Source organism: Mesocricetus auratus, unplaced genomic scaffold (genome assembly GCF_017639785.1).
Source record: "Mesocricetus auratus isolate SY011 unplaced genomic scaffold, BCM_Maur_2.0 Super-Scaffold_100010, whole genome shotgun sequence".
Taxonomy (NCBI): domain Eukaryota; kingdom Metazoa; phylum Chordata; class Mammalia; order Rodentia; family Cricetidae; genus Mesocricetus; species Mesocricetus auratus.
Window position 1 is genome coordinate 6651814 of NW_024429194.1, and position 121896 is coordinate 6773709.

A 121896-nucleotide genomic window follows, 5' to 3' on the forward strand; every position below is an offset into this window, starting at 1 on the left:
TTAGGATATCTTGTCCCTTTTCCCTGTCTCTCTTAGGGTCCTCTTTGTTTCTTAGAGGTGTGGATTATAGGCGGATTATCCTTTGCTCTATATCTAGTATCCACTTATGAGTGAGTAAATACCATGGTTATCTTTCTGTGTCTGGGTTACCTCACTCAGAAGGGTTTCTTCTAGTTCCATCCATTTGCCTGCCAATTTCGAGATTTCATTATTTTCCCACCACTGTTTAGTACTCCACTGGGAAAATGCACCACATTTTCTTTATCCATTCTTTGCTGAGGGGCATCTAAGTTGTTTCCAGGTTCTGGCTATTATGAATAATTCTGCTATGAGCATAGTTGAACAGATGTCCCTGTTGTATGAATGTGCATCCCTTGGATTTATGTCTTAAGAGTGAAATTGCAGAATCCTAATGGTGACTGATTCCCATTTTCCTGAGAAATCACCATACTGATTTCCAAAGTGGCTCTACAAGTTTGCATTCCCATCAGCAAAGGAGGAGTGTTCCCCTCTCTCCACATACTCTCCAGCATAATCTGTCATTGGTGGTTTTGGTTTTAGCCATTCTGTCAGAGGTAAGATGGTATCTCAGAGTTGTTTTGATTTGCATTTTCCTAATGGCTAAGGATGTTGAGCACTTTCTCAAGTATCTCTCAGCCGTTTCACAGTCCTTTATTGAGAATTCTCTATTTTGTTTTGTACCCCATTTTCAACTGGATTATTTAGTGTTTTGGTGACTAAATTCTTGAGTTCTTGTAAATTTTGGAGATAAACCATTTGTCAGATGTGGGGTTGGTGAAGATCTTTTCCCATTCTGCGGGCTTCTGTTTTGTCTTATTGAATGTGTCCTTTGCCTTGAAGAAGCTTCTCAGTTTCAGGAGGTCCCATTTATTAATCACCGATCTCAGTGTCTGTGCTACTGGTGTTGTGTTCAGGAAGTGGTCTCCTGTACTAATTCATTCAAGGGTACTTCCCACTTTAGTGTAGATGAATTTAGGTGGAAGTCTTTGATCCATTTGGAATGAAGTTTTATGCATGGGGATATATATGGATCTATCTGCAATCTTCTACGTGTCAGTATCCAGTTGTGGCAGCACCATTTGTTGAAGATGCTTTTTTTTCCATTGTATAATTTAAGCTTTTTTGTCAAAGATCAGGTGTTCATAGGTGTGTGTGTGTGTGTGTGTGTGTGTGTGTGTGTGTGTTAATTTCACTGTTTTGAATTCAATTCCATTGGTCTACCTATCTGTTTTTATGCTGTTTTGTCTACGAAGCTGTTTTCATTACTATAGCTCTATGGTAGAGAAAGAAGTCGGGCATGGTGATGCTTCCAGAAGTGTCTATATTGTACAGGGTTATTTTGAGTACCCTCGGTCTTTTGTTTGGAGCTGTGGTGATATGCTTTCCCACGCTCACTCATTTCGTCTTTTCTGTTTCCCCAGGTTCCAGTGGCCAGTGTTCCACCCTTGGTCTCTTAGGCATCTGCTCTCAGAAAAACACCAGCCTGAGCACATGCCACAGGGGCCTCAGAATCTTTAGGAAGTGACCCAATACTTTTCATTTTCTTGTATTGTCCCCGGGGATAGAGACCGCAGTTAGACCCCAGTTCCCGCGTGTTCTGCTGTAGCAGTCCTTTGCATGAGATTCAGCAAACAATCAGGAACAATGTCCTTGCCACCTGGGCAACACTATTATTTCGGTGACCTGTGAAAATCCTTCATTGATACCAAGTCTAATACTTGTTGGGTTGAGGTTTCTCCACGACCTGTCTGCACAGGAACACAATCACCATGTAGCCTCACTCCTGCCATCACAGAAAGAAGGGTCTGAACATGCAATTCAAGATTCTATTTACCATTGACACGGTGCCTTTGTCTCTGCGAACCTGGCCGATCATCAACTCACATGCACTCCAGTGGCCATAACAGTTGTAGACAACATAGTGAATTGCCCTTTTTTTGGTCCATCCTGTCATTTGGTGACACTTGAAATACTAAACAATACATACATATTCCACTTTCAAGATTTTTGCAACACAAAACCATTATTTCACTCGAGATAATTTGCTCCAAGTGAAACTGTAGGAAGGAATCAGCCGGTGGGGGGTTGAAAGTATTCAAGTAGTTAATGTCAGCCATGAAGCAGTGATATGACCTACACATTGTCCGTGGAGAACCAAAGCCACACAGCACCCTGCTATACACGGATGGCAACGTGAAGCTGGAAGACGTTGCTCTCAACACCAGGTGTATGGGTGGCGCTGGGCTAAAAGGGTGAAGTGGTAAAAACACCTTCAGTGTCCCAGAAAGCGTCAGTGTACCCCAGGTCAGGTGAATAAGAAAGCTGGGGAAACTTCTCACCCAAAATCCAGCTCATTAAGTCAGTAGGTTTCCTGGAGCTCCTTGCAGAAGTATGGTTGCAGCATCACTTACACAGGGCTGACACTAGGGCAGCTGCATCTCATGATGCCTGGGCCAGCCTGGCTTCACCTTAGAACAGCTATCTTCCTGGAGGTCTCTGGCAAATGCGACATCATGCCATGCAGGTCATTGTTGTGGTTCAGGGACATCCCAGCTGCGAAGGACTGTTATTGCTCTTCCCCTCAAGAGCCTCCTTCTTAAAAGCCAGAAATGATCTGAGATCCTCAACTGCAAAGGCCACTGACACATCACAGTGGTTTCAATTGTGAATAACTAAATATCGGCCTCTTTGCTCCATTGAGACAAAAGCTACTGAGGTGATCTCATAAGTTTTCTCTTGCTATCATATACAACAAGACAGTGCAGGAACATTGTGCAGGAGGCTGTCTAATATGCAGTCCCATATTACAGAGTTAGTGTCTGTGTGGGTAGAGCAAACCATGGTGGTCTGAAGAGCTGCTGCCACACTTTAGTCCACAGCCAGAGACAGAGAAGGAATCTCTGATAAAGGTTTGGTCTTTTGAATCCTCCAAACTCACCCCAAGTGAAACACCTGTTCAAACAAGGACAGAACCCTTCATACTGTTCAAAGAGTTCCATGAACTAGAGACCAGGATTTGAAGCATATTAGCCTATGGGGACCATTCTTGTTCTAACCTATCCATTATCACAGGAAGGACAAAGGTCCTTGAGAGGAAAAATCATGACAGACACCGGAGTCTAATGTGAGCAGAGAGAGAGCCATATTTGTCACATGGAGGACTCCTGAATTTAAATTAAGAGTATGTATGTATGACAGTCGTTTGGGTTAGATTTTTATCCCTATACTGCAGGGATCTTGGTTTTTCACAACATAAGGGACTCAATGTTCCTATGTTGATTTAGTTCACAGTTCTGTGGTTGAGATTTGTGCCAGGATCTGATAGAAGAGGAGCAAGCCTCCAGCTCACTCTGAGAGCAGCCTCTGGAGAAAGAGAGCCTCGGGAATAAGTAGGTGGTGCTTCTTACTACAGTTGCGTTGGCTTGCCTGTGTAAAAAGACTACTGTGGGGACACAAAAGGCACACCGTTCCTATAACAGAAGGCACAGAAAAGTATATGTGCTACATTGTAGTCAGAAATGAGGATTCTCCAAAGGACACAGACTGTGAATGCAGCCTGCTGGTTGCACATCATGACTACATCTTTTTTGAATTAATGACTGATCATGCTTGGGAGGATTCTTGGTGGATGCAGGAAAAGAGGCCCAGAAACTATCTGAAGAGATTATGACAGCCATCAAATGCCACCATGAAACAAAGTATAAACCACACATATGGATGACAGCAATGTCAGGGCCCCTAGACCTAGGGTAGAGTTGGACACTGGAACTGAGCCTTCAATGTTCCCAAATCCTCTTTCAGCTTAGGATATGAAGGTAGAGATTGGCAGAGTCTGGGCAGGATGTCCTTTGAGGTGTGTGCATTGGGCACCTTCCCTTCTCAGGGGACAGCATTCATATTCTGTAGGAACACATACTAATAGGAACATGAGATATTCCATGTCATGTGTCTGGGCAGCTAAAATCATTCATGAACCACGCTTTCCTATTCCATCACAGAAGTCATCACCACAAGGTATTCGGCTATCTCTCGGGAACAATGTCGATGAATCCAGAGTGAAACCCTTATTATGGTGACCTGCGAGACACCTCATAGCTACTGAGTGTAATAGGAATTGGGTTGAGCATTCACCATAACCCATTTGTACGGGGACACAGTGACCGCCTAGCCTCATGGCCTGCCTCCCCATTTACTCTTTGCCAAGGTGCATTTGGCTCTGAGAATCTGGCATATCCTTGCTTACCAGACATCAAAGAGATATAATTCTGTTTCATTGTGTCACAGGTGGTGACACTCAAACTACAACATCAATACATGGTTCACCTGTTTCAGCTTCGAGCAACTGCAGATCATCTTACTTTGTGACAGAGCCCGCCCTGTGAGGAAAGTTGGTGGAACATTTAATGGAAGTCTGCAGCCTGCAGGGGTAGAGGTGCAAAATATTCCAGCAGATAAAGTCAGCCCTGAAGCCCATACAATCTTGGCTTTTAAGTAAGACATAAATGTCCAAACATCCTGCTACATGCACAGGGAAAAGAGAAGCTGGAGGACTTTGGTCTGTCACCAGGTGTAGATGTGGCACTGAGCTAAAAGCGTCATGTGGTAAGAAGACCTTCAATGACCCAGAAATTATCAGTGTACCCCAGACCTGGTACAAACGACAAACTGATTGGTTTATTCTACCGAAACCCAGCTTGTTAAATCAGGAGGTTTACTAGAGCTCCTTACCGAATTATGGGTGTGGCATCACCTACATTAGGGCTGACTCAAGGGCAGCTACATCTCATGACGCCTGTCCCACCCGTGGTTTCTTCTTAGAAAAGCTGCCTTCCTGGTGGTCTCTGGCAAATGGGATATCTTTCCATGATGGTCATTGTTGTGGTTCATGGCATCCCAGCTGGGTAGGACTGTTATTTCTCCTCTCATCAAGAGCCTCCTTCTTAAAAGCAGGAAATGACCTGAGATCCTTAACTGGAAAGTACACCGCAGAATCATACTGGCTTAGACTTGTGAATGAGTAAATATGGGACTCTTTGATCCATCGAGACAAAATCTATTAATGGGTTCTCTTAACCCTTCTCTTCCTGTAATAAAATTCCATGAGAGATCCATCCACAGGACCAGACAAACCAGGGCCTTTATCAAGGCAAACTTACAAGACCTGGGGACTGCTACTGGGTATCCACTCTCAGTGGGAATTAACCCACCTCAGTTTTCCAGTCTTCTTCACCCATGGGACCAGGTAAACTGGGGCCTATATTTGAGAACACATTCCAGTGCCTGGGGACTGCCACAGAGCTTCCCTGCATGGCGGGATCCAAGCACCCCAGATCCCAGGTCTTCTCTTCCACCAAAGGGACTAGGAGACCAGGTGAGAGATTACACACCCCAGATTCCTGGGCTTCTTCTCCACGCATGGGACGAGAAATAGGATGAGGAATAGAATAACTACCAAAGTATAGGACTTGCTTGCACCCACTGAAAGGGAACTCTGGTCCCCTAACCACCAGACCAGTAAGGGGCTCTTTCTGCACCCAATAAAAGAAAAGACGGGAAAGACACAATACAAAAACACAATCAGAAAAACAAATATGACACCACCAGATTCTAGAGACTCCACTCCAACATTCCAATGCAAATGAAGCAGAAGACAATGACCTTAAAAAAACTTCATGAAAATGATAGAGGCCCTAAATGAGGATATAGGAAAATCCCTCAAAGAAATGGAAGAAAAAACAAATCAAAAAAATGCAAGAAAAAAGACACCAAAAAAATGCAAGAAATGGAAGAAAAAGCAAACCAAAAAATGCAAGAAATGGAAGAAAAAGCAAACCAAAAAATGCAAGAAATGGAAGAAAAAGCAAACCAAAAATTGCAAGAAATGGAAGAAAAAGCAAACCAAAAAATGCAAGAAATGGAAGAAAAAGCAAACCAAAAATTGCAAGAAATGAAAGAAAAAACAAACAAAAATGCAAGAAATGAGAGAAAAAACAAACTTAAAATCATAAAATACAACAAATGGACAAAAGATAAACCAAAAAGTGCAAGAAACAATTCAAACAGTGCAAGTATTGAAAACTGAAATAGAGACAATAAAAAAACACAATCTAAAGAAAGGCTGGAAATAGAAAAGCTTGGCAAATGGTCAGGTACTACCGATACAAGAATTACCAACAGAATAGAAGAGATGGAAGAGAGAATCTCAGGTGTTGAAGATACACTAGGAGAAATGGATTCATCAATCAAAGAAAATCTTACATCCAACAAAGCCTTAATGCAAAACATCCAGGAAATATGGGACACCATGAAAAGACCAAACCTAAAAATAATAGGTATAGAAGAAGGTGAAGAAAACCACCTGAATGGGGCAGAAGACATATTCAACGAAATCACAGAAGAAAACTTTCCCAACCTTAAGAAAGACATGCCAATGAAGGAACAAGAAGCACATGCAGAACACCAAATAGAGTGGATCACAAAAAAAGTCCCCTCACCACATAATAATCAAGAACCCAAATATACAGAATAAAGAAACAATATTAAGAGCAGCTAAGGAAAAAGGCCAAGTAACATATAAAGGAAAACCCATCATAATTACATGTGACTTCTCCATGGAAACTCTAAAATCCAGAAGGTCCTGATAGATATTCTACTGACACTAAGAGACCATGGATGCCAGCCCAGACTACTATACCCGGCAAAGCTCTCAATCGCTATAGATGGAGAAAGTAAGATATTCAATGACAAAACTAGATTCAAGCAATACACGTCCACTAACCCAGCCCTTCAGAGAGTTCTGAAACAAAAAACTCCAACCCAAGGAAGTTAACTACAACCAAAAACAACATAGGCATTAGATAATAACATTTTAAAAACAGCCAAAAGACAAAAGGGGTAGAATTCCACACATAATTCCACCAACAACAACCATTCCAAATCAAAGAAGTATGAGCAATTAATGGTCATTAATATCCCTCAATATTAATGGCCATAACTCACCCATAAAAAGACACAGACTAACAGAATGGATTCAAAGACAGAACCCAACCTTCTGCTGCATACAAGAAACACACCTCACCCTCAAAGACAGACATTACCTGAGAGTTAAAGGTTGGGAAAAAATTATTCAATCAAATGGACCCAAGAAACAAGCAGGGATAGCAATCCTAATATCTAACAAATTAGACTTTAAAATAAAATCAATCAAAAGAGATGAAGGAGGTCATTACATACTCATCACAGGCGAAATCCACCAAGATGAAGTTTCAATTCTGAACATCTATGCTTCAAATACAAAGGCATCCATGTTCGTAAAAGAAAGTTTACTAAGCCAGGCATTGGTGGCTCACGCCTTTAATCCCAGCACTAGGGAGGCAGAGGCAGGCGGATTTCTATGAGTTTGAGGCCAGCCTGGTATACAAGAGCTAGTTCCAGGACAGCCTCCGAAACAACACAGAGAAACCCTACCTCGAAAAAAAAACAAAAAAAGAGAAAGTTTACTAAAACTTAAATCACATATAAAGCCACAAACACTTATAGTGAGAGACTTCAACACCCCACACTCACCACAAGACAGGAATACCAAACAGAAACTCAACAAAGAAGCAAAGGGTGCAATAGAAGTAATGACCCAATTGGGATTAACAGACATCTATAGAACACTCCATCCACATAAAAAAGAATATACCTTCTTCTCACCACCACATGGAACCTTCTCAAAAATCGACCACATACTTGGAAACATATCAAACCTCAGCAACTACAAAAAAATTGGAATAGCTCCATGCATCTTATCAGACCACCATGAGTTATAATTAGAATTCAACAACACAAATTGCAGAAACCCTACAAACTCATGGAAATTGAATAATGCACAACTGTACCATTTCTGGGTCAAAGAAGAAAAAAAAGAAATTAAAGACTTCCTAGAATTCAATGAGAATGAAGACACAACATACCCAATCCTATGGGACACTTAGAAAGCAATACTATGGGGGAAGTTCATACCACTAAATGCCCACATGAAGAAACTGGAGAATAGTTATACTAGAGAATTAACAGCACAGCTGAAAGCTCTAGAACACAAAGAAGCAAAGTCCCCCAGAAGGAGTAGGCGCCAGGAAATAATCAAACTGATGGCTGAATTCAATAAACTAGAAACTAGGAAAACAATACAAAGAATCAATGCAACGAAGAGTTGGTTCTTTGAGAAAATCAACAAGATAGACAAATCTTTTTCCAAACTCACCAAACAGCAGAGAGTGAACATGCAAATTAACAAGATCAGAAATGAAAAGAGGGACATAACAACAGACTCTGAGGAAATTCAGAGAATCATCAGGTCATACTTTGAAAACCTGTACTCCACAAAATTCAAAAATGTAAAGGAAATGGATGACTTCCTGAATAGCTATCACTTGCCAAAATTAAATCAAGAACAGATAAGCAATTTAAATAGACTTATAACCCCTACAGAAATAGAAGCACTCTTCAAAAGTCTCCCAACCAAAAAAAGCCAAGGTCCAGATGGGATTAGTGCAGAATTCTACCAGAAACTCAAAGAACAACTTATACCAATTATTCTCAAAGTATTCCACTCAATAGAAGCAGAAGGGTCTTTACCAACCTCATCCTTGTGAGTCCAAAGTTCTATATGTAGCTTATCTTTTATCGTAACTAAGGAAAACTATAATTATAACTATCTGTCTTCAACTCCATCAAAGACCACGGAAGGATAATACATAAACACTAGGATTGACAGAGACATCTCACTTCCTGGACAGTCACCCAAAGTTCCTCTGTAACGTTGGGGCATTCATCTTCAGCCCATAGGCCACAATGTGTCCAGAAGACTTCTCAGCAAAGCAAGAAATTAGCAGTCTGTCAGTCATTTTTCTGTGTCCTGCAGAAAATCTCGTAGACTCTTCCATGAATCAGGAACCCTGAAGGACTATTTGAGTTCAGCAATGACTTTCCTGTGGGTCCTGCATGTCCAGTTTATACAGCAACAGTCAAGAAGTCCAGGCAAGAGCAGTTTCTCGCCCAAATGGCCAATCTTGCCATGTTGAAAACAAACTCCATAACAAGTGTCTTCGATGCCCATTTCCTCTCAGATGTAATTGGTGCTGCCAGGAGCAGACATTTCTCATTGTCAAGAAAAACTATAAACCATTTTAAATGCCATTTTCCGAAGGTCTTTGAAAGGTTTGAAGACTATCTATCTCAAAATGTTTCTGTATATTTAGAAAACCTAACTTACTTAATAAAGTTCTGCTTATTATAAGTAACTATCTATAGTCTGCATTTAATTACGTATTACATTTTAAAAGATCAGTATAAACACAATACTTAAACAAGAGGAGAAATATACGTATCACAAAATTGACCTTGAATTTGTATCAATAAATGAAAAACCACACCAATACAACCTACTCATTTCCATACCATAATTTCCTTGTTCTTTTAAAAGAGATTGTTTGAGATCATTAACCAGTTATGAACAACCCAATTCAAATGAAAACAAAGACTTATAAACAATATGGGGATTTGGACGTCGCTCATTCCAAACTGGTTCGTGCTGGAAGGGGGCGCTGTTCACACCACGGGGATCATGACAAAACTCAGAAACCTGTATAAGTCCTTATTTCCATGGTCTGTAAAGCTGTATCATCTTAGCTGTTTTAGATGTTGAATCACTTGGGCCATTGCTTCCGGGAGTCTTGGTTCATCAAACCACAGAGGCCTGGAAGGAATTCTCAGCTTTTCATTGTCTAAGAAAACATAAACAAGAACTTCTGCGACCTCCGGAGGGGACCCCCAACCCGCAGGGATGAAGTGATGAGGGTCGCGACTAATTTGGTGGGTCTTCATGAGCAGATCCGATCTTAAAAAGCAAACTTCACCGGTCGTTGGTGCGCACACCTTTAATCCCAGCACTCGGGAGGCAGAGGCAGGCGGATCTCTGTGAGTTCAAGGCCAGGCTGGACCGAAAGCCTCCAAAACAGAGAAACCCTGTCTCATAAAAAAAAAAAGCAAACTTCAAGAGGTTAAGGGAAACAGGCTCAAGACAACTTTTGCTGATCAAGAGCGTTTATTCTTGGGGGTGAGCAACTCCCAGCATGTCAATCAAGTCTCAACTCAAATATACACCAAATAAGGTAAAGACGAAGGTGTAATTTTCCATCAGTAAGATTATTGGGGAGAAGCAATTTTCTGACCCGCAAGTCCAAGTTGGTTATGATGAGAATATATTTGATTTATGCAAAACAGCAGCACTAAATGCTTTGGATAAGATTCATGAACCAGGGGAAAATGTTGAATCATATTCAAAAGTGATACAGGATCTGAGAGAAAGATTCTCTGAATGTTGAGTATGACAATCCAGAGGCAGGAACCTGGATAGGAGAAGCCATTTCTAAAGGATTTAAAAGGAATCAGGATGAAAAATGGCCTATCTAAGAGGAGATACCAAATTGGGTTGGGGAAGCAATCTTCAGAAGTTTCAAAAGACACCGAAACCGTACATGTTTTAATTGTGGTAAATTAGGACATTTGAGTAGGAATTGTAGACAAAGCATTCCCAGAAATAATGCTTCTACCAGAAATACTTCACACAGAAGTCCTCAGCCTACTGGTCTCTGCAAGAGTTGCAGAAAAGGTAGACATTGGACCAAAGAATGTTGGTCAACCACAGACAAAAAAGGTAAGCCTTTGCATCCGGGAAACACAACCAGGGGCCTCCCCGTAGAAGCCACGAGATCAAAGGTGATTCGAACTTTCCCAGGAACAGTGGAGGACAGCCTCTCTCAGGACAATTAGAAAATCCACAGCCAGCTGGGCGGTGGTGGCACATGCCTTTAATCCCAGCACTCGGGAGGCAGAGACAGGTGGATCTCTGTGAGTTTGAGGCCGGGCTGGACTGACAGCCTCCAAAAGAATACAGAGAAACCCTGTCTCGTAAAAAAAAAAAAGAAAGAAAGAAAGAAAGAAAATCCACAGCCTATTACAAAGACTAATGGCACTGTGAATAACAGATTAGTTATTGAGGAGGAGCTAGTTGATATTGGAGAAAACAAAAAATGTATATTCTGGCAAACTTCTGTACAAGATTGTAGACCCGAGCGGTTCTTCCAGCAGCATCAGGTAAACAGGCCGGCTTCCCGTGCTCCAGTGCCTGCAGATCGCCTGGGACCTGCACAGAGCTCCCAATCCCGGCGGGAGCCAAGCACCCAGACCCCAGGTCTTCTCTCCCACCAACGAGACCAGGAAACCAGAGGACCCAGGGAGACCAGGGGAGTAGCTGTTCTGGATCAAGTACAACAGGACCCAGCATAGGGTCCAGGGGACCAGGTAAGAGGATAAGCGCCCCAGATTCCTGTTCTTCTTCTCCACCCACGGGACCAGCATTCGGACAAGGAATAGAAGAACCACCAGATTATTGGACTTGCTAGCACCCACCAAAAGGGAACTCTGGTCCCCAGACCAGTAAGGGGCTCTTTCTACACCCACTAGAAGAAGAGATGGGAAAGAGACAATACAAAAACACAGTCAGCAACAGAAAAACAAATATGACACCGCCAGATTCTAGAGACTCCACACCAGCAAGACCCCAACATTCCAATGCGGACGAAGCAGAAGAGAACGACCTTAAAAGCACTTTCATGAAAATGATAGAGGCCCTAAAAGAGGATATTGGAAAATCCCTCAAAGAAATGGAAGAAAAAACAAACCAAAAAATGCAAGAATTGGAAGAAAAAACAAACCAAAAAAGGCAGAAAATGGAAGAAGAGATGAAGAAAAAAATGCAAGAAATGGAAGAAAAAACAAAGCAAAAAATGCAAGAATTGGAAGAAGAATCATACCAAAAAAGGCAGGAAATGGAAGAAGAAACAAAGCAAAAAATGCAAGAAGAAACAAACCAAAAAGGCAGGAAATGGGCCGGGCGGTGGTGGCGCACGCCTTTAATCCCAGCACTTGGGAGGCAGAGGCAGGCGGATCTCTATGAGTTCGAGGCCGGGCTAGACCGATAGCCTCCGAAACAATACAGAGAAACCCTGTCTCGTAAAAACCAAAAAAAAAACAAAAAACAAAAAACAAAAGGCCCAGTGTCAGATATAAGGTTAAATGCTCTAAGATTAGAGAGATAAAGGAGCAAATCATGAAGGAGGTCATTACATACTTATCACAGGTGAAACCCACCAAGATGAAGTGTCTATCCTGAACATCTATGCCCCAAATACAAAGGCATCCACATTCGTTAAAGAAACATTATTAGAACTTAAATCTCATCTAAAGCCCCACACAGTTATAGTGGGAGATTTCAACACACCACTCTCACCACTAGACAGGAATACCAAACAGAAACTCAACAAAGAAGCAAAAGGGCTAATAGAAGTAATGACCCAACTGGGATTAACAGATATCTATAGAACATTTCATCCACATAAAAAAGAATATACCTTCTTCTCACCACCACATGGAACCTTCTCAAAAATCGACCACATACTTGGCAACATATCAAACCTCAGCAGCTACAAAAAAATTGGAATAACTCCATGCATCTTATCAGACCACCATGCTTTAAAATTAGAATTCAACAACAACACAAATTGCAGAAAACCTATAAACTCGTGGAAATTGAATAATGCTCAACTGCACCATCCCTGGGTCAAAGAGGAAATAAAAAAGAAATTAAAGACTTCCTCGAATTCAATGAGAATGAAGACACAACATACCCAAACCTATGGGACACTTTGAAAGCAGTGCTACGGGGAAGTTCATAGCGCTAAATGCTCACATGAAGAAACAGGAGAACAGTTATACCAGAGAATTAACATCACAGCTGAAAGCTCTAGAACACAAAGAAGCACACTCCCCCAGGAGGAGTAGACGCCAGGAAATAATCAAATTGAGGGCTGAAATCAATAAAGTAGAAACCAGGAAGACAATACAAAGAATCAACGCAACGAAGAGTTGGTTCTTTGAGAAAATCAACAAGATAGACAAACCTTTGTCCAAACTTACCAAACAGCAGAGAGTGAACACGCAAATTAACAAAATTAGAAATGAAAAGGGGGACATAACAACAGACTCTGAGGAAATCCAGAGAATCATTAGGACATACTTTGAAAACCTGTACTCCACAAAATTCGAAAATTTAAAGGAAATGGATGACTTCCTGGACAGCTATCAATTGCCAAAACTAAATCAAGAACAGATAAGCAATTTAAATAGACCTATAACCCCTATGGAAATAGAAGCTGTCATCATAAGTCTCCCAACCAAAAAAAGCCCAGGTCCAGATGGCCTCACTGCAGAATTCTACCAGAAATTCAAAGAACAGCTTATACCAATTCTTCTCAAAGTGTTCCACACAATAGAAGCAGAAGGGTCTTTGCCAAACTCTTTCTATGAGGCTTCAATAACCTTGATCCCCAAGCCACACAAAGATACAACTAAGAAAGAGAACTTCAGACCAATATCCCTCATGAACATTGATGCAAAAATACTCAATAAAATACTGGCAAATCGGATCCAAGAACACATCAAAACAATCATTCACCACGATCAAGTAGGTTTCATCCCAGGGATGCAGGGATGGTTCAACATACGAAAATCCATCAACTAATCCACCATATAAACAAGCTGAAAAACAAAAATCACATGATCATCTCACTAGATGCTGAAAAAGCCTTTGACAAAATCCAACACCCCTTCATGATAAAGGTCTTGGAGAGATCTGGGATAACAGGGACATACTTAAACATAATAAAAGCTATATACAGTAAACCAACAGCCAACATCAAACTAAATGGACAGAAACTCAACGCAATTCCTCTAAAATCAGGAACAAAACAAGGCTGTCCACTCTCTCCATACCTTTTCAACATGGTACTTGAAGTGCTAGCTATTGCCATACGACAACAAAGGGGGATCAAGGGGATACAAATTGGGAAGGAAGAGGTCAAACTTTCACTATTTGCAGACGATATGATAGTTTACATCAATGACCCAAAGAACTCTACCAGGGAACTCTTACAGCTGATTAACACCTTCAGCAAAGTGGCAGGCTACAAGATCAACTCAAGAAAATCAGTAGCCCTACTATATACAGATGATAAAAGGGCTGAAAGAGAAATCAGAGAAACATCACCCTTTACAATTGCCACAAACAACATAAAATACCTTGGGGTAACGCTAACCAAACAAGTGAAAGACCTGTATCGTAAGATCTTTGAATCTTTAAAGAAAGAAATTAAAGATGCCCTCAGAAAATGGAAAGATCTCCCATGCTCTTGGATAGGTAGGATCAATGTAGTAAAAATGGCAATCCTGCCAAAAGCAATCTACAGATTCAATGCAATCCCCATTAAAATCCCAGCACAGTTCTTCACAGACCTTGAAAGAACAATAATCAATTTTGTATGGAAAAACAAAAGACCCAGGATAACCAAAACAACCCTGTTCAACAAGGCAACGTCCGGAGGCATCACCATCCCTGACCTCAAGCTCTATTATAGAGCTATAGTCCTGAAAACAGCTTGGTATTGGCACAAAAATAGACAGGTAGACCAATGGAATCGAATTGAAAATCCGGGTATTAACCCACACACGTACGAACATCTGATCTTTGACAAAGAAGCTAAAAATATACAATGGAATAAAGAAAGCATCTTCAACAAATGGTGCTGGCATAATTGGAAACTGGCATGTAGAAGAATGCGGATCGATCCATGTTTATCGCAGTGTACAAAACTTAAGTCCAAATGGATCAAAGACCTCAACATAAATCCAGCCACACTGAACCTCTTAGAAGAGAAAGTGGGTGGTACCCTTGAACAAATTGGTACAGGAGACAGCTTCCTGAACATAACACCAGTAGCACAGGCAGTAAGATCAACAATTAATAAATGGGACCTACTGAAACTGAGAAGCTTCTGTAAGGCAAAGGACACAGTCAGCAAGACAAAAAGGCAGCCCACAGAATGGGAAAAAATATTCACTAATCCCACATCTGACAGAGGGTTGATCTCCAAAATTTACAAAGAACTCAAGAAGCAAGTCTCCAAAACACCAAAGGACCCTATTAAAAAGTGGGCTGCAGAACTAAATAGAGAGTTTTCAATAGAGGAGTCTAAAATGGCTGAGAGGCACTTGAGAAAGTGCTCAACATTCTTAGCCATCCGGGAAATGCAAATCAAAACAACTCTCAGATACCATCTCACCCCTGTCAGAATGGCTAAAATCAAAAACACCAATGACAATTTATGCTGGAGAGGATGTGGTGAAAGGGGGACACTCCTCCATTGCTGGTGGGAGTGCCAACTGGTTCAGCCACTTTGGAAATCAGTGTGGAGATTCCTCAGAAAAATGGGAATAAACCTACCACAAGACCCAGCAACTCCACTCTTAGGCATATATCCAAAAGATGCCCATTCATACAACAAAGATGTCTGTTCCACTATGTTCATAGCAGCTTTATTTGTAATTGCCAGAACGTGGAAGCAACCTAGATGTCCCTCACCTGAAGAGTGGATAGAGAAAATGTGGTACATCTACACAATGGAGTACTATTCAGCAGAAAAAAATAATGGAATCATGAGATTCGCAGGCAAATGGATGACACTAGAAGAAACCATCCTGAGTGAGGTAACCCAGTCACAAAAAGAGAAACATGGCATGTACTCTCTCATATATGGATTTTAGACATAGATCTGGGGAGTGCCAGCCTACAATCCTATGGCCAGAGAGTCTGGGAAACAGAAACTTTATTTAGTGGCTGATCGAAGAAGAGGCAGACTCCTTGGTTAAGTACTGAGCTGAACTCAAGAAAGTCAGTAACAGAGAGGGAGGACTGATGATCAAAGGGATTAAGACTGGGCTAGTTTAACCCCCAGAAACAGCTGACCAGACAAAGGTTAACTCTTGAATCCCAGGCATTAGCCTGGGAAGCCAGCATGGGACTGATCAAGACCCCCTGAATCTGGGTGTCAGTGAAGAGGCCTAGGGAATCTATTGAGCCTTGGGCAGCAGATCAGTACCCATCCCAAGTATACACACGGACTTTGGACTCCCATAGAACAATGTGAGGTGCACTCTCACCCTGAACTCTTGGGGAAGGGTCTAGGCCCTGCCCTATATGAAATGACACACTATGCACACCCCCATGGAGGGCCTCACCCTCCCTGGAGAAATGAGGGGATAACGGGGGGGGGAGGGCACGGGAGGAAGGGAGGGAATGGGAGAGGGACCTGGAACTGACTTGTGAAGCAACCTTGATTCTTATCTAAATTTAAACTGGAAAATAAAATTTAAAAAAAATGTTAAAAAAAAGATTGTAGACCCAAATTAGCTGAAAAAATGAATAATAAATTATTTTACGGAGTCTTAGACACTGGAGAAAATGTAAAAATAGTAACTCGAAAAAACTGGGCAGTAGGTTGGCCCTCTAAAGATGTAAATATTCAATTTCTTGGAATCGGGACCTTATCTCATGTGACGCAAAGTGTCAGATGGATAGAATGTATTGGACCAGAAGGGCAGAGAGAAAGTTTGAGACCATATGTCGCAGATATTGCTATGAATCTTTGGGGTCGTGATATATTACAGCAATGGAATACCCAAATTAACATTCCTCCTGTATCAGATATGAATAATAGACAAACTCTAAATGGTAGAAGAAATGTTGTAAGGCATTACAGAAAGCAGATGCCAAACATACAGGCTGTACAAAAACAGGATGCTAATGTCAAACCTACAGAGCAACCGAAAGCTCTGCCCTTAAAATGGCTAACAGATGAACCTGTCTGGGTAGGTCAATGGCCTATGACATCTGAGAAGTTAGAAGCTTTGGAAAAGTTAGTTCAGGAACAGCTAGATGCTGGACATATTGAGGAATCAACTAGTGCATGGAATTCACCTGTTTTTGTTGTCAAGAAGAAGTCTGGTAAGTGGAGAATGGTTATTGATCTTAGAGCCATCAACAAGGTAATTCAGCCTATGAGATCTCTACAACCTGGGATGCCACTACCTTCTCTAATACCTAAGGATTGTCCAATTATAGACGTAAAAGATTGCTTCTTCACAATACCGTTACAAGAAAATGACAGAGAAAAGTTCGCCTTCACAGTACCTACCTATAATTCCCAACCAGTACAAAGAGCACTCACTGATTACAATCCCAATTCTTCATCCAGTCCAGAAATAGGAACTCGAATCTTACTGAACCCACCCTGCACCTTGGACCACAGCCAATGTGGTACAGGGTTGAGGAGCCATGGGAGTGAAGAGAGAGTTGAGCCAGGACAGCGCTAGGCTTCCTGTGCCATGCTGTCTTCCACCACAGACTAGAGTGTGGCTAAGGCGTGACCACGGATGCAAGACTGTGGGCACTTGACCTTCCTCACCCTGGACAGGGACCTTGACCTCAGGAAAAGCCCACAACCCACTCAGCTTCTGTCCAGGACACATGGCAGCAGACCCCTCATGGCAGCAACCTCCAGGCTTTGTAATGTCCCAGAGCCTGGTGGAGGAGGGAGCTTCTGCAGAGGGGAGCAGGACCTTGGAAAAGAGGCAGCAAGCCCATGGGACAGAAAAGGAAGCAAAAGGAAGGTGGATGATAAGTCAGCTCAAGAAATGGTCATTTGGGATGGAGAAGTGGCAGCTTGTATTAAATGTTAGTAGGAATGCCAAGGACTTGAGAAGAGTATTCTTTCAGCCCTGGGTAAGTATGCAACCTCAAAGTGGATTTCTTTTAACACTGCATGGCCAGGCCTGAGTCCAGCCATGTGTAATGGAGTATCCAGGCTACTCAGTACCAAATGAGTGCTCCCAATGATAACTCACCCCAGAGCATCAGATGTTTGAACACATTACAGTGGCATACAGCAAGGGGAGATTCCATACCATGCAACAACTTACATCTCAATCCCAAGTGAGGAGATGCCCTGAAGATCCCGCCCATTGAATACCACTGGGGAGATGGACAAGCACTCTTCTTGCAAGCTGTTTGCAAACTCATTGCCCATCAGACAGGACTGGTGGGTAGGGCTCCCCAACAGCCACCCAAGGAGAATGAGTTGGGCAGCCAGCAAAAACAGCCATGTCATTGCCAGGAGCCATGCACAAGCTTGAGCAGGACAGTTGGGACAGGAGCAACTGACAAAAGCCCAGAGAGATGGAGCAACGCTCGGGAATAGAAAAGTTGCCCGAGGGTGGCTTGGGGGAGCATAGTGGCAAGGGACAAGAACGATGACACTTTTATGAAGGTGTCTCGTCTTATCTGCATAGAGTTTTTCACAGCCACAGAATTTTTTTTTGAAGCATGATTTTGCAAACCATCACACTGTGCTTTTTAATTCATCAAGAACATTGGTTTCCCCCCAGAAACACACAGTGAGCCCCCTGCAAAATCAGAGAGTTAACAGGAGAGTATAAAGGAGGTGGAATTTCTCAAAGTGTCAAACTGTAGCAAATGATTAAAAGAAATCAAACCACATGTACCATAAGAGTTTAAATGCCATAAGACATTAATGTATGAAAGACGTTTATTTTTACAAAATTAATGGGATTAATTTTATTGTAAACTAGTGAATTGTCCAGAAAAATATTAAAGCTATCAAAAACCAGAAAACACTTCAGCTGAGGTAAAAATGTACACATAAACAAAACTATCATTTAAGGACGCAGAAGAGAAAGGCAGATGGCATTTTTTGAGGGCCGCACTGTTCCATGATGTTTGGAAGTAGCATCAGAATAAGTGATTCAATGACACGGTGAAGACTTCTGTAGCCAAAGGCTATAGCTATGTTCATGGAACTCTGCCCAGAATCTGTTTCAAATTTTGAGTCAACTTGATTTTCTAAGGGCATCTTTGCACATGTCACACGATTTCCATGGATGACACAGGTCCAAGGTGTCCCTCCCTCTGTTCCATCACACTCATTTACACCAACTCCACAACAAGCAGACTTTGACAATACCCATGTACAGGCCAATGACAGGGCACTTTCTAATCCTTTTCCTGAAAGTTGGGGATCTGCCGCATTCTGAAGCAGGAACTCTACCACAGCTGTGTTCCCGGGCGCCGTGGCCCACATCCCACATCCCATATCAGGGGAATAAATCCTTCATCACTGTGATTGATGACATTTTCTTTTCCATATGAGTAGGCAGGTGGAGCATTTCTCCCTGACTTGCCAACTAGGCAGACCAAATCTCCCCTGTGCTTGTCAGTTAAAGTATTTGACTGTTCTATGGGGGAGACATACTTTGTAGTGAGGGAGTATAGACACTTTTAGCCATTGAATAACACAGATGCTGCCTCCAGGTCAGAGTTAACGTGATCCTGAATATTTTTGCTATCTGCTTCATTAAATGAGCTCACACACTGAGAACAAACATTCATATCAAATCGGTTTGACAATATGGATGCCATTCCCATGGCAACATCCTGTGCTGATAACTCTTCTGAGTTTGGGCCCAGCGGGTGCTTTATTTTGAAGTCTGGTTGGGACACTGTTCCATGATTGGCTGGGATGCTCTTCCATGATCAACTGGGCCCCAACGTCAGGATTCATGATGTAGCCATGGTTTCAATAATTAAAACATGTCTTCATGGTTTCCTCTTGGTTTTTCACGGACGTTCTCCGGTGTATTATTGGGATTGTAATATAAAAGTGTCTGCCACAGCTCAGGCAAGGGGAGAGAGTCTCAATGCAGGCTGAGGGCACCAACCCAAGGAAAGCTGATCACAGGGCTTCGCTTGCTTTCTAAATCTTATGATTGTCCTCGGAGAGGAGAAAGTTGCTATAAAAAATGAAAGAGATATATTAATACCTAAGGGCTTAGGGGGAAACTTGGTGTTAGTTTAACTCCCAAGACTCCACAAGGAAGACCCAGGGAAAGACTCTGAGCAGTAGTCGAGAGGACACCTGAGCTGGCCTAACACCTGTAGTCAGATTGATGAACACCCCAACTGTCAGCATCCACCTCATCCAGCAATGGATGGAACCAGACAGAATGGCAAACAAGCTCCAGACTCTGGGACTCCAGTCACAGACAGAGAGGAGGGAACACATGAGCAAGGGAGGCTAAAATCACGATGCAGAAATCTACAGGGACAGTTGAACCAAGCTCGTGGAAACTCATGACCTCTAGATCTACAACTGTGGAGATTCCAGGGGACTGACGTAGGCTTTCTGTATGTGGGAGCCAGTTCTGAATCTTGGACTATCAGAGGGGCTGCTGGCAGCAGGACCAGGATGCAATCCTGGTACAAGAGCTATCTTGCTGGAGCCCATTCCTCATGATGGCATGTCAGGCTCAACCTTAATGCACGGAGAAAGGCCTGGCCCTGCCCTAACCTATGGTTCCAGGCTGTGTTGAGCCCTCATGGGAACATTTACCTGTGAGGAAGCATACACTGGGCATGGGCTGGGGCATGTGAGGTGGGGTGGGAGGACATGATGGGGGTGTGGGGTGGTAGGGGGAACTGTGGGTGGAATTTACAATGACATTTAATTTTTTTATTGAAAAGCCTCACAAGCCACAGGTGTCATGTTGGGTGTTTCCACTTTGTGACCTCAGGGTGAACTCACTCTCCAGAAGTAGCAGTTCCTGGGACACGGGATCATCCAGCAAGTGACATGGCCATGTAGACCTCAGGGGAGGCTCCGGGCCATTCAGGGTCAGGTGTAGGTCCTCAAGCCTGGCCTGCTTCAAGCATGGAAGTCACTCATTTTTTTTTCTCTTGCGGAAACAACTCAGAATTTCTGCAAAGACAAGACAACTTCCAGTGACTTCTTCTTGTTTCCCTGTGCCAGAAGCCGATGCTCTCAGTGTTGGTATACTTTTAATTCTCTTGTATGTATACTTTTAACCTGAGCATCACAAATGCTTACATATTACCACACAGGACACTAAAGGCATGCAAGGATTTCAGGCTCACATGTTCCCAGGTTGTCTGTAAAGCCAGAGAGCAGGGCTAAGGAGGGAGGAGGGTAGAGAGAACAGGAATTGGAGGCTTCTTCTACATCAGACACCCCAGCTGCCCTGCAGGCCACTGACACCCCATTTGAGAAGCTCACAGCTGTCTGGGATCTCTAGGCAACAGAAAGCATTAGTAGTCAGGTGGTCAATGGCTCCCTCTCTGTTGGGCCAGAAGAAGTGGGGTGCTTCCCTGTTGAGCGCTTTCATCAGCCAACTCAGATCTATAGGAGAAGGCAAGCACCTATGAGAAATTTAGAAATATGCAACACTCTGCTTTGGGAAAGCATGGATTGCTGCCCTGGAGAGGAATCCTAATCTCACTGCTTCACATCCCTGGAGAATATGGGGCTCCCCAAGGACCAGCTCACAGATACAGCCTCCTTATGTGTGTGTCTCCATGGCTAATATTCCAGAGAATGTCAGCTGAGCAGGATATAGGTGAGCCCTGGACCAGTTCAGGAAACAAATGAGGTGTGGTTTAGCTGCTGCGTGCAATGAGTGGAATTAGTGCCAGGCTCACCTGAAAATGCCAAGGGCATGATGATGGAAACTGAGAAGACTTCCACAGGGAAGGTCATCCTGGGATCATATTCCCTAGGTCTGGGTTTACCAGGAAACTGCAAGGCAGATAAGCAAAGCCTGCCACCCTAGCTGTGCAGTGAGATCTGGGTCACCCTAGGGTACACAAAGGGAGAGAGGCATCAGAGGTGACCCAGGTCTGGACTGTGTGCCAAGGCATTGTCTGATGGGAATTCTCTTTTTAAACAAAGTCGGGGCATGGGACAGATGCTGGTTCTGGGGCATTTCCAGTAGGCTTCAAAGTGGCTGTTTCCTGTGAGTCCTGACTGGCTGGTGTGAGGCCCAGGGTGCTCACCCTCAGGAGAGGCCTTATTCCTGCTTGTTTTCCTTTCCCTCCCAAGGACATGGGGTATGGTGACTCAGTCACAGACAGGCACAGTCTCAGTGTCTGGAGTCACACAGCCTAGACTGGTTCAGGCATATGGACGCCTGTTCTACAGGGCCCCACAGCTGACTTCATGCGGCTTGTGGGCTCTTTTCTCTCTCGATCTAGTGCTCATTCTTTGTGCAGTGTTTAGTTTTACTTTGTCACTGTCACATAAAACAGATGCAGGTTTTCCCCAGAAATTCTGTTCTTCCTGGAGTGTTCTCCCCTAAGATTCAAGAGGGAGGATAACAGTCTCAGATTTCTTTTCTGGAATTAGGAACTGCAACTCCTAATCCTAGGGATGTTCCCGACTAAATAGAGACAGGTGAGAACACTTGGGATCTTACCCATGTCTCACAGTTCTGGAAAGTATGGCGAGCCATGCCGACACAGGAGAGGGGAAAGCCTCAGGAATGCACATAGTGGCATCTGTGGAGAGGCCGTTCCCTAGGTGGCAGGAAGAGAGAATCAATGGTAGGACCTGGTATGCTCCAAGAGGAAAGAGTGCAGTGCAAATGTGGGATGGACAGATGCAACTTTACCATCCCTAGGAGCTTACACTGGTGAAAGAGCAATGGTGTGCTGGCATGGGAAAGACTGTCTTGTAAAGTCTGCCTTTTACGGAGAGATTGAGACATGGAACCCGCTTGTGGGCCAGGGAACTGAAGGAAAGTCCGTCTTACAGAGATTGTCCAAGTTAGTGTTGTTTTTTTTTGTTTGTTTGTTTTGGTTTTTGCTTTTGTCTTTGTTTTTGTTGAGACAGGGTCTCTCTCTATTGCTTTGATGGCTGTCCTGGCACTCACTCTGTAGATGGGGCTATCCTGGAACTCACAGACCCACCGGGCTCTGCCTCCCAAGTGCTAGGATTAAAGGCATGCACCACCACCACCCCGCTGATGTTGTTTTCCTGAAAGTAATGTATCCATGTGTACTACTTTTTAACTTTCATAGCTCAAGGAGCTTCCAGCTGATTCAGTTAAACCTGCAGAGATGATGAGTCTATGTCTAGAATGATGTTGTGTCAGGGATGGAAAACTGTTTGGGGAAGCATAAAAGGGAATAATGAGGGCTTCTCTATTGGCTTAGATGTATTTCTTCACATATAATGCAATTATCAAATGTCAAAAATAGGAGCCAATAATAAAACTGGTCATGTGTCTCTGGTGTTAAAAAAAACTCTAGTTAAAGTAATAAAAAAGGACGGCTCAAGCTATTGGGGCCACTTGAGTGCAACCCACCTGTGATCAGATTTCTTCCTTGCATCGATGCCTCTTCCCCAGCAGTCCAGAACACACTTGTCCTCCCAATACTGGCAATTTAGAAGCATGGCATGTGACTCTATCCAGATGCCTGTCCCACACCTGGATGGCACTAGATAAGGAAGGACTAAGTGATCATGACAGACTACGAACACCCTCATGGAGGGCCTCACCCTCCCTGGGGAAATGAGGGGATATTGGGGGGGTTGTTGTGAGGGCGCAGGAGGAGGGGAGGGAAAGGGAGAGGGAAATGGAATTGACATGTGAAGCAACCTTGTTTCTAATTTAAATTTACATTTAAAAAGAAAAGAAAAGAAAGGGCTATGTGATCATCTTACACGACATATCCAGCAAGAGGGCCAGGGTTGGGCATAAGCAGCCATGTTTCCTGCCTCCTAGGCCTCACCCATGAGCCCTGGATCACATTCCTGAGCAGGCTCTTGCAGAGGCTGGCTGTGCCGGGCATTGGTGACCCAGGCTTTTAAATCCGGGACTCTAGAGCAGAGGAAGAGGCAGAGGCAGTGCTAGGCAGATCACTGTGAGTTCGAGGCCAGCCTGCTCTACAAAGCAATTTCCAGGACAGCCAAGGCTACACAGAGAAACCCTGTCTCAAAATAAATAAATAAATAAAAAGCAATGCTGGCAGCAGAGAGGCAGAGATGTCTGACATGGAACTGTGACTGGGGTCGCCTCTTGTGCTCTTTTCACAGAGAAACCCTTTCTCACAAGCCCCACAACACCAAACTTTCCCTCCCCACATTCCCCCAGTCCCCCCTTCTATCCCTATCCCCAATCCACACCTCCTCTCTTTCTGCTCAGGAAGGGGCAGGATTCGCTACAGATCCTAAGCCCTGAGAATGCTGGGGGACCGTCCCTCTACAGATTATAGACATTTTCCCACACTGAGGTCTGAGAACACTGCCGAGGGTCACTTGTGCCGGGGGAGTGCTCCAGGACTGGGCAGCACTGTCAGCCCTCTTCCTCTGAGCTATTCAGACCCCAGTGTGATAGCATCAGAAGCCAGGGCCTCCGGGTGGGCCATCCTACCTGCATCTAAAGATGATGCCCTTGGCGATCTTCAGCTCTCAGTGGAGCCTGAGGAAATCATGGGAAGGACCATCTGAGTCTTGTCTTCTGTTCCGTAGAGAAGCTCTGAGTGGCTCCTGTCACCAGCCCTTCTCACAGTGACACCTTGACCTGTCTTCCCGGAGATAGGCCTATGTGGATTTCTAAGTGATCCCTAGAAAAAGGAATCCCAACACGGCAGGCCGGTGGAACCCTGACCAATTATTAGATGGACCCACTTTCTACCTTGTCTTCTTGGAATCAGAGAGCACTTGAACTTGAACAGGATTTCAGTTTCACAGAGCCTCGGGGGTCTGCCTCTTGCTTTCTCGTGGAATCCAGAGCTTGTATTTGATTCCTTTTCCCATTGCTCCAAACCTCCTCACTGAGCGCAGGGCACAGGAGCAGACAAGACCTATGAGGAGATGTGCTGTGTTTATTGGTGAATGCAGGGATAATAGCCAGGAGAACCAACATGGGTCAAGATCACCCTGGAAATCCAAACCCTGGCTTTCTGGACTCCAGGTTCTACAGAAGCTGTTTTGATTCTGACAAGAAAGGAATGGAAAAGGTCCCAACACAGAATTAACTAAACAGCTCGAACACTGGAGCTTCCAGGTTGGGACCACAATGTGACGGCACCTGCTCTGAGCTTTAGTTTATTCTCATCCCTAAGTAAGGATGAAAGTTCCTGCCTTGATCTCCTCACAGGTAAATAAGAACACCCTTAGGCAAGGGTTCTAAGTGTGAGTAACCATGGCCTAAACTGTTACATACTTACTGTTACAGCCACAGAAAGTTCTGGTAAAATGAGCTAGGCCTAAAGAACAGGCGCAGTTACCTGGGATGCTAAGACTCAATAAGATCTAAATTAGACAGAAGGCTAAGGCAAGAGGTTGAGCATTCCCCAAATCAACAACCAAGGCAATTCTGAGGGGCACAGAAGGTCTTCTTGTCTGACTGGCATCCAAGGGCGGAGAAGAGCACACACGCGGGCCCAGTTCAAGACTCCCACTTGCCAGAGCAGCCCCCAAATTCTCCAATAAGTGAGACATGTCCATCACGTTCTCCACCTGTAGAAAAGTTCAGGGGATGAGCAAGAAAATCCACTCCCTGTGACCTTCAAAGTGGTTGGAGAGAATGACTTCATAGGGTTATCCTGCAGCCTTCACATGCTAGGCACAGCACACAGATGCTGCACAAGGAGCACACATCACACACACGGAAAAGACAGGAGAGGACACGAGAGGAGGAGAGGAGAGGAGAGGAGAGGGAAGGGGAGGGGAGAGGAGAGAAGGGGAGGAGAGTGAGAGGGAGAGGAGAGGAGAGGAGGAGAGGAGAAGAGGAGAAGAGGAGAGTGGAGGGGAGAGGAGAGAAGAGGAGAGGAGAGGGACAGGACAGGACAGGACAGGACAGGACAGGACAGGACAGGACAGGAGAGGGACAGGAGGGGAGAGGAGAGGAGAGGAGAGGAGAGGAGAGGAGAGGAGAGGGACAGGAGAGGAGAGGAGAGGAGAGGAGAGGGACAGGAGAGGAGAGGAGAGGAGAGGAGAGGAGAGGAGAGGAGAGGAGAGGAGAGGAGAGGAGAGGAGAGGAGAGGAGAGGAGAGGAGAGGGACAGGAGAGGAGAGAAGGGGAGGAGAGACAAGTAAATAAATGAGACATTCACAAATAAGGTGAAATGCTCGACAAGGCGTCCTAGGCTCTCAAAGCTCAGGCCAAGGTTGGAGGGAACATACCTACCAAGATGGAGCTGAAATCCACTGACTCTGCTAAGTCCAGGCTGGTTCAGGCTAGTAGGAGGAGTGTGGACTGAAAGTCCTTAAGCGTTGGCGGAAGGACGGGCATCACAACTTGAGATGAGCCTGGCAGAGGTGGAAGGCGAAGAGAGCATTGGTCTGAGCTCAGCACAGTCCTCTGGGACACAGTCCATGTCAGGAAGCATCAGGCCGGGATACAGTGGGGACGTCCCAGTGATGTCAGCTGAGTACAGACAGAGTCCGTTATTCTGGGGGAGACGCTGAGAGACAAGAGAGGACAGACTGCTGGGTGTCAGCTTTGAACCAAGTAAGGCAAAGAGGCTGAAGCCTCAGGTCATGGAGCTGAAAGTTTTCAGTGTTGGGACCCCTGGCTTCTACTGGGGACAATGGTGCAGCTTATTCTGAACCGTACACTTGTGCAGCTGAGAGTGACCTGGGATTAAGGACAAGGAAGGACCTTCTGTTGATTGTGGCGATAACCTCTGATGTCCCCATCAGGGATGCCTCAGGGGGCTTGTCTGCTTTGCGGAAGGTCACACTCACCCACAGCTGCTGACATCTACAATGAACATGACAGCAGTCAGAGAAGAAGGGATTTGTGTCTGCCCTTCCTACCGGAACCTCTCAAGTCTCATTTTCAGAGTAGAAAGAAAAGTCCTAGAGAGTGACAGGTGTCCTCAAGGTGACAATGTCAGAGTGGGACAGAAAGGAGCTTCAGGGGCTGAGGGACCACCCAGGTCGGGGAGGACTGCCTGGTGACGCGTACCTGGGATGGTCACTGCCTCTGAAAGTCCTGCAGCTGTTTGTAAGAACGATGGGACAGCACCGTAGGCACGAGGCTTCTTACTGCTGGAGGTCCACCATTGCCACCCGGTCAGGCTGCCTTCTGGCTCCCGTCTTTGTCACTGTTTGGGCCCCTCATCCACCTTTCCCATCACCAGCAAAATAGGAGTGCATATTACGGACCATTGGCCATTTTGGAGATGCCAACACTACCAGGGCCTGAGAGCCAAGAGAGAGTTGAGACCAGCATGTCATCAAAAGTAAACTTGCAAGTAATTCTCTTTCCCTGCCCACACACTTCACTATCGCAGAGAGACGTCATGTGCGCTCATCCATGCTGGCGGCCTGTCTCATGGCAGCGCTCGAGGCCCTCTGTCTCATCCCTCCTTCCTCCCAGGCTGGCCCAGCACTGCTCTCCTCACGGGGAGTCTCCTCTCACTCCCTGTGCTGTCATGCATCCCCTCAGGTCCATCCCCCTGTGGAACTGTTTTCACGAGGACTCACCTCGCCTCCTTTGTCTTCCCGATTATCCTGGACTCTGCCCGTTCCAGCCCCTGGTGGGCAGCTGGACCATCAGACTGACCGTCCTGGGATCCAGCACCCACTGAGGGCCTGGCGCATCGCCATGGCTACTGAATGTCAACTGCCGGAACAACAGCTCACAGCACTGCACGAAGGCAGCCCAGAGGGCCGCGTCAGGCCTCACACCCAGTCTTCACACTTTCTCCCTGTAGGTAAGAACGGGGTTGGGCCCGCAGAGGGAAGAGTTACCACCATGATGCTGCAGGAGGACTGGAGCAGGCCCAGCCCAGGTTTGAGAGACAGGCTGCAGGAGTAGATCTGAGAGCCCGGCTTTCCAGACGTCCCACATCTGGAGCAATATCCTGAGAGAACACAGAGACAGTGGTCACAGGGCCACCACTGAAGTATCTGGAGAGGGCCTCCTCCAGGCTCTTCAGGTCTGGAAGACAGAGAGTGAAAGCTGAAGGAAATTCAGGGACAAAGTTATTGATGTCCTGGTCACAGAGCAGGCACTAGGAGGATATCAGTGTAGAAAGTAGGTCTGAAGAGAGGATCAGTGGTTTCAGGATCCTGTTCCCAGGTAGTTTGGCCTCACGTCTTTCCATCCAACCTACCAGTGTCAGAGTCCTTGTCTCAGTGTCACCATAGAGACAGAAGCTCCCATAAGGGGATGCTGGGGTGGTTTTGTATTGAGACAGGCACATCAGGATGTCACCTCGAAGGGCAGAACGGCCTTGCCAACAGGACCGAGTGTTGGCACAAGGGCTTCTGCGTTAGATGGTGACAATGACCCAGCCCAGCCCATACTGCAGCCGCAACTCCACCTTCCATAGGCTTGACATGCCTTGGATGTCCATAAAGACTTGTGAGGGCACAGGGGTCCAGATTGCTGTCCCAACTTGTGTCTCCATGACTGGATCAGGGTTCTAGAGTGACCCTGGGAAGTGATTGTGCTCTGGGTGATTGGAGGTAGAATGCATGGAGGAAGGGAGAGAAAAAAGACCAGCATTAGTGTCCCATGACTAGGGTATTATTTTGGTCTTGGGATGCAGGCCTTGAAGACTTGCTCTTCTTCAGAAGCTCTGGCTGGTTTTCACAGTGCCCACTCTTCTTGAGAATGGAGTTAGCGCCCTGCAGAGAATCCCGTGTCACTGCAATCACATTGCCTTCTTGGTGTCCCGTGGAGTTGACATGCAGCATGACCTAGGGAGCCTTCAGAATCTCACCTATGGATGCTGCTGTCCAGAGCTGGCTGATGCTCCACACTTTTCTGACAGGAAACTTGTAAGAGCCGTTGCCTCTGCCTGTCCCTCTGACCTGCAGGGAGACCTTGAGGTGACCCCTTTGAGGCTTGTCCATAGTCCCTCTTCCAGGTACCATCTAGAATCACAGTAGATTCCCTCAGGAAGTTTGTTCCTTATGCCCAGCAGCACAACATCCCTTCTCCATTCCTTGCTCAGATTCTACTTGGAGCATCCAAGCCAGTCTTGTTCTAGTCAGCCATGAGCCTCATCAGTAATGGACCACTGGCCTGGGTAATCAGAGGCCCCACAATTGCAAAGTCAATGGCAAGGAAATGCAGGACGTAGGTCACATGGTTGCCCTCTGGCCAATCAGGGGAGCTCTTCTTCCAGGCTCCTCAGATGTGGCAGACTGGGAGCTGGGAAACTGAAGAATTCTTAGTAAGAAACCATTGCCCTTTGTGGGTCTGTTCCTGGAATGCCACTGTGGAGAGTCCTGGGATACAGCAAACATGTCGTCCAGACTGGACACGCATGGACACAGGCACTGGGTATCCTGCTCAGCATGCCCCGGGCCTCCACACTGTGAGGTCATCAGGCTGTCGAGGGCTGATCACACTGACAGTCCACTTCAACTGCAGAGAGGCACGCACTGAAGTGTCCCCTTGGGCTTTGGCCGTAGTCACCCTGCCAGGCATTGGATCCCCAAGCATTCTTCGTACTTGGTCATCTGCTCCCTATGGACAATGGCTTTCGAAGCACCATGAACTGAGGGAAGTCGTCAGCAGCATCCCGGCTGAGGCACAGGGTAAGACACGCATCTCCAGATTTCTCACTTTGAAGAAGTAACCAGTGCACCTGAGAAGTCTAGACCTCTGCCCGGGTGACCCTTGGTCCAGTCCCACCTTCAGAGGAATTCTAAGTCTAGACCCTGAAATGAATGTGACCCATGTCGCTCTGAGCACTGCCCGACCAACAAAGACAAGGAGCACACCCTTGTTTACCTCTATACTACACATGGTAGTGTTGGCGATCATGACTTAGAGATGGGCCCTTCTGTCCTGCAGACAGAGACCCACAGCCTGCCACGTCGCTGCATGCACCAGGAGCTGCAAGGGAGAATTGAGGGGATGGAAGGCCATGGATGAGAAGGACAGAGAGTCCCAACCACCTTGAACATAAACCAGCTCATATCTTCCTGTGGCTGTGACCCTGAACAGGAGCATCCTGAAGGAAGTAGTGGGAACAGACTGAAGGAAGATTTGCCCGTGATACCGGCCACAGGGGGCAAAGTGCTCAGAAAGAGGACCACAGAGGGTGCAGCACTATAGGCCATTCCCATGGTCGTGGGTAAACACGGCACTCTCCACGGTCAGGCATAGCTGTCCAGAAAAGACAAGATTGCACCAGAGAACACTGTGTCCTTCTAAGCTAATAGATGATCACGAGGTCTTCACTGATGGGGAGAAAAGCCTGAGGCAGTAATAGATGCCGCTGGTCTGGTGTGGTCTCGAGGATTCAGAGAGGTCCAGCTACTCCATGCACTGCTTCTGTGGACTGGTGACCTCACTCGACATCCCCTATGGAGAAGGAGCTTCACCCACAGGTTCCACACAGCAGGGAGCACATTAATTAATGAAGTGGGGGGCGGCTCTGCAAACTGACACTGTGTGAGAATGTTCAGGACAAAGGGTTCACATCCCTGGGGTTCAAAGACTGAAGAGTAGCAGGCTCACCCATGGAGATCTGAAAGATGTCTGCATGAAACATGGCACACAAGGATCCCTCCGTACCTGTCAGTGCATCTACTCATTCCTAGAACCACTGCTAGTTTGGGGCTGGGACAGAGGGAACCTGGAGAAGGTGGTGAGACAGCGTCATAGCCCTTCCTGTCGTTCTGACCTGATCTTCCATTTCAAGACTGGACACTGTCTTTCTGGTCATCTGCTCCCTGTGGACATCTGCTCCACATTCCCCCATCGCCCTCTCCGGCACCTGCTCTCATCACAGCCTTTTGCTGTCTGCTGCTACTTGAGTTGCATGGGATATTAACTAGTTATGTTGGAGCAGGAGAGCCCCCACAGGAGGTATGCCGTATTGCAACATTTAATCCAGCTGCTGTTGAAGTGCAACTGAACATCATGTAGGACCCACACACACACACACATTTGGTTTTTTTCTCACTCTTCCAATGAAAAGGCACAGTCAAGACAGAGAAAATAGAACACAAAGAAAACACTTACACTTTCGTGTCTGCTTGGCCAATTCCTCACTGGGCTCTGCCTCCTGCCTCTTTCATGGGAGCAACTCTGTTGTTGATCATAGGTTGAGTTTCTCTCTCTGAACTCGAGAAACAACAGAATCTTGACAGGCAAGCCCTGATTGTTTTGCCAAGTCTCCTGAAACACCCGATATTCTGAGGGGAAGATTCCGTGTCAGGATGCAGCCCAGATGGCAGGGGCATCTTCTCTTCCATTATGCTGTTGCCCACACATGGGGCAGCCGCAGTTCTAGATAGAGGGGCATGGCTACAAGTGGGGGTCACCCTCTGCGGGCAACATTGAGGATGGGAGGAACTTTTGGTCAATTTTCTCCCTAATGGTGTCAGGTTCTGTTGTGAAGGCTGAGTGTGGAGGGAGACAAAGATGGGCTCACTGGATCCTCGAGTGAGGCGAGGTGCTGGCGATGTGGAAGGCGTGGCTTCAGAGACCGCAGGCTTGCCTGAGGTGTTGTAGTGAAGCTCATGGTCCTTGTAAAGGTTTCTTTTGATGATAAGGTAGGTCCCCATCAGTTCATCGTATGTTTCATTATGTATGGACTCTCTGATGGCATTGGCAGAAAATCCATGGTTTGCCATCAGGTTTATTACATCTGGATCGGGGTAGCTGTCATCTGGGATGTTTACGTCACATCTCATGACCCAGGGATGTTGTTCAATATCTTCGATGGTGGGCCTCTTCTCTGGGGCAACCGTTAGCATTTGGTGGAGTAGGTTTTCGAGTTGCCCAGAGACATGAGATGGGACCTCATAGCTCCCAAGAATAATATTCCCTTCGGTGTCTTTCGGGTTGCTTCCTTTGAAGGGGTGGTGCCCAGTGGTCATACAATAGAGCACCACACCCAGACTCCACACATCTGCCTTCTTCCCATCGTAGACTTCCCCCAGGAGGAGTTCTGGCGCATTGAAGGTGCTTGTACCACATCTTCCCTGAAGCAAAGTTCCAGGTTGACTTCTTTGGGCAAGACCGAAGTCGGCCACCTTGATATTCCCCTCTCTGTCCAGCAAGATGTTCTGGGGTTTCAAGTCTCTATGTATGATATCATTGTCATGGCAATACCTGATGGCCGACACCAGCTGACCAAACAGTCTCTGTGCCTCTTTCTCCTGCAGCCTGCCGCCTTTCCGGATTACCTTTGCCAGGCTTCCTCCAGGTGCATACTCAGTTATGATGTGTGTGTAATCCGGCGTTATTATTATTTGAAAGATCTCAAGTATGTATGGGTGTTTTAAGAATTTTAATGCCACCATCTCTGCCATGATGATCCGAAGGTGTTCCTGTAAATTTTCCGTGGTCTTTATGGCCACCAGGATGTCTGTGAGGCGATGCCGAGCTAGTTTTACATGTCCGAATGCACCTCGGCCGATGTTACGTTTTATTTTGTATTGCCTTCTCAGGCTATCATCTTTGGGTAAGCAGCCCATGAGGCCAGGTGGTCACAGCGCTCGAACAGGTGGTGGTGTAGTCTCAAGCCAACAATTAGTACAAGAGTCCCGCAGGTCACACTGATATCAGCTCCCTGGTCTATAGGGACAGAGCTGCAGCCAAGCCCAAGGTCTTCTATACAGGACACTCATTCTCTCCTCACAGTGGGACTTTGTGAGGTCAGAGCAAGAGTTGCACCAATCTCAGCAGGCTATGGCCTACAGTGGCTGTCTCCATGTTGGACCACAGCTACCTTCCCCTTCTTAGGAACATGTGACTAGCCTCCACCAGCTTCTACATTGGTGAATCAATGTCACGGACGCACACTTACTCGTTTAGAAATTACACCATGTACATTGCTTCAATGGCCTTTGTAGCTGGATCCCGAGTACCTCAAACCATTTCTGGTCTTTTGAGGATGAGGTACATCTTGAACACGTGTTCTGTGTTGGGACCAGTATGAGGAAATCCATTCCAGCTGCCACGAGTTCAGAGAGCTCAATTCACTGCTGCTGTCTCTAAAACTTTAGCTTACTGACTGCAGGATGCCCTGGCCTTGGTGGTGAGTGGCTCCTATCAGAGAACGAGAGACTTGTGCCCAGGCGAGTTCACTCTCACCCTGATGACTAGTGCATCTATGAAGGGCCTGAGGGTCTAGCAGTACATGCAGCTATGGGCTGTCTTTAGGGTTAAGGGGAGTAATTCTACTCGCCCTTTGCACATGATAATAGAAGTCTTTGCCTTTGTCCCCATCTTTGGTTGATTATATAGATGGGGGATGAATGAACTGGGGAGCGTTCAGTGTGGTCTCATCTGCCTTCCTGACAGCTACCCTGTGTCTCTGACTCTTAGATCTCTTAGCTAGCCTCATGCACACTCCCCTACTCAGGAACAGACCCAGGGCTGCTCTGCTGGTCCCGACTGCAGCCCCAAAAACACCAGGCCTCCACAGTCCTGCAAAGAGGCAAAATCACCAGGGGGTTTGGTCAAAGCCATGTTTACACTCTTCGATTTTGGGGACCAGGGGAGAAAAAGGGCAGAAAGATCCATGGCATGGGGAGCTATTGGCCACTCTCTGGCCTGAACATGTTAGTCCTAGTCCTGGGTCAGTGGCTGGCTTCTGGGGTGAATTAAAGGGCCACTTGATGTGTGAATATCCGGAAGTAGAAGGAAGACGCTGTGTCTCCTGGACACTCATCCTGAGTCGACACTGTCCTTCCTGTTCACCTCACGCAGTCCTGGGAAAGCACTGTGTTCACTAGCATCCTTTTAGGTAGGAAATGTGGATTTCTCCCTTGTGATCCAGGAAGCTGTTGCTCTCATCAATAGTGCCAGGGCCTCTCGCGACAGCTCCCAGGGCACGGCCCCAGCCTCTGCTGTGCTTCTGGGGCATCTCCAGTCAGGCCTACCTCATGCTTCCTGAGGTTTAGCTCCATTAGGGGACAGGATGTGGTCTCTGAACCAGAGGTCAAGTTCTCATTGTCTTTGAGGCAAACATAAACTAGCTCATGACGACTGCTGGGAATGCAGAGACCCAAGTGAAACCCGGTCACTCTGCCCTGACCCATCTTCCTGGTCCTGCTCATGTTGTCTGTCACAGAGGGCAACTCCTCCACCTGAAGCCATGGAGAGGGGGCTTCATGGTTTCTTCATGGGCAATGAGACCACCATTCTGCTGCTTGTTGGCGCACACCATGACCAAAGGCTCTTGGAGGGGAAAGGGTTTGCTTAGCTCGTATACTGTAGTCAAAGCCCATCACTTAGAAATTACCATAAAAATTCAAGCATTAACAGAAGCAAAAGAAACTAACCTTTTAGACCACACCGTTTTCCACTAATTTTCCCCCTTCCTCTCCTTGTACTGATCCTGAGTTACTTGTACTGAATTCTCCAAGTTCCACATTTGAGTTGGGGAAAGGAAATTGCTCACACATGCATACTAACTCTCCGCCCACTCCTGCTGTGTGAACATCTGACTGGGCAGGATGGTCAAAGAGGCACTAATGTCCTAAACAGGCCGGAACCCGGCCTACTGTGTGTGATCATCTGCACTGGACAGGAGCGACACACAGACTTCTTGGTTGTTGAGAAATATTCCCAGAAAAAAACGCTCTCCACCCTCAAAATCCCATCTCATTGCTCAGACCACCAGAGCAGAGGACAGACCTCGTCTTTGTAGCCAGCTCCGTCTGGCAAAGCCGCCCTTCCTTTACTTAATATAGAGAGCACTGTTTACTGTGCTGTGGTCCACATGCCCTGTTCCTTACTGTTGTGTGTTGCTGCTGTCTCATTGCTGACTAAGGTAAGCCACGGGCCCTGATGCTGGTGCAGGTCAGGCAGTCACGTGAGTTAGTGGAGCTGAAACATGGTGCACACAGCCCCAGGACATGAAAAGGGGTGAGACACTATTAGGGACAGTTGTCCAGCCACATCGCCCTCTCTGGACTTTTAGACATCCACTTGCACAGGAGACTTCGGGGCTCTTCCTGCTGCAGTGAGTGAGGATGGCCAGGTTCTGCCTAGGGGAGCCTGATCCACAATTAACATCGTGCACTGTTGTCCAGATTATAGACTTGCATCATAGATTCAAATGTTTACTCATAACGATCCATGGTTGCCAGTGAAGCTTCTTAAATCCATTTTGCTTGCTTTGAATTGAGACAGAAAAACTGGACATGTGCCACACCCACTCCTGTGGTTTCTCTATGACAAGCCTAAAACTTTGTCATGGTGCCTGAGGCAAAATTTTCATGGAAACTGGTATCCTGGAAGGTCCCTGGCATCCCATATCAAGGATGTGTTCCAGATTTGTTCTAGCAATAATAGGTAGATGTTTCTGTACCTTATCCTCTTGGTATTAATTATTTGTAGGAATCAGTATGCCTCACACATTCAATCTGATTGAAGGTCCACAAAATTGGATGTTCCTCCGCTGGTCGCCAAAGATGTTCCAACATCCTTGCCAGACATAAAACCAACAAAATTAGGGCCAACGTTGGGCACCTCCAGTAAAGAGGGAATTTCCCCTAAAGCTTAGGATAATGCTTAGGATGAGGCTGGTCCCCTTCCTTATACTAGAATTTATGATGAAGAAGATAATAAGAGGAGAACATGTGCAGTACTACACCCTGAATTTCATGGAAAGGCTTGCTAGAGCAAGACCCCCTTGGTCTGAAAAACGCCCCCTAATGATCACCTTTGGACCACAAACTACTCACTACAATTTTGAGATACCTACCTGAGATGTTCCAGCCTCACACACTACTGAAGCCAGGACTTAAGAGGAGTTCTGCACTTTCCCATGACACAGAGACTGCACAGCAAATTCTACAGCTCCTTCTCCCAGGACTTGACAATTAACCCAAATTGTTCTTTTCAGGAATTCCTAAAGATGCTGTCGACCCCCGACAAGAGGAAGTAACTTAGGAATATGACACCCACATTTCCAAGATGTGGGGTGGGTATTTTATATTTATTTAGTGAGATGTGGATATCTGCCATTGTTTAGGGGTATTGGTTACATGTTTTTATGGGTAATGGACAGGAAAAAAAGTTGAACAAAGGAGATTAGATTCATAGTTTTTCTTTTGGAATTAAAGAGTGAATATAGATATCATAGGATAACTGTCTAGATTATTGAATCTACTCTGAAAAGAAATAAATGGAATATAGATGTAGGATAAAAAGGTAATTATTGAATCTACTTTTAAACCAAAAAAGCAACTACTACTCTTCAATATTTTACATACACATAGAATCTGTGTATAGTGATACAAAATTGAGATTATTTTTTAGAACATACTGTACATACATTTCTAATCTTGGGCAAAGTATTGTAACCATGTCATGCAAATTTGTAGCATTTGAAATTTATTGTTAATAATATCTAAGATAATAAGGAAATGAAGGTTAGTAATTAGTAACCTATTTCATTGGATCTTATACTCATCTTAGGTAAGCTTTCAAGGTCAAACAGAGATATTTTTTAGATTGACAGGTCATGTTCAAACACTCCAGAGATTTCCAGAATATGACATTTAACATGTTTTAATAATACAGGTTAGATAGAGGCTCCCTTCTGCCTTTTTCCCTCCCAATGAGTCTCTAGTGTGAGGGTTTCTGTAGTGTGTGACAATGGGTATTTCTGTGCTCCTGACTGCCAGGGTACCTTTCCATGAGAGCTGAAACAGTTACAGGCAGCCCCCTGTGGTTGTGGGAACACTGGGCAGGATGCCCTGGGATGTACAGGAGAGCCTGCTCAGCAAGCCAGCGAAAGTGAGACTGTGAGTAGCACGCCCTGCAGTCTCCATTTCACCTCCTGCCTCCAGGTTCCTATGCTGCTTGAGTTCCTGCCTTGACTTCCCATCTGTGATGACCAATGATCAGGATGTGAGAACCAGGTAAACATTCTTCACCCCAAGTTGCTTTTGACATGGTGTTTGCAACATCAATACAAGCATCCCAGGACAGACATGGACTTTGTCATTGGTCCTCATCAGGGGCAGTAGCTACTTTGCTGGCAGAGAATGAAGATGAAAGAGAGGCTGAGAGACATGCCCCATTTGAAGGGGGGGTGGCAGAACCTTGGGGGAGGGGCACATCCTATCTGCCAAAGCTGGAGGTTAACTTACTTTATATTGCCCAGTGCTGGAGATGTGATCCTAAGAGATGTGGCATTACCTCCTTCTGGCATTTTAAGAGAGAGGGTTCCAGTTCAAGGTTTGTTGACCTCTGCTGTCCCAGAACTTGCTCTGTAGACCATTCCTCCTATTCAGTGATCCACTTGCCTCTGCCTCACAAGTGCTGGGACTGAAGGCACATGCCACCTGGCTTCCTCATGCCAATTCTAACAGCCTAGCTCCCCAAGGTGGAGCCCTAAATGGCCATCCCCAGCCACCAGGCAATGGAGGGGAACAGACTCTGTGCCCAAAGGCAGCAGGATACCAGATGATCAGGAGAAACACATTCAGACACTCTGCACAGCAGGTGGGGCTCCTCAGCAATTCTTCTAGGATGTTCAGAGGAGCTGCCCCGGGGCTCCCATTGCCCCTGGTGTCTATGAGAACAGCATGCAGACCCGGAACCTTGGTTCTGAGGGTGTTGTGTAGGGACTCAGGCACGTTTGGACTCTTCCAGCCACAGGAGGAATCGAGGCACACAGGCAGCATAACCTGTGCCGCAGGGCTCAGCCTGTTGGCTTTCCTGATCCAGACAGTCAGGAGGCAGAAGTACTGGGCTGCAGTTGACCTGCCCGAGTGTATGCAGCCTGTACTGGATTAAATTCACCAAACACGCTCTTGGGAGGAATGTGAAAGTGTTCTGCATGAGCAGATCTGGGAGTCATCTGTCCCAGTCCATTTGGCTGTCTGCAAAGCCGCAAAGGAGGCTGCAGACATGCCTGTCTCTTACTGTTACTTACAATGGAACTATCTGCTGTTCTTCCCATCCCACACGGATCCTCAAAGCCAAGCCTTGCTTCTGGTAGGAGCTGACATCCAGGCACTGAGGAGGACTGCCCCTCAGAGCGGTGTGCAGAGGAGGTGATGCTAGTAGTGTTCTAAGTCTGTTGAACCTATGGCTGGAGAGATGAGCATCCCAAGGAGCTGTACTCAGTGGGGACCTCACAGCTTCCTGAGTGAAGATTACAAGCATAGCATCCAAATGGAAGGAAGGATTGTATGCATCCTTGCTCTGTGTGCTGGAGGTCTGGATAGACACAGAGCTTGCAGTAATCTCAGCCTGGGCTGAATGGTTTGGGGTTACGACCTCAGGCTCTCCCTTCCATCTGCTTCTCTCACATCCCACAATGCCCTCAAGAGTGAAGCCCACAGATGATGAGACATAAATACCCTATGGACTTCTCCATGTCCCTCTGCACTATGCTCCACTGCAAAGCTCTGCTCACAAAGGAGGAAGCTCACACCTTCCCACCAGCTCCAAACAACAGAATCTGGTAAACTTAAAGATGAGTCCCTTGAGGGCTGGAGAGATGGCTCAGTGGTTAAGAACACTGACTGTTCTTCCAGAGATCCTGAGTTCAATTCCTGGCAACTACATGGTGGCTCACAACCACCTTGAATGACATCTGGTACCCTCGGCTGGCCTGCAGGCGGAAGGCTGTATATACAATAAATAAAATAAAATAAAACAAAAAGAAGCTTACAGGCAGGGTTGAAGGGATCTTCAGCTTTGGTTTTTTAAAAAAAGTCCCTTATAGACATCTGAAGGCTTTTGTAGCCTGGCAAGTTTCTGGAAGCCTGTTCTGCCACACATGAAATCACAGTCCCCAATCGACCGAGAAGAATTCAGCATGATCCCAGACAGCAGCCACCAGTGAGTGAGAAACAGATCCATCATGCTGCTGGTCATTGCACATGCTGAGGACACAAGGGCCATGCTCACCAAAGCTGCAGCTACATATGCCAAGCTGTTGCCACTCCCTGCCTTCTGGACTGGGTTTCAGTAGTGGCCAGGGATAGAAACCCTGAGTCTTGTGAGCATACAGAAGTAGCTGCTGAGCATATCTTGGGTAAATGAGCCTGGCTCTCCCAATAGGGAGCTCTTCGACTGTTCAGCTGATGGAGTCAGTCTTTCCTACAAGCTCTACCACTGGTGTTTGTGGTTAGAAGGCAGGCTTTAGACTTAGGGTCCTGTGTAAGCAGAAAGACCAAAGGCACGGAGTCAGGACAACGCTACAGCCTGAGGAGCTCATGTCTCATCTGCACTCCAGCTAGCATACACAGGGAGAGCAGGGTGGTGAACATCAGACGGAACCTGGGATTCCCCATGGCTCTTTTAGCCCTGCAGGAATCTATAGCTGCACATCACTATAGCAACACATCGCATGATAGCAATTGGTTGATAATATCTCCATAAGCACTCTTGAAGTAAGACCTTACCATGTGTGTTGGAGCACAAGTGTCACACTCATTTCTTGAGGGAACTTACTGTTTCATCAAGATGTTTGAGTTCCATCAGTTGTAACTATGTTGAAGAAGATGCCTGGGGTGTGGTGCTACCCTTGATTGCTCTTTCCCAGAAGGAAACTGGGGTGAGCATTTGTCATCAGTTCCACTATGGGCTACACCTTGGGAGGACTGTTAGCATTCAGTGGAGGAAGCTTCCCACTTGGGAGGAGCTGAGATAGAAAGATTTTGACATCCTTTGAGGTCTCCATTGCAGCTTCTGAAAAGTGTCCCCCTAAAAATAGAATCCAGTGCCCCAAATCTAGAGTAAATCAGTGAGTTTGGCTGTCCACCTCAGGTTCATCATATGACATGTGATGAAACCACAAGACTCTCTCTCTATGTCCTCTCTCTCTCTCTCTCTCTCTCTCTCTCTCTGTGTGTGTGTGTGTGTGTGTGTGTGTGTGTGTGTGTGTGTATGTCTCTCTCTCTGTCTCTCTCTCCGCCAAGAATAAGACTAGCATGGCTCCATCTTCTCTTGGCCACAAGCCTGCTCTCCAAGTCAGGCTTCCTCCTGCATCATGTAACAGGATGTCACTTGGCTTCAGATCGCTGAGTTCAATACCTTGTTTCCCAGATCTGTCGCTTACGTTGCCTGACCGCTGCCTCCCACAGCACCCAGCGAGGAGGACACTCTGCTGAACTCTTTTGCGCTTTGGGGCTTCTTTCCTTTTGCTGGGATGCATCCCCGGTTCTGCAGCTAATCACTGTTTCTCTTTATTAACTGGGACACCCCATGATGAAGTTTTGAGTGATTGATGGTCTTTGTGAAACCCACGGAGGTCCCACTGCAATGCAAAAACTCCCTTGAGTAATTCTGAAGTCGGTCTCCACATATCACTGGGAACCCAAGAAGATGGACAGCTCGAAGCTTCAGCAAAGCAGTGAAGGCGTGTCCTGCAGGCTGACCTCTCAAGTCCTGTGCAGTGTCCTTCTGTCCAGCATGGGCAGCCTGGAAGGACTTCCATATAGACACTCAGGGATGAGACCCAGGTCAAGGATTCCACTGTCGTTGAGGATGTGAGCACAGTAGCAGTGAGATGAGTTCCTGGCGACTCCATACTCATGGGTTCAGCTTAGCCTACACCAGTGCAAGACAGAGAACTTTCCGGAATCCGGGGTTCCAGTCTGAAGATAAGGGCCCAGAAATGCACTGAAACGCTGTCTGTCACTACTGGGGAACAAGTGGGATGGGCACAAAGACATCCATTCTCAGAAGAAGCCTGGCAGAGGGTAGAATACACTGACTCTTCAAAAGGAACTTGACACGTCCTGTCAGAATCCGCTGGCCAAAGATGTCAGAGTCCCTGGAGGAAGGAAAGCACAGATTCTCTTGAAATCACTTCCCATTTCTTGATATATGCTGGCCTTCAGCCTCTCACCTGTCACTCAGGGATTCAAGGAAAGTGTATTTGCAGTTTGTGCTCAGCAGAGGATACATGGCATGTCTCCTGGTGAGGGCCCTTCCTGCTCTGCAGGGAATGCTGCTCTCTGGGTGCTCAGATGAAGGGGACATCTTTCTAGCTGCTCTTGTTGAAAGCCTGGCCTGCATGACAAATCTGTCCCTGCCTTGATACAGGAGGCCTGTCTTCAACTCAATTGTACAGGGTGAGGGCCTTGTGAGTTCTATCTGGGGAAGATACTAGCATGCATATCTTTTCAGCTGTAGGTGACACAGGATTTGTGAAATACAGAGCTTTACTCTCTCTCTCTCTGGAAGTAGTAGGCAAATCTGGGTGTTGCCCAGGAAGGACATTGCTCCTGAGAGTTTGCTGGATGTCCCGCAAAGGACAGCCAAGGTTGAACAGAGGGTGAGCTATGCTTGACCTGGAGGGCTGTCCTTGAAAATCATAAGAAAAGGAAAAGCATGGAGACGTTCTCACCCCTGTGACATGTGCTCAGGCAGGTGCTTATCTGAAGCAGGTGCCTAAAAGACCAAGCTTGGATGCTGGCTAATGGTGTCTGAGAAGAACAGAAGGGGAGGGACTGGGGTGGCCTGGGGTTGCTTTGGAATTGTCATGAGCCAATCCTTTCCCAGTGATTCCCTTCAACCTCAGACTTGTGAGTCAGAGTGCACCCTTCCTCCCATCATGCCTTTGCTTTCCCATAGGGACACTAACTCTATTATGTGGGAGTCTGTATTAGACAGTCTTCTGCGTAAGTTTCATACTCTGCCATGGAATCTCATTGCAGCATGAGAGAAGTAATGAGAACCCCTCAGTGAATCAAAGAGGCCGCTATTTACTTATTCACAAGTCTAAGAAAGGATGATGCTGTGGCAGCCTTTGCAGTTGAGGATCTCAGTTCATTTCCGGCTTTTAAGAAAGAGGCTCACACAGGCCCCTCCAAGACCCCAACCCAGCGAGCCCAGCTTCAGGTGAGATTGGGTCCCCGGCTGGGACCACCCGCCCATCACCCATCCCCCCCATCTTCGGGGCCGCTCCCGGCTTCTAGAAGAGCCGCCCACACAGGAAAGAGATCAGCGCCTCCAAGACCCCAACCCAGCGAGCCCAGCTTCAGGTGAGATTGGGTCCCCGGCTGGGACCACCTGCCCATCACCCATCCCCCTCCATCTTCGGGGCCGCTCCCGGCTTCCAGAAGAGCCGCCCACACAGGAAAGAGATCAGCGCCTCCAAGACCCCAACCCAGCGAGCCCAGCTTCAGGTGAGATTGGGTCCCCGGCTGGGACCACCTGCCCATCACCCATCCCCCTCCATCTTCGGGGCCGCTCCCGGCTTCCAGAAGAGCCGCCCACACAGGAAAGAGATCAGCCCCTCCAAGACACCAACCCAGCGAGCCCAGCTTCAGGAAAGAGATCAGCCCCTCCAAGACCCCAACCCCAGCGAGGCCAGCTTCAGCTTCAGCTGCAGTAAGGAAGGAGACCAGTGGAAACAGAAAGCCCCCACCAGCACCCACTGGAAGAAGAGATGGGAAGAAGACAGAATAAGAGATCACTCAGCAATAGAAACACCAATACGACCCCACCAGAATCCAGGGATCCAACACCAGCAAGACCTGAAAAGCACTACATAGATGAAGAAGAGGAGACAGACCTTAAAAGTTATTTCATGAAGATGATGGAGAGCCTCAAAGAAGAAACGAGGAAATCCCTTAAAGAAATAGAAGAAAAAACAAACAAAAAAATCCATGAAATGGGGGAAAAAATTCAAGAAATAAACAAATCTCTCAAAGAATCTAAAGAGTACCAAGAAAAAACAACCAAGAAAATTAAGGAAACAGCTCAAACAGTTGAAGGATTGAAAGCTGAAATAGAAACGATAAAGAAAACACAGAATGAAGGGATGCTGGAAATAGAAAAGCTCGGTAAACGGTCTGGAATTACAGATGCAAGCATCACCAATAGAATACAAGAGATAGAAGAGAGAATCTCAGGTGTTGAAGACTCATTAGAGGACATAGCATCGTCAACCAAAGAAAATCTCAAAACCAACAAATCCTTAATACAAAATATTCAGGAAATATGGGACACCGTGAAGAAGCCAAACCTGAGAATAATAGGTATAGAAGAAGGTGAAGAACTTCAACTTGAAGGTACAGAAAACATATTCAACAAAATCATAGAAGAAAACTTCCCTAACCTAAAGAAAGATATGCCTATGAAAGTACAAGAATCTTACAGAACACCAAATAGGCTGGACCAGAAAAAGAAGTCACCTCGCCATATAATAATCAAAACATCAAACCTACAGAGCAAAGAGAAAATATTAAGAGCAGCTAAAGAAAAAGGCCAAGTAACATATAAAGGCAGACCTATCCGAATTACACCTGACTTCTCAATGGAAACGATGAAAGCCAGAAGATCCTGGTCAGATGTCCTACAAACGCTAAGGGAACAAGGATGCCAGCCCAGACTACTATATCCAGCAAAGCTCTCAATTACCATAGATGGAGAAAACAAAATATTCCATGACAAAGCCAGATTTAAACAATACGTATCCATGAATCCAGCTCTACAGAAAATGCTAGAAGGAAAACCTAGAGCCAAGGAAGATAACGACATTCACAAAGACACAGGCAATATAGAATCATACTTTACAAAACACTAAAAGAAAAAGGGAGGAGAAACTACACAAAATAACTTCACTAACAATAAATCAAGCGCAAACAAGGATCACCAATCAATGGTCATTAATATCCCTCAATGTCAATGGCCTCAACTTACCTATAAAAAGACACAGACTAGCAGAATGGATACGAAGACAGAACCCTTCCTTCTGCTGCATACAAGAAACACATCTCAACACCAAAGACAGACGTTATCTCAGAGTAAAGGGCTGGGAAAAGATCTTCCAATCAAACGGCCCCAAGAAACAAGCGGGCGTAGCAATCCTAATATCTAACAAATTAGGCTTCAAATTAAAATCAATCAAAAGAGATGAAGAAGGGCACTTCATATTCATCAAAGGAAAAATACATCAAGACGAAGTGTCGATTTTAAATATCTACGCCCCAAATACAAAGGCACCTACATTCGTGAAAGAAACATTACTAAAGCTCAAAATGCACATAAAATCTCACACACTAATAGTAGGAGACTTCAACATTCCGCTCTCACCGCTAGATAGGACCTCCAGACAGAAACTTAACAAAGAAACAAAAGAATTAATAGAAGTTATGACCCAACTGGGTTTAACAGACATCTATAGAACATTCCACCCAAATACAAAGGGATATACCTTCTTCTCGGCACCACATGGAACCTTCTCTAAAATTGACCACATAATAGGAAACATAGCAAATCTCCACAGATACAAAAAAAATGGAATAACCCCATGTATCTTCTCAGACCACCATGCATTAAAATTACAATTCAACAATAACACAATTTGCAGAAACCCTACAAACTCATGGAGATTGAACAATGCACAATTGCACCATCCCTGGGTAAAGGAACAAATAAAAAAAGAAATTAAAGACTTCCTCGATTTCAATGAGAATGAAGACACAACATACACAAACTTATGGGACACTTTGAAAGCAGTGCTGAGAGGAAAGTTTATAGCACTAAGTGCCCACATGAAAAAACTGGAGAACAGTCATACTAGAGAATTAATAGCACAGCTGAATGTTCTAGAACAAAAAGAAGCAAACTCCCCCAGGAGGAGCAGACGCCAGGAAATAATCAAATTGAGGGCTGAAATCAATCAAGTAGAAACCAGGAAAACATTGAGAAGAATCAATGAAACAAAGAGTTGGTTCTTTGAGAAAATCAACAAAATAGACAAACCTCTGTCCAAACTAACCAAAAGACAGAGAGAGAACATGCTAATTAACAAAACCAGGGATGAGAAAGGGGACATAACAACGGACTCTGAGGAAATCAAGAGAATCATCAGGGCATACTTTGAAAATCTGTACTCCACAAAATTTGAAAATTTAAAGGAAATGGACAATTTCTTGGATAGATATCACTTGCCAAAACTAAATCAAGAACAGATAAATAATCTAAACAGACCTATAACCCCTAATGAAATAGAAGCAGTCATCAAAAGTCTCCCAAACAAAAAAAGCCCAGGCCCAGATGGCTTCAGTGCAGAATTCTACCAGAAATTCAAAGAAGAGCTCATTCCAATACTCGTCAAAGTATTCCACACTATAGAAGCAGGAGGCTCACTGCCAAACTCTTTCTACGAGGCTACAATTACCTTGATACCCAAGCCACACAAAGACACAACTAAGAAAGAGAACTATAGACCAATTTCCCTCATGAACATTGATGCAAAAATACTCAATAAAATACTTGCAAACCGGATTCAAGAACACATCAGAAAAATCATCCACCATGATCAAGTAGGCTTCATTCCAGGAATGCAGGGATGGTTCAACATTAGAAAATCTATCAATGTAATCCACCATATTAACAATCTGCGAAAGAAAAACCACATGATCATCTCGCTAGATGCTGAAAAAGCCTTTGACAAAATCCAGCACCCCTTCATGATAAAGGTCCTAGAGAGATCAGGGATAACAGGAACGTACCTGAATATAATAAAAGCAATATACAGTAAACCAACAGCTAACATCAAACTAAATGGAGAGAAACTCAAAGCAATTCCTCTAAAATCAGGAACAAGACAAGGCTGTCCACTCTCTCCATATCTCTTCAATATTGTACTTGAAGTCCTAGCTACAGCAATAAGACAACAAAAGGAGATAAAGGGGATACAAATAGGAAAAGAAGAAGTCAAACTTTCATTATTTGCAGATGATATGATAGTTTACATAAGTGACCCAAAAACTCCGCAAGGTCACTCCTAGAGCTGATAAACACCTTCAGCAATGTGGCAGGATACAAGGTAAACTCAAAAAAATCAGTGGCCCTATTATATACAGATGATGAAGTGACTGAGAAAGAAATCAGAGAAACATCACCTTTTACAATAGCCAAAAACAGCATCAAATATCTGGGGATAATGTTAACCAAGGAAGTGAAAGACCTGTATATCAAGAACTTTGTGTCTTTGAAGAAAGAAATCAAAGAAGATACCAGAAAATGGAAAGATCTCCCATGCTCTTGGATTGGTAGGATCAACATAATAAAAATGGCAATCTTGCCAAAAGCAGTCTATAGATTCAATGCAATCCCTATCAAAATTCCATCACAATTCTTCAAGGACCTGGAAAGAGCATTAATCAACTTTATATGGAAAAACAAAAGGCCCAGGATAGCCAAAACATCCCTATACAATAAAGGAACTTCAGGAGGCATCACCATACCTGACTTCAAGCTCTATTATAGAGCTATAGTCCTGAAAACAGCTTGGTATTGGCACAAAAATAGGCAGGTAGACCAATGGAACCGAATCGAAAGCCCTAATTTTAACCCACACACCTATGAACACCTGATTTTTGACAAAGAAGCTAAAACTGTACAGTGGAAAAAAGAAAGCATCTTCAACAAATGGTGCTGGCATAACTGGGTAGTGGTATGCAGAAGACTGCAGATAGATCCATGTTTATCGCCTTGTACAAAACTTAAGTCCAAATGGATCAAAGATCTCAACATACATCCAGCCACACTGAAACTTTTAGAAGAGAAAGTGGGAGATACTCTTCAACGAGTTGGTACAGGAGACCACTTCCTAAACATAACACCAGTGGCACAGGCACTGAGATCAACAATTAACAAATGGGACCTTCTGAAACTAAAAAGCTTCTGTAAGGCAAAGGACACAATCAAAAAGACAAAAAGGCAGGCCACAGAATGGGAAAAGATATTCACTAACCCTACATCTGACAGAGGGCTAATCTCCAAAATTTACAAAGAACTCAAGAAACAAGTCTCCAAAACACCAAAGGATCCACTTGAAAAGTGGGGTACAGAGCTAAATAGAGAATTCTCAGTAGAGGAGGCTAAAATGGCCAAGAGACACTTAAGAAAGTGCTCAACATCCTTAGCCATCAGGGAAATGCAAATCAAAACAACTCTGAGATACCATCTTACTCCTGTCAGAATGGCTAGAATCAAAAACACCGAAGACAATTTATGCTGGAGGGGATGTGGAGAGAGAGGAACACTCCTCCACTGCTGGTGGGAATGCCAACTCATACAGCCTCTTTGGAAATCAGTATGGAGATTCCTCAGGAAAATGGGAATTAATCTACCACTAGACCCAGCAATTCCACTCTTAGGCATTTATCCAAATGAGGCAGGTTCATACAACAAGGGCATCTGCTCCACTATGTTCATAGCAGCATTGTTTGTAATAGCCAGAACCTGGAAGCAACCTAGATGCCCCTCAACTGAAGAGTGGATAGAGAAAATGTGGTACACTTACACAATGGAGTATTACTCAGCAGAAAAAAACAATGGAATCTTGAAATTCGCAGGGAAATGAATAGCACTGGAAGAAACCATCCTGAGTGAGGTAACCCAGTCGCAAAAAGACAAACATGGTATGTACTCACTCATATATGGATTTTAGATATGGATCAGGATAGGGCCAGTCTGCACTTCCACAGATAGAGAGTCTGGGAAACAGGAAAGAACCTAAAAGATATGCATATATACATAGTACCCAAGAGAAGAGGATGGAGACAAGATCCTCTGAATGGATGGGGAACAGGGCGAGGGGGTAGTGGGACCTGGGAAGAATAGAGGGGGTAAAGAGGAAGGGAGTTGGTCATGGGGGAACAGGAAGTTGAGGGGGTGGGGGTAGAATAGGGGGAAGAGGGAATCATAGGATCGAAGACAGATCAGGCACCAGAGTGACCTCGAGTGATCTAAAGGTATAACATCAATTGGCAAGCTAAGCAATAGTGGAAGAACCACCTCGAATGCCCATTCCTGATAATGAACTTGATGTCTATAACTATCCGGGAGCCTTCATCCTGGGACTGATGGAAGCAGAGGCAAACACACATCTAAGCACTGAACTGAACCCAAGGAACCCAGTGACAGAGAGAGAGGAATGATGAGCAAATTGGCAAAGAATGGGCTGGCAAAGCCAGCAGAGACAGCTGATCTGAACAGGGGAGTGCTCTTGGACCCCAGACCGACAGTGGGGAGGCCAGAATGGGACTGATCTGGACCCCCCAAATGTGAGTGTCAGTGAGAAGGCCTGGACAACCTATGGGGCTCTGAGCTGTGGATCAGTGTCTATTCCTGGTATACAATCTGTCTTCATGTGCCTATAGCACAAAGAGAGATGCTCTCTCAGCCTGGACTCTTAGGGGAGTGCCTTGACCCTACCAAGAGTAAAATGATAGACTCTAGACATCCCCTATGTGGAAGTATGTGGCAATAGGGTGGGAGGGAGGGTGGAAGGGGAGTGCGGGAGGAGGGGAGGGAGAGGGAACTGGGATTGACATGTAAAACAAGCTATTTAAAATTAAAAAGAAACTAAAAAAAAAAAAGAAAGAGGCTCTTGAGGGGAGGAGCAATCACAGTCCTACCCAGCTGGGACGCCCATGAGCCACAACCATGACCAGTATGGCACAATATCCCATATGCCAGAGACCTCCAGGAAGGCAGCTTTTCTATACTGAAGCCAGGATTGGGACAGGCATCAGAGATGCAGCTGCCCTAGAGTCACCCCTAATGAAGGTGATGCCACACCCATACTTCTGCAAGGAACTCCAGTAAACCTCATGATTCAATAAGCAGGATTGAGTACAATTTCTTGAGTCTGGTGTCTGAGCAGGTCTGGAAGCTCCCTAAGACTTCCTGGGGCACTTTCAGCTCAGTGCCAGCTGTACTCCTCTTATTGAGAATAAAAGCTTCAAGATACAGATGCCAGCTTCATTTTTGTGTCTGCATTAGCAGGATGTTTTGAATCTTAGTGTCTTTACACGCAACGTCAAAGTCATATCACTTCTTTGTGACTGTCTTATATTGAATATTTTGTGTGTGCTTTTACTGCAGCCTAAATCCTCCATTATAAGATGGATCAAGTTCCTCACTGGGAATGCTCTCTAACAAAACAAGATGATTTTGGGTTGCTATGATCTGAAAGATTTGAATAATGTTTCCGTGTTATATCAGAGTGTTATCATCTATATCATAATGGAACAGAGGTGCATGTCTTTGTTCTCTAAAATTTTATGGACATGTGCTGTAAAGCGGTGATTTGACTCAGCATCAAAGAGCCAATGCAACTTGGCAAAGAGAAAATAGGGAATCTCTGGGAGACTGCCCTCTACTGTTCTCATTCTTGGAAACGCAGAAACAAATGAGCTGTGGATCAGTGTCTATCCCTGGTATACAAACTGTCTTCATGTGCCTATAGCACAAAGAGAGATGCTCTCTCAGCCTGGACTCTTAGGGGAGTGCCTTGACCCTACCAAGAGTAAAATGACAGACTCTAGATATCCCCTATGTGGAAGGATTTGGCAATAGGGTGGGAGGGGGGGGAAGGGGAGTACGGGAGGAGGGGAGGGAGAGGGAACTGGGATTGACATGTAAAACAAGCTATTTAAAATTAAAATAAAAAATGATAAAAAAAAGATATTTTAAAAAGAAAAAAAAACATAAAGATTCATTTACCCTCATGACAAACCCTCAGGCCTGTGCTATTCTTAGAGGAGACAACTGAAAGACCAAGGGTACAATACTGGCTCTTGGTTTCTGGGGAAGGGCAGAAGAGGGGGACGTGTGTGGCCTGGGAGTGTTCATGGCTATGGTCCCCATCTTGACAGAGGTACTTCAGACCTGCCAAAGTTCCTGGGGAGCCTTTCAGGGTGAGAAACATCCCCGTGTTTTTTCAGAGTCTGTCTCCTGCTCTAATACATAAGTGATATTTGTGTTGTGATCAAGGACAGAGAGCACATACTAAGATGCTGTGACCTGGGCAGGACTCACTTGGAATAGTCTATGGACTTCGGTCATATTTAGTAAACTATGGGAGTTTCTGAATATCTTGTGGAGGGTGACTTCTGTGACAGAACGGGAAAAGGTGGTGTCTCCTGGTTTTTAGCTGATGACAGGCATGGCATGAAATTTCTTATGTTCCTATTCGGATGTGTTCCTATAGAGTACAAAAGCTGTTCCCTGAGTAAGGACGGGTGCCCAAAGCTCAGAACTAATAGAGCATCCTGCACAGACTCCACCCATCTTTCCTTTCAAGTCGTTTTCTAAGAAAGGGTTTGGGTTCTTTGAATCCTCAGTTCCAGTGTCCAACTCTACCCTAATACTAGAGGCCTTGACATTGCTGTCCTCATCCAAATGAATGGTTTAGGCAGTGGAATTTGATGGCTGTCATTTGATGATTGTCTCTGGGCCTCTTCTTCCTAAAACCCTCAAATCTCCTCCCAAGTAATTCACTTACAGAGGCAAAAAAGATACCATCACAATGTGTGACAGGCAAATTTCATTCAGAGGCAGTGTGTGACCGCAGAAGTCTCCACTTACATGGCCAAGACCGTGCAACTATAGTAAGAGGTATTACCAAGTTAGTCCCAAGGCTCTCTTTCTCCAGGGTCTGGTCTCAATGTGAGCTGGAGACTTGCTCCTCTTCTGTCAGGTCATGGGAAAATTTCAACCCCAGAACTGGAAATGAAACCAACATAGGAATATATGAGTCCCTTATGTGGCAAAAACCAGATCCCTGGTGTTTAGGGAAAAATCCTGCAGCCTTATATACATGATGTTAATTTTTCACTCACCAAAGCTCCATGGGAACAGAAATGGACCCACACAGTGCTGACATTAACCCACAGTGGCTGTCATGACTTTTGCTCTCAAGGACCTTTAATTCCTGTGATAATGCTAAGTATCAGTGGTGACATTAGAACAAGAATGTTCCCCACAGTCTCATGTGCTTTAATTCCTGGTCCCTAGTACATGGAACTGTCTGGGAAGGATGAGGATGAGCTTCCTTGTTGGAGCAGGTGTGTCACTAGGATTGGGTTGGAGAAATCAAAAGCCCAAGACTTTCCTAGTGATTCTTTCTCTGCCTGCTCCTTGATGGTAAGATGATTGCTCTTAGATGTTTCACCAACAATAACTGTGTCACCTACACGAACACTAACTGTTGATATGGAAACCTATCTTATTCTCCTGCATAAAGCCTCATGCTCTGTCAGGAGATTCAATGATACCAAAAGAAAGGTAAAAAGGTCAATGAATATCTTATGTCTCAATGGATCAAAGGGGCTGATATTTCCTTATTCACAAGTTTAAGTCAGGATGAAGCTGTGGCAGCCTTTGCAGTTTAGAATCTCAGATCGTTTCAGATTTTAAGAATGAGGCTCTTGAGGGAAGGAGGAATAAATAGTCTTACCCAGCTGGGTTGCCCATGAAACACAACAATGAGCAGCATGGCACGATATCCCTTTTGCCAGAAACTTCCAGGAAGGCAGGATATGTAAGCTGATGCCAGGGTTGGGACAGGCGTCATGAGATGCAGCTGCCCTTGAGTCACCCCTAATGTAGGTGATGCCACAACCATACTTCTGCAAGGAGCTCTAGTAAACCTCCTGATTTAACACGCTGGGTTTCAGTAGAATCAATCCTTCAGTTTGTCGTTTGTCCTGGGTCTGAGGTACACTGATAATTTCAGGGTCATTGAAGGTCTTCTTACCAGATCACCCTTATTCTCAGTGCCACAGCTACACCTGGGACAGACCAAATCTTCCAGGTTCTCTTCTACATGTGCATGCAGCAGGACGTTTGGACATTTATGTCTTATGTAAAAACCAAGGCAGTATGTGCTTCATGGCTGACTTTATCTGCTGGAATATTTTGCACCTCTGCCCGGTGCAGGCTGAAGTCTTCCATTTCCAGTTCTGCCAAGTTTCCTCATGGGAATGCTCTGTCAAAAAATAAGATGACTCGCAGTTCCTCGAACCTGAAACTATTGAATTATGTTTGGGTGTTTCATTTTTTTTTTTGTCACCACCTGTGGAACAAGGGAACAGAGGCGCATCTCTTTGATGTCTGTAACTTTTACAGCTACTTATTGCAAAGCATTGATAGGCCAGTTTCACAGAGCCAAATGCACCTTGCCAAAGAGTAAATGGAGGAGGCAGGACATGAAGCTAGGTAGTCACTGTGTACCTGTACAAATGGGTTACGGTGAATGCTCAACCCAATAACTATTACAAATAATGCTGCTATGAACATAGTGGAACAGACATCCTTGTTGTATGAATGGGCATCTTTTGTATATATGCCTAAGAATGGAATTTCTGGGTCTTGTGGTAGGTTTATTCCCATTTTTCTGAGGAATCTCCATACTGATATCCAAAGGGGCTGTACAAGTTGGCACTCCCACCAACAGTGGAGGAATGTTCCCTTTTCACCACAACCTCTCCAGCATAAATTGTCATTGGTGTTTTTTATTTTAGCCATGCTGAGAGGAGTGAGATTGTATCTCAGAGTTGTTTTTATTTGCATTTCCCTGATGGCTAATGATGTTGAGAATTTTCTCAAGGGCCTCTCAGCCATTTTATACTCCTCTATTGAAAATTCTCATTTTAGTTCTGCAGCCCACTATTTAATTGGATCCTTTGGTGTTTTGGAGACTTGCTTCTTGAGTTCTTTGTAAATATTGGAGATCAACCCTCTGTCAGATGTTGGATTAGTGAATATTTTTTCCCATTCTGTGGGCTGCCTTTTGTCTTGCTGAATGTGTCCTTTGCCTTACAGAAGCTTCTGTTTCAGGAGGTCCCATTTATTAATTGTTGATCTCACTGTCTGTGCTACTGGTGTTATGTTCAGGAAGCAGTCTCCTGTACCAATTTATTCAAGGGTACCACCCACTTCCTCTTCTAAGAGGTGCAGTGTGGCTGCATTTATGTTGAGGTCTTTGATCCATTTGGACTTAAGTTTTGTGCATGGCGATATACATGGATCGATCCGCAGTCTTCTACATGCCAGCCTCCAGTTATGCCAGCACCATTTGTTGAAGATGCTTTCTTTATTCCATTGTATATTTTTAGCTTCTTTGTCAAAGATCAGATGTTCATACATGTGTGGGTTAATATCAGGGTTTTCAATTTGATTTCATTGGTCTACCTGTCTAAATTTTTACCAATACCAAGCTGTTTTCAGGACTATAGCTCTATAATAGACCTTAAAGTCAGGAATGGTGAGGCATCCGGACGTTGCCTTGTTGAACAGGGTTATTTTGGCTATCCTGGGTCTTTTGTTTTTCCATACAAAATTGATTATTGTTCTTTCAAGGTCTGTGAAGAATTCTGCTGGGATTTTAATGGAGATTGTATTGAATCTGTAGATTGCTTTTGGCAGAATTGCCATTTTTACTACATTGATCCTACCTATCCAAGAACATGTGAGATGTTTCCATTTTCTCAGGGCTCCGTTAATTTCTTTCTTTAAAGATTCAAAGTTCTTGTTATACAGGTCTTTCACTTGTTTGGTCAGCGTTACCCCAAGGTATTTTGTGTTGTTTGTGGCAATTGTAAAGGATGATGTTTCTCTGATTTCTCTTTCAGCCCTTTTATCATCTGTATACAGTAGGGCTAATGATTTTCTTGAGTTAATTCTGTAGCCTGCCACTTTGCTGAAGGTGTTAATCAGCTGAAAGAGTTCCCTGATAGATTTCTTTGGGTCATTTATGAAAACTATCTATCATATCATCTGCAAATAGTGAAAGTGTGACCTCTTCCTTCCCAATTTGGATCCCCTTGATCCCCTTTTGTTGTCTTATGGCTCTAGCTAGAACTTCAAGTACAATGTTGAAAAGGTATGGAGAGAGTAGACAGCCTTGACTTGTTCCTGATTTTAGAGGAATTGCGTTGAGTTTCTGTCCATTTAGTTTGATGTTGGCTGTTGGTTTGCTGTATATAGCTTTTATTATGTTTAGGTATGTTCCTGTTATCCCAGATCTCTCCAAGGCCTTTGTCATGAAGGGGTGTTGGATTTTGTCAAAGGCTTTTTTAGCATCTAGTGAGATGATCATGACATTTTTGTTTTTCAGCTTGTTTATTGTGGGGATCACAGACCCTGGCCGGAAACCCACCCCTCCATCAGCCTGGGAGCAGGCAGCTGCGAGATAATGTTTACTGAAAACAATTCAGTGCCATAAAGCTCTTGATAGGGCTCCGATAAGGGCTCACTCACTGAAATACCATGACTTTGATCCCCCTACGGCTAGATGCTTCTTCCTGCTCCCTGCTGTTTCTCCCGGATTCTGGTGCCGGAGATTTAACCACCAGCCAGGAGGGTGAGAAGTCTGGGAGAGCTGTGAGAGGTGTGTGAGAGCTCGGTTGGAGAATTGTGTGTGTATGGATGGCAGAAGTTCTTAAAAAGGGAAGTGTTTTTTCTTGGGGGGTTCTCCTAAGCCGACTTGGGGAGCATAAAGTTTTCTTAACGCAACCCGCCGGTCTCTGTGTCATCTATCCCGACCACCTCACTACATTCTCGGATGCAGGCTCCTCAGCAGGTGCGACAGTTTATATGGTGGACTACATTGATGGATTTTCTTATGTTGAACCATTCCTGCATCCCTAGGATGAAACCTACTTGATCGTGGTGAATGATTGTTTTGATGTGTTCTTGGATACGATTTGTCAGTATTTTATTGAGTATTTTTGCATCAGTTTTCATGAGGGATATTGGTCTGAAGTTCTCTTTCTTAGTTGTGTCTTTGTGTGGCTTGGGGATCAAGGTTATTGAAGCCTCGTAGAAAGAGTTTGGCTCGTAGAAAGACCCTTCTGCTTCTATTGTGTGGAATACTTTGAGAAGAATTGGTATAAGTTGTTCTTTGAATTTCTGCTAGAATTGTACACCGAGGCCATCTGGACCTGGGCATTTTTTGGTTGGGAGACTTTTGATGACTGCTTCTATTTCCATAGGGGTTATAGGTCTCTTTAAATGGCTTATCTGTTCTTGATTTAATTTTGGCAAGTGATAGCTATCCAGGAAGTGGTCCATTTCCTTTAACTTTTTGAATTGTGTGGAGTACAAGTTTTCAAAGTATGACCTGATGATTCTCTGAATTTCCTCAGAGTCCGTTGTTATGTCCCACTTTTCATTTCTGATCTTGTTAATTTGCATGTTCACACTCTGCTGTTTGGTAAGTTTGGACAAAGGTTTGTCTATCTTGTTGATTTTCTCAAAAAACAAACTCTTTGTTGCATTGATTCTTTGTATTATTTTCCTAGTTTCTACTTTATTGATTTCAGCCCTCAATTTGATTATTTCCTGGCATCTAAACCTCCTGGGGGAGTTTGCTTCTTTGTGTTCTAGAGGTTTTAGATGTGTTGTTAATTCTCTGATATAACTATTCTCCAGTTTCTTCATGTGGGCTGTTAGTGCTATGAATTTCCCCCTTAGCACTGCTTACAAAGTAGTCCATAGGTTTGGGTATGTTGTGTCCCAGGAAATACATATGTGGATTGTTTAGTATTTCAAGGTCGCCATCTCTGACACGATGGACCAAAGTCAATTCTCTATGTTGTCTACATCTCTTCTGCCCACTGGCGTGCATGTGAGGCAATGGTAGGCTAGTTTCACACAGCAAAGGGAAAATTGCCAATGGTTAATAGAATCTTGTATTGCAGTTTTAGAATCTTCTTTCTGGAGTGGCAGGAGTGAGGCTGCGGGGTGATTGTGCTCCTGTGCAGACTGGTCGTGGGGAAGCCGCATCCAACAATTATTAGACTCAGCAAATATGAAGGTGTCCCATAGGCCACCAAAATAAGAGTGTTGCCCAGGTGGCAAGGACATTGTTCCTGGTAGTTTGCTGAATCTCATGCAAAGGACTGCCACATCAGAACATGCGGGAATTGGGGTCTTCCTCAGGACTCTAATCATGGGACAACAGAAGATGATGAAAAGCATTGGGATACTTCATAAAGACGTTTTTCCCCTCATGACATGTACTCAGGCACATGCACATCTTAGAGCACACATCTGACAGGCCAAGGGTGGAATACTGGCTCTTGTTTTCTGGAAAAGAGAAGAAGAGCGGTGACTTGTGTAGCATGGGAAGATATATGACGAGGGTCCCAATCTTAGCAGACGTCCTTCAGACCAGCCAATGATTCTAGGGTGCCTTTCAGGGAGAAAAACATCACTGTGTTTTTCTCAGAGTCTCTCTCCTGCTGTGATTCATAGGTGGTATTTATGCTGTGATCAAGGACCGAGAGCACATTACTAAGATGCTGTGACCTAGGAAGAACTCACTTGGAATACTCTATGGACTTTGCTCACATTTGATGAACCATGGTTGTTTCTGAATACCATGTTGTGGTTACTTCTGTGATGGAACTGGAAAGGGTAGTGTATAGGTGTTTTTAGCTGCCAGAGACATGACCTGAAATTTCTTATGTTCCTATTAGGATGTCCTTCTGCAGAATATGAATGCTGTTCCCTAAGCAGGGGAGGTGCCCAATGCTCACACCTCAGAGAGCATCGTGCCCAGACTCCATCCATCTTACCCTTCAAGTCCTTTTCTGATAAAGGGTTTGGGAACTTTGAAGGCTCCGTTCCAGTGTACAACCCTACCCTTCGTCTTGTAACCAAAGCCAATGGAATTGACATTGCTGTCTCCTACCAAGGGTGTGGTTTATGCTATCTTTTTTGCTTATGTTTGATGACAGTTATAATCTGTTCAGATTGTTTCTGGGCTTCTTCTTCCTGCATCCATCAAGACTCCTCTCCAGCACGTTGATTCATTAAGTCAAAAAAGATGTTGTCATGATGTGGCTGTGACATTTGGGAATCAGCATTTCTCACAAAGTGTGTCACAGATGCTTCTCTGTGCTTTCTAAGATAGGATCTGAGTGCTTGCTCAGTCCATGTGAGGCCACAGTAGTCTCCTTTTACAGAGTCAAGCACACACAACTGTAGTAAGAGCACAGCCTGACTTGTCCTGAGGCTCTCATGCTAAATACTGGCCTCAAAGGGATGTGGAGGCTTGCTCCTCTTCTGACAGGTTCTGGCATAAGATCAACCCCAAAACTGTAAACTAAACCAACATAGGTACATATGAGTCCCTCATGTTGCAACAGAGAGAAGCCTGGACTACAGAAATGGAAATACATCTGATACGACTATCATATACACACGCTATGAATTTTACTCTCAGGACTCCACTATGTGAACTGAAATGGACCCCGCACTGCTCACATTAACCCACAGTGGCTGTCATGACTTTTGTCCTCAAGGACCTTTGTCCTTCCTGTGATAATGCAAAGGATCTATGAAGACTTTAGAAAAAAATATGTCCCCATAGGTCATGTGCTTTAATACCTGGTGCCTAGTTCTTGGAACTGTCTGGGAAGGATAAGGAGGGGTGTCTTTGTTGGAGCAGGTGTGTCAGTAGGGGTGGTTTTCAGGGTTCAATAACCACAGCTTTTCCTAGTGATTCCCTCTCTGCCTCCTACTTGTGGGTCAAAGTATGCCCTTAGCTCCTAAACCTACCATGCCTTTGCTTTAACAACATGGACACTAATTCTGTAAAATGGGTGTTTCATGTATTAGCTTTATGCTCTGTCTTGGTATTTTTATTTAAATTAGAAACAAGGTTGTTTCACATGTCAATCCCAGTTCCCTCTCCCCCCTCCTCTGATGCCTTCCCTACTAACCTCCCATCGCCCCCACCCAACACCCTCTCTGTTCCCTATGGAGGGTGAAGCCCTCCAGGGGAGATATCCAGAGTCTGTCATATCATTCAGGGTAGTGCTTAGACCCTCGCCCAAGAGCCCAGGCTGAAAAAGCATCCCTTATTGTGGGATGAACACCCAAAGTCCATTTGTGTGCCATGGATAAATACTGATCTACTACCCGAGGTCCCATAGATTGTTTAGGCATTTTCACTAACACCCACATTCAGGGGTTCTGGATAAAACCCAAGATGGCCTCCCAGACATGAGTGTGGGGTCCAAGAAATCCCCTTGCCAGTTCAGCTGTAGCTTGGGTTAAACAAGCCTAGTCTTGAACCCTTTGCTCATCAGTCCTCCTTCTCTGTAGCTGAGTTCAGTTCAGTGTTCACATGTGGGTTTCTGTCTCTGCTTCCACCAGTCATTGGTTGAAGGTTCTATGATGGCATATAAGGAAGTAGTCGAACTGATTATCAGGGAGGGGCATTTAAGGTAGTCTCTCCACTATTGCTTAGTTTTCCAGTTGGTGTCATCCTTGTAGATATCTGGAAAACTCACTAGTTCCAGATCTCTCCTCAAACCTCTAATGACTCCCTCTATTATGGTCTCTAGTCAGCATGTCATCTTGAAGGGCAGAACAGCCTTGTCAACAGGACTCAGTATTGGCACCAGGGCGTCTGCGTTAGATGGTGACAATGCCCCAGTCCAGCCCATCCTGCAGCTGCAACTCCACCTTCCATAGGCTTGACACGCCTTGGATGTCCATAAAGACTTGTGAGGGCACAGGGGTCCAGATTGCTGACCCAACTTGTGTCTCCATGACTGGATCAAGGTTCTAGAGTGACCCTGGGAAGGGATTGTCCTCTGGGTGATTGGAGGTAGAATGCATGGAGGAAGGGAGAGAAAAAAAGGCCAGCATCAGTGTCCCACAACAAGGGTATTATTTTGGTCTGGGGATGCAGGCCTTGAAGACATCCTCTTAGTATTACTTGCCTCTTTGTCAGATGCTCTGAATGGCTGTCACAGTGCCCCTTCTTGAGAATGGAGTCAGTGGCCCATATATAATCTCCCCCAAACATTTGGGTTTTTCTCATTTTTCCAATGAAAAGGCACAGTCAAAGGCATAGGTAGGGTTTCTGTCTCTGAACCCCTTGAGAACAACAATGCCATATTGACAGGCAAGCCCTGATTCTTTTACGCAGCCTCTTGAAGCACCCAATGTTCTGAGAAGATGCTGCTTCTATGTCTGGATCCATCCCAGATGGCAGCGGCATCTTCTCTTCTGGTATGCTGTTGCCCACACATGGGGCAGCCGCAGTTCTAGAAAGGAGAACATGGATATGAGTGGGGATCTCCCTCTGCGGGCAACATTGATGATGGGAGGAACTTTTGGCCAATTTCCACCCTAATGGTGTTAGGTGCTGTTGTGAAGGCTGAGTGTGGAGGGAGCCAAAGATGGGCTCACTGGATCCTCAATTGAGAAGAGGTGATGGTGATGTGGGAGGCTTAGCTTCAGAGTCCTCAGGCTTGCCTGAGGTGTTGTAGTGAAGCTCAAGCTCCTTGTATACATGCTTTTTGATGATAAGGTATGTCCTCATCATTTCATCATACACTCTATTTTGTAGGGACTGATGGCATTGGCATCAAACCCATGTTTTGAGAGCATGTGTAACATGTCTGGGTATGGTAGCCATCATCTAGGATGTGTTCTTCACATCTCATGACCCATATCTTCGATGGAGGGACTCTTCTGTGGGGTGACAATGAGCATTTGGTGAATCGGTTTCTCAAGGTGCCCAGAGACATGAGATGGGGCCTCATAGCTCCCTCAAATGATATTCCAATCTGTATATTTCGGGTTGCTTCCTTTGAAGGGGTGGTGTCCAATGGTGATTCAATAGAGCACCACACCCAGACTCCACACATCTGCCTTCTTCCCATCGTAGCCTTCTCCCAGGATGAATTCTGATGCATTTAAGATGCTTGTACAGCATGTTCCCTGATGCACAGTTCCGGGTTGACATCTTTTGTCAAGACCAAAGTTGGCCACCTTGATATCCCCTCTCCGTCAAGGATCATGTTCTGTGGTTTCATGTCTCTGTATATGAAGTCCACATAGTGGCAATTCCTGATGGCCGACACCAGCTGACCAAGGAGTCTCTGTGCCTCTTTCTCCTGCAGCCTGCCACCATTCCGGATGACCTCAGCCAGGGTTCCTCCAGGCACGTACACCGTGATGCTGCGTGTGTGATATTCAGGGTTATTATGATCTGAAATAGCTGAAGTATACTTGGATTTTTTAAGAAGTGTAATGCTGCCATCTCTGCCACAATCATCCAAAGCCGTTCCTTTAGAGTTTCCATGGACTTTACAGCCACAAGGATCCCTGTGAGGCGATGCTAGCTAGTTTTATGGGCCTGAATGCACTTCGGGCGATGTTATGTTTAATTTTGTATTGCCTTATGTGCAGATTTTGCTGACTTCACTGTCTCTTGACATATACACAAAATTAACTTCTATTTTGAACTTTTAGTCTTATGCTGTGCCTTATGTGTCAATTTTGCTGACTTAAATGTACCTTGACATATATACAAAACTAAATTAATTTCTTTACATCCTCATGTAATGATTATAAAGTCTGATGCTTGCTTAGAGACATTACACTCAGTTTTAGCACTCTCTTGTGTCCAGTCTGTTTGTCACTCGCCGACTCTCTGCCCACCTGAGTTCAGGATCCCTGTTTGTCACTCGCCGACTCTCTGCCCACCTGAGTTCAGGATCCCTGATTCTCCCCCGGTTGAGGGTCCCCGACTGGGTCTGCCCACAGCAGACATGTATCTGTACTCAGTTGTCTAGGGTCAATCTAAGGGTAAACATCCCACCGAAAGGAGTCAAGATCCCCAAAAGGGTTGATTTGGCAGTACTCCTTTAGGAACCTCGGAATAGATGGGCCTTAGTTATCAAAGTTTAGAAGACGTCTGAAGAGGGAGGACTCTTTGCATGGGAATTTCATTGTTTTCCTTGGTAGATCCCTCCACGGGTGAACCAGTCATAGCTAGAATTCAAGCGTGTAATCTGCACCTCAGGGGTGAAGCCTACATTTTCTCAGAGAAGAGGCCATGAACAAAAAGCATCCCTTAGCACTTCCTTCCTTGCTGTACACAGAGCATCTCTCACATTCTTCCTTCCTTCCTGTATACAGGGCATCTCTCACCATCCACCTTCCTGTACCCATTTCATCTCTCATTTTCACCCTGGCTGTACACAGGGCATCTATCACCATCTCTCTTCCTGTGAACAGGACATCTCTCACATTCTCCCTTCCTACTGTTACACAGGGCATCTCTCACCAACTCTTTCTTTTGCTGTCTATACAAAGCCCAACTGGCACATAGCTTCTCTGGGGGGTAAGACTTCACAGACTGAAGATATCTTAAGAATATTCAGACCAGGACGATCCCAGCTAGGTGAGCTTGGGTCTCCAGGGGGACACTCCCCATCCTCTACCCGACCCCCATCCCCTCGATCTTCTGGGCCCACTCCTGGCATCCAGAAGACCCACCCACACAGGAAAGACATCATCCCTTCCAGGCCCCAAACTCCGGGGATCCCAGCCAGCCAGGTGAGCTTGGGTCTCGGGGGGACTCTCCCCATCCTCCGCCCGACCCCCATCCCCTCAATATTCCGGGGCGCTCCTGGCATCCAGAAGACCAGCCCACACAGGAAAGACATCAGCCCTTCCAGGCCCCAATTGCCGGCGATCCCAGTCAGCTTCAGGAAGGAAGGAGACCAGTGGAGACAAAAAGACCCCACCAGCACCCACTGGAAGAAGAAATGGGAAGAAGACAGAATAAGAGCTCACTCAGCAGTCAAAAGACCAACATGACTCCACCAGAATCTAGGGAACCAACGCCAGCAAGACCTGAAAAGCACTACATAGATGAAGCAGAGGAGACAGGCCTTAAAAATTATTTTATGAAGATGACAGAGACCTTCAAAGAAGAAACGAGGAAATCCCTTACAGAAATAGAGGAAAAAACAAACAAAAAAATCCATGAAATGGGGGAAAAATTCAAGAAATAAACAAATCTCTCAAAGAATCTAAAGAGTACCAAGAAAAACCAACCAAACAAATGAAGAAAACAACTCAAACAGTTGAAGGATTGAAAGCTGAAATAGAAACAATAAAGAAAACACAGAACGAGGGGATGCTGGAAATGGAAAAGCTGGGTAAACGATCAGGAACTACAGATGCAAGTATCACCAATAGAATACAAGAGATAGAAGAGAGAATCTCAGGTGTTGAAGACTCATTAGAGGATATACAGTCGTCAACCAAAGAAAATCTCAAAACCAATAAATCCCTAACACAAAATATCCAGGAAATATGGGACACCGTGAAGAAGCCAAACCTGAGAATAATAGGTATAGAAGAAGGCGAAGAAATACAGCTCAAAGGTACAGAAAACATATTCAACAAAATCATAGAAGAAAACTTCCCCAACGTAAGGAAGGATATGCCTATGAAAATACAAGAATCTTACAGAACACCAAATAGGCTGGACCAGAAAAAGAAGTCACCTTGCCATATAATAATCAAAACATCAAACCTACAGAATAAAGAGAAAATATTAAGAGCAGCTAAAGAAAAAGGCCAAGTAACATATAAAGGCAGACCTATCCGAATTACACCTGACTTCTCAATGGAAACGATGAAAGCCAGAAGATCCTGGACAGATGTCCTACAAACGCTAACAGAACAAGGATGCCAGCCCAGACTACTATATCCAGCAAAGCTTTCAATTACCATAGATGGAGAAAACAAAATATTCCATGACAAAGCCAGATTTAAACAATATGTGTCCATGAATCCAGCTCTACAGAAAGTGCTAGAAGGAAAACTTAGATCCAAGGAAGATAACTACACTCACAAAGACACAGGCAATATATAATCCCACTTTACATAACACCAAAAGAAAAAGGGAGGAGAAACTACACAAAATAACTTCACTACCAATAAATCAAGCACAAACAAGAATCATCAATCAATGGTCATTGATATCCGTCAATGTCAACGGTCTCAACTTGCCTATAAAAAGACACAGACTAGCAGAATGGATACGAAGACAGAACCCATCCTTCTGCTGCATACAAGAAACACATCTCAATATCAAAGACAGACGATATCTCAGGGTAAAGGGTTGGGAAAAGATTTTCCAATCAAATGGACCCAAGAAACAAGCGGGTGTAGCAATCCTAATAGCTAACAAACTAGACTTCAAATTAAAACCAATCAAAAGAGATGAAGAAGGACATTTCATATTCATCAAAGGAAAAGACCATCAAGATGAAGTTTCAATTTTAAACATCTATGCCCCAAATACAAAGGCACCTACATTTGTGAAAGAAACATTACTAAAGCTCAAATTGCACATAAAATCGCACACACTGGGGCTGGAGACATGGCTCAGAGGTTAAGAGTGATGACTGCTCTTCCAGAGGTCCTGAGTTCAATTCCCAGCAACCACACGGTGGCTCACAACCATCTGTAATGATGACCTCTTCTGGCCTGCAGGCATACATGCAGACAGAACACTGTATACATAAGAAATAAATAAAATCTTTTAAAAAATCGCATACACTAATAGTAGGAGACTTCAACTCTCCGCTCTCACCGCTAGACAGGACCACCACACAGAAACGTAACAAAGAAACAAAAGAACTAATAGAAGTTATGACCCAACTGGGTTTAACAGACATCTATAGAACATTCCACCCAAACACAAAATGATATACCTTCTTCTCAGCGCCACATGGAACCTTCTCTAAAATTGACCACATAATAGGAAACATAGCAAATCTCCGCAGATACAAAAAAAATGGAATAACCCCATGTATCTTCTCAGACCACCATGCATTAAAATTACAATTCAACAATAACACAATTTGCAGAAACCCTACAAACTCATGGAAATTGAACAGTGCTTAATTGCACCATCCCTAGGTAAAGGAAGAAATAAAAAAAAGAAATGAAATACTTCCTGGAATTCAATGAGAATGAGGACACAACATACGCAAACCTATGGGACACTTAGAAAGCAGTGCTGAGAGGAAAGTTCATAGCACTAAGTGCCCACATGAAGAAACTGGATAACAGTCATACTAGAGAATTAATAGCACAGCTGAACATTCTAGAACAAAAAGAAGCAAACTCACCCAGGAGGAGCAGACGCCAGGAAATAATCAAATTGAGGGCAGAAATCAATCAAGTAGAAACCAGGAAAACACTGAGAAGAATCAATGAAACAAAGAGTTGGTTCTTTGAGAAAATCAACAAAATAGACAAACCTCTGCCCAAACTAACCAAAAGACAGAGAGAGAACATGCTAATTAACAAAATCAGAAATGAAAAGGGGGACATAACAACGGACTCTGAGGCAATCCAGAGAATCATCAGGGTATACTTTGAAAATCTGTACTCCACAAAATTAGAAAATTTAAAGGAAATGGACAATTTCCTGGATAGATATCACTTGCCAAAACTAAATCAAGAACAGATAAACAATCTAAACAGACCTATAACCCTTAATGAAATAGAAGCAGTCATCAAAAGTCTCCCAAACAAAAAAAGCCCAGGCCCAGATGGCTTCAGTGCAGAATTCTACCAGAAATTCAAAGAATTAACTCCAGTACTCCTCAAAGTATTCCACACAATAGAAGCAGGAGGCTCACTGCCAAACTCTTTTTACGAGGCTACAATTACCTTGATACCCAAGCCACACAAAGACACAACTAAGAAAGAAAACTATACACCAATTTCCCTCATGAACATCGATGCAAAAATACTCAATAAAATACTAGCAAACCGGATCATCCACCATGATCAAGTAGGCTTCATCCCAGGATTGCAGGGATGGTTCAACATTAGGAAATCTATCAATGTAATCCACCATATAAACAAACTGCAAAAGAAAAACCACATGATCATCTCACTAGATGCTGAAAAAGCCTTTGACAAAATCCAGCACCCCTTCATGATAAAGGTCCTAGAGGGATCAGGGATAACAGGAACATACCTGAATATAATAAAAGCAATATACAGTAAACCAACAGCTAACATCAAACTAAATGGAGAGAAACTCAACGCAATTCCTCTAAAATCAGGAACAAGACAAGGCTGTCCCCTCTCTCCACATCTCTTCAATATTGTACTTGAAGTCCTAGCTACAGCAATAAGACAACAAAAGGAGATCAAAGGGATACAAATAGGAAAGGAAGAAGTCAAACTTTCATTATGTGCAGATGATGTGATAGTTTACATTAGTGACCCAAAAAACTCCGCTAGGGAACTCCTAGAGCTGATAAACACCTTCAGCAAAGTGGCAGAATACAAGGTAAACTCAAAAAAATCAGTGGCCCTATTATATACAGCCGATGAAGTGACTGAGAAAGAAATCAGAGAAACATCACCCTTTACAATAGCCATAAACAGCATCAAATATCTGGGGATAATATTAATCAAGGAAGTGAAAGACCTGTATATCAAGAACTTTGAGTCTTTAAAGAAAGAAATCAAAGAGGATACCAGAAAATGGAAAGATCTCCCATGCTCTTGGATTGGTAGGATCAACATAATAAAAATGTCAATCTTGCCAAAAGCAGTCTACAGATTCAATGCAATCCCTATCAAAATTCCAGCACAATTCTTCACAGACCTGGAAAGAACATTAATCAACTTTATATGGAAAAACAAAAGGCCCAGGATAGCCAAAACAACGCTATACAATAAAGGAACTTCAGGACACATCACCATACCTGACTTCAAGCTCTATTATAGAGCTATAGTCCTGAAAACAGCTTGGTATTGGCACAAAAATAGACAAGTAGACCAATGGAACCGAATTGAAAACCCTGATTTTAGCCCACACATCTATGAACACTTGATTTTTGACAAAGTAGCTAAAACTATACAATGGAAAAAAGAAAGCATCTTCAACAAATGGTGCTGGCAAACTGGGTACTGGTATGCAGAAGACTGCAGATAGATCCATGTTTATCACCTTGTACAAAACTTAAGTCCAAATGGATCAAAGATCTCAACATAAATCCAGCCACACTGAAACTTTTAGAAGAGAAAGTGGGAGATACTCTTCAACGAGTTAGTACAGGAGACCACTTCCTGAACATAACACCAATGGCACAGACACTGAGATCGACAATTAACAAATGGGACCTCATGAAACTAAAAAGCTTCTGTAAGGCAAAGGACACGGTCAAAAAGACAGAAAGGCAGTCCACAGAATGGGAAAAGATATTCACTGACCCCACATCTGACAGACGGCTAATCTCCAAAATTTACAAAGAACTCAAGAAGCAAGTCCCCAAAACACCAAAGGATCCAATCAAAAGGTGGGGTACAGAACTAAACAGAGAATTCTCAATAGAGGAGGCTAAAATGGCCAAGAGACACTTAAGAAAGTGCTCAACATCCTTAGCCATCAGGGAAATGCAAATCAAAACAACTTTGAGATACCATCTTACTCCTGTCAGAATGGCTAGAATCAAAAACACCGAAGACAATTTATGCTGGAGAGGATGTGGAGAGAAGGGAACACGCCTCCACTGCTGGTGGGAGTGCCAACTCGTACAGCCACTTTGGATAGCAGCATGGAGATTCCTCAGGAAAATGGGAATCAATCTACCACAAGACCCAGAAATTCCACTCTTAGGCACATATCCAAAGGAGGCAAATTCATACAACAAGGGCATCTGCTCCACTATATTCATAGCAGCATTATTTGTAATAGCCAGAACCTGGAAGCAACCTAGATGCCTATCAACTGAAGAGTGGCTAGAGAAAATGTGGTACATTTACACAATGGAGTATTACTCAGCAGAAAAAAACAATGGAATCTTGAAATTCGCAGGTAAATGAATAGCACTGGAAGAAACCATCCTGAGTGAGGTAACCCAGTCACAAAAAGACAAACATGGTATGTACTCACTCATATATGGATTTTAGACATGGATCAGGAGAGTGCCAGTGTGCACTTCCACTGATAGAAAGTCTGGGAAACAGGAAAGAACCTAAAAGATATGCATGGTACCCAAGAGAAGAGAAATGAGGCAAGATCCTCTGAATGGATGGGGAACACGGCGAGGGGTGTGGGGGAGTGGGAGCTGGGAAGAAGAGAGAGGGAGAAGAAGAAGAGAGAGTAGGTCATGGGGGAACAGGAAGGTTGACTGGGGGGGTAGAATAGGGGAAAGAGAGAATCATAGGTTAAAAGACAGATCAGGCACTATTGTTACCTCTAGTGATCTAAAGGGATGACTGATTGGCAAGCTAAGCTATAGTGGAGAGACCACCTCGAATGCCCATTCCTGATAATGAACTTGATGTCTATAACCATCCTGGATCTTTCATCCAGTGACTGATGGAAGCAGAGGCAAACACCCACAGTTAAACACTGAACTGAACCCAAGGAACCCAGTGACAGAGAGAGAGGAGCGATGAGCAAATTGGCAAAGAATGGGCTGGCAAAACCATCAGAGACAGCTGATCCGAACAGGGGAGAGCTCTTGGACCCCAGACCGGCAGCTGGGAGGCCAGCATGGGACTGATCCAGACCCCCTGAATGTGAGAGCCAGTGAGGAGGCCTGGGCAACCTATAGGGTCCTGAGCAGTGGATCCGTGTTTATCCCTCGAATACTAACAAGTTAAATGTCATATTCTGGACATCTCTGAAGTGTTTGAACATGACCTGTCAATCTAAAAAATATCTCTGTTTGACCTTGAAAGCTTACCTAAGATGAGTATAAGATCCAATGAAACAGGTGACTAATTTCTCGTTATCTTAGATATTTGGTAATAATAACTTTCAAATGCTACAAATTTGCATGACATGGTTACAATGCCTTGCCCAAGATTAGAAATATTCTAAAAAATAATCTCAATTTTGTATTAATATACATAGATTCCATGGGAATGTAAAATATTGAAAAGAAGTAGTTGCTTTTTTGGTTTAAAAGTTGAATCAATAGTTACCTTTTTAAAATATTTCTATATTCCATTTATTTCTTTTCAGAGTAGATTTAGTAATCTAGACAGTTATCCTATGATATCTATATTCACCCTTTTATTCCAAAACAAGAACTCTGAATCTAATTCCTTTCTTCAACGTTTTCCTGGCCATTACTCATAAAAAACTTGTAACCAACCCCCTAAACAGATATCCATAACTCATTAAATAAATACAAAATACCCACCCCACTTCTTGGAAATGTGGGTGTCATATTCTTAAGTTACTTCCTGTTGTCGGGGGTCGACAGCATTTTTAGGATATCCTGAAAAGAACAATTTGGGCTAATTGTCAAGTCCTGAGAGAAGGAGCTGTAGCATTTGCTGTGCAGTCTCTGTGTAATGGGAAAGTGCTGAGCTCCTCTCAAATCCTGGCTTCAATAGTGTGTGAGGCTGGATCATCTCAGCTAGGTATCTCAAAATTGTCCTAAGTAGTTTGTGGTCCCAAGCTGATCTTTAGGGGGTGTTTTTCAGCTTTATGTTTCTGTCACAGTCCTGGTGGAATCTTCCTTGTGGGGCGTAAGGCTGTGTGTTGTAGCAAGTGTATTTGGACAACACATGTGGTAACCAGTCTGGCTGGTGGCAGTCACAGCTGGTAGAACATAGACATAATCTGACAGTGAGGGCCCAAGGAGGAGGGGTGTAGGGAAGAACTCACACAATCCATGGAGAGAGCGAGAGGGAGAGAGGGAGAGGGAGAGATAGAGAGAGAGGGGAGAGAGAGAGACAGAGAGAGAGAAGGAGAGAGAGAGATAGAGAGAGGAAGGGAAAGAGGGAGGGAAGGAGAGAGGGAGAGAGTGGTGGAGGGAGGGAGGGAGTGAAGGAGGGAGGGAGGGAGAGAGAGAGACAGAGAGAGAGAGAGAGAGAGGGAGAGGGAGAGAGAGAGAGAGAGAGAGAGAGAGAGAGAGAGAGAGAGAGAGAGAGAGAGTGCCAGCTATCTGAATGTGAACATGGGATTGTGCACAAGAAGCATGAGTGGTGGGAGCTGCCTAAAGGGAGAACCAGCTGGTCTAGGGCAGGAAAGTCTGAGACATTTGGAGACCAGGCGCCTCTAGAGTTCGGGGAGAGTGGACTCTGTGGCCGAGAGCCTGGAGCAGGAGCAACATGAATCCCAAACTCGCTCAGAGGCACAGGAAAAAGAGAGAAGAACCTAGCCTGATGGGAGCTGACTTTGGCAGTAACGCCTCATGGAGCTCCGGCCTGTGCCAGTGGCTGGAAACCACCAGGAAGTGGATTTTTCTTGAATTCCTACCAAGCCAGATATAAGGGTAAATGCTCTAAGACCAGAGAGATAAAGGAGCAAATCACAGTCACAACTCACCCCCTCAACTTCACAGCTGAAAAGAGACTGAACTCTTGTTTCCTCCCAACTTATCACCACATCTGTATGACCAGCCATGTCACATGTCACTTCCAGTCTGTCTGTGCAGGCCTCCAGACCGCTTTGGTTAACTATTGGCTATCTCTGTCCACTGAACATCATCCAAACTTTGTTAGAGCATAAAGAGGAAATCACTTCAGTAGCGTCTGCCTCACAGGTGGAGGTGAGGCACATTAGACATCAGAGAACATAGCAGAAGCATGGTTTGGCTCAGCTCTCAAGAATGTAATAGTTGGAGAGGGGAGAGCGAAAGAATGAGCAGATTTGTCATGGTCATTCTGAAGTTGCGTGACCTGGTGTTTTCCCTCATATAGAGGAGAGACATGAGCATGGGACACAAAGTCCTGTGGCTTAGGGGGTTGGAGGAGGGGACCTGGAGGGGAGGGGGGGTAGGAGGAGGGGGTGAAGGGAGACGGTCTAGCTATGACCAGCTCACACCTGCATGTGCCTACCAAGGACACTCATGAAATCTCCATGAAAAAAATTCCTAAATTAAAAGGGATCTTCTCCACTTAGATAGCTAAGTTTTCTCACAGCCTCACTATCTTGAGATTCCTAAATGAGGCCCTCACAGTGAAGAAAGAGACAGGTGAAAACCAAAAATTAGAGCGCAAGGTTTTGAAGGGGGGGAGGAAAATGAAGATGAGGGTGTAATGATTTCACTAGAGCCAAGATAAATGAAACATGAGTGTTAATTGGGGAACACTTACACAGATAAGAACCTTGAGGCGCTTCTCTGCCCTTCCTGTCTGCACCGAAGCTTCCTGTACCAATTCTCAGGATCTGTGAGTTCCTTCTCTGGGACAGCTGGTGGTCCAGCAGAGAGCACTGAAGGTGCATGGATACTGAAATTCTTGCAGACACTAAAGAGAGGAACAGCTCGGCTCTCTCCCACACCAAGCGTGGACATGGACTACTGAACTGTCTTAAACAGAGGCAATATTAATCAGGTTTTCACCTGACGGTGAGAGGGAAAGAACATGAGGGGTAGTTTCCATGGCAGTGGGAGCTGAGGTGTAAGGGAGCAGGCACTGAAGAGGCCATTTGGGTCACGTTCTGGGTAAACAAATGTATGGCAAAGTAAATTTGTGACTCCATGTGTGTCCTTAGAGCAGAATGACAGACAGCCACAGCACATACTTGGTGAAGATCCTGAAATACAGGCAGGCTTGCAGTCTGTCTGCCAGCAGCCCCTGTGCCTGGGGTCCCAGAAGGCGACACTCTTCACCTCGTGTGCGTCATCTCAGGGAATCTCCTGTTCAGTCCTGCAGGGTCTCGTGTACCTGAGTGAGCTTCACCGAAGCAGAGCTCTCAACAGAGCTGGGTTAAATCCGTGATTTTCTTCTTGGAGTAACTAAAGTTTCCCCTCCTGAACTCCCCCAATGTCTTTCTGTTGGAGATGAAGCTCAGGGCTGTTTCTAGGCAAGGGCTGTGCCAGTGAGCTGTGTCCCAAGCCTGCAGTTATTTAATCTCTGTGACTTCAGCGTCCAACACCTGTATGCTGAGGCAGTCTGGTGACAGAATAATTAGACATTAAAACAACATGTATTATACTTGGAATTTTTTTTGTTTTGTTTTGTTTTGTTTTTGCACCTGCTGGCCTGCCACCCAGCTGCCACGTAAACACACACAGACTTTGTTATACTTACGGATGCACAGCCTTTGCCTGGCTTGTTCCTAGTCAGCTCTTCTAACTTAAATTATCTCATTTCTGTTTAACAGTGTCTTGCCTCTGGGCTTTTTGCATTTCTTTATTCTGTGTGTCTTCCTACACTTACACAGCGGCTGGCTGGGTGACAGATGGCCCCTGAGGTACACCTCTCTCTCCTTTTCTTGTTCCTCCTTGTCCTCTTGAGTCTAGATTTCTCCTCCTGTTTTTTCTTTCTGCTGGCAGCCCCGCCTATCCTTTCTCCTGCCTGGCTATTGGCCATTCAGATCATTGTTAGACCAATCAGGTGTTGTAGGCAGGCAGAGTCATACAGCTTTACAGATTTAAACAAATCCAACATAAAAGAATACAGTAACTTTGCATCATTTGACAGAAACTCCACGGCATAAATGAGTGTAACACATCTTACACTAACATTCCACAACACTGCATGTAATTTATGCGTGGAAATAGTCACAATTTAGTGGTTGCTCCCACCCCTTCCTATTTTTTGCTTTCCAATTACCCCTCTTCTTACCATTAAACTGTTCTAGTTTGCTATGTATGGTGCCTAGGCATTGGAGAGAACTTTCAGATTCCACCAATGCCTCACTCTCTGCAAACAAGGATCTCCAAGATCCAACCTGACACTCCCTTATCCTCCCATCCATAGAACTGGGAAAAGTTCTACCAGTAAGTACTTAGAAGGTTCCCAAAGTCAACTGCACACAGTCCTGGTCAGAATATTCCTTCCGTAAGAGATGTTGAGTCTGTGTGGCTGGAGGTTTCTTGTCCCAGCCCCCAGTTCCCAAAGAAGCACTCTAAGACTTAGTATTAATTACAATTGCTGGCCAGTGGCTTACGCTTCTTCCTGGCTCCCTCTACCTATAAGTTAACCCATTTCTTTTAGTGTATATTCTACCATGAGGCTTGTGGCTTGTCACCTCACATCTCACTTCCCTGGCAGCTGTCTTCCCTCCCTCACCTCGTTTCTCTGTAACTGTTTGGATTTCCTGCCTAGCTTTATTCTGCCTGGCCATTGATCAAAACAGCTTTATCCATCAACCAATAAAAGCAACCCATATTCGCAGCTTACATATGGACACCCCACATCATCTCCCCTTTTCTATTTAATTAAAGAAGTATAACTACATATAACAAAACAGGTATCAAGCAAGAATTAGTTACAATATTTAGTCTGTTTGCATTGGAAAAAAATACTCTATCATCTAGCCTATCATTGTGAGTCTAAATTTTTCTATCTAATTTATCTTTTGTCATAACTAAGGATAACTGTAAGTATCTAGTCTTCAACTCCATCAAAGACCCCAGAAGGGTATAATATTAACTAAGTAAGCATCTTCCAGAGTTCCTCTGTAATGCTGGGGCATCCATCTTCAGCCTGTAGGCCCAGAGTATCTGGCAGAGTTCTGAGTGAAGCAGGAAATCTGAAGGACTGTTCTGGCAAAATTTCTCAATTGCTTTCTTCTGTGTCCTGCAGAATGTCTGACAGTTTCTTCTCTGAAGCAGAAACCCTGAAGGACCATCCCATCTTGTTTTGATAAAGTTCAGCGGTCACTTTCCTGTGGGTCCTGCATGTCTAGCTTATACAGTCAAGCAGTCCAGGCAAGAGCAAGTTCTTGCCACATTGAGAGCAAATTCCACAAGCAGCTTCTTCAGTGCCCATCTTCTTCTTGAAGAAATTGATGCTACCAGGAGCAGACAGGTCTCACTGTTGAGAAAAGTCTAAGTTCTTAAAACATTTTAAATGCCACATTCTGTAGGTTTTTGAAGTGTCTGACAATCACCTATGCATCTGAAATATATCTCTGTATATCTGGGAAACCTAACTAACATGACTACACGCTTGACTGCCATAGGTGACTATTAATTTATATTTAACAGTACATTGCATTTTTAACTGAGCTGTATAAACACAATACCTTAAACAAGAGTAGAAATATGTGCAATATAACAAAATTGACCTTAAATTTGTATGAATAAACCAAAAGCCATACCAAGGTGAAGTATTCATTTCTATATCATAACCCCCCTTTTTTAGAGATTAACTGTGACCATTAATCATTTATAGCCAATCCCCTTTCAATGATAACATTTATAAGCAATATTTGGGAATGTGGGCATAGTTTTCTAGATTACGTCCTGCTGACTATTGGACTCAGTGATTTTATAGGGACCCTGAGAAAATTTAGAATCACATCAAGCCCTGGTGTGGTGCGGTCAGAGACCAAGCAGCAGAGGCAGTATGGTTGGTAACCTTGATTCCTGGGCAGCGAGTTTGTCTTTTCATTACACCCCCTAATAAATTAGTATATTTCTGTGGGTTCTCAGGTCAAGTCTGAGATGTCTTGGCCCCCAGAGAAGCTATGTTTCAGCTTGTACAGGCAGAAAGGTTGGAAGTTGGTGAGAGATGCCCCGTGTACAGGAAGAGAGTAGTTAAAGATGACTTTTGTTCAACTGCTCTTCTCTGAGAAAATATAGGCCTCACCCCTGAGGTGCAGATGAGACACTTGGATTCTAGCTATGATTGTCTCACCCGTGGAGGGATCTACCAAGGAAAGGAATGAAATCCCCATGCAAAGAATCCTCCCTCTTAAAACTTCTTCCCAATTTTGATAACTAAGGTCCCCTCTATCTCCCTGGAGCACTGCCAAATCAACCCTTTTGGGGATCTTGACTCCTTCAAGTGGGATGTTTACCCTTAGATTGACCCTAGATACCCCAATACAGAAACATGTCCAATTTTCCCTGTCTCAACTCAAAGAAAGCAAAATGGATTTAAGAAGCTTCACTGGCAACCATGGACCGTTATGAGTAAACATTTGAATCTATGATGCAAGTCTATAATCTGGCCAACAGTGCACGATGTTAATTGTGGATCAGGCTCCCCTAGGCAGAACCTGGCCATCCTCACTCACTGCAGCAGGAAGAGCCCTGAAGGCTCCTGTGCAAGTGGACGTCTAAAAGTCCTGTCGTCCAGAGAGGGTGATGTGGCTGGACAAATGTCGCTAATCCTGTCTCACCCCTTTTTATGTCCTGGGGCTGTGTGCACCATGTGGCAGCTCCACTAACTCACGCGACGGCCTGATCGGCACCAGCAGCACCTTGGTTTACCTTAGTTAGCACTGAGACAGCAGCAACACACAACAGTAAGGAATTGTGCTTGCAGGCCTCAGCCCACGTGAACAGTGCCCTTTATTGAGTAAAGGAAGGGGGCCTTGCCAGATGGAGCTGGCTTAGCAGATCATGGTCTGTCCTCTGCTCTGGCAGTCTGAGCAATGAAACAGAATGTTTGAGGGAGTAGAGCATCTTTTCTGGGTTCAAGACAGAGCTGAGTCGGGGGTCAAGTACTGCAGAGTGAGGGTTACTTCTCCACAGCCAAGAATGCTCTGGTGACAAAGGGACTCTAAAAGCAGTCACATGGAGAGTCTAGTGACCCTGGCATTGCTTCTAAGGCCACAGTAGGTGTGGTGGTATTGCAGGCTGAAGAAAAGATGTGCCCCAGGCTTGAGGAAGGAGCAGCAGCCAAGTAAGAGAGATCCACCTCCTCCTGGAGACACAGTTGAACATGGAGGCTCTGTGGACAGCAGGGCCCTGAACAGAGACATCCGTGGACAGCGGAGCGCTGAACAGAGACATCTGTGGACAGCGGAGCGCTGAACAGAATCATCGTGGACAGCAGAGCGCTGAACAGAGTCATCGTGGACAGCAGAGCACTGAACAGAGTCATCCGTGGACAGCAGAGCGCTGAACAGTCATCTGTGGACAGCAGGGCCCTGAACAGAGTCATCCGTGGACAGCAGAGCGCTGAACAGTCATCTGTGGACAGCAGGGCCCTGAACAGAGTCATCCGTGGACAGCAGAGCGCTGAACAGTCATCTGTGGACAGCAGGGCCCTGAACAGAGTCATCGGTGGACAGCAGAGCGCTGAACAGTCATCTGTGGACAGCAGGGCCCTGAACAGAGTCATCGGTGGACAGCAGAGCGCTGAACAGTCATCTGTGGACAGCAGGGCCCTGAACAGAGTCATCCGTGGCTGAGACTGGGGTCAAAGAGCAAGAACAACTCACTCTCCCTGGAAAGGATGGAGGCAGGCTGGGCCTCACCTCACAAAAGGGCAGAGAGCGGATGTTTGCAGTCTTCTGGCGCCAGGCAGAAAGCTGAACCTGAGCCAGGCGCTGTGGGAATGAGGTTCCTGAGAAAGAGGTTCCCGGCCATGTTCCTTCAGGGTGAACTGCATTTGTCCTGGTGGCTTTTCACAACGGAATGCAGTGCCTCCAGAGGCTGCATATGCTTTTCACAACGGAATGCAGTGCCTCCAGAGGCTGCATATGCTTTTGACCACCTTAGGCCAAGCAGAAGAATAGCCTATACCAGACAGGGCTGTGATTTCTCCCGATGAAACTGCAGGGAGAGAAACGCCGTGAGAAGCCCCATTCCAGGCTGGGGAGGTCTGGGGCACGGGGAGCAAACCTAACCTTCCGCAAAGCAGCAAAGGCAGGGCCAAAGGAGGCTTTGACCTCCACTCGGTCTCGTATCCAGGCTGGCAGCTTTGCCAGGACAGGCGGGCGGGCGTACCGATGATCCAGGAGCAAGATGCTGGCAAAGTCTCTCTGGTGCCTAATGGCCCTGCCTGCGTAGACACACAGGTTGGGACTTGAGTTCACCAATACTACATGTCCACTGGGGCTCCCTCGTTTGCTCGAGTAGACAATACAGCAGTAAAATCCCTCCTTCCTCGACCCATCCATCTGCTCCAGCAGCAGCCCCAGACTTACCTATGGATTGGTTTACAGCCTTCATACACAGATTCTCCACCAACATCTTCCCTGGGGGGACCTGACCTTGCGTCCTAGGCTAAGAAAAGAAAACAGCAGGCAGATCAGAATCTACTCTCGCTTGCCTGGTACCCAGGGCTTTAGAGCCTGTGCTCTAGAATGTCTTATAGAGAAGATCAAGGGGGCAAGGAGACTTGAGGTATACTCCAAAGCCTGTGGGAGGAGTGACAGCAGCTGTGCAATACTCTGTCACAAGGCAGGTCCTTGCATCTAGGCCCAGGAGTTTCCTTCTCCACTTCTCCCCAGCCCTTTCCTGTCACCATTTGAAGCACTCACCAGGGTCTGATCCAAGTAAGCCATCTTCTCTTGCAGCTCTGGAGACTTAATGTTGGGGTACGGCATCCCCACCATCACCACACACCTGTCATAGGTTACATGGCCCATGGCATAAGTGATCAAATAGCCATCGGGTCATCATCCACATGAGATCAACTGATGCAATTATAAATAGTGTGTGATTGCAAGTCATGGCTGCCCACTTGTCTGTTCTATGAAGCCAGGTGGAGATGGGTTTCAAACCCTCCACCCGCAGCCTACAGACCCCAAGCAGGCCACATGAGTGCCGACCCTACGGTGTGACTGGGCAGGTTGGGCCCAGTGCCTTCAGCCCCGCCGGACAAGAGGACACCACACCTACCGGCCCAGGTCATCAGAGAAGTTGATCCCTTCACTCATCTTCCCTCCAACCACAGAGAGGAGCAAGGCCCCTGTCAGGTGGCCTCCTGCCTGACCGCAGCACTGTGGGGGGAGAGCCACACCAGAGTTGCTGAGCCAAACCCAGAGTTGGGAGCCTCACATGTGTTCCCAGCAGCCGGGCACCGAGGGTCCTTTCTCTCACCGTAATGCACCTAGAGTACGCCGCCAGCACCTGCTCCACCTGACTCGCGCTCCTGGGCTCCTGGAATAGCTGAAGGGAGAAGGCCGCTCGGCAAAAGGCTTCAAAAGACTGAGTCTTGAGTCTCAGTCTGGGTTTTGAGGCTTGAGGATAGAACATGGAATCGAGCTTTGGGGAACCCTGTGGCCAGTGTCTCAGGCCCAGACTTGGTAGATATAGGAGCCGGGACACTCTGGACCATGCCAAGTCCACGAGAGTGAGGGGCCCTGGGAAGAGCTGCAGGCTGGCAATGTCCTCACAAGCAGGGTCAGGGGCACTCACCTTTTTCTTGACAGACAGGCGTGCCAGCAGGCCAGTCTTGTCCCAGTGAGCGTGTACCTGGCGCAGGTACTCATAGGAAGGGAAGAAGCATACCACCCCTCCAGGGACCACGTTGCACAAGTTACAGAGGACGCGGCCTGTCTCCTCCATCTGAAGAAGGCAGACAAACAGCTAGCCGGGAACAGGTCTCACAGTCACACCCAAGCAGGTCCCCTTGTGTAGCGTGAAATGCACTACTCTCTACAGACACGCCCAACTGGGTACTCTGGTGAATGCTTGCCTTTATGACACATCCCACCACTGGCACCCCAGAACTAGACTTTTGGTATGCCACTGATATCTTCCTAAGTTCCGGTGCCATGAGGGACACTATCCAGAACTAAGTAACCCTGAGATGCCATGGGAGCTGTGCCCAAGAAAGGCATTAGTCCCAGCATAGAGGCACGGAGCGGGAGCGAGAGCGCCCCAAGTGGCCAACCTTCCATCCCGCACTGACAGATGCTGGGAGCTCTTTAGAAAACATTTAGTAGTCGATGGAGAGGGAGACAGCCAAGATCTTCCTTGATAAATATCTTTAAAAAACACTCTACTTGTGTCAGATGTGACCATCTGCCCCAGTGCCAATGCTGGTAAGAATTCTGCCCTGGACACACACCAGAGAGAACGGGACATGGGCTAGCACTAACCATCTGAGGCAGCTCTCGTCTCTGGTAGGTGAATTCCAGTTGTTGGTTAGAGGGCCCGCTGCATACAACAAGGGGCAAGATGTTGTCTGGAGGGATCACATGACCTGGTGATACCAAAACAGGGCTGAAAGCCAGTGTCCAGGTAGGTAGGGGAGGTTCTCAAATCATCTCCCCAATTAGGAGCAGAAACTTGAAATGCACACGGCCTCTCTCTGCACCCACATTCCCAATGTAAGGCATGTGGTGAGGAGAGTGCAGAACTTTGGAACCCGAGACAGTGTGCTGGTGAGCAAACTCACTAGAAGTAACATCCCAGTCCAATGGTGGCCTCTGCTTTTGGCCAAGGGTAACTAAATCAAGACCTCAGAATCCGTGGCCCATTCTACCCTCTGCACGGTTCCTTACCACAGGAGAACTCCACCACCCGCTCAGCTTCCACTCCAGAACATGCCAGCAGCTGATCCCGAAAGTCAGACACCTGCAGCGGTAACATCAGGGCCTCATGACCTCAGAGCTTGGGGGGGACTCAGAGCTTGGGGGGGAGGTGCTGTGCAGTGCAGGTGAGGGAATTCTGGGACAGGAGGCAGAGAGCCCACACAACAGAAAGAAGAGGGGGTACAGGAAAGTCCAGGGACCTTTAGATGAAACATCAGTAACAGACCCACCGCTGGCAGAAACGTAACAGCAGAGGAAGCGGACACATTTGGCTCAGGAACTTGCTTTCTTTTTTTTATGTATACAGAGGGCACCAGATCTCATTACAGATGATTGTGAGCCACCATGTGGTTGCTGGGAATTGAACTCAGGACCTCTGGAAGAGCAGCCAGTGCTCTGAACCTCTGAGCCATCTCTCCAGCCCCTGAACACTTTCTATGTATCAAAATCAACAGTGTACAATGCTACCTTATCCTAACCAAATGACAGCCAAGAAAACAGAACACTCAAAAGTTTAAGGGTCATCTGGAAGATGGGACAGGGGTAACACTCAGAGGTGAGAGATAACATCAAGAAAACGGTTTCAGGGTGTAACAGGGCAGGTTAAACCTGTCACAGTGATGTCACAGATTGAGACCAGAGCAAGCTCAAGCCAGGCAGAATCCCAGCACTTGGGAGGCAGAGGCAGGTGGATCTCTGTGAGTCTGAGGTCAGCCTGGTCTACAAAGTGAGTTCCAGGACAGCCAGTGCTACACAGTGAAACCCTGTCTCAGAAAAAAACAAAATTGACAGAAAAACTGTTGCAACTGAGGAAGATCACATGAAGCGACTGAGCCCAGCTGCAGTCCTAGATCCTATATAAATAATGAAATCATTGTACATATATGACACACTGTTTATGGAGACAATGGAGACCAATGGGAGGGAATGGAGTGAAAACAGGAGAGTGATACAAGGAGGAATATAAAAAACACATACACAGGGACAAAACATCTAAGAAAAAAATTGGGTGCTAGAAAGATAGACATGTGGGTAAGAGCCCTCAGTGCTCGTGCACGGACCTGAGTTTGACTTACAACAGTCTGTAACTTCAGTTGAGGACATTCTTTAAGACTACACAGTAAGCTGGGTGTTGGTGGCGCACACCTTTAATCCCAGCACTCGGGAGGCAGAGGCAGGCCGATCTCTGTGAGTTAGAGACCAGCCTGGTCTACAGAGTGAGTGCCAGGACAGCCTCCAAAACAATACAGAGAAACCCTGGGCTGGGCATGGTGACACAGGTCTTTAATATCAGGACTTAAGAAGCAGAGATAGATGGATCTCTATGAGTTCGAGGCCAGCCTAATCTATACAGTGAATGCAAGGGCTATGTAGAGAGACCCTGTCTACAAACAAACAGACAAACAGACACAAAGACTACATAGTGAGACCCCCATCACACACACACACACACACCAGAATAATGACCATGAATAATAACAACACACAACATTAACCCATCAAATGCATACAAATATACAAATCTGTACATATGAACGGCAAACCAAAAACTGAACAAGTGCCTATGGGCTTGGAGTGTGCCTCGCTGGCAGAGCATCTGCCCGGCCCACACTGGCTCTGAGGCCCACGTTTGCATTGATCACAGAACTGTGAAACCAGAGACAACAGGAAAATAGGCTAAGGACCAACAAAGCAGGTGTGCTGTGAGTAGCATATCTACATGGTTAGAATGCAACACAGTAGAATATGCTAGAATGCATATTTGCTGACAAGGATAAATATTAACATTTTGTTGCAGAGATAAAAAGCAAATTATACCAATAATATATGTGTGTTTTTAAAAAAATATGTACACATGCAAAATGCTTGTATTTACATTCATGTTACATACACCAGCATGAATCTTTTGTTGATAGAACTGTGATGTCTATAGCTTGTCTTTGATTTCTATAATAAAACTACATAACCCTTCTAAAAACATACATGCAATGACTTCCTAAGAGAGGTGCTGGGTTAGGAAAGGAATAAGAGGGTCTGGGACTATAGAGGGCTTTTTCTCAGAAAAGCCTGCTTCCGGGGCTGCAGAGAGACAAGACCAGAGTGCGACCACCCCACCAGCCTAAGGCAGAGAAGACCAGAGTGCGACCACCCCACCAGCCTAAGGCAGAGAAGACCCGAGTGCGACCACCCCACCAGCCTGAGGCAGACAAGACCCGAGTGCGACCACCCCACCAGCCTAAGGCACGGGCAGCGGCACTAGTGGGCACTGCTGGGTCTGCACGAGCTAGCACACTTCTGTTTGGGGTTCCAGGGGACAGAGAAGAGACCTGACGGATACCCTGGTGCCTTACCGGCTGCATGGTGCCACCTGCAATGACCACTGCTCGGCATTCCCTCACCACCTGGGCGAAGTGCACAGCTGGGTTCAAGAGCAAGAATTTGAGGCTGCTTTCACCAACGTTGCCTGAAAGACAGACAAAAGGCAGAGAGAGGAGTGGACTAGGCATAGGAAACCCCGGACGACCCACGGATGCCAGTGAGCTAGCTAGCACTGTCCCTCTAAGGAAAAACTCGTTTCTCTTGTCATCGGTACTATGGACTTGCGTGTAGACGCCAGTGCCACACAACCAACCCCCAGACAAGACAAGAGAACAAAAATGAAGCCCAACCCCACCTGACCTCAACCGTGAGATTCTGGCTCTGTAGGAGACGGAGACAACTGGGCACCTCTGAGACCTGGTCTCCAGGGCCACTGCAGGCCCCAGGCCCAGGAGGCATGTGGCCCCTTCACACACAGAGAGCGCGGGCAGTATGGTAGAGCCCGCTCAAGCCAGGCCCCTTTGCCACAAGCAGTCAGTTACCTTGGCGGCTCAGGATGACCCTGCCATCCTGGTTGGCAGTGGTGAGAGCTGCCAGAAAGGCCTCAATGTGCATCAGCGGGGAGGCGGGCCGCAGCACTGTGGCCTGCTCCTCCTCCAGGGAGTCTGCAGAAGAGGGTGGGGGGAAAGAAGGCTTTCCTCAGGTCCATGTTCGCTCAAGGGCCTGTGCCCGGCTCCTCGCTCACCCTGCTAACTCACCATCAGCAGGCCCAGACTGCAGGCTCTTCAGGAAGTGCTGGAAGCCGTCCAGATTTCGGTTCTCCTGGGAGGCTGAGGGGGATGGAAGGACAACTCCAAAGCGCTCTGTGAAGCCAAAGAGCTGTGTGCGGGAGAGTAGACAGACACACAGAATGAGAAGACACCCTGACTGAGACACCAAGCCAGAAATCACTTCACACTATGGACGGGGGGAAATGAGAAGCCTCGAGTCCCCAGGGCAGCAGAGTAAGGCAGGCAGGCAGGGGTACTCGGGCTCCTGGCCAGGACAACGGGAACGGTACCTTCCTGCTGATCATGCTCTTCTCCAGGTACCGCTGCACCTGCAAAACCAGCACAGACCCACGTGAGAAGGAAGCAAACTGTGCTCTGAACTCTAAAGAGATGGCCACCCCATACCACTGGCCCCTCGGAAGAGCCCAAAGCCTCGCAAGAAGCCTTACTGTCTGCTTTCTGGGGCCCATAAGAACTCAGGGTTCCTCTTACTGTGGCCTCCTCAGAGACATCCATCCCCACTACTCTCATTGCCCTAACGGTGTTCAACACAGGTTCTGACGGGTGGGAAGGTTGGCTCAGCCAGTAAGAGCACTGGCTGCTCTTCCAGAAGACCTGGAACCTACAGATGGCTCACACCATCCATAACTCCAGTTCTGGCGATCTGATGCCCTCTCCTGGCCTCCTGGGGCACCAGGCACACACATGGTACAGACAGACGTGCAGGAAAACGCCCATACAAACAAAACCAACTTCAAAAAGAAGACAATAACTGCATGGCAATCTGCTTCCTTCTGAGTGCCCACGTGCAGAGTGGGCCTTGAAGAAGAAAGAGGCATTTCAAAAACAACCCCAAGAACTGAGAAGACGGCTCACAGGCTTGCAACACACCCATGAAAACCTGAGTTGGAATACTCAGAGAACACATAAGAGCCAGAGACAGTAAAGTGAGCAACTATATCTCAGTGCTCTTATTGAGAAATGGGATGCAAAGACAAGACACACACACACACACACACACACACACACACACACACACACTGTGGCACACACACACACACACACTGTCCCAAGGAAGGCCAGGGTGTAGTCTCCCTGCTATATTCAGTAGGTAGGTGGTGATGCCTGGGCTCGGCTCAGCTCACAATCTGAGAGCATGAGGTTCGGTGGGAATGAGGAAAATCACTACAAAGCCTGGCATCCGGCTAAAACTGGTGAAGGGAGGGGTCTGAAGCAAGCTGGAGAAAGAAGTCTCACACAAGGGTCACAGCTGTGGGACTCGAAGCTGCACTCACTCAAGAACAAGGGGCAAGTCAATTATTTAGAGTTAAACACAGGGCTGGAGAGATGGCTTGGTGGCTAAGAGCACTGGCTGCTCTTCCAGAGGACCTGGGTTCAATTCCCAGCAACCACATGGCAGCTCCCAACTGTCTGAAACTCCAGTTCCAGGTGATCTGACTCCCTCACACAGACAAATGGTACACACAAATAAATGAATAAAAATAGTTTAACACAAAGGGGAGAAAAGTGCCAAAGACTATTCAAGGACAACGATTTGCATCTGATTTCCTCTATGTTCATTTTGATTATGTGCAAGAGGCAGAACACAAAGCCTTACTCATAACAGGGAAGTGCTCAACAGCTGCACCCCACCCCACCCCACCTGTCTGACAGCCGCACCCCTACCTCTCCCACAGCCACACCCCACCCCTACCTCTCCCTCAGCCGCACCCCTACCTCTCCCACAGCCGCACCCCTACCTCTCCCACAGCCGCACCCCACCCCTACCTCTCCCACAGCCGCACCCCACCCCACCTCTCCCACAGCCGCGCCCCACCCCCACCTCTCTGACAGCCGCACCCCACCCCACCTCTCCCACAGCCGCGCCCCACCCCTACCTCTCTGACAGCCGCACCCCACCCCACCTCTCCCACAGCTGCGCCCCACCCCTACCTCTCCCACAGCTGCGCCCCACCCCTACCTCTCCCACAGCCGCGCCCCACCCCCACCTCTCTGACAGCCGCACCCCACCCCACCTCTCCCACAGCTGCGCCCCACCCCTACCTCTCTGACAGCCGCACCCCACCCCTACCTCTCTGACAGCCGCACCCCACCCCACCTCTCCCACAGCCGCGCCCCACCCCCACCTCTCTGACAGCCGCACCCCACCCCACCTCTCCCACAGCTGCACCCCACCCCTACCTCTCCTTTCTAGCCATAAGGAAACCAGAATAGATGATTACCTTGAACAGATTGATGTTGTCCACCTGGCTCTGAAAGAGAAAGTCGTTGATGCTCTTCAGCTCAGACCCTGTGAACAGAAAGGAGCCTGGTTTTGTAGCTTGCCAAGTCCCTGCTCTGAGTGGTTCATGTCCCCTCCCGCCCTCCTCACCTGTGTGAGGCAGGCTCTGAGTGCGAGGATTCTGCTTGACGTCACCTAAAGAAGGGAATTCCCGTCCGTCACGGGGCAGTTCTCTGCCCACTTCTGACCATGCACGCTTCCAGAGACACGTGCTTGAAGCAAGCAGGACTGCCTGTGTCAGCCAGCGCTGGCACACCACGGCAGACAAACAACACTCTAAGAAGACAGGAGCTGCCAGGAGCCTTGCAGATCTGACTCACACACTTCAAAGGAACCCAAGGACAGGCAGGGGCAGGGGCAGAGCAGCCTCCCTCCCCACTGTCACTGTGGGCAGGGCAAGGGAAACAACAGAATCTTCCAGAGGACAGGGAGCTGCGACACGGCAGACAAGGAGGCAGAGAGTACTAACCTGGGCAGTCTCTCTAGGAAAGGCTGCCCTGGCTTTCTGGAAACCTCTATAGAAGCCTTTAAATGTGTTGCCGTATAATCAAACAGTCCCAGGCCTGAACATCCTGAGAACCCTGGACGCCTACCGGAGTCAGCAGCCTCCAGTCTCCCCGGCCACAGGCAGGTCCCGCCCTCTGGCCACACTGGGCTACCTCGTAGCTGTGGCTATGCACACAGCATGTTAACGTAGCCCTGCAGGCAGGCTCCTTAAAGTAAAAGGAGAGGAGCATGGAGAAGTAAACTGGGCTGCAGGAGCAGCAGTGAGAAAGCTGGTCAAACGCCTCACGTGAGTCCGCAAAGAGCAGCCCAGACCAACAATCAGACAGCGCTAAGCCCCAAGGGTCCTGACTGGCACTCAAGGAACAAGACCAACAACACAGCCTTCAGAGCAGGGTGAGCCAAGGATGGCGCTCCTACCTCCTAAAACAGCCACGAATTTCTCCAGCAGGTACAGGATCTGCTTGATGTACATGAGGTTCTTGGCCTTCAAACGCTTCCTGAGGAAGAAGCAACAGAGGCAGAGTTACCAGAGGATTCTGCAGCAACTGCCCTCCACCGGATGCCATGGGGCCTTTCTGCCTCAGGCCCGACACACTGGGCTGTGAGCTACAAAACGTTCAGCAGATATAAAAGGCTTTCGGAGCCTGCTGCTCTGTCCCCACGAGCCAAGGCTGCAGAGGGAATGCACCAAGACAGACCAATTCAACCTATTCCTCCAAGACCTGGGCACTAACAGCACCATCCACTTGCGTTCTGGAGGCCACCGAGACTGGGCATGGCTAGACCGCCTTCCTCGGCATAGTGTCTTACCCGTATCTTCCTCGGCATAGTGTCTTACCCGTATCTTCCCATGTACTGCAGCAACTGGGAATAGGCCTGGCAGAGCTGGGGAGAAAACACAACGGCATGAAGGCATCCCAGGACACGGTTGAGAGACCCTCTGTAGACAGCCATTAGCCCATTCTAGGAAACGGCGATGGGCAGCTGGACAGAAACAGACAAGGGCAAAGCATGTAGAGGCCACGGCTGATGACAGCTGAGATGGCAAGGGAAGAGGCCAAAGCCTAAGGCCCTAAATATCCCAGGGGATCTGAGAGGGAAATTCAAGCAGGGGGCAGACATGACATAGGCTTTATCAAGTCCTGGCTCACCTCAACTTGTGCAGTGTGGGTACATGATACACAGCTTCGCCCTTCATGAACCCAAAGCTCCCAAACTAAAGCAGTGGACCCCAAGAGAAAAGCGTGAGGCACACAGAGCCCCTTTCTGTGCTTGCCACATACCAGACGACAATAAATAAGAGCCGCAGAGACCCTGGGCATCCCTCCATTAAGCACCCCCAAAGCAGTACTGATAATAATAAACAAAATCCTGTGAGACTCCTGGTTAGCAGCATCCTGGATGCAGGCCAGCGGTACCAAGAGCCTCACACTTGCCAATGAACAAGAAAAGGCAGGGTTTTTAGTTCAGCTCACCCTCTACCGAACCCCACATGCAGAGGAGTCCCTGGCCTAGGCATTTGAAGGAATGAGCCATGCCGCTCTGCACAGATGGGAGAGGCTCGCCCACCTGGGAACCATTGACCTCTGTGCTGTAGATGCTGGTGATGGTGTCGATCAGGTTGTGCGCCTCGTCAATGATGACCACTTGGCCTTGCAGCCTGACTCCTGCAGCCTGCCGGGTGGCTGCATGCAGTAGCATGGGGTAAGGCAGCACCACTAGCTGCAGGGAAAGGGGATCGCCAGACAGTGAAGCAGCCTGTCTTGCACTTGGCAGCAGGCCCATCCTGCAGTAAACTCGTTTAACCTTGCACGGGGGTGGGGTAGTCAGCCAGGGTAGCACGGCTCACTACTCTGCCTGTTCCGACAGAGCCTCTTCCAGATGTCTTATGTGGGATGTCACCTGCGAGGAACTACAACTGGGGCTGAGCATCTGGGGAAGGGGGAGGGGGTGGCAGCCTTTCAGGTGAACCTCATCGGAGATCCCAAGACAGCCCTCAGAAGGGACGGCAGCCTGTGGTCCCAGGGCTGCTGCTTCCCAGCTCTGTGGCACCGGCAAAGTCTAACTTAGGTGACCCTAGGCTTTTCATCAACTTAGTGAATCTGCCAAACTATGTCAACTGAGGGGTGAGGGTAAAATCAAATCTGTAGGTATGTGCTGCTATGGAGACCTTCCAATTAAAAGACAACAAGAAAGAGAGGGACACTGTTCAACTGATGCAGTGTCTTCCTTGAAAGCAAGGGCTAAGTACGGGGGGAAAAGGCAGGGTGGGGGACACAGTGGTCCACTCGAGATCCCAGCAGCAGGGAGGAAAGGACAGGCTCGTTACCCACTGGCTTTGCCACACCCAAAATTGTTCTCTGTTCTGCACAAAGGCGCGCGCGCGGCACACACACACACACACACACACACACACAAAGATAACAATAATACGAAATCTCAGAAAACTGGAAAATCAAGGCCCAGGTGCCAATAAGGGTACCGTCATTTAAGACAGTGAGAGAAAAGATAGTCATCTTTCTGGGCCCTAGTGTTCTCATGGGGAGAATAGGGCTATTTCGGGTCTTCATACCTCTACATAAATGGTGGCAGCACTAACTCGATGAGACATCTGTAGACAGAGTCCCTTAGTTTGTCTATGAGCAACACACAGAGCAGGGATGTCCATGCCTGAGCACTGCACCGGGTGTGAGCACTGACTGCACTGGGTGTGAGCACTGCACTGGGTGTGAGCGCTGCACCGGGTGTGAGCACTGACTGCACTGGGTGTGAGCACTGCACTGGGTGTGAGCACCGCACAGAGCAGGGACATCCACGCCTGAGCACTGCGCTGCGCAATGTGATTACTGAGAAGTGCTCTTCTGAAATCCAGTTAAGTCTCCCAGAGGACACAGAGCTCCCCATGAGTGACACCTTTCGGGGAGGGCGGAAGGTAGCGTGAAATCACCCACAGTGAACGGCAAGGGGCTGTCAGACAAAAACCAGCTTTTCCTCTCTGTACACGGGTAAGGCAGGTCTAACCGGGCCAGTATCACACGTGCAGCCAGGCGGGTGTGTCAGCAGTCATGAGAAGCCTTCCCTCGCGTTCACGTTCTGGCCTCCTCATCTGCCGAATGCTCAAACACACCAGCTGGCCTCTAGTCCATAGCTACAAGGACCCCTGGTCTCCTGGAACTCTGCGCTAGGACTGTGCGGTGCTGGGTCAGCCTGACCATGTAGTGAGTCCCCACCTACTGAAGAGGAATGAGAGCCTTGTTTTGTAAGCCCCAGTTAGTGCGAGAACCTCTTCCGTTTCCCCAGCACACTCGCCTGGGCTGCAGGGATGGCGAAGCGACTCCCATAATAGGGGCAGGCCCGTGCCTCCTTCCCAAGGGCCACCAGCTGCTCCACGTCCTTCACCTCCAGCAGAATCTCGTCCCGGAGAAGCTGCATCTGCTCATGGTTGTGGAAGGGGCAAGAGGTCTGGACTTTCCGTCTCCTTTTCTTTGGCCTGTCTTCCTCAGCTCCGTTCTTCTCTGTGGTGGGACAGTTGGAGGAAAGCAGGGGCAGGAAGCTCAGGCAGTACCGTGACGTTCCAACACGCTCCCTTGGTGCTTGCTGCTGGCCACGGACTCATCAGAACACACTGGGATTTTACTTTGTGCTCTCCGTTAAAGAGGCAGCACAAACACCCTGACCCTGACCCTGACCCAGGAAGCGTGAGCGCTCTTGCCCAAGGAGGGGGTCTGAGGAAGGACCCAGGGCCTCCTCGCTGTTGCTTCTGGGTAACACAGCCCTGCGGCAACCCCGCCACGTTCGTGTCTGCCACTTCCGCTACGCAGCACAGCTCGCACTCCCATGCGCGCTCCCATGCATGCGTGCATGTGTGCATGCGTACCATGCTTGCTTCTCTGCATGTCCACACAGCGCTCATTCATAAGTTGCACTGAACCCAGGTTTTTCACATCTTCGTTCACACAGAGATTCTATAAGACACGAGAGAAGACAGAAAGCGATGACCGCCACGCACGCTGGCAAAGCCTCGGTCACCAAGCTCATCCCTGGTCAGTCCTAGACATTGTCCCATCCTGACCCGCTTTCCCTGGCTTACTGAACGGGCCGTTAATATAAATGTGACCACGAAATCGCGCTTCCGCCTTCCTGAGTGAAAGGAGCGTATTTGTGCACGCGACACTCACCACCTTTTCCAAGGTTGGAGTTGCTGTCTGCAAACGTGCACCACGATGTGCTTTGTACCGGACAGTGCTGACTGACTCACTCTTGGTTTATGTGTGGGGGGATCACAGACCCTGGCCGGAAGCCCACCCCTCCATCAGCCTGGGAGCAGGCAGCTGCGAGATAATGTTGACTGAAAACAATTCAGTGCCATAAAGCTCCGATAAGGGCTCACTCACTGAAACACCATGACTTTGATCCCCCTACGGCTAGATGCTTCTTCCTGCTCCCTGCTGTTTCTCCCAGATTCTGGTGCTGGAGATTTAACCACCAGCCAGGAGGGTGAGAAGTCTGTGAGAGCTGTGAAAGGTGTGTGAAAGCTCAGTTGGAGAATTGTATGTAGATGGATGGCAGAAGTCTTTAAAAAAGGGAAGCGTTTTTTCTTGGGGAGTTCTCCTAAGCCGACTTGGGGAGCATAAAGTTTTCTTAAAGCAACTGACCGGTCTCTGTCATCTATCCCGACCACCTCGCTACATTCTCGGATGCAGGCTGCTCAGCAGGTGCGACAATGTGTGTGGGTGTTTTGTCTGCACATATGTCTGTGCACCATGTGTGTCTGGTCCCCAAAGAGGCCAGGACACAGCATTCGATCCCATGGAACTAGAAATACAAATGGCTGTAAGTTCCCATAGAGCTGCTGGAAACTGAACCTGGATCCTCTGGAAGAGCAACAAGGGCTCTTATCCACCAAGTCATCTCTCCAGCCCTGGCCCCATTTGGGTATGAGGGGTATGAGAGGTTTTTCTGGTTTTTGGTTTGGTTTTTTGGTTTGGTTTTTTTTTTTTTTTTTTTTTTTTGGAAGTGGGGGATTGTTTGGTTGGTTGGGTTTTGGTTTTGGTTTTTCAAAACAGGATTTCATTGTGTAGCTCTGGCTGTCCTGGAATTCATTCTGTAGACCAGGCCGGCCTCAAACTCAGAGTTCCACCTGTCTCGGCCTCCTGAGTGCTGGGATTAAAGGCATGTGCCACCAATGCCCGGCTAATTTCTGCTTTTTGACATTATAATTATATTATTTTTCCTCTCCCCTCCCTGCAAATGCTCCTTGATTTCCTTCAAATCCATGGCCTCTTCTTCCATGAACTGATACTATACCCATATATGTATATGCATATGCATATATATCCCTAAGCAGAGCCTGCTCAGGTTGTGACTGTTTTCACACCCACCATTTGGTCTGGGATAGCCTATGCTGTGCTCTTCCCTGGGGGAGACCATTTTCTCTCTCCCCCCCTCAGCATGCCTTAGTTCAGCTCAGCATCTTTGATTCCGAACACTGATCGGTGTCTTTTACAGATAGAGAATAGAAATGATGCTGGCTAAGAGGTACCGAAGGGCCCACTACCCGGCTGCTTCGCCTGCACCCCCTAAAGAACAGGGAGGCAGGCCAGCAAAGGACAGCGCTCCCAACGCCACCTGGCCTTCACCAGTTTTCTATGCCCGGACCACGAGACGAGACACAGAAGGACTCTGGCTGGGCTGACCCCGCCCTCCCTGCTTTGCTTACCTGCCGAGAGCCAAGAGAGACTAGCCGGGTTTCCTTGCCAAAAGGGCTCTTCCGTACTTCATGTACAAACTGGGCAAGCTGCGAGTGTGTCCGACTGCAATAATAAATCTGACCAGAGGAAAGCACGGGGAGTCAGAGCGGGGAATCTTACTCGTTCACAGTGGCCTGAGGGCCTGCAGGAGGGCGGAGGGTGGTCGCAAGCGCACACTTCTGAGGGGACAGCGCGTCAGCTCAGGTCAGGTAATGCCTGAGGAGGGCTTGGTAGTGCTCTAGAAGTTCAAGTAATCCCCAGGACTCAGCTCTCCCAACTCCGCCACACTACAGGAGCTGGGGACCCTAGGAGGGTGGGTTTCCCCTCAGCACTGACTCTGGACCCAGCGGTGACCCTCAGCCCTCGGGCGAACACCACGGAAGGTTACTCCCCATGTGTGCCCTGAAGGGAAAGGCAGGACCTGAGGTGCACACTCCTGCTACTCTAGGATTCAGCTGAGGAGACAGAAGAGCAGAGAAGGACGCCAACTACCAACAGAAAAGATCCATCTTAGATGAGACCACATCCTTTTAAAATGGAGGCGTGTCACGCCCCACAGAGCTCACTACACCCCACATGTGTGAAATACTAGCAGGAAGAGAAACACACCGTGGGAGTCCAAGAATAAGGAGGGCACACTGGCTTGCTCCTCCCTCGCCCTCACCACTGCTCACTGCGAGGGAAACCCCTCGAGCCTTGGCCCAGGAGGGCTGCTCCTTCCAAGGCCTCCCCTCAGAGCTCAGCTGGTCAAGGGGTCAACGAGAGGCGATGCTTGAGAAGCACACCGGTGAGGCGGGGAGCGGAGCCTGAGGCGGGAAGCCCGAGGCGGGAGCGGAGCCTGGACCTAGAGTCTGCTTCCCCTCCAGAGGCATCCGAGGAGCGGGCAGCTTAGCTCACCTTGGTTACGTGTTCTTCCTCCAAGTCATCCTCATCGTCACCCACCCTGAGAGAGACAAGCGGGGAGATGAGTTTTCCCACAGCACGCTCGGGACAGCTCCATACCTAAAAGCACTGGAAGGTGCTCACTGGCCAGCAGGAGGGGGCCTCACTCAGATGTCAACAGCGCTTACGGGCAAGCCCCAAGAATAAGACACCGCGGTTGCAAACTGAGGGTCTATTTAGCCCCAGCTCCCAGCCCTGAAATGCTGTTCATGGACAGTGCTACACCCAGCCTCTCTCAACGAAATAATCCAAGTTCCCGCAGATTAATCCTGACAGAACAGAAGCCTGTTCTGTCCCCCTAACGGCCACACCACGTCCACCTAGGTTACTGTGCCTGTCTGGGGTGTACCTCCAGGCTGAGGCTCTGGACCAGGACTTCTCCCACTAGAATTAAGGTAGGAATGAGAAAAGAGGACCTGGAAAGGCGCTGTGAAACGCAGGAGTGACCAAGTCTCTCCGACTGAGGTTTCCTGGTTCACCCACGAGAACAGAAACCAGCTCGTCCGGACCTTAAGCTCCAGGGACTCCTCCCTGACAGTTAGGACCACGCACTCCACACGTGCTTAGGGTTAGTGGTGGGGACTGTGGGATTGAGAGCCAGGTGGACTATGTCCATCCCCAGTGCTCCCTCCAGCACAGAGTAAAGGCCAGCCATGGTTGTCACTGGCATCTAGTAACCGAGCAGGTGGCTACCAGGCCCTTTCACTGGTGCTGATGCGTATCTCTGGCCTGAGGGCGGCGGCCCCAGCAGGGCTGTGGACTCATGTGGAGCAGTGGCCTCACCGGCTGGCTCTTCTCTCCTCATCACTCTCGTACTCCGCCAGAAGCAGCGCCTCCTCCCCACACTCCAGCTGCTCCAGCTGTTCTGGCCCCGTCCCTTCAGCCAGCATCTCCTTGCTGAGGCGCAGGAGAGTCTCCGTCTCCTCTTCTTCCTGTTTCTGGACAGGAACAAAGATCCGACAAGAAGCCTTAGCAATGCGCCCCGAGCTGACTCCCCGACAGAGCTGGCCCCTGGCATTGCTGTCACCAAGGACGGGGCACCCACATTCATCTGGGAACGTGAGCCTCCCCACCTGACTCAAGGACTCCGCGTCCAGACTCAGGTTCTCCACCACTTAAGAGCCCCAGCTAAGGAAGGGCGGCCGACGGAGCAGGGGGTGGACTCTGCCACTCTGGCCCAGCTCCTCGCAATCCACAGCCCGCCCTCCAGATGCTCACCGTGCGCTTCGCTGCAAACCTGAGCCTCCCGTCCTGACAGACTCGCTGCAGACGCTCTTCCCGCTTCCTCCTCTTCACCTGCTCCTCCTAAGCACAAGGACAGCAGAGACCCCCGGGCAGGGCCAGCCCAGGCCGTCCTCCGCAGTGGGTCTCGCCACACACCCCGCCTCCATCCCTGCCAGTCTGGCCTGGCTGCTCAGTGCAAAAGCGTTGCTACACCCTCTCTCTCTCCAGGGCACACAAAAGTCATCCTTCAACTGAGTGCCTCGCCGGGTGAGAGAAAAACGGAACTGGGTGAACCGTAAGCAGAAAAGGCCTGCTCGCACCAGGAAGAGGCAATGATATCCACACAAGTTCACAGAAGGGTTGGCAGGCATCACCAACACAAAGAATGTGGAATCCCTCCACGTTGTAGTGAACTGAAAATAGTCAGTGAGGCTTGTTTCCCTTTCTCGGCCCTGAGACCGCTCTCACCTTCAGCCTCTCCATCAGGTCCCTTTCTTCTTTCTTCTGAACAAACTCCGTGACCCAGTCGGGCTCCCCAGCAGGCCTCGGGGTGACAGAGGGCTCTTGGCAAGGTGACGAAGATGGGAGCGAGTTCTCCCCACCACACGTGGGGCCAGACCCAGGTGCAAGGAGACGCGCCTCTGCTTGCAATCGCTTCTGCTCAAAGTCGCGGAGCCACGAGAGAGCCCCACAAATGAGACTTAAGGACTTGCCCTGCGGGAAGAAGAGTGACCAAGAGGAGTGACAAGGCCAGAAGCTGCAGTGGCGAGCATGAGGAGACAGAGGCTCTCCCCGAGCAGTAACGACGGCTGCAGTTCTGAGCATGAGGGCGCTCTAAGGCCACCCAGAAAGGGAAGGAGTCAGTAACAGTCCATAGTCATGGGAAAGGGGAGTAAAACCTGGCCCAAGAGGCAGTAAAAAGCTCCACGTTCCTAAAGAATTCAAGTGTCTTCTCAACTTACAAATACTGCAAGTTAATATGACTGAATAGTGCTGGAAAAAACATTAATAGCCAAGAAAGACAAAACATGAAAACCCAAATTCTTGCCAAGGCCACATGTGACTCTAAGCCTTAAGGCAACTGAAGTCCAGACACAACATAATTGGTCACACCAGTTCCTACTCTCCAAAACACTATTCTTGACTAAGGTCACAGCTTTCCATGGTCCCTTTCGAAGGTTGACATGCATCCCCTATGCTGAGCTCCTAACACCAGTGTCTTAGGATATGAATTTACCTGGAAAGAGAATCGGGGTAGGTCCAGTTAACACGAGGCTCTTAGGTGGGTCCTAATTCTTACAAGGACAGGGAACCTTATGAAAAAGGGACACTTAGAATGGAGACACACACAGAAGAAGACAGGCACCATGGAGGAACACAGGAAGAAAGTAGCATCTACAAGCCAACGAGTGGGCCTGAACACCCTTCCCATATGGCCCTCAGGATGAACCAAACCTGCTAACATGCTCACTCCAGACTTTGAAACTCCAGCACGGTAAGATACTGAGTTTCTGCTGTGCACCCGGTCTGTGGTGCACTCTATACTATGAAGTCCCAGGAAAGGGACAGAGTTCTAGAGAGGAAACTGTGGTATCCCCCAGGCTGCTGCTCCTAGAATCCATCTGGGTTCAGGTTGATCTTTAGAGCTGGGCTTCTGCCTACATAATCCAGGGCGGCTGAGAGTCCAGACCAGGGTTCTAAACCTACCTGCCCTGGGAGGCACCATAAGACTCAGAATTCTCTCCTGTAATCCTGGATTAGACAGTGAGCATCTCACTAGCTCCAGGACTCTGAGCTGACTCTCAGAGCTCATTTCCATATATACACAAAAATGGGACAGATAAAGAGTAAGACCCACTCATGGAGCCCACAGAGCCAGGTTAGTTAATACACAGAAAGCAGGAGCCAAAAATACCTGGTGGTAAAGTAAGAAATTGGGTGCTTGCTAATGTTAAGTAATGATGGTATATCACTTTCCCGAGACGTGGAATCTGTCGGCTTTCATTAAGGTTTTGAATGGTTCTTGGTAGGGTTCCCCTTCTGAGGAAAAGACAGATCACACAGCTTAAGGAACACTCCATTATACTGGGTCAGCGTCCAGAAAACATTAAACGGAGTGAAATCCACGCAAAGAAATCCAGGCAGCACTCCTCCAGAGGAGCCTGGGGGAAGTGGTCATACTGAGGGTGGAAAGAAACACGGTCTTTAGATGTTGTTGGACAAGACAGGTAAGACACCAGTGTGCGACAACGGCCCAGGAACAGAGCCCCTACACAGGCTTCACCTAAAAGGGAGCAGCACTTCCTAAGGGCATGCCCAAAATCATCTTCTAAAAGTAACCGCGTGCTCGCGAACACAAACACCTGCCTCCCAAATGCTCGCCTTTAATGCCAGCATTTGGGAGGCAGAGGCAGGCCGATCTCTGAGTTTAAGGCCAGACAGTTTAAAGTGAGTTCCAGGACAGAGTTATTACACAGAGGAGGAGGAAGAGGAGGAGGGGCAGCAGCTCAAATGCTCACCTAAGTCATGGAACAATCTTCACAAGGTACCCAGAAAACACTCCCACTCACCATATAGAGCAGTGGTTCTCAACCTTCCTAACACTGTGACCCTTTAACACAGCTCCTCGTGTGTGGTGAGGGTGGAAATCATAAAATCGTTTGTGTTGCTACTTCGTACTGTAGTTTTGCTACTGTTATGAATCACAATGTAAATATCCGCTATGGGAGACAGCTGATTTGCAACTCCTACAAAAGGGTCACATTTTTTTACTCTCCAAGGGGATCGCGCCCTACAAGCTGAGAGCCACTGGAACGAAAAGAACAACAGAGTACCCCCGTAGACACATTTTCTGCCCCAGAGTCCTGAGTGTCGATTCTGGAGCTGCCCTTCTGCACACATAAGGACAGGGAGAATTCACTGCCTTTTATTTGCTCATTCAGAAAATTCATACGAAGGGCCTCCCGTAGGCCAGCCTTGCCAAGCCCCATAGACGCCAGGCACGCAGTTAACAGGGACCACAGTTCTTGTTTGTGTATGTAAGGCTGAAGCCTAGAATTTGAGCATCTTCACACCAAAATTCACAGCGCACTATCACACAGTCCTCACTACGCAAGCTCATACACCAGGATGCTGGGAGCAAGCTGGGGGTCACTAGCCACAACCCACATCAAATACATCCTCCCTCAGTCTGGGCCAGCAAGGAAAACATAGGGTCCCCTTGCCTGGCTCCTGACAACACGCGGTAGCCTGCATTCCACACTCTAGCTCAGTGTGCTAGGCCTGGGGGAGAGTGGCCGCCACTGTGTCTCTGTCCATCAACACCGAGGCGGCAGCGTGCCAGAAGGCGCCTCAGACACGCCCGCCCGTGTTATGGTCTGCACTGCAATCTTAAAGTCCCCGCCACCTCCAGCCTGGTCTTTCTCAGACGGTGGTGCTGTGCGTAGTAGTTTAACAGAGGGAGCGGAGCGACGGCTGTGCCGAAAGATTAGGCTCACAGCTCCTGTGGGTGTCCCCCCCTCCCCCGTTTCTTCTCAAGGAAGGCGGTGTCTGCACAGGGGAGCTGTCAAGGTGGGTAAGGCTACCTCCAGCTTGTCTTAGTGACACTCCCTCATCCCTCACACGCTCACCGTGCCAGTTGGACTCTCAAATATCCCAATCTTGCCAGCCTCCAAAACCCTGTAGAGCTCTGCCATGAAGTCCTTCTGGATAGCATAGGGTGGGAAGGGGAACGGGAAGTGGATGTCACCAACCTCCTGGCCTTCATCAGCCATTGCCCTAGATTAAAAAGAAAAAAAGGAGAGAAGTCTGTCACCTTTCTCATGACCCATGAGAAAGGTGTGTAGGTCTTGAAACCTACACAGTTTTCCCACTTGTCACAGAATCTCCCTCTCGGTTGTGTATTTTCCAGCAAGCAGAGGCCACATTCTGTCCATGTATACATACAACCCTGGCATATCCAATAACAATATCAGATATTGTTATTGCAGAGTCCAGCTCAGGAAGGCCCTGAGATGAGCCTCTCGCGCTGTTGCAGATGTCCTTCCGGTACCTCCGCGAAGCAGAGCGCTTCTGAAAAGGGCGAGGGGCCTTTGGGTCACGGCTGTGACTCCCTCCCCAGCAGCCTTCTCCAAGGCCTCTGTAATCGCCACGCCCCGCTGCCTCACCTGTTCCTGCGATGAAGACCTACGGGACATGGCAGGCAGTCTCCTGCATCAGCCCATCTGCTTTCCCTAACCTCTACCGCAACACAAGCAGCGCCATCTACTGGTCATCCCTTTCTGGCCCCAAACCCTAAGAGCTTTCTGGGGCTCTCCTCTGCCCTCTCTCTGCCATCTGGAGGCCGCACTCGTCCAAACCCTTCTTCTTGAGAGTCAACTGGACAGGTGCATCTCTTCTGAGTCCAAATATTAATAACCCTAAGACCCAGTTTATCATCAATACAGTGAAAACTTTGGACAGCGATGGTGTCAGTCCATTTACGGGGAAAAGCAGTTGCCAGTGGGTTCTTCCAGGCATATAGTTAGGGACAACCCAGGTGGAGAAATTACCAAAACAAAACAACTAAAACTAAAACCCAAATAACAAACTAAGATAATCCAATAATAAAAAGAGCCACGTAACTGAAAAAACTTCATTAAAACATGAAGGCAAGGAGAAGAAAAGTAACCAACAGGCTGGAGAGCGGTTAAGAGCACTGGCTGCTCTTCAGAGGACCCAGGTTCAATTCCCAGCACCCACATGGAGGCTCACACCTGTCTGAAACTCCAGTTCCAGGGATCCAGACATACATGCAGGCAAAATACCCATACACATAAAATGATAAAGTACTTAAAAATGTAAGTAACAAATTCTGAGCATTTCCCATGTGTAAAACACTCTGCAGCCCCCCACCCCACTTAAGTTTTATTATCTCAATTAACCTATCACCAACATAATAACTGAAGTTGGCTACTGGACGCTGACGTCACAGAGATTCAATAACTGCAGGCTGGGGACACAGCTCACTGGAACAGCCCTTGCCTAGAAACAGCCCTGAGCTTCATCTCCAACAGAAAGACATTGGGGGAGTTCAGGAGGGGAAACTTTAGTTACTCCAAGAAGAAAATCACGGATTTAACCCAGCTCTGTTGAGGGCTCTGCTTCGGCGAAGCTCATTCAGGTACACGAGACCCTGCAGTTCTGAACAGGAGACTCCCTGGGATGATGCACACGAGGTGAAGAGTGTCGCCCTCTGGGACCCCAGGCACAGGGGCTGCTGGCAGACAGACTCCCTGCATGTGACAACTGCAAGCCTGCCTGGATTTCTTTTTCTTTTCCGAGACATGGTTTCTCTGTATAGTTTTGGAGGCTATCCTGGAACTTGTAGACCAGGCTGGCCTCGAACTCACAGAGATCCTCCCGCCTCTTCCTCCCGAGCGCTGAGATTAAAGGAGTGCACCACCAACGCCCGGCGCTAGCCTGGATTTCAAGACAACCCAGGATCCATGTGTTTATTATTTACCCCCACTTTTATGCCACTCCCATTAGCAATGTGGTAGAGGGATAAGCATCGGATCTTCCTTCCGGAATCCTAAAATAAAAAACCGGCAGTACAGCAGAGCTCGTAACAGCAAGGGCCGGGCAAGCCTGATCTCAGGTTAATCGTTATCCATAAACCTGTGTCTTCACGCCTAGCAGAGATGCTCGCCTGACGTTCACCAGATAAAGCACTCGCTTAACACAGCTTCCCCGAATTGGAGACCTCAAGGCGCTACTCACAGTCAACCGAAGACGCCGCCACACGCGGGCCGCCCCCCGCATTGGTTCTTAGCCAGTCAATCACGCGTTGTCCCCACCCACCCACACTTCCGGCCGCTCCGCGCGCTCCGCTGGCCCCGCCCCCCGGCTCTCCCGGGGCAGCCTCCTCGTCTCCGCTCGTGCCCGCTTTTCTCGCCTCGCGTCCTTCGCCCTCAGCTCTGCCTCCACGCGGCCGAACTCACCCTCAACCGCAGGACGGTCTCGCCGGCGCGAGCAAGCAAGAAAGCCTTGCCTCCGCCGGAGTGGCGTCCGCCCGCACCAAAGCCCGCCACGCGGCCACGCCCCCCGCGCCAGTGCGCCTGCGCACTTGAGACCTCCGGCGGGCTGCTCGCCCTGAGAGCCAGACGTGCTCACGGTGGCCCTGTCTTCTCGGATCCCATCACAGTCCTTCCCGTTCTCTGACTGTCCCATGCCTACAAGCCCTCTAGTATTCAGGACCTCGCCATGTTAACCCTAACCCCCAAGACTATTCACACTGCATCAACAGACGTCGTCAGCACTCAAGTTACACACAGGTCCGGCAGCTAGGATTGGCAGCGATCAGGAGACAGTGGGAGGGCTGTCACCCCTTTTTGACGATGGTTTAGATAAGTGCCCCCCCCCAGGGCCTGATGTGGTGTGGGTGGTAGGCAGTGACTGGGAGGAGACTTCAAATGCAGGGTCTTGGGGGAAACGGTACCCTCAAGTCCCCTACTCTCTCCAGCCTGGCTCTCTGTCGATTTCTGAACCCTCTCTGACTCAGTCTTCAGAAGATACAGCTGCTTGCCCAGAACCCTCAGCCTGGGAAGATGAACTAGACAAGCTAGGACCCTCCTGGACACGACCTGTGGCCTGGGCCCCTCTTCACTACTGTGGGTGGAGCTCTGAGTTTCAGCCTAGAAGGGCTGCTGGTGTTGTCAAGCCTAGGACCTTCCAGCCGGGGGCTGGGACACTGATGTTCCCATAACCAACTGTCCTTTCTAACTCCCCGGAGTTCTCAGACCATCCGGTCCCATCACTAGGGGCATTCTCCCCAGAATGCTTACTGCGCCAGAAACTGCATACACAGAGACAGCTGAGGGCCAAAAGGACACAGGAGCTAAATGATGAAACCATAAATCTTGACCTAGGTTCTCTGCAGCATCCTCCGTAGTGGGAGGTCTGCCCTAAGAGGGTGGCAACTTCCTTGCGAACCCTTCCTCTGGCTTCTGAGACGTGAAGGAGGGTCTCTCCAGATACTTCAGATCTTCCTGTGACCACTGTCTCTGTGTTCTCTCGGGATATTGCTCCAGATGTGGGACGTCTGGAAAGCTGGGCTCTCAGATCTACTCCTGCAGCCTGTCTCTCAAACCTGGGCTGGGCCTGCTCCAGTCCTCCTGCAGCATCATGGTGGTAACTCTTCCCTCTGCGGGCCCAACCCCGTTCTTACCTACAGGGAGAAAGTGTGAAGACTGGGTGTGAGGCCTGACGCGGCCCTCTGGGCTGCCTTCGTGCAGTGCTGTGAGCTGTTGTTCCGGCAGTTGACATTCAGTAGCTATGGTGACGCGCCAGGCCCTTAGTGGGTGCTGGATCCCAGGACGGTCAGTCTGATGGTCCAGCTGCCCACCAGGGGCTGGAACGGGCAGAGTCCAGGATAATCGGGAAGACAAAGGAGGCGAGGTGAGTCCTCGTGAAAACAGTTCCACAGGGGGACGGGCCTGAGGGGATGCATGACAGCACAGGGAGTGAGAGGAGACTCCCCGTGAGGAGAGCGGTGCTGGGCCAGCCTGGGAGGAAGAAGGGATGAGACAGAGGGCCTCGAGCGCTGCCATGAGACAGGCCGCCAGCATGGATGATTGGACAGAAGATGATAATACATTGTTAATGGGCACCAGTGGACAGTTCATGCAGTTCTTTTTTTTCTTTAGAGTTATTTATTTATTATGCATACAGTGTTCTGTCTGCATGTAGGTCCACAGGCCAGAAGAGGGCGCCAGATCTCATTACAGATGGTTGTGAGCCACCATGTGGGTTCTGGGAATTGAACTCAGGACCTCTGGAAGAGCAGTCAATGCTCTTAACCTCTGAGCCATCTCTCCAGCCCCCTTCATGCAGTTCTTACTTCTCATGAAATAGCATTCTGAAGACCTTTTCTTAGCCCCCAGGCCCTAGGACAGTGGTGGCAGGCTGATCCCGGCCGACCTGCTGCGGCACCCACCCCTGGGAAAGGCGGGTGGTGGGGGAGAGCCAGCAGCCAGGGACCACCCACAAAGGGACACGATGACTCAACCCCAGCAAGTGGAGGTCACGCTGCCTCTGTGGGGCTCTGCCGTCCTTGACACACGCCTCTAGGAATTTCAGAGCCTGCGAGACTCCGGGAACTGAGCTGAGCCTCAGCCAGCGTCTGAAGTCACTGCTGCTCCCACCGGGATACTCGGTCACCTTAAGAAAACCCTTCCAGGGACTGGAGAGATGGCTCAGCGGTTATGAGCACTGACTGTTCTTCCAAAGGTCCTGAGTTCAATTCCCCCAGTAACCACATGGTGGCTCATAAGCACCTTGAATGAGCTCTGATGCCCTCTGCTGGCATGTATACATAATAAATAAATAAAATATTAAAAAAAAGAAAAGAAAACCCTTCCAGTGTCCGAAATTAAGAACTGAACGGGCAGGTGAGACACACCCCTCTTCCTCTCAGCTTTGACCTGCTGTCACTAGTGTTCTTTGTAGACATTTCCAGCTGGGAATCTGGCCTTCCGAACAGTGGCAAGCTACCGAGAGGCTCCCAGGGTGAAGCTGACCTCAGCTGGAGCCACGGCCCAACAGTTTCACATCACAGTCCTTCCTTCGTCATCTGCTGAGGACACCTGTGCTGACTGTGCGTCAGCTTGACACAAGCCAGAGGCACCAGAGGAAGGAGCCTCAGCTGAGGAGCCGCCTCCATGGGATCCAGCTGTAAGGACATTTTCTTAATCAGTGATCAAGGGGGGCGGGCCCAGCCCACGGTGGGTGGGGCCATCCCTGGGCTGCCGGTCCTGGGTTCTGTAAGAGAGCAGGCTGAGCAAGCCATGGAGAACAAGCCAGTGAGCAGCACCCTCCATGGCCTCTGCATCAGCTCCTGCCTCCAGGTTCCTGCCCTGTTTGAGTTCCTGTCCTGACCTCTTCCAATGATGAACAGTGATGTAGAAGAGTAAGTCAAATAAAGCCTTTCTTTCCTCCCCAGCTTGCTTCTCGGCCACGGTGTGTCTTCACAGCAATAGCAACCCTAAGACAACACATCACCCCAGGCAGAAGGCTGCTGTGTCTTCTGTGAGGGCCCACGCCATGTTACTGTGTAACAACTGCACGTTCTCGTTGTTACCTCCTGAGATGGTAGCCAAGGATGCTCTAGGGCCCTCTGGAACAATAAAGACCTCCGCTGATGTTACAAGTGATCCCGGGGCAGTGCTGTTTCTTCTCCCCGCCACATCCGTGCGGTGGGAGGGCTGGTGGTCCTGGCCATCAGGAAACGGTGACTAGCAGCAGTCAGACCTGGCTGTGTGAGGACAGCGCCATCTGGAGCGTCTCCCAGGTCTCCTCAAGCTCTGGCTCCTTCTCCCACTCCCAGGATCTGTGGGCTGCCCAACTCTTTGCCTAAACATTGATTATATCAAGTTCCAACCCCAGGCTCCAAAACCCAGCAGTCCCTCCCACCCCCCACTTCAAGACAAGGTTTCTCTGTCTATCCTGGCACTCAGATGCCCGCCTCTGCCTCCCAAGAGCTGGGATTAAAGACCACAGCTGGTGACAACCCAGGCTTTTTTTTTAATAATCCATTTAACTTTATTTTATATGCACTGGTGAGGAGATATCGGATCCCCTGGAACTGCAGTCACAGTGACTGAGCTGCCATGTGAGTGCTGGGAACTGAACCCAAGTCTGTCTGAAAGAAGGACCAGTGCTCTTAACTAACCACTGAGCCATCTCTCCAGCCCCGTCACAACCCAGGCTCTTAAGCAGTCCCCTAGGGAGTCTCATGAAGTCCCCTTTGGAAAGCATTTTCTTGTCCCTGCAGATGTTCTCTCCCTGGAGGTCTAATGTCAGGATGCTGCCCGCTCTGATGACGCAGCCCGTGTGCGTTCTGCTTTCTCGGGTCTCACTCTTGCCAGCTCTCTGGACTTCCATAGCATCAAGAAAACCAGGCGTGCAGGGCGGTGGTGGCGCACGCCTTTAATCCCAGCACTCGGGAGGCAGAGGCAGGCGGATCTCTGTGAGTTCGAGGCCGGGCTGGTCTACAGAGCTAGTTCCAGGACATTCTCCAAAACAATACAGAGAAACCCTGTCTCGAAAAAAAGAAAGAAAGAAAGAAAGAAAACCAGGCGTATCGGGTGATGAGAAACTCCAAGCCAGGGGTGGATGTAAGGCTGGCTCCAGAGGCCAGGCAGGCCTGGAAATAGGGATGTTACTGGGCTTCCCCGGATGAGCAGGACCTCCACAGTGCTGCGGCCTGGCTGCAGGCCACCTGAAGAGGCCGTGCTCCTCTGCGGTCTGAGGAAGATGACCAGAGATTAACTTCTGATGACTTGGGCTGGTAGACGGTGCCCTCTCCGCTGGGGCTGAGACCCGGTGGAACAGAGTGGGCAGCTGTGACTCGCTGAGGATTCTGTCCCTTGGCATGGACAGGGTCTCCAAGCCGAGGGGTAGGTGCAGGATGGGGAAAGGGAAAGAGCCAGAGGGGCTGTAAATGTGGGGGTAACCACAGCTGATGACCACAAATGTCCCTCCAAAACGATGTGGGGTACTGGATGTGAGAAATGGTTTATTAGTCACTCTCTGGAGTACCTCCAGCATTGCAGAGGACAGGGCGGGCTGGGGAGAGGAGCCTGGGCCATTCTCACAAGAACAAAGCAGTGTTGGGACACATACATGTGCCTCCCTTTGGCCATCAGACGCGTGAGCTGATGTACCTCAGGGACTGGAGTCCCCCTTAGGATCCCACCAGGAGACGGAAAAGGCTGCGGCCGCGGTGCTAGGCAGAGGGTCATGAGGGGCTGGGCCACGTCTGCCATACCGTCTACCATTTGACTAAACTTAGTGTTAACACTCCAGAGGCAGACTTGGCAGCAGTGGGGGTGTAACTAGACCTCTGTTCCTCTTCCCAGCGGAGTCACACGGAACAAATCTCTTTACTGCTCCCCACTATGTTTTGTTTAAGGGGCTTACTCAGGGAAGGCGGCTGAGCCTTGCCTACTAATGACCCTGGTAACAAGCTGTGTCACTCACAGGCCAGGGTGTCACCTGTAGGCCACAGTGGCAAGGCCCTGCTCTGACAGGAGCTGACCCCTTTGGCCTCCACCCACTCACTCTTCTCTGTGACTTCCTCTCTAACACGCCACCAGGACAGGTGAGAACAGAGCAGCCAGAACTCCAGGCGAGACCCCCACCAGGGAAGGTGCTGATGGGGAATTGGAGTGTCAAGGTTGCCACCAAGCTAGAGGCAAGCTGGGAGCTGACAGACAGCTCGAGGATGAGGGACGGTACCTGCCGAGGGCAGAGGAGGGTTCCCGATGGCCACTGTGAAGTGCACCAGCCCCACCCTCAGTGACGCCCCTGCTGTGACCAGCAGGTACCAGAGAGGCGGCAGGTGTGTGTGTGTGTGTGTGTGTGTGTGTGTGTGTGTGTGTGTGTGTGTGTGTGTGTGTGTGTGTGTGTGTGCAGGTCTGCCCCTCTGTCCCGGCAGAGCTGCCATCCTGGTTCCCGCAGCAGTGAAGGTGAAAACCACCTCTGGTCTTGCCTTCACTGCTGTGCAGAGGTTCAGTCTGCCTCCCCTCCCCACAGGGCCTCCTTGGTGACTTTCCTGAATGTGCGGTTTCATCCAGAGAGCTCCAGCTCTTCTGACGGCCCGGGGCACACCTGAGTGGACCCCACATGGCCTGTATACCAAAGAGCTCCCAGCAGCAAATGTGGATCGGCTTGAAGAAACTGCAAACACTAGCCCTAACTGCCCAGCCCAGGGCAGCTCACCCCCCAAGCTCTGCGTGTCCCACTCAAGATGGCCAGGATCAACTTCCTGCTGGCCTTCCTCCACAGGAGGGTCAATTTCCCGCTGGCCCTGGACGTTTTCAGGGCTCTTGTATCCACAGGGACCTCACACCAGTTTCAGTTCTAACTCAGCCCTACCCCAAGTGTGTTCTCAGTCCTCGGTGAAACTTCCTAGCTCGCCTCCAAGTTCTCCCTGGGGCCTGCAGCACCGCCTGGCCTCAGCCCCCTGAGCAAACACCAAGTCCTTTTTCCAGTGGGAAAAATGTCCCTCCGCAATAGCTGCCCTCATCTCCAATTTCCTTGATCCCAGAGAGAGTGTACAGTTCCCCAGACACCCTGCAGGGTGCCTGAGAAGACGCTGTTGGCAGCGGGCATGGCTGCCGTTCATTTACTAAGAGGGCTCGGTTGGCTGGGGTTCAGGCCGCTACTTTCTTTATTCCAGGCCTGCTGCCGCCGCCGCTGCTCTTGAGGGGAGGGTGCAGAGAAGCAGGGAGGCAGCAGGCGCCTCGCGGCCCCCTCTACATGAAGAGAGACCGGGCACAGACCCGAACACCTGTACAACCCTGGGACCGCCTCGGGCAACAGGACCCGAGAGGAGGAGCCCCTCACAGCTGTCCCCGCCCAACGTGGGAGAAGGGCCAGGGCGCACTCAGGACTCCCAGTCATCGTCATCCTCATCTCCCGCGGGCTGCTGAGGGGGTGGCAGAGGTGGGATGGAGTCTGACATGCGGGTGAAGGCTCCCCCAGGCCCCTCACTGGTCCCGGAGGCAGGTCCTTTTCCAGAAATTCCTGGGAGGGAGAGGTGAGGAGAGAGACAGTGGGACAATGAGAGACAGGGCTGGAGAGAGAGAGAGAGAGACAGAGACAGAGACAGAGAGACACAGGGCTGGAGAGAGAGAGAGAGAGAGATGCACAAGGTGCCTACCCTTGCGCCTCATGACGAGCTTGTTGAAGAGGTCAGACATCAAGTCCCCGCCTTGGCTGGTGGCCCTCACTGCAGGGGGAGAGCAACAGGTCAGGAGAAGAAAGCAAGAACGACGCGCCACACACGGGGCTCACCTGCCCCCAACACTCCTCCACCTGCTCTCAACACGTGCCTACACATGGTAAGCCCATGACAGCCCCGCCCCGCCTTCCTGTTTCAGTTCCCGTGTGGATAAGGACATGGGCTCAGCGAGGCCAGGCTACGGGCACGCAGTCACAAAGCAGGTCAGAAGGAGGTCCATGGGACAAGCCCAGGACTTCCGACACTTCACACACAGGCTGACTAGGATGCCACTAGCAAGGATTCTTGGCAGACGGAAGCCTGGTCCTCGGGGTGGATAAGGGCAAGTCTTCCTCCTCGTCCCAGAGGACTTTGGGTTCCCCAGTTTCCCTGGGCAATGCCTGTCAAGCGTTCTCCTTGCTCAAGATTTCAGCTGGGAGAGCTCAAGGCAGGAAAGGCTCCCCCAGGGAACCCGCGGCCCAGGCCAGAGGGACAAGGGGCCACAAAGGACTCCCTGCGGGCTGGCGGAGGCTGGCTGCTGCAACAGACCCGAGGTCCCTCACCTTGCTCCTGCTCCTTCTGCTTCTTCTTCTCCAGCCTGCGCTCCTTGACGCTGCGCAGCTTGGCCTTGCCAATGCCCCCGGCCTGGCGGATGGACTCGAGCAGACTGGCCCGGCCACTGGAGGGGTCAACCACCTCCTTAGGAGCTCCTTGGACGGAGGCTGGGAGGAGAAGGACGAAGGATTGCTGGCACTGCAGGGCGGGGAAGGCTGCCCAGCCTGAGGCTGGCGGTTTCTCGGGATCCCGGCAAACGGAGGGGCCTGCCATCCCCGGGGAGCCCAGCCGGGAAGCCGTGGCTTCTGGCCTGATGCGGTGTGGACAACGAGCCGAGTGGCCTCGTGGCCAGGCATCTCTCCTCCCTCTCTACCCCTATTTCTATGCACTCTGCAGCAAAACACCGAGTCTGCTGTGCCGAGCACCACAAGCCAACAAACGATTTTCTACCCGGTGAGGTGACTGGAGCCAAGTGGAAATCTGGAAATTTCAAGTTTGCTAATCGACGCTTTCCACTGCCTTAACTAGAAACAGGGCACACCACCTTCCCAAGCTTCCTCTGCCCTGAGAGTCAGGATCCCACAGACACCACTCCATCAGCCCCGTTAAGACTACATGTCCACAGCGAAAACTGCCTGCAGATCCCGGGCCTAGGTGACCTACAGAGACTTCAGGGATCCCGGCATGAGAAATGGAGGTCCTGTTAATGAGGGCCAGCCACTGAGCCCACCTGCACTGTCCTACCTGAGTGGCCCACGCTGCCGCCAGCGTCTTCTTCCCTGGCAACCGGGCCAGGCGCAGTTGCCACTTCAGGGAACACTGGTGGCTGTGGGGTGCTGACCACCACAGCGGGAGCTGGGGGAGGTGGCGGCGGTGGTGGCGGGGGAGGTGGCGCTGCCAGAAGCACTCCGCCGTCCAGTTCTGGAAGGAGTGTGAGAACGTATGAGGATTTGGGGAAGGAGCCAGCGGGAACTTTGTGGCTCAATCCCATCCTAGGGCCCAGCTCACCGGGCTGGAAAGGCTCAGCCACCTCTGTGTGGAAGGTGGGCAGTTCCGGAATGGCACCAGGGGCAGAGGGGGCGATGCCAGGGCCCAAGTCGGCGCTGTACATGAGGTCATCTGCGATGCCAGGCAAGTCGGGAAGGTAGGACGGCACGTCGATTTCAGGGACTTGACCCAGGTCTGGCACGTAGAAGTAGTTTTCTGGAGCCTGCAGGGTCAGGTGGGACAGGAAGTGTGTGACAGGGCACAGGGCCCACACTGGGACCTCGGGGCAGGCAGCACATGTGGCCCACGCAGTTGGGTAGACAGAGGGTTAGTGGGCCTCCCTGGAACTGTGCACCGCACCGGCAGGGCTTGCCCGGCCAAGCACCCCGCCCCACCTGCTGCTCCAGCTGCTCTCTCTTGCTGATAGACAGAGGGGCATCAAACAATTTCTCCTCTTCCGTGCCCAGCATCGTGTGGGTTTTTGTTACCGCGCCAGCCAGAGGGTCCAGGAAAACATACTTCTTGTACCTGTGGAGTGGGATAGGGTCAGGAGGCCGTCCTGCGGCCAGGCAGACCCCTGAACACCACTACATTTGTCCTTTAGGGTCCCCAAGTCTTAGAAGCCAAATCAAACTTGTTAGTCCTGAGGACTACTACATCAGGCTCAGGCCCCTGGCGCTAACTAAGCAAAGTTTGTCTGTCTGTCTGTCTGCCTGCCTGCCTGCCTGCCTGCTTGCCTCCCTCCATCCCGTCCGCCTGCCAGTTATGTCCTGGCCTTACAGATTCTCTGTGGTGTTGAAGAGCAGCAGGGAGCTGATGGAGCTGATGTTGCTAGGAAGACCCCCGAGCCCCTCCTCAGCCTCATCCTCAGGCTCCACCTTGGTGCTCACACACACAGGAAAGTATTTCAGTTTCTCCTGGGGGGATCAGAGCGGATGGCGTGTCAGTCCCAGGCTTAGGGACCCAGCATCATCCCAACCAGAATCCTTCTAGGCGCCCGAAATCTGGGGGCAACCTTCGGGCCCTGCCTCCCAGCAGCCGTGCGTAACATGCAGGTGGCATTCGGATGGGTGACACCGGGTGGCATTCAGACCTGCAGGGCCCGCTCATCCAGGGGACGGTGCTTGCTCTGGATCCTGTAACGGGGTCTCCTCTGCAGACCAGGGTCGAGGGCACCCGTAAAGATGGAGCCGTATTCTTGCAGGCGCTCGGGCGCTGGGTACTTGGCACTAGAGAAGACCTGCAGAAACAGGGTCAGCTCTGGGGCCCACACGTTCAGGTCAGCCTGGTGCTCCCACGCAGGCACTGAGAACGGGGTGACCACTCGCAGGAGGGAAGCGAGCCGTGGCTGAACAGCAGGGGCACAGGAAGGTCACGGCACCGCCACAGAGCAGAGGTCACACCTACCTTGATGGCCTTCTTGCTGCCCTTGATCTTCTCTATCTTAGCCTGGGCCAAGGAGACCCTCTCCCTAATGGCCTGCAGCTGGCGCCGGCTCAGCTCCACTCGCTGGGAGATCCTGTCAAAGAAAGAAATGTAGGGATGGGCGCCCCCGTGCCAGCACAGACCTGAGCCTCGCCAAGTCCTGCGCTTAAGCGCTCAACAGGGTACAACCTGCCTGTTGGGCTGGTCTTGGTGCCGTTCACCTGACCTCTGTCTGCCCCTATTATTCATCCCAAGGGGTCTAGAAACTCTTTGCCATGAGCTCTGGACAGAGAAGGACAGCCACTGTGGCTCTATTCTGGTGTCCACATGTGACCCCCGGACCCAGGAGTTCACAACCTTGAGGCAGGAAGATACTAGCTACTACACACAAGTGCCAGCCACTGACAGTTGACGTTTGCAGCCACGAGTACCCTTGGTGGTCACAGGCTTCCGGTCTCTGCAGAGAAGCAAGCAGAACCAGACCAAATGGCCTCTCCTGTAACTCAACCGCAGCAGATGAGGAATCGCCCTATACCCTGCAGATGGTTCACAGAGTACACATGACGTCCCGGTGCTGGCCTATGAGACTTGCCCAGCCCCGCCCTCGCCTGCCCCAGGCCCTCTTGAGGGGTGAGCACACAGTGCCAAGTGTCCTGATGAGCCCGGGCTGCCTCTGGGTCTCTGAATCAAATGGAATACTGAGCACTCACAGGACCAACCCCTTCCCTTTGTTAAGGGCTTCCCTCATCGGAGCTTCCCTGACCAGACTAAAAGTCTGTCCCTGGACTTCCCAGGTTTAGCCTGCTAACTTCCCCACAATCCCTAGTGTATCTTGTACACACTAAAGACCCAGGCCTTCCCTCCCTTACCACACTGTAAAGACTCAGGCCTTCCGTCACTTACCGCGCTGTAAAGACTCAGGCCTTCCCTCCCTTACCACACTGTAAAGACCCAGGCCTTCCGTTACTTACCGCGCTGTAAAGACCCAGGCCTTCCGCCACTTACCGCGCTGTAGTCTTGCACAGGGCCCGGCACAGATGCATCAGGGGCTCGCAGTGCACCCAAGTGGTTCCCACTCGAAGTATAAACTTCACAACCCCTTCCCCACACCTCTGTGCTACAGCGAGTTTATCTACCTCCCTGGGATGCTGACTCTGACCATGTGTGACATGATGTCACTGTCTCGATGCTCTTCCGTCTCCCCAGCCCCCAAGAGTATCAGCTCCTGCTTGTAGCCCTACCCAGAGTTGACCTCTGAGCATTAGCCCTGAGAAGCCAAGCTCTGCAGCTCAAACGCGGAGTCAAAATACACCCAGAGTTTGCTTCTGACAGGTTGCTTTATCACAGCAGCAGGGAAAATAACTTAGGCGCCACAGAGGACAAGAGGTCAGGGACTCTCCACTGACGCCTCTGGCTTGGAGCACAACATAGTTTTTTGTTTTTTGAGACATGGTTTCTCTGTGTAACAGCCTTGGCTGTCCTGGAACTCACTCTGTAGACCAGGTTGGCCTCGAACTCACAGAGATCCGCCTGCCTCTGCCTCCCGAGTGCTGGGATTAAAGGCGTGCGCCACTACCACATGGCTTTTTTTTTTTTTTTTTGAGCACAACATGTTTAACAAGACTCTGGCAGAGAATGAGAAGATGGCCAGGAGAGTCCAAACACAACCCACATTCCCAATGAAGCCAGGCAGATGCCCCCTTTGCAGAGCGTCACTGACCATGTGCCCACCATTTCCCTTCAACCCTCTGCTCATCTGTTCTCCCGTGACATCACTACAGAGCAGGAAACCTCCCCTCCCATAACTGCCTTACGGTAACCTTGCCATAAGGCAGCACCTCAGTCCCGGGTTGGAGGACAGGCTGGTGAAAACTAACCTTGTTTGGCCAGTTGCAGAGAACACAGCACACACAGTCACACAACATCATGTACTTAGTGATGGTTACAGTGAGATGCACTGGCTTATGTCGTCATTCCCTAACCTGCCACACCTAACTCCTCACCTTTTCAACAATAAAGAAGGTGGGAATGTAAGGCTCCAGGACTATGCTGGCCTGCCCCTGCCACCTGGCAGAATGCACTCGGGCAGTGCCCTGGTCAGCCCAGGGTTCAGTGATTGCATAGTCTGCACGCAGGTGCAAAGGACACCTTTAAAAGAAAGACCCCCGCCCACTTAGGCTCTCTTTCTGCTCTTTTCCAGCTCTCTTCCCGCTGTCCCCCTGGGGCAGACAGGACTTTCCCTGTCCCCCTCTTCTCTGTGTCTCTTTACCTCTTTTCTCTTCCTTTCCCCCCTCCCTCCCCTTTCTAATAAAACTTCTCACTTCAGCTCTGTCTGCCTGGCGCGTTTGTCCCTGCCTCGGTCACCCTCGCCTGCCGTGGAATCCGCCATGGTCCCCCACACAAGGTGCCCCTCGAGCTTTATCGGAACAGCTGGGTAACAGGTCCCACCTGCTGAAGATGTCTCCAGAGATGCTCTGCAGGTGCTGCAGGGCGTCGGCCACTTGCTGGATCGCCTCCTCTCGTCGCAGGTCTGGCTGGATAAGGGGCACTGCGTAAGGCTGACCCACCAGGGAGTGCTGCGTCTTCAAGGGTGTCATGATGCCTGCGGACAGGAATGGACACATCAAGAGCACACTCAAGCCAGCAGCCACAGACAAGGCGGTCACGTCACACACCTGCAATCCCTGCACTTCTTCTGAATCACAGAAAATTCAAGACCAGCCTGGGCTACATGAGACGCTACTAGGGGGAGGTGTCATGCAGAGGAGGTGACTTCTACACAGCTTTGCCGTGTGTAAGCATCACGAGAGGCAGAGGAAGAACTCTGAAGACGCCTAGTTAAGGAGACTGAAAGCAGTGGCGGGAATTCGTATTGGCAGAGACTAGAGTTGAGAAAAACCGGGACATACTGTGATCTTACTCCCAGGGCACTTGGTACCCTGCTAAATGCCCTATTTATCACATCAGTTCACTCGACCTCCCAAGCTTCGACCATCACAACCATGGCTGCACAGCACAGAAGAGGCTGGACGCAGAAGAAGGATGGGGATTGCCCAGATCTACTGCTGAGTCGTCTCCAGACGACAAGTGCAGAGACATGAACACTTGGGTGGTGTGGACCACATGACGACCACCCCTGCTTGACAAAATCCCAGCATTCCGACTTTGTGGATCACAATTCTCCAGCTCTTTCACTTTCATCTTAACAATTCTGTGTGTAATGGGGGCTTCCTCATCCTTTTCCTCCTCCTCCTTTCCTCCTCCTCCTTTTCCCCCTCATCCTTTTCCTCCTCCTCCTTTCCTCCTCCTCCTTTCCTCCTCCTCCTTTTCTTCCTCATCCTTTCCCTCCTCATCCTTTTCTTCCTCATCCTTTCCCTCCTCATCCTTTTCCTCCTCATCCTTTCCCCCCTCATCCTTTTCCCCCTCATCCCTTTCTTTGGGGATTTTGTATGCACTTCAGCAAGGGATGAGAATATAAACAATGTCAATCTCTGTGAACAAAATTAATTCTTTGGAAAACAATCCCTACCGCCCTGGAACCATATAGCATGAACACTCTGCTTACTCCCCATACAAGACCCCCCATTATCCTTGCCCCCAATCCACCAGCAAGAGAGAAGTTAAAGAACCTGGACATATCTGGTTCCATGGAGAAACAATGGTCCCAGAGTCATAGCCTAAGGCCATTTAGGGCAAGAGTTCAGTTAACGAGTGTAGACCACAACTCAAGATTAGAGCAGCTTACTGCATGAATGGCAACTCTGGTCCGCCTCACAGGGAGCGGATTCTGGCTCGATCCTCCTCTGCCACACACACAGGCATACACTGAGGGACTCTGAATGGTACGGTGTCGTGGAAAAGAAGGAAGGCGTCAGGACCTTCCTCTTTGCAAGCTTACGAGGAAAACAGACCCCTGTCTTAAGACTAAGGCACAAAGGAATGCAATGAGTAAACAGCTCAGTGCTTGCGCTACACGGTACAAACGCTGCATCACGCCCTTGAAGAATGAAATCCCCCTTGTGGTTAGTTTCACAGGACTCAATGTCTGACAGCTCCCGACAAGGGCTGAGACTGCAGGAGGAAGTGTAAGGGGCATCTGGCGGTGTCACCGACCTTAGAGGCCAATGGGCATTTAGACTCTTACTAAACTGCTTTCATGTTTGGTTGGTTGGCTGTAGTTTTTCCAGTCAGGGTCTCTCTGTATAACTGTCCTGGCTGGGACTCACTCTGTAGACCAGGCTGGTCTTGAACTCACAGAGATCCGCCTGCCACTGCCTCCCGAGTGCTGGGGATAAAGGCATGCGCCACCACCACACTGTTAAACTTACTGGGTTTTTTTTTTTTTTTTTTGCTTCAAGAAAAACGCTGTAATGGCACTAATGACTGGAATCATTAAGTACGCTTTCAACATGGCTTTGTGGCTAAACTAAAAGCAAGTACAGAGTATAAAGGTGTGGCCTATTTTCAGTAAATGGACAGTCATCTCGACTCACCCCGGACCGTGTCAGTGTCCTCCCCTCACCGACTCCACACCTCCTCTTGGGGACCTGAGCCCCACGGGAGCTGGACTCTCGCACATGGGTATCCGAGGAGCTCAGAAGCTAACGCCTCTGGGAAGAGGGACATCCAGGCTTTGCTCACGCAGGCCACAGTCAAGGGGTCCCAGAAGTGATTATGCGGGAAGATGTGCCTCCGAATCACAGGACCAGGGCGGTCTGCTTACACTGGGCTTAACTCCGCCCCTCGTGCCACTAAGGCGGCAACGGCACTATAAACACCGCTGGCAAGAGACGGACCTACAGAATTGATACTAAGGCACCAGGCCTTTATGATTAGGGCAACCCCGGGCCCTCACCAGAAGAAAGTGAAGACGTCGTTCGTTAGGCCTGGCAGGGAACCCCCGGTTTTCTCTTAGGCACCACCCTGGGGCCCGCAATTACGATGGAGGTGGGAGCCTTTCGTCCAAGTGTTACAGGACGGAACAAAGGCTTCACTGGGCCTTAAAAGTGCTGTGGGATTGTCTATAAGATGTTTGTCCTTTACTAATACGATCCGTTCCAGTCTTTAGACTGAGAACTGGCCCTGCTCTCCGTTGGTAATCCCAGTAATAAAAATCCAGGTGCGACCCCTACTGTATCCTAGCAACGTCTCCACCAAGCTACCGCCTAGTCTTGGCTCCTCGTGCTGATGTCCTGAGCTCTCTCCTACCTCCTTGGGCCTAGACTTGTCCAGATCTGAGGTGGTCCTTCCGCTCTTTAGCTCTCTCCAGGCCTGGTTCCTCCTTCCTATTCCAGTGACCAGGACATCCTCAGCTTCCTAGAGGGAAACCTGTCTTGAGCAACCATCCAAGCCAGCGTCGCTCCTCATTCTGCACTTACACTTATCATGTCACCAAGACGGAGACAGCTCCTCCACAGCCATCCAGGAAGCTAACCCTGAGTTCAGACTCATTCAAAGATGGTTCCTCACCTCTTACACAGACCTTGAGGCAAACTTGCTAGCCACGCTGACCTAAATCCAAGCCCGGGGCTCCCATCTTTAAAGTCAGGAGGGAAAAATAGAAAGTTCTTTCTGTCACTTCTTAAACTGAATTCCTCTGCAATTGGACGTGTGAGTGTCCGTGAACATGTCCCTGAGGGCAGGACAGGCACAAGTCCTCTAAACAAGGAAACGGCAGGTCCACTGGAGAACTATGACAGCTCACTCTCATCTTGTCTGTAAATACCAGTTAGCTACTAAGCATTGAGCCCGATCACAACACAGATGGAGTAAAATACAACACCAGGCAGACAGGCAGACAGACAGACAGACAGACTAACTCACTCAAAAACAACTGAATCCTCTGTGTCGAGAGTGTTGTAGCATTGGAATCCACTGGAAAAGAGCAAAGACTCATTTCAAATTTAGATAGATTAAATGAATTTACGCTTACTGAAGGAAGAGGTGTGAGAACAAGGTTTAATGCTACACCCATCAAGGCAGCCCAAGTGTCCATCATTTCAGAGGCTCCCCCAGAATGATGAAGGCTTCCTCAGTATCCTCCACTGTTAAACTGCTTCCCAGGCAGCAGGTTGTGACATCCACAAAGAAGGCAGCCTTTGAGCCAAATGGCATGCCGTGCCCAAGGGGGCTAAAGGGAGGTTTACAAAGGTGGACACCACAGGTGGGCACTACAATTACCTACAGAAGCCACCGCTGGCAAGAAAACTGTCTTAACCCCCTCAGTAGTTTCTCTTTCCTCTTGTACAGCAAGAAAACGACCACTTCCTCCCAGCCCCACAGAAAGGAGCCAAAGCAAGGAGTTAAATAGCAAGTCTGCATGAGCAGAAAGCAAGGAGTTAAAGACCTCAGAGCAGGGACACCATTATCCTATGCTTATCTCACTAAGGGTCTCTCAGACATTCCAGGGCAAAGGTCAACCGCCCTTAAGGGATGCCTGGCATCATATGAAGTTTCTTCAGCCATCACAGGGAGTGATGTATACATTACTACATAGATCTGGGCACTCTGGGGTGAGCGTCATTAACTGACTGAGACAGATCAGGCAAACACAGTGCCTCTTCCCCACAAGCGGTCTAACCTGGGCTGTGAACGTGGTTTTACTGAGGAACACTGAGTGTTAGTCCCTCCTCGCTACCTGTGGCTCTCCACTAAAGAGCAACGGTGAGCAGCAAGCAGTAAGGGATATCTCGTGGTTTCCCTGCAAGAATCCTTGGAGAAGCCGGGCCGTGGCGGTGCACGCCTTTGATCCCAGCGCTCGGGAGGCAGAGGCAGGCGGGTCTCTGTGAGTTCGAGGCCACAGCCTGGTCTACAGAGTGAGTGCCAGGACAGGCTCCAAAGCTTACACAGAGAAACCCTGTCTCGAAAAACCAAAAATTCCATGGAGAAGCAACGATAAACACAAGCTGAACCGAGTTTAGCCTCCAGTGAAGCATGGAGCCCTGAGACCTGCACTGCCCACAAACTGCTGCACGCCCCTGGGGACTGTTCCACAGCCGAAGGCTTCCGGGGGAAACATCCCGCTCTCAGTATGTTGGTTACAGGCTTGACACCGCCACATTTTAGATCTAGTGGGTTAAATTAAAACATGCCGCCGACTTCACCCAATTATTTTCACGGTCAAAATGACGGATGCAAGCGGCAGAACCGAATCCCCTTCCCTATCCCTTTCCCCAGGCCCCATGTTCTAAAGCATTGATCGTTGGCTGGCAGGATGGCTCAGCAGGTGAGGGCAGTTGCTATCTGCTTTCACAAAGAGGTCGTTGGGAGAGTCTGGGGTATCACTGTCCCCCAAGCCCGGCAGCCATCATCTTCATGGGGGGGGTAACTGTTACCACATCCAATGTGACCTTCAAGATAGGCCTGTCGGCTTCTGTCGTTCTCTCTTGGGGGTGGGGGTGAGGTGTCGTGGCCTCCCGGCCCATTATCTATAGTTCTGTCCTACTGCACGTCACCCATTAGCTTCAGTGTGCACACTGGACAGCTACCTGAGGGGAATCCACCGTCCTCGCAGAGTGATGTGATTCTGCTGCTCTGGGATCGCCCATGTTCTGTAGGTAAACCCAGGAAACTCAATGGTTCCCCAAAGTGGGCTTCGATGGAGCTGTACTTTGTCAATCGGACCCTGTAAGGAGGGTGTAGATGTCTGTTTGCACCCCCATCCTGCAAAGGGGAAGTTTCCAAACCACCATCTAAAGCGGATTGAAGGCTGCCTACTTAGTGGGGGGAAAGAATTCATCGCTGAAGATAGAAACGTAGCTGAAAAGTAAAAGCAATTTGCCAGATTTGTCTTCACGTGAGCTCTGCCCTGAGACATAGTAACTCCTCCCTCGCAAGTGGTCTCCTGGCCTCCAACGATTCCTACTTCCTCACTTTCACGTTTTATGCACACCACGAACACATAGACAACCCCGAACGGTGCGGTCTCCCTTGCACCTACCCATGCTCATCAATAATTGTTCTATATTAAACTGACAAGAGAACTCACACACACACACACACACACACACACACACACACACGCACGCACGCACGCACGCACGCACGCACTTTGTTTTACCAGCAAGAATGACACGGTTTCCAGTGGCGGGCGCTTGGCATCTGGTAAACACAGACCTGGCCCAGAACCACCAACACCCGCCACGTCCATGTCCCCCGCGCAGTCCATAACTCCGGGAGCGCCCAGCACCCTGGTGCATATCGTGCTCCCCGGCCCTGCTCCCTGGAAACGTCAGGCAGCCACTCCCTCTTCCCCGCAGCCGGAGCTGCGGGATGCAAGAGGGGGCGGCGGGGACCCGAGCCCCGCACAGCCCGGCCCGCCCCCTGGAGCCCTTACCCCCTCCTCCGGTCCGCCGCAGGGTCACCTGCTCCGGGGCTCGCTCGCTGCTCGCACCCGCCCGGCCCGCACGCCCGACCCCAGGCGGCGTCCTCACCGGTGCCACCGCCCCGCGGGCCCCGCAGTCCCGTGCCGCCCGCTTCCGCGCACCCAGCAACCCCGGGTCCTAGCGCCCGCCCGCCAGCTCGCCGACTTCCGGCCTTCAGGAATGCTGACCTGCAGGGCCCAGACCGGGAAGCCGCCCTTCTCTCTCTGTGTGGGCCCAGGTCTGGGAGCCCCGAAACGTCCCCTCTCCTCCAGCCATGCACACTGAATTGTATCTTTTAGAAGATACAGCTTTTCCCGTGTTTACCTCTAGGAGAGGCCCTTTTAAAAATGCATAGGACTGAACGCATAGCGATATGGTTTGACCTGGAGTAGTCGAATTCTGCATAGAAACCGACTGTAGAATACGCCTTACTAGTGTGTGTTTTTTGTTTTTTTAAGGATTTACGTGTAGAGAGACAGCTCAGAGGTTAAGAGTGCCGACTGCTCTGCAGAAGGTCTAAGTTCGGTCTACTCACAATCCCCCGACACTCTGGCTTCAGCGGATCCCGGGTTCTCTTCTGCCTTCTTTGAACACGCACGCACGAAGACACCATCAAGGCACATCAAGGACCTTACTCGTTTCTAGGTTATGCTGAGCCACTGTCAGCTAGGTGTTGTGGCCATCCGATGTGGAAGCAACGTGATGTGGGTAAATTATGAGCTACATACTTTCATGGGGGGGGGGAGGCGGGGGGTCTTCTGAAAGACAGGTAGCTCTTGAAAGCAGGATTGGTGATGTAATCCAGCTCAGCCATGCAAAGTTGTACCTCTTGCGGGGTACGGGGCAGTTCTCAAAACATCATCCTGTACCATCTAAGGCCAGACAAACAACGAAGGACGAGAGGTGGCTGTGTGTACAGGCTTCAGTGCCCTTGTTAAGAGCCGATGCCATTGGCGCGCCCAGGACGCCTTCATTCCACAGTAGGGATGGGCTGGGTTAGGACCTCAACAGTTGACAAACTGTGATTGGGGAACGCCCTTCTGCACACATGTTTCTCTTATTGGTTGATGAATAAAACACTGTTTGGCCAATAGAGGCAGGAAGATAGGCGGGACTAGGAGACGGGAAGAATTCTGGGAAAGGTAGGCAGAGAGGTGCTGCAAAGAGATGCCATGCAGATGATGACAAAGGAGTAACAGGTTCCGGCATTCGCCAGTTAGCCAAGACCACATGGAAATACATAGAGTTATAGAAATGGGCTAATTACGAAGACAGAGCTAGTAAGTAAGAAGCCCCAGTCATCGGTCAACAGTTTAATAGTTAATACAGCGTCCGTGTGTTTATTCGGGATTGAGAAGGGCGGCGGGACCTGTCGGGACAAGAAAACTACAGCAACAAAGCTGAAATTTCTATTGGTGCTGGCATTCTTCATTGCTTTCCTCAGACTCCAAGTTCAAAGGGTTAATGTTTGTTTTCTTGAGACGACCATACTGTGTAGTAGTAACTCACTAAGTTAGACAATAGATGAGGCTAGCCTCAAACTCACAGAGATCCACCCGCCTTTGTTCTCTGAGTCCTGGGTTTACAGGTGTGTGCCTCCACATTGAGCTATGTTTAAGTTTCTATGTTAGCATATGGAGTATATTTTATTGACTTAAGTCTGGAAACACACACACACTCACACTGATATGTTTTATTTTGGCAGTTTTCTGGGAGATGTGTGTTCCTAGAATGTTGGTCTGGAGTTACCAAGTCATTGAGGCTAATCTGTGTGGGGTCAAAATTGGATATGGCTGTTGTTTCCTTGGGTGCCATTACAACAATTTTGTTGGTAATTTTAAAGACATTCTGTCCTGAGCTAAGCAATGGGAAACACATCCTGTGACTGCTCCCTTTGTCATCTCCAGGAGCCAAATGGGTTTTTCTTAGCCCTCCCTCCTTTCTAACTCAGAGATGGAATTCCTGCTAATAAGCTACCCAATGACATTCTGGCATGGACTTTTCCCCCAACACAAACCCAGTTTTTTTTATTTTTTATTTTTTTGCTTGTTTGGGGTTTTTCTGTTTTGTTTTTTCTGTTTCTTTTTCTTTTTTTTGTTTGTTTGTTTGTTTGTTTTTTTGAGACAGGGTTTCTCTGTTTTCTTTTGGAGGCTGTCCCAGAACTCACTCTGTAGACCAGGCTGGCCTCGAACTCACAGAGATCCACCTGCCTCTGCCTCCTGAGTGCTGGGATTAAAGGCGTGCGCCACCACGGCCTGGCCCAGACACACTCTTTAGATGGAACCAAGTAAGCCTATTGTCGGCAGCTATTTTGATAGTTAAGGGGATGGGAAGTGCGAGACAGTCACCTGGGCATATGGAGTAACTTAGATTGGGCCCCGAATCTGAACAGTTAGTGCTCCGTCTGAGGAATGATCCATGCTAGCCCTGCCCTAGCTTTTAAAGGTCCACGTTTATCAGGCAGCAGAGAAATACTCCAACAGCAAACAAGCGACTGACACCCACAAATGATGGAGAGTATCCTAAGTAGAACATCTCCAGTTAGTAGCTGAGAAGATGGCTAGAAATGCTCTGTTCTCCCTTCTGTTCTCAAGGACATAGTAGTTTTTTTTTTTTTTCAAGACAGTGTAGTCCTGGAACTAGCTCTGTAGACCAGGTTGGCCTCTCTGGTGCTAGGATTAAAGGCATGAGCTCTCTTTTAGACTGATTCACTCTCATGTAGCCCAGGATGGCCTTGAACTCACAGAGATCCATCTGCCTCGGTCTCCCAAGTTCTGGGATAAAAGTTGTGGTCACCACTGCCTGTCCTATGTGGCTAACTAATGGCTTAGGTGTTCGGCTAACTAGTGGCTTAGCTCTTAACTAGGTGTGTGGCTAACTAGGGCCCAGCTTTGCATTCTGACCTTCAGGCAAGCTTTATTAGATTACAAATGAAATATCACCACACCAAAGACCTGGGTATTAAAACTGTCCAGGCAAGATTAAAACTGTCTAGGCCTGAGCTCCTCTTCTCCACCAGGAGGCGCTCCTTCTCCTTCAATGGCAAAGCTGGAGCTGGCTGGCCTGTGGTGGAAGAGCTGGCTAGTCCTTACGTTACAACTCCGGGCTTCCAGGGCTTCGGTTCACAGCCTTTTAAGTTTACTATGATGTCAAAGCAGAAGGGACAACAAAACCTACCCCAGCATAGTGACAGCCCGCACGTATTTATGCTCTGGGAACCCGGAGCACACTGCACAGCCTGCCTGCAGCTAGCTCAACAGACTGGAAGTCTACACTAGGACTCTTTAGTCATTCTGCTCCCGTAAGCAGCCCTCACCCCATTCTTGTGAGTTACCCCAATAAAACTCACTGGTTCACCAACTTGGACTTTGATGGTGTTCCTGCTTTGGTCTGTCATGGGCTTCCTGTCTGGGGTATGTAGGCTTGGGCTGCATCTCCCCAGAAAAGTCTTGTCACACAACTGCAGCTTGTCCCCCGGCAGAGACCTGAACCCCCTCTCTGCCATGGTGACAACAGACCTTGGGAACACTGGAGTCCCTGGACAGAAAGAGGCAGGGACACCACCAGGTTGAGGAATAGGTAAGACGATTTGGACACTGGGATGGATTACCTAGATAAAAAGGTCTTTCTAGATATGGGGAATGCTCCCAGCAGGGCATGGGCTTAACGAAATGTAGAGAACGAAGGAGCATCCTTTGGATCCAGCTCAGCCTAAAGCAGGGAAGAGTAGTCATGGAAACTTGTGGCTGGGAATTGGGGCTCACATCAACCCATAGCAGAGCAGGTCTCTGTGGATCTGGAGGCCTGAGCCACAGACCTAGCTGGAGTAAGGGTTAGCAGACTGGGATGCGTACCAGACCCTCGTAGCATCTTTAATCCTCTCTCACTGAGGCACTGACTAAGATTTAGTCTGGGACAGGCATTTCCTATCCAGGAGGGTCAACCCAACTACTGTATCTGCTTTGCATCTAAACTTTTTTTTTTTTTTTTTTTTTGAGACAGGGCTTCTCTGTGCAACAGTACTAGCTGTCCTGGAACTTGCTGTGTAGACCAGGCTGGCCTTGAACTCACAGAGATCCGCCTGCCTCTGCCTCCCAAGTGCTAGGATTAGAGACATGTGCCACCACCGCCAGGTTCACATAAACCTTCTGAGTCTCTAGAGAAGTGATTCTCAACCTGCGGGTCCTGACCCCTTTGGGCTTGAAGGACCCTCTCACGGGGTTGCATATCAGATAATCCGCATGGCAGTGGCAAAGTCCCTCCCTGTGACGGACTTCAGGTGCATCTCTCTGGTCTCGGATTTTCAACGTCTGTGGGTGCTTCTTGACTGCATTGCTGCTCATGTGTGTCTGGCTATTTCCCCTGGGCAGCTCAGGGTTCTGCAACCTTGTATTCTTTCCTGGGCACGGATCTCAGGGCTGTGCTCTGTAGACCAGGCTCCGTGAGTGGGGGTGGGGGCGCAGGATGGGGGACCGGCTGAGATCAGGTCTTACTTAGCCTCCTGCTGCACAGGAGGGAAGAGTGCAAGGTGGCTGGGGTCCAAGAAAAGTCACCTCAAGCTCCTCGTCCCTTACCACGCACTGAGCCAGGGAGGGTCACGGGGTGGTGGCCGTGCCAGGTCTCGGTGTGATGTTTTCCGGAACGGAGGCTGCTGCCGACTAGGAAGGGCAGCGGCAGGAGCTGCTGGGATGCGGGAGGAAGGAGGTGTTGGCAGGGCAGTGTCCTTTTATGTGTGGGCGAAGGGTGGGTGCCGGGAGACGGCAGAGCAGCATGGCTGAGGCCCCTGTCGGTCGGCGGTGCCCTTACTGTAGTTTTCTTTGCTGTTGGCAAGGCCCCGGCAGGGCTCAGGGGAGCAAGTAGGGTCCAGGGGCTGCAAGCCTTCAGTTTATAGGGCCAGCCGCCAGGCTCAGGCAGCCGCCCCCAGGGTGCCGGGGAAGGTGCTCCCTGCAGACCAACTGCCCCTGGCTGGGCTCTTCAGCGGGCTGCAGGTGGGGACTGGGTGCCAGCCAGATGCAGGACAGCACTCGGTTACTGAGGCTGGAGGAAGAGCCCCTGGCCCTCGTCCGTTTCGCTGCAGCAGTCTTTGGCCTCTAAGCCTGCCTGCCCGCCAGTCCTGTTCAAACACTCAAGCACACCTTTGCATCTCAAACTGGAGGTTTGAACTCACTTACACCAGTAGTTTCCCTGACTTTGGAGTTCAGGTTAGAGTCAGGCTTAACATGAAGTCTTAGAGAGCTCTTTAAAAAAGTGTTTTAAAATTTATGAGTGTTATACCTGCATGTATGTTTGTATATTACTTTCCTGCCTGGTGCCTGCAGAGGGCATCAGAGCCCCTGGAATTGGAGCCATTGATGGCTTCATGTGACAAAGTAAACCTGACATTGTTTAATCCTGTTACTTGGAGCAAAAAGCACTTTCACCAATACACACATAACATCATAGTTCCAAGCAGAGACTGAGTAAGCAAGCTAAAGGGTTGCTTTAGCTAAACAAAAGGGTTTCATTCGGCTAAAAGATTTGTTGAGTGCCTTTCATATGCTAAGCATAGTGCAAGAAGCTACATCAAAGAAAATGGGAAGTCCTTTACTCGTAGAGAGTATAATCTGGTGGCTAATACAGTAAAGTGGAGGCAGGTATATTGTTGAGGTACCTTGATGATGAATCCGGACTAGGAAGTCAGGGAAACCCCTAATAAACTACAATGAAACCGTATTTCAAGAATCCATGCAAAATCAGTATCATCCATTTGGTATGTTTTTTGAATTTAATTTGTAACATGCTCATAGCTGTGTAAGAATTATCTTATGGGGACTGACCTAGGCACTACATATGTGTGACAGCTGTGTAGCTTGGTCTACTTGTGGGACCCCTAACAAAGGGAGCAGGGATGGGCGCTTTGACTGGCTCATACTGGGTTGCCCTGCCCAGCCTTAATACACGGGGAGGAGCTTAGTCTTACTGCAACTTGATAGGCCACGCGTCGTTGACACTCGTGGAAGACCTGAACAGAAACAGGGGAGTGGATGGGGGAGGGGACTTGGTAGGGGGGAAGAGTGGGGGGAAGGGAAACTGCAGTCAGGATGCAAAATTAATTTTAAATTAAAAAAAGAATTATGCGTATAAAGGTTAAGTGAACCGGGTTTGCTGGTGAATGATACGTAGGAGGTGGTGGCATGAAGATCACGCGTTCAAGACCAGCTTTAGCTATAGTGAGTTTGACACGAACGCGCGATAAATGAACATTGAGGCCTGGATTATGTTTTTCTTTTAAAGAGAAGTACTAAAGCAAATTGAGAAACAGCAAACTAATACTGAAGATAATGCAGTGGAAACCAGGGCATCTCGTATCATTGGTTGGGAATGCTGTCTCTTGAATGGAATAATTTGTAGAATATGAACCACACAGGCTGCAATGGATTACTTTTTTTTCTTAATTCATGAGGGATAGCCTTTCAGAACCTTC

The 121896-nt window shown here is 48.3% G+C and overlaps 2 protein-coding genes, 1 long non-coding RNA gene and 1 pseudogene across 9 annotated transcripts; 1 reads left to right on the forward strand and 3 right to left on the reverse strand.

Annotated features, from left to right (window-relative positions):
- Positions 1-18579: 18579 nt before the first annotated feature.
- LOC110343229 lies at positions 18580-27034 on the reverse strand (annotated as a pseudogene).
- A 46534-nt stretch (positions 27035-73568) lies between these two features.
- On the reverse strand, positions 73569-97430 carry Ddx11 (DEAD/H-box helicase 11). Of its 2 annotated transcripts, none has more exons than XM_013118433.3 (27): positions 97322-97430; positions 94970-95117; positions 91809-92054; positions 91335-91421; positions 90900-91054; positions 90072-90117; positions 89144-89251; positions 87302-87389; positions 86734-86939; positions 84994-85146; positions 84263-84309; positions 83842-83921; positions 83008-83052; positions 82859-82926; positions 80906-80944; positions 80604-80724; positions 80388-80510; positions 79878-79990; positions 77497-77569; positions 77092-77195; positions 76406-76555; positions 76088-76156; positions 75887-75987; positions 75526-75610; positions 75190-75268; positions 74890-75044; positions 73569-74815 (listed from the first exon to the last, which is right to left on the reverse strand). In XM_013118433.3, the coding sequence occupies exons 2-27, from the start codon at positions 95111-95113 to the stop codon at positions 74780-74782; spliced, it is 2721 nt and encodes a 906-aa protein (XP_012973887.1). In that variant the 5' UTR covers positions 95114-95117; positions 97322-97430; the 3' UTR covers positions 73569-74779. The 2 variants fall into 2 exon arrangements, with proteins under 2 accessions (XP_012973887.1, XP_040608846.1); XM_040752912.1 differs by lacking the exon at positions 97322-97430 and adding an exon at positions 97101-97170.
- LOC121142714 lies at positions 97418-100531 on the forward strand. The gene is made up of 4 exons (XR_005879755.1): positions 97418-97654; positions 98554-98777; positions 99828-100052; positions 100321-100531. It is a non-coding gene; the product is annotated as an uncharacterized LOC121142714 (long non-coding RNA).
- A 1344-nt stretch (positions 100532-101875) lies between these two features.
- Positions 101876-116350, reverse strand: Washc1 (WASH complex subunit 1). Of its 6 annotated transcripts, XM_013118481.3 has the most exons (13): positions 115406-115512; positions 114558-114694; positions 112894-112944; positions 109519-109672; positions 107053-107164; positions 106739-106885; positions 106426-106562; positions 106041-106173; positions 105667-105868; positions 105403-105579; positions 104667-104825; positions 104044-104112; positions 101876-103907 (listed from the first exon to the last, which is right to left on the reverse strand). In XM_013118481.3, exons 4-13 carry the CDS (start codon positions 109665-109667, stop codon positions 103768-103770), a joined length of 1425 nt encoding a protein of 474 aa, XP_012973935.1. In that variant the 5' UTR covers positions 109668-109672; positions 112894-112944; positions 114558-114694; positions 115406-115512; the 3' UTR covers positions 101876-103767. The 6 variants fall into 6 exon arrangements, with proteins under 6 accessions (XP_012973935.1, XP_012973936.1, XP_012973937.1 ...); XM_013118482.3 differs by lacking the exon at positions 114558-114694; XM_013118483.3 differs by lacking the exon at positions 112894-112944.
- Between the last annotated feature and the right edge of the window lie 5546 nt (positions 116351-121896).

Bases quoted from the DNA above. Each gene is read 5' to 3' on its own strand.
- Ddx11 (XM_013118433.3), bottom strand. From the start codon at position 95,113: ATGGCTGATGAAGGCCAGGAGGTTGGTGACATCCACTTCCCGTTCCCC. The intron at 92,055-94,969 runs GTGAGCGTGTGA...TTCTTCCCGCAG, and splicing joins TTGAGAGTCCAACTGGCACG to GGCAAGTCCTTAAGTCTCAT. The intron at 87,390-89,143 runs GTAAGCAAAGCA...CGTGTCTTATAG, and splicing joins TCTCTCTTGGCTCTCGGCAG to AATCTCTGTGTGAACGAAGA.
- Washc1 (XM_021231240.2), bottom strand. From the start codon at position 116,056: ATGTGCCTTGATGGTGTCTTCGTGCGTGCGTGTTCAAAGAAGGCAGAA. The intron at 106,886-107,052 runs GTAGGTGTGACC...CTGTTTCTGCAG, and splicing joins GCAGCAAGAAGGCCATCAAG to GTCTTCTCTAGTGCCAAGTA. The intron at 104,826-105,402 runs GTAGGACAGTGC...TTCTCCTCCCAG, and splicing joins CGGCAGCGTGGGCCACTCAG to CCTCCGTCCAAGGAGCTCCT.